Source organism: Salvelinus namaycush, chromosome 12, assembly GCF_016432855.1.
Source record: "Salvelinus namaycush isolate Seneca chromosome 12, SaNama_1.0, whole genome shotgun sequence".
Classification (NCBI taxonomy): domain Eukaryota; kingdom Metazoa; phylum Chordata; class Actinopteri; order Salmoniformes; family Salmonidae; genus Salvelinus; species Salvelinus namaycush.
The window spans coordinates 22,900,667-23,036,543 of NC_052318.1; the positions used below are offsets into that span (position 1 = coordinate 22,900,667).

The following is a 135,877-nucleotide window of genomic DNA, read 5'->3' on the forward strand; positions in this document are numbered from 1 at the left end:
TATTTGGGACCTAAAACAAATTGTCTTCAAAAAATGCCTTAGTGTCCTTCCACCTCAAAAAGCCCAAGAAAGACACCCACCATCTCAGATTGTTCTGAACTGGTTTCTGTAGTTAGAAACAGATAAGACTAGCATTCCTGAAACATTATTTTGTTAAAAGATATATAGAAATTAAGCTAATTTATTGCACCTAAATTGTCCGTTTGAAGTTATAGGATTCATATAGTATTCTATAAATATAGTACCCAACATCCGATTTGGACCAAACCCCTTCTCAACAATGATTAAGACATTAAAATGGTCAAAGGCCCCCCAAGGACCCCCCCCCCCCCCCCCCCAACCCCAACCTCAATGGAAACAGGATGCACCTGAACTCAATTTCAATTCTCATAGCAAAGGGTCTGAATACTTATGTAAATGTAAAATCATTAAAACATTTATTTTAATACATTTTCTAAAATGTCTAAAACCCTGTTTTTGTTGTGTCATTATTGGGTATTGTGTGTAGATTTACAGTCGTATGAACAAGTTTGGGCACCCCTCTGAGGCTGCATAATCATTTACTCTGTCGTCACAGAAAATGATCACAGTGGCATGCCATTCATTTTCTAATAAAAGCTGAGTACTGGGGTATTGTCCAGACAAAGATTTTTAGTGTAGCAATATTAAGTTGTATGAAATTAAATCAGATGTGAAAAATAGGCTATGCAAAAATGTGGCCACCCTTGTCATTCTGTTGATTTGAATACCTGTAACTACTTAGCACTGAATAATTGGAACACACAATTGGTTTGGTGAGCTCATTAAGCCTTGAACTTCATAGACAAGTGCATCCAATCATGAGAAAAGATATTTAAGGTGGCCAATTGCAAGTTGTTGTTCTCTTTGACTCTCCTCTGAAGAGTGGCAACATGGGGGACTCAAAACAACTATCAAATGACCTGAAAACAAAGATTGTTCAACATTATGGTTTAGAGGAAGGCTACAAAAAGCTATCGCAGAGATTTAAGCTGTCAGTGTCCACTGTGAGGAACATAGTGAGGAAATGGAAGACCACAGGCACAGTTCTTGTTAAGGCCAGAAGTGGCAGGCCAAGTAAAATATCGGAGAGGCAAAGGCGAAGGATGGTGAGAACGGTCAAAAACAGCCCACAGACCACCTCCAAAGACCTACAACATCATCTTGCTGCAGATGGTGTCACTGTGCATCGTTCAACAATTCAGCGCACTTTGCACAAGGAGAAGCTGTATGGGAGAGTGATGCGGAAGAAGCCTTTTCTGCACACACGCCACAAACAGAGTCGCTTGAGGTATGCAAACGCACATTTGGACAAGCCAGCTTCATTTTGGAATAAGGTGCTGTGGACTGATGAAACAAAGATTGAGTTATTTGGTCATAACAAGGGACGTTATGCATGGCGGCAAAAGAACACAGCGTTCCAAGAAAATCACTTGCTACCCACAGTAAAATTTGGTGGGGGTTCCATCATGCTGTGGGGCTGTGTGGCCAGTGCCGGTACTGGGAAGTTGAGGGTCGCATGGATTCCACTCAATATCAGCAGATTCTTGGGAATAATGTTGAAGAATCAGTCACAAAGTTGAAGTTACGCCGGCGCTGGATATTTCAACAAGACAACGACCCAAAACACTGCTCAAAATCTACCCGGGCATTTATGCAGAGGAACAAGTACAATGTTCTGGAATGGCCATCCCAGTCCCCAGACCTGAATATCATTGAGAATCTGTGGGATGATTTGAAGCGGGCTGTCCATGCTCGGCAACCATCAAACCTAACTGAACTGGAGATGTTTTGTAAGGAGGAATGGTCCAAAATACCTTCATCCAGAATCCAGACACTCATTAGAGGCTATGGGAAGCGTCTAGAGGCTGTTATTTTAGCAAAAGGAGGCTCTACTAAATATTGATGTGATTTTTCTATTGGGGTGCCCAAATTTATGCACCTGTCTAATTATGTTTTGATGCATATTGCACATTTTCTGTTAATCCAATAAACCTCATTTCACTACTGAAATATTACTGTGTCCATCAGTTATTTGATAGATCAAAATGAAATTGCTGATCCAAACACCCAATTATTTATAAATGGAAATCATGGAAATTGTCAGGGGTGCCCAAACTTTTTCATACGACTGTATTTAGTCAACTTTAGAATAAGGCTGTAACGTAACAACATGTGGAAAAAGTGAAGGAGTCTTAATACTTTCCGAAAGCACTGTATGTTGTGTGATTAGTGATATTTACTATTAAACCAAACACAATACCATTACCAAACACAATAAAGTGTGTGTTCAGGACTTTTATCATTGAAGACCCTTTTAGACCACAACATTGAAACCATTGCAACAGCTGTAACCTAATGGCTTGCTTGTTTACCAGGAATTGTCTAATCCAGACTTTTTTTAATGGGAATAATCCACACACATAGGGGCCATTTCCTGGACACAGATTAAGCCTAAGAGAAAACAAATTGAATTGCTTTCATGGAGGACTGGCTTGAGTTGTGAGGATGACCATACAATACATTTTTATCATGAGCAAATAGCTATTGGTTTTCTACCCAAAGCTGCAAAGAAAATGTGATACATTTAATAAACACAAGAGAGCAAATTGGATTAAAGGGTATGGCAGTAGCAGGAACAGCAGCTTCTAGTGGTCAAAATCGGGTACTTTCATGCTAATTTATGGGGGGAAATGCAAGCTACTTCAATGGCTAATTTCTCTGAACAGGGGAAAAACACAATCCCCAAATTTACTGAGAATACATGACATAGTATGAATAAACAATGCTCCAAACCGCAGCTTCATACTACTTGTCAAACAGAGAACTGATACTGTATACTGGATGTTGGGGCGGGCTTGGTGTGTGGTGTGAAGGGTTGTTGGTGGCTTTTGACCATTTATTTGGATTTCTCATGTATCAATCGTTGTTAAGAAGGGGCTTGGTCCAAATTTAATATTGAGTATGATATTTCTTGAATATTATATGAATCCCATAACTTGACATGGCCAATTTGTGTGCCCTTAATTAGCTTAATTTCTCAGAGTTCAAATTGTCTTTCAACAAAATCATGTTGCTGGAATGCTTATCTTATCGGTTTCTAACAACAGAAAACCATTTCAGAACAATCTGAGATAGTGGGTGTCATGGCTTGCTGAAATGAAATGGAACGACCCCTTACAAATAGCCTTAAAAATACAAATGTTTTTATTTTAAATATTTAAAATCCTTAAAATCCTATGTGTACAATAAAGTTGAGTTAACACACTCCATAAATGAGAAACCCTTGATTTCAAAGGTAAGGACTAGACACTCACAGACTATCTTTGAAGGCACAAGTCCATTGTCCAGCTGAAGGCGATCTTCCATAAATGCCACTCCGAGGTCGGCTGAAGTTGTCAACGCTGTCCTGAGCCACGGCCCTGAATGGCTGCACTAGGCTACAGGCCAGAGGGAGACAGTAGTCTGACCACTTCAGCACCTAGACAACACAGCAGAGTACACAAGTCAGCAGGATTTAAACATTAGTGGACAGTTGAAGGAAAATATCATAATTTCAGAATGTTTAATTGGGATCGGGATTAGTTCAACAATCAGATAGATACTGTACTGCATAATCACTTTTGAGTAACTAAGCAATATCTTCCTGCTGCCTGAGTAAAATAACACTTTTTGTGTTTAAAGGGACATTTAAATGGCTAAATGCAAATCAAGGAACCCTACTTCCTCTCCAACCAAAACATTTTTGCTCCAGGATCTTAGCATGGCATCTCAAGTGTCAGCGGACCCTCTGCCATATGTGTCGTTCCATGTCATTTCAGCAAGCCCTGAACCCCACCATCTCAGATTGTTCTGAAATCATTTCTGTAGTTAGAAACAGATAAGATCAGCATTCCTGCAACAATAATTTGTTAAATTAAGCTAATTGATTGCACATATATTGGCCATTAAAATGTATAGGATTCATATAATATTCAATAAATATAGTACCCAACATACGATTTGCACAACAACATCTTATCAGTGATTAAGGTGTGAGGATTCCAAATAACATGATTTTTTAATGACTACCTCATCTCTGTACCCCAACATACAATTATCTGTAAGGTCCCTCACTGGCGTGTATTCATGGAGGCCAAGGGAAGCCAGGCTTCCCCCCAAAAAATTACCAATAAAATGTAATAAATGATCTTTCATCACTCTGTGTTTCATAATGTTCCTTCAATTCACAAGTGGCTGAATGTATCTCACCGGAGAAAGCATCCGAGCCAGCGAAACAGCGTCCCTCTGTCTCTATATACTTTGCCCTTCTATCTGATGCTGTATGGTCAAAAATAGTATGATATTGTTGCCGCCCGTAGCATTGAATGCAAGGTAAGCCAGCGAGCATTTGGCCTCCCTTGATTAATAAAAAGTATACAATTATAGCCAATCAGCGTTGGTCCTGGCACACCAAAATAAAGTGTCAAGGGAAGCCAGTTTGGATTTGGCTTCAAACCACTCACATCAAAAGGAAAACGTCATTGACAGAAAAATTATATAACGTTGCATCTCATTGTGTCGTTGTCCTATGGTGGCTAGCTAGCTAGCTAAAATTGGCCATGGACGGAGATAGGGATTTTGACTTTTTAATTAATTCTCTGTACTGGCCAATGATTATAACGGCGATTCTGATCCAACCATAAATTCATACATTGTGCCCCTGGCCTGACAGGATGGAAGTTCAATACGTAGCTAGATGTAGTAGGCTAATGTTAACTAGCTGGCTCATCATTGCCCATGAAAGGAAGTTAGGCTAGCGAGCAAGCATTTTAGCCACGTAGCCTAGGACAACAAAAAATAAAAGTGCATACTGTATGAGAGTCATAGACTGTTTTGTCAACATGAAAGAGAGGAGGATGGCATTGGCGTTTCTCTACAAGTAGGGTGAGTCAACATGTTTTTTCTACTTGCACGAAAGAACGCATACACACAGAAATCAGAACCATGGACAGCCATATCCTTTTTAGCTTACGTTGATTTGACTAATTCGCTTTTGGTATCTTTTAGTTTTCACTGTATTAGACTAAGCATAGTTGTATTGATGATATTGCCATGTTGAAGTTGAAATGGTGCTGCAATAGTGGAGGCAGCAGGTTTTCTTTGCAACTTGTGACATTTGTCATGAATGTAAAGCGTTATGTTTGGGGCAACCCCAACACAACAAATCACTGAGTACTCATGTTATGGGTATGCTTGGGAGTTTTTTTGTTGGGGGAGGGGGTGGGGGTAAAAAGATCCTAGAGGAAAATCTGGTTCAGTCTGCTGTCCAACAGACAATGGGAGACAAATTCACCTTTCAGTAGGACAATAACCTAAAACACAAGGCCAAATACACTGGAGTTGCTTACCAAGACAACAGTGAATGTTCCTGAGTGGCCGAGTTACAGTTTTGACTTAAATCTACTTGAAAATCTATGGCAAGACATGCAAATGGTTGTCTAGCAATGATCAACAACTAATTTGACAGGGCTTGAAGAATTTAAAAAAGAATAATGGGCAAAAGTTGCACAACCCAGGTGTGCAAAGCTCTTAGAGACTTACCCAGAAAGACTCACAGCTGTAATCGCTCCAAAATGGGCTCCTACAAAGTATTTACTAGTTATGTAAATTAGATATTTCTGTATTTCATTTTTGATAAATTTGTAAAAATTTCTAGAAACACATTTCTGAATTCTAAAAACATTTTTTTTATGGGGTATTGTGTGGAGATGGGTGAGACAAACATCTATTTAATCCATTTTGAATTCAGGTTGTAACACAACAAAATGTAGAATAAGTCAAGGGGTCTGAATACATTCTGAAGGCGCTATGTTTTTCAATAAAATTATTAGAAAACATTTCTCTCTCTATATGTTGTGTGACATTTACCATTAAACCCAACATAATACCATTGCAAAACACTTACAATGTGTGTTTGGGACTTTTACTATTGAAAGTCCTTAGAGATCATAACATTGAAACCATTAGACAAACATTGGCAGTAGAAGTATCCGTGTGTGGAGAGAGGTGTCATGGCGGACTGAACACAGCGGTGCAGAATGCCTCAAGATAAAAACGTAATATTCAATATCTGTAAGTTTGACTAAATATTAACACTTCACTCCACATACTCGTGGGCAATAACCTTCAATCCGGATAACAACACAAAACAAATGATAAGGCTACAGAAATGTATCGACCAATATCACCAATACAATCAACACCCAAACATGTCAGAGAGTAAGCATGGAGACCCAATCCCCAAAAGAAAACGAGGCTCCTCGAAGGACACACGATTTATGCTTTTCACCACCGGGAATGGTAAGTGTAGATACTGACTTGCTAAAGTTGATAAATGATATAAACTGGGCATGAACTAGTCAGTAAAGCTGTAAAGGAGTTGAAGACGAGCCTCGAGATGAGTGAAGAAAAAGCTGCGACAATGGAGAAAGAAACAAACAAGCTAAAAGGTAGAGTCAATACGATTGAAACGGACGTTAAAGAACTTAAAAAGGAGAAGATGTTTCTGAGAGAAGCCTTACTTGAATTACAGACTAGATCTTTGAGAGAAAATCTAGTACTTACTGGTATTTAAGAAACATGAGGGTAAAGATCCTGAAAGTGTGGTGAAATAATTATTTCTTACAGCGCTATAGATCCCAGGCGATACTGTCGACAAAATCAAACTTGCACGTGTACACCGTTTCGGGACAGAGATATGAGCGCCAAATTGTTGCAAAATGTGCATTTTTTAAAGATAAAATAATGGTTAAAAGCCTGGGTAAAAGACTCGCTGGCACGAAAATAGTCATGAATTATCAGTTCCCGAAGGAAATTGCAGAACGGCGCAAAGTTCTGTACCCACTCTTCAAGGTGAATAGATTAAAAGGGAAACGTGAGGCTCTCGTAGTTGATAAACTGTATATTGATAACCAAATTGTTCCGAGACACCAAGACTACTCCATGGCTATTCTAAATATTACAAAGTTCCCATAGAGTTGAATAATGGAACACCCAATATTATCCATGGTATGGATTGTAATAATACAAAAATATTTAACAATAGAAATAAACTACAAATACAGTATACCATTCAAGATAGGAAATGTTGTCAAAATAATTAGTATTCAACTTTCTAGTTATAGTATTTACAAATAGATAAAGCCAGCATTAGAAGAAAGGATCATTATTGAAATAATACATCTTCATTTATAATGAACTGGAACACAAAAGTACTCAAAAGCCAGAAATGAGGTAGGAATCAACATGGTAGGGATAAAAACACAGCTAACAGAGGACACAGAAGGCACAGTATGTGGGTATGTGCAAGTGTATTGTGATGGAAGGTGGGGTGTGCGATTTTGTGTTTGGGAAAGTGTGGAGTTAAGTGAGTGAAAAAGGAAAATGGTTGCAAATGCCAGAGCCCATGTGTATCTGCGAGCAGGACTTGTGACAGAGAGAGCTTTCAATTTTGTGCAGATTTAAAATAAATTATATAGTTTTTGTATTTATTGTCCTATCAAGATGGAACGGTCCCCAACCCTATACACCCACCTGAGCGCCTCATACACTAAGGAGAAGTCCTTATCTGTTTTACAGTGCCTTCGGAAAGTATTAAGACCCCTTGACTTATTCCATATTTTGTTAGGTTACAGCCTCATTCTAAATGGATAAAATAGTTTTTCCCCCCTCATCAATCTACACACAATAACCAATAATGACAAAGCAAAAAGTTAAAACATTTTTGCAAATGTATATAAAAAAAATAACAGAAATACCTTATTTACATAAGGATTCAGACCATTTACTATGACACTCGAAATTGAGCTCAGGTGCATCCTGTTTCCATTGATCATCCTGATCATCCATCAAGGCAAAAGGTGGCTACTTCGAAGAATATCAAATATAAAATATATTTGATTTGTTTAACACTTTTTTGGTTACCACATGATTCCAAATGTGTTATTTCATTGTTTTGATGTCTTCACTATTATTCTACAATATATAAAATAGTACACCTAAATAAAAACCCTGGAATGAGTAGGTGTGTCCAAAGTTTTGACTGGTACTGTATACAGTTGAAGTCGGAAGTTCACATACACTTAGGTTGGAGTCATTAAAACTCGTTTTTCAACCACTTCACACATTTCTTGTTAACAAACTATAGTTTGGGCAAGTCGGTTAGGACATCTACTTTGTCCATGACAGAAGTAATTTTTCCAACAATTGTTTACAGACAGATTATTTCACTTATAATTCACCGTATCACAATTCCAGTGGGTCAGAAGTTTACATACAGTAAGTTGACTGTGCCTTTAAACAGCTTGGAAAATTCCTGAAAAGGATGTCATAGCTTTAGAAGCTTCTGATAGGCTAATTGACATAATTTGAGTCAATTGGAGGTGTACCTGGCCTACCTTCAAACTCCGTGCCTCTTTGCTTGACATCATGGGAAAATCAAAAGAAATCAGCCAAGACCTCAGAAAACAAATTGTAGACCTCCACAAGTCTGGTTCATCCTTGGGAGCAATTTCCAAACGCCTGAAGGTACCACATTCATCGGTACAAAATAGTACGCAAGTATAAACACCATGGGACCAAGCAGCCGTCATACCGCTCAGGAAGGAGACTCGTTCTGTCTCCTTGAGATGAACGTACTTTGGTGCAAAAAGTGCAAATCAATCCCAGAACAACAGCAAAGGACCTTGTGAAGATGCTGGAGGAATACGGTACAAAGGTTTCTATATCCACAGTAAAACGAGTCCTATATCGACATAACCTGAAAGGCCGCTCAGCAAGAAAGAAGACACTATGCCAAAACCGGTTTGACTACGGTTTGCAACTGCACACAAAGATCATACTTTTAGGAGAAATGTCCTCTGCTCTGATGAAACAAAAATAGAACTGTTTAGCCATAATGACCAACGTTATGTCTGGAGGAAAAAGGGGGGTGCTTGCAAGCCGAAGAAAACCATCCCAACCGTGAAGCACGGGGGTGGCAGCATCATGTTATGGGGGTGCTTTGCTGCAGGAGGGACTGGTGAACTTCACAAAATAGATGGCATCATGAGGCAGGACAATTATGTGGATATATTGAAGCAACATCTCAAGACATCAGTCAGGAAGTCAAAGCTTGGTCGCAAATGGGTCTTCCAAATGTACAATGACCCCAAGCATACTTTCAAAGTTTTGGCAAAATGGCTCCATGAGGACAGTCAAGGCACTGGAGTGGCCATCACAAAGCCCTGACCTCAATCCTATAGAAAATGTGTGGGCAGAACTGAAAAAGCATGCGCGAGCAAGGAGGCCTACAAACCTGACTCAGTTACACCAGCTCTGTCAGGAGGAATGGGCCAAAATTCACCCAACTTATTGTGGGAAGCTTGTGGAAGGCTACCCGAAACGTTTGACCCAAGTTAAACAATGTAAAGGCAATGCTACAAAATACTAATTGAGTGTATGTAAACTTCTGACCCACTGGGAATGTGATGAAAGAAATAAAAGCTGAAAGAAATAATTATCTCTACTATTATTCTGACTTTTCACATTCTTAAAATAGTGGTGATCCTAACTGATCTAAGGCAGGGCATTTTTACTAGGATTAAATGTCAGGAATTGTGAAAAACGGAGTTTAAATGTATTTGGCTAAGGTGCATGTTAACTTCCGACTTCAACTGTATATTTAAAAAAATATATATATGGGTTTTGGAAATTATGGATACAATTACATTGATGGAAGCTACAATCTATCTGCAATATTAAGCTGATCTACCCCCCACAACAACAAAAAAATACAGAACTGCTGGAGCCTAATAGTTTGCTTGTTCACCAAACACACCTACGGCTGGTTTCCTGGACACAGATTAGCCTAAGAGAAGGACAAACTGAATTGCTTTCATGGAGGACTGGCTTGAATTGTGAGGATGACCACACCATTTATTTTCATCATGAGCCAAATCTATTGGTTTTCTACCAAAGGTTGAAACACAACAGACCAGCAAAATGGATAAAAGGGCAGTATCAAGAACAGCAGCATCAAGGGGGTAGAACCTGGTACTTTCACTAAATTAATGGAGAAAATGCAAGCAACTTCAATGGCTAATTTCTTTGAACAGGATGGGATGGGGAGAATATCACCAAAATGAATAAACAATACTCGCAACTTCATTCATCTTGTCAAACATAGGGAACTTATGCTGTATACTGGCCATTGGGGGTGGGCTTGGTGTGGGGTTTGGGTTTAGTTTATTAATTCAACCATTCTAAAAAACAAGCACACATGAAACTTGAAAAAGCCATACATGCACATTAGTAAAATCATTGAGGATAACACCCAATAAGGTCTGGGACTTTCTTCCATTCTAGTCCTCTTGAAACGAGATGGCTAGGCAAGATCCAGCACGGTTGAACACAGTATGACAGCATGGGTGGCGTTTGATCATTTATTTGGATTCCTCGCATCTTAATCATTGTTAAGAGGTTTTATTATATCATTCCTATAAATTGAAATGGACAATTTGGGTGCAATCAATTATATTGAACAAAAATATAAAACGCAACATGTAAAGATTTGGTCCCATGTTCCATACGCACAAAAATACAATTTCTCACAATGTTGTACACAAATTTGTTTACATCTCTGTTAGTAAGCATTTCTCCATTGCCAAGATAATCCATCCACCTGACAGGTGTGGCATATCAAGAAGCTGATTAAACAGCATGATCATTACACAGGTGCCCCTTGTGCAGGGGACAATAAAAGGCCACTCTAAAATGTGCAGTTTTATCACTCAACACAATCCCACAGATGTCTCAAGTTGAGGGAGCGTGCAATTGGCATGCTGACTGCAGGAATGTCCACCTGAGCTGTTTCCAAATAATTTAATGTTAATTTCTCTACCATAAGCCACCTCCAACGCCGTTTTAGAGGCCTACATACTCACCATATATGTTACCCATTGAGCATGTTTGAGATGCTCTGGATCGATATGTACGACAGCGTGTTCCAGCTCCCGCCAATATTCAGTAACTTTGCACAGTCATTGAAGAGGACTGGGACAACATTCCACAGGCCAAAATCAACAGCCTGATCAAGTCCATGCAAAGGAGATGTATCGCGCTGCATGAGGCAAATGATGGTCACACCAGATACTGATTGGTTCTGATCCACACCCCTACCTTTTTTAGAAGGTATCTATCTGTATTACCAGTCATGTGAAATCCATAGATCTGGGCCTAATTAATTTATTTCAACTGTAACTCAGTGAAATCTTTGAAATTGTTGTATGTTGTGTTTTTTTTGTTCAGTGTAGCTTAATTTCTCAGAGATCACATATTTCAACAAAATAATGTTGCAGAAATGCTTATCTTATCTGTTTCTAACTACATAAACAATTTCAGAACAATCTGAGATGGCGGGTGTCGAAATCCTCTTTCTTGTGCTTTTTTAAGTGAAACAACCAATATTCAATACTTCCTTTTTAAAGCGTTATTTCAAAGAGGCCAGAGGCTTTCTCTTTCTTGGAGCATTTTTAAGGAGAAAAGCCCCATTGAACACAGAGTGGGGTTTCACTGTCCGGTGCAGTCCCACCCAGACACGAGGAACAATGGAGCGGAGGGAAACACTCGGAAGGAGAGACAAAGTGGCTCGTCTCAGGTTACAAACCTCTGTCAACTCAGCACAAGAGAGCCCCCTCCCGAACTTTCGAAGGCACAGACATATAAGTATGCATCCTCTCAGTCACGCACACATACACCTTCAATACAGTTAATGGCTGTATTGTAGACTTCAGTGTCTAGGGGTGATATAGCCTAACTGTGCCACACAGTTGGGACCTATTCATTGCAATATAAAACTAGTGTATTGATGTTTTTTCTTACCCAATGTGCACAGACGAAAGTTGTTATTTTCTATTTATTTAACTAGGCAAGTCAGTTAAGAACAAATTCTTGTTTACAATGACGGCCTACCCCGGCCAAACCCTAACGCTGGGCCAATTGTGCGCCGCCCTATGGGACTCCCAATCACGGCCAGATGTGATACAGCCCAGGATCAAACCAGGGTCTGTAGTGACGCCTGAAGCACTGAGATGCAGTGCCTTAGACCGCTGCGCCACTCGGGAGCCCCAGTTAAACGTGTAGTTTTGAGTGACATTTGGTTGAGTTTTCAACTGTGAAATCAACAGAAATTCTATTCAAATTGTATTTTATTTTTATGCTCTGAATAGAACAGGTGTAGACCTGACCATGAAATGCTTACTTACAAGCCCTTAACGAACAACGCAGTTCAGGAAAGAGTTAAGAAAATATTTACTAAATAAAATAAACTAAAGTAAAAAATTGTAAAATAAAAAATAAAAGTAACGAGGCTATATACAGGGGGTACCGGTACCGAGTCAATGTGCGGGGGTACAGGTTAGTCAAGTTATTTTGTACATGTAGGTAGGGGTAAAGTGACTATGCATAGATAATAAACAGCAAGTAGCAGCAGTGTAAAAACAAAGGGAGGGAGGGCGTGTCAATGTAAATAGTCCGGGTGGCCATTTGATTAATTGTTCAGCAGTCTTATGGCTTGGGGGTAGAAGCTGTTAAGGAGCCTTTTGGTCCTAGACTTGGCGCTCTGGTACTGCTTGCCGTGCGGTAGCAGAGAGAACAGTCTATGACTTGGGTGACTGGAGTCTTTGACAATTTTTTGGGCCTTCCTCTGACACCGCCTAGTATATAGGTCCTGGATGGTAGGAAGCTTGGCCCCAGTGATGTTCTGGGCCATACGCACTACCCTCTGTAGCACCTCACGGTCAGATGCCGAGCAGTTGCCAAACCAGGCGGTGATGCAACCGGTCAGGAAGCTCTCGATGGTACAGCTGTAGAACTTCTTGAGGAACTGGGGACCCATGCCAAATCTTTTCAGTCTCCTGAGGGGGAAAAGGTTTTGTCGTGCCCTCTTCACGACTGTCTTGGTGTGTTTGGACCATGATAGTTTGTTGGTGATGTGGACACCAAGGAAGTTGAAACTCTCTACCTGCTCCACTACAGCCCCGTCAATGTTAATGGGGGCCTGTTCGGCCCTCCTTTTCCTGTAGTCCACGATCAGCTCCTTTGTCTTGCTCACATTGAGGGAGAGGATGTTGTCCTGGCACCACACTGCCAGGTCTCTGACCTCCTCTCTATAGGCTGTCTCATCGCTGTCTGTGATCAGGCCTACCACTGCTGTGTCGTCAGCAAACTTAATGATGGTGTTGGAGTCGTGTTTGGCCACGCAGTCGTGGGTGCACAGGGAGTACAGGAGGAGACTAAGCATGCACCCCTGAGGGGCCTCAGTGTTGAGGATCAGCGTGGCAGATGTGTTGCTGCCAACCCTTACCACCTGGGGGCCGTTCGTCAGGAAGTCCAAGATCCAGTGGCAGAGGGATGTGTTTAGTCCCATGGTCCTTAGCTTAGTGATGAGCTTTGTGGGCACTATGGTGTTGAATGCTGAGCTGTAGTCAATGAACAGCATTCTCACATACAGTTGAAGTTGGAAGTTTAAATACACCTTAGCCAAATACATTTAAACTCAGTTTTTCACAATTCCTGACATTTAATCCTAGCAAAAGTCAGTTAGGATCACCACTTTATTTTAAGAATGTGAAATGTCAGAATAATAGTAGAGACAATGATTTATTTCAGATTTAAATTTTTCCATCACATTCCCAGTGGGTCAGAAGTTTACATACACTCAATTAGTGTTTTGTAGCATTGCCTTTAAATTGTTTAACTTGGGTCAAACGTTACGGGTAGCCTTCCACAAGTTTCCCACAATAAGTTGGGTGAATTTTGGCCCATTCCTCCTGACAGAGCTGGTGTAACTGAGTCAGGTTTGTAGGCCTCCTTGCTCGCACACGCTTTTTCAGTTCTGCTCACACATTTTCTATAGGATTGAGGTCAGGGCTTTGTGATGGCCACTCCAATATATCCACATAATTTTCCTTCCTCATGGTGCCATCTATTTTGTGAAGTGCACCAGTCCCTCCTGCAGCAAAGCACCCCCACAACATGATGCTGCCACCCCCGTGCTTCACGGTTGGGATGGTGTTCTTCCGCTTGCAAGCCTCCCCCTTTTTCCTCCAAACATAACGTTGGTCATTATGGCCAAACAGTTCTATTTTTGTTTCATCAGACCAGAGGACATTTCTCCAAAAAGTATGATCTTTGTCCCCATGTGCAGTTGCAAATCGTAGTCTGTTTTTTTGATGGCGGTTTTGGAGCAGTGGCTTCTTCCTTGCTGAGCGGCCTTTCAGGTTATGTCGATATAGGACTCGTTTTACTGTGGATATAGATACTTTTGTACCTGTTTCCTCCAGCATCTTCACAAGGTCCTTTGCTGTTGTTCTGGGATTGATTTGCACTTTTCCCACCAAAGTATGTTCATCTCTAGGAGACAGAGCGCGTCCCCTTCCTGAGTGGTATGACGGCTGCTTGGTCCAATGGTGTTTATACTTGCGTACTATTGTTTGTACAGATGAACTTGGTACCTTCCGCAATTTGGAAATTTCTCCCAAGGACGAACCAGACTTGTGGAGGTCTACAATTTTTTTTCTGAGGTCCTGGCTGATTTCTTTTGATTTTCCCATGATGTCAAGCAAAGAGGCACTGAGTTTGAAGGTAGGCCTTGAAATACATCCACAGGTACACCTCCAATTGACTCAAATTATGTCAATTAGCCTATCAGAAGCTTCTAAAGCCATGACATAATTCTCTGACATTTTCCAAGCTGTTTAAAGGGACAGTCAACTTAGTGTATGTAAACCTCTGACCCACTGGAATTGTGATACAGTGATTATAAGTGAAATAATCTGTCTTTAAACAATTTTTGGGAAAATGACTTGTGTCATGCACAAAGTAGAAGTCCTAACCGACTTGCCAAAACTATAGTTTGTTAACAAGAAATTTGTGGAGTGGTTGAAAAACAAGTTTTAATGACTCCAACCTAATTGTATGTACACTTCCGACTTCAACTGTGGGTGTTCCTTTTGTCCAGGTGGGAAAGGGCAGGGTGGAGTGCGATTTAGATTGTGTCATCTGTGGATCTGTTGGGGCGGTATGCGAATTGGAGTGGGTCTAGGGTTTCTGAGATAATGGTGTTGATGTGAGCCACGACCAGCCTTTCAAAGCACTTCATGGCTACCGACGTGAGTGCTATGGGGCGGTAATCATTTTGGAAGGTTACCTTCGCTTCCTTGGGCACAGGGACTATAGTGGTCTGCTTGAAACATGTAGGTATTACAGACTCGCCCAGGGAGAGGTTGAAAATGTCAGTGAAGACACTTTCCAGTTGGTCTTCGCATGCTTTGAGTACACGTCCTGGTATCTGTCTGGGCCGACGACTTTGAGAATGTTGACCTGTGTAAAGGTCTTGCTCACATCGGCTACAGAGAGCGTGATCACACAGTTGTCCAGAATGGCTGGTGCTCTCATGTATGCTTCAGTGTTGCTTGCCTCGATGTGAGCATAAAAGGCATTTAGCTCGTCTGGTAGGCTCGCGTCACTGGACAGCTTGCGGCTGGGTTTTCCTTTGTAGTCTGTAATAGTTTTCAAGCCCTGCCACATCCGACGAGCGTCAGAGCCGGTGTAGTAGGATTCAATCTTAGTTCTGTATTGCCATTTTGCCTGTTTGATGGTTCTTATGTTATGAGGGCGCAGCAGGATTTCTTATAAGCGTCTGGATTAGTGTTCCGCTCCTTGAAAGAGGTGCAGATGTTCCCTGTAATCCATGGCTTCTGGTTGGGGTATGTACGTACAGTCACTGTGGGGACGACGTCTTCAATGCACTTATTGATGAAGCCGGTGACTGAGGTGGTTTACTTCTCAATGCCATTAGATGAATCCTGGAACATATTCCAGTCTGTGCTAGCAAAACAGTCCTGTAGCGTAGCATCCGCGTCATCTGACCACTTCTGTATTGAGCGAGTCACTGGTATTTCCTGCTTTAGTTTTTGCTTGTAAGAAGGAATCAGGAGGATAGAATTTGGAGGGCGAGGAAAAGCTTTGTATGCATCTCTGTGTGTGGAGTAAAGGTGGTCTACAGTTTTTTTTAACCTTTTTTTGCACATGTGACATGCTGGTAGAAATTTGGTAAAACGGATTTAAGTTTGCCTGCATTAAAGTCCCTGGCCACTAGAAGCGACGCTTCTGGATAAGTATTTTCTTGTTTGCTTATGGCCTTATAGAGCTCGTTGAGTGCGGTTTTAGTGCCAGCATCGGTTTGTGGTGGTAAATAGACGGCTACGAATAATATAGAGAACTCTCTTGGTAGATAGTGTGGTCTACAGCTTATCATGCGGTACTCCAACTCAGGTGAGTAATACCTCGAGACTTCTTTAATATTAGAAATTGCGCATCAGCTGTTATTTACGTCTTACGTAGCTTCTCTGTCCTGCCGATGCACGGAATACCCAGCCAGCTCTATGGTATCCGTGTCGTCGTTCAGCCACGACTCGGTGAAACATTACAGTTTTAATGTCCCGTTGGTATGATATTCTTAATCGTAGATCATCCATTTTATTTTCCAGTGATTGCACGTTGGCCAATAGTATGGATGGTAGTGAAAGTTTACTCACTCGCTTACGAATTCTCAGAAGGTAGCCCAACCTCTGCCTCCTTTTTCTCCGTCTTTTCTTCAAACAAATGACGGGCGTTTGGGCCTGGTCTCGAGAAAGTAGTATATCCTCCGCATCTGACTCGTTAAAGAAAAAATCTTTGTCCAGTTCGAGGTGAGTAATCGTTGTTCTGATGTCCAAAAGCTATTTTCGGTAATAGGAGATGGAAGCAGCAACATTATGTGCAAAATAAGTTACAAACAACATGAAAAAAAATAACAAATAGCTTGGTTAGGAGCCCGTAAAACAGCAGCCATCCCCTCCGACGCCATTACTAGTCATTGGATTTAGGTTAAAAGTTAGGTGACAAAATAACAAAATTCCCTTAGGTTGACGACTTTTTGCAAATCCAATCAGTTTTCCACAGTTTTTTGATTCAACGTCCTCATTTGGGTTGAAATGAAGTGGAAACCGCATTGATTCAACTAGTTTTTGCCTAGTGGGCAGTCATAGAGTACTCTTCTTCACCAAACAGATGTTTGGTCGCATATACACTACCGTTCAAAAGTTTGGGGTCACTTAGAAATGTCCTTGTTTTTGAAAGAAAAGCAATTTTTTTGTCCATTAAAATAACATCATAAATTGACCAGAAATACAGTGTAGACATTGTTAATGTTGTAAATGACTATTGTAGCTGGAAATCGCAGATTTTTAATGGAATATCTACATAGGCGTACAGAGGCCCATTATCAGCAACCATCACTCCTGTGTTCCAATGGCACGTTGTGTTAGCTAATCCAAGTTGATCATTTTAAAAGGCTAATTGATCATTAGAAAACCCTTTTGCAATTATGTTAGCACAGCTGAAAACTGTAGTGCTGATTAAAGAATCAATAAAACTGGCCTTCTTTAGACTAGTTGAGTATCTGGAGCATCAGCATTTGTGGGTTCGATTATGTGGGAGTAAATGGTACATATAGGGACAAATATAAATTTGTACATCAGACCACAGGAGGAGAAGGCGACACATAGGCGCATAGGACAGCTGGACACACTAATGTTAGAGTGACACATAGTCTGCTGATCCTAATAAGGGCAAACATACCAAAGAGCACACCAAGCTAAACATAAGTACGAAGGCCAAAGACATAGGCCCATAGGATAGATGGACATATATTATTTTTAGGACAAGAAGGGGTCCTGCCACCATTATAACCTAACTGAAAGCAGATATGGGCGTTATTGGGCGTGAACAAGCACAAAGCTTAAACTGAAAGATAATGGTGGCAGATGGACTAAGGGAAGGAACTTCATTTGCATGTGGGATGGACTCATTTGATGTATGTGTATAAGAACAGAGCCAGTGCTTATGGAAGTTGGTCTTTTCCGCGGACTGACACGGCTTCTGATATTTTGTATTAAAAGCCTTTATTGAATTCACAAGTTCTTGTAAGTGTTATATTTGTAATACGATTTTCCACGACAGAACTTGGCGAGCTTTGCCAGGAGAGACAGGGACCACGGAGTGACGTTCCGGGCTGGTGATAGTTTCTTTGGACAATCTTGCAAACAAATGTGGCCACACAACTATAAAAAGGTAAGCTTGTTCTTACATAATTGAAAGTTTGTATAAATTGCTTCAGAGATCCTGTCTCAGCGAGAAGGGCGTCACGTAGGTCTCTCTTTCAATTTCCTAAAAACCCAGAAAATGCTAAGAACTTTTGAATTCAATGAATTGCACGCATGTGTAATTTTGGGGGTTGTCAAAAGTAAACATATATGTGCATGTGTAGGGACTAAGTGAGTAGGGGCTGTGAACCTTGCGGGTTTCGGGCGTTTAGTGGAGGGGGCTTGCACTCGTTCTGATCAGACTGTTCGAATGTGTGGCCTGACTGGTGCAGTTGTTTGCGCTCTCTGGCTGAGCTGACTGGCCCGGTGTGGGGCTGCGGCTGTCTGCCCATACGGTCAAAATAAATAAGTAGTTAGAATGTCCACGATACCGCCCTTTAAAAAGGAACATTTTAGAAAGGGGTCCGCTTGGGTGGCAAAATTCACGGCCACCGCTCCTGTTGAAAAGAGGGGGACTGAACGGGTGAATAAATAGGGAGCGGAAGAACTCTGGCCCGATTTGGCTGGGTTCAACTGCAAAATAAATCCTGCGATAATTCAAGGCTACCGCTCCTGTTGAAAAGAGGGGGACTGAACGGGTGAATAAATAGGGAGCGGAAGAACTCTGGCCCGATTTGGCGGGGTTCAACTGCAAAATAAATCCTGCGGATAAAAACGCTCCGTCTAGCTAAACGGGGGTCTGTAAATCGGTAGGTCACGCCACGATATTGCTCTAATACGGAATAGAGGCCAGTATTGGGTGGGTGAATAGGGTATGAAGACAGGCTGACCCGGTTAGGCAGTAGTCTCGTCATACAGTGAAAAATCCTATAGAATAATTCCGGCTTATGTCGTGGAAGTGAATTAAGTTTAGTGGGAGAAAAACTATAGGTAATTTTAGGTAAAACGTAGGGCATATGTGAACGAATGTGAAATAAAGAGACTGAACGAATGAAAATAAACGAATGAATGAGAATTCTCTGTGATGAAATGAGGAGATTAGAATAAAGAGGAAATTAGTGTGTGTGTGTGTGTGTGTGTGTCTGTGACCAACTGGTAGGAAGAGGAATGTGCAAGCCTCTATGACAGTTAACTGAGTGTAATTTGAGAAGGAGAGTGCATTTAACTTACTGAAAAGAGGAACGAAATCGATAGACATTGGGCAAAAATAAGTTATAAATAAGGATAAAACATTGACGTGATAATGTGTTAAACGACCATTGTAAAAATAAAAAATACAATAGGTGTTAAAAATAGGTATTAAACAGGGCACAGATAGTATATAACGGATGCGAAGTAGGAAAAATATACAGATAAATCAAAATTATACTACGTGGTTAAAATAAATCTAGGCTGTCTAGAATAAAGTGACAAAACTGCATGAGAGACACCAAAATAGAAGTCTAGAACACATATTAAAAATATCACGAGCCCTGTAACGAAATAGGAGGAAAACAGCAGGCGACCAGGCACTCTGTAGCAACAGAGGCTGCAGTTTAAAAATAGCCTGAAGGACAGGAGAGACTTTGTTTCACTAAAACCGTGAATCAGGAATTAAACAGTAAAATAGGCTAAGAGAGACTATAGCAAGCGGATAAATAAAGAGATAAGAAAGTGTAGATATTATAAATAGCTGAATTAGAAGGAAAAATGTATTAAATTGGATTTAATACACTGAATAAAGTTAAAGTGATAGAATAAGCGAACTAATAAAATGAATAGTAATGATATCTGTAAAGGGAAAAACACAGCGATATTTGAGGTACTGTACTAGAATAAGACATTAAGTCATCGGTAGTATTCAGAAATACAGTTGCAGACATTAGGCTTTGATAGGAGAAATTAAGTGATGTGACTAATTAATTATTATCTGGGAAAGTGGGTAGCTCTACCTTGGGAAATAGTAAATAAAAGGTGTATATTGCGATAGGAGTGTTTAGGAAAAAATAAATAAATAGTGGCATGAAAACAAAATGACTGTTTCTCCCTAGCATAGAGAGATAGCAGAATTTAATAAAGCCATGGAGTCACTGAAAGAAGCGCACATTAATTCTACCGAATTCGGATTGAATATGAAAAACTGGATAATGGAGGACGCCATTACCCGGTAAACAGGATAAATAAAATAAACAATTCAGGGAGGCAATTGGGAATTGGAACAATCACATAAAACCATAATAAGAAGCTCAATTTACCAGCGTTCTGATGTCAACATTCTATCATCAGAAAAATACATTACGATGGGGGACAAATATGATTCTGCTCGTCCTCGCAGACGTGCGAGTGGTTAGCAGAGCTATAGAAAATATCTAAAGCATAAGAAGATGGCTCCCTGTTTTGGATATGGGAATATCGGGTTTGGGAAAAATGAGTGTCAGGTGACACTGGAACTTAGTGCGGTAGCAGGAAATGCCGCTATACAAGAGTTTGCATCTTTGTCAAAAGAACAAACAGCTAATCGTTTTTGAGGTTAGTAAGAATGGAATTTTCACCTGGCGGTGTATAGTCTCTGATCGATCAATGAGTGGTTCATAGAGATTACAGTTTATATGTGATGAAAGAAGTATTAGATCACGTTTTACCTAACTTCTAGTAAAGTACCGATGGGATTTACAAATAGCCCCACTTGGAATCATTTTACATTGAAACAATAGTTTCAGTGGTGATAAATACGTGGATAATTTGTTATTAGCGTCAAAAGACGGAAAATAAACGTATATGAGAAATCACCACCTTGGTAAAATTAGTTGGAGGAAAAGCAAAATGTAACATATTGATGTTTTCAATTTCTAAGGGTAAGATACAGATAACCAACCAGGAAGAAACTATGCGTTTTGTGGCATAGCTAAAACTTTTATCGCATGATAAAAAATAAAAAGTAAAAGTAAGGGGATTTTAATTGTGTTAGACATTCTATACCGTCATTCTCTGAAACTGGTAAGACACTTATAGAATAAAATGAATATATAAGTAATACTATTGGCTTTGTCACGAATACTACCGAAGGTGGCTCCCCTTCCCGTTCGGGTGGCGCTCGGCGGTCGTCATCGCCGGTCTACTAGCTGCCACCGATCCCTTTTTCCTTTTCGTTTATGTTTGTCTAATTGTTTTCACCTGTTCCTTGTTGGGGTGTTGGGAGGTGTACTATTTAGTTTCGTTTCGCCCGCTAGTGTTTGTGCGGGCTTATTGGTTGTCATGTTACGTCGGAGGTGGATTATTGATTTTGGGTTTTCGCTGTCCAGTTTATTTCACAGTGGTCTTTGGGTTGTGTTTGCGCCTGTGTTTTGGCGTCACCCCTTTTGTACCTGTTCCTGTTTGACTGTGGACATTAAAGCGTTTTTTCCCTTGAAACTTCTGCTCTCTGTGCCTGACTCTACACCCATCATTCTCCTGACGTTACAGAAGCCCGCACCTCCCCGATGGAGTCAGCAGGAGCAGCGACCACCCCTCTCCCCACGATGGAGGAGAGAGTCCTGCATCATACGTCCATCCTCCATCGCATTGGTTCAGCAATGGATCAGATGATGGAGAGGATGGACCGTTGGGAGAGGAGTGGTCTCCCTACTACCCCACCTACCCTCCCACCAGCAACTTTACCATCTCCTCCAGTGGGAGCCAGTTCCAGCGTCCTGCGCATCACGCCTCCGAGGGAGTACGATGGAGCAGCGGCCGGGTGCCAGGGATTTCTACTCCAACTTGACCTCTACCTGGCCACCATTCGGCCTACTCCCTCGGACGAGGAGAGCGTGAGTGTCCTCGTTTCCTACCTGTCGGGTAGGGTCCTGGAGTGGGCCAACGCCGTATGGAATGGACCCGACTCAGCGAGGGGTCACTACCTGGAGTTTGTTCCATCTCCGGGTAGTGACCATGAGAGGTTGTTCCATCTCCGGCAGGGGACGAGGAGCGCGCAGGATTTTGCATTGGACTTCCGTACCTTGGCTGCTGGAGCAGGGTGGAACGACAGGGCCCTGATAGACCATTACAGGTGTAGCCTAAGGGAGGACGTCTGCAGAGAGCTGGCTTGTCGGGACGCTACGCTCAGCTTGGATGAGCTGATTGACATGTCAATCCGACTAGACCATCTGCTGGCTGCTCGCGGACGTTCTGAAAGGGTCCTGTCAATTCCACCTCCTGCCCCCCCCGCTCCCATTCCTATGGAGCTAGGAGGGGCTGCGTCTAGGGAGACCGGAGGAGGAGGCTCCTCCTGTACCCATTGTGGCCGGAGAGGGCACACTTCCGATCGGTGCTGGAGGAGTCCATCTGGGAGTCGAGAGGGCAGGCAGAACACTCCTCGGTCACCCCAGGTGAGTCAGCACCACACTCTCCCAGAGCTTCCTGTTGGTCACATGTTTTTGTTAATCTATTTTCTAAGGTTTTTCCCATCTCTCCAGCATAAGGCGCTAGTCGATTCAGGCGCAGCGGGGAATTTTATTGATCGCGGACTCGCCCAGAGGTTGAGGATTCCGTTAGTCAAGGTAGACCCCTCTTTCCCCGTGCACTCCTTAGATAGTCGACCATTAGGGTCAGGGCTGGTCAGGGAAGCCACGATACCTCTGGAGATGATGACGCAGGGAAATCATAAGGAGGGGATTAGTCTGTTCCTTATTGATTCACCTGCGTTTCCGGTGGTGTTAGGGATTCCCTGGCTGGCTATTCACAATCCTACTATTTCGTGGAGACAGGGAGCTCTCCAGGGGTGGTCTGATGAGTGTTCAGGCAGGTGTTTAGGAGTTTCCATCGGTGCGACAACGGTGGAGAGTCCAGACCAGGTTTCCACCGTGCGCATTCCTGCTGAGTATGCCGATTTGGCTATCGCCTTCAGTAAGAGGAAGGCGACCCTATTACCTCCCCATCGACAGGGGGATTGCGTGATAAACCTCCAGGTAAACGCTGCACTCCCCAGGAGTCACGTGTATCCGTTGTCCCAGGAGGAGACGTTGGCTATGGAGACATACATCACGGAGGCTCTGGGACAGGGGTACATTCGGCCCTCCATGTCACCCGTCTCCTCGAGTTTCTTTTTTTGAAGAAAAAGGAGGGTGGTTTGCGTCCGTGTATTGATTATCGAGGTCTAAATTCCATCACTGTGGGTTTTAGTTACCCACTACCTCTCATCGCTACGGCGGTGGAATCATTTCACGGGGCGAGATTCTTCACAAAATTGGACCTCAGGAGCGCGTATAATCTGGTGCGTATTCGGGAGGGAGATGAGTGGAAAACCGCGTTTAGTACCACATCTGGCCATTATGAGTACCTCGTCATGCCGTACGGGTTGAAGAATGCTCCAGCCATCTTTCAATCCTTCGTTGATGAGATTCTCAGAGACCTGCACGGACAGGGTGTAGTGGTGTATATTGATGACATCTTGATCTACTACGCTACACGCGCCGAGCATGTGTCTCTGGTGCGCAAGGTTCTTGGGCGACTGCTGGAGCATGACCTGTATGTGAAGGCAGAGAAATGTGAGTTTTCCAAACGAGCCGTTTCCTTCCTGGGTTATCGCATTTCCACCTCGGGGATGGTAATGGAGGATGACCGCGTAAAAGCCGTGCGTAATTGGCCGACTCCGACCACGGTAAAGGAGGTGCAGCGGTTCTTAGGGTTTGCCAATTACTACCGGAGGTTTATCCGGGGTTTTGGTCAGGTGGCGGCCCCTATTACCTCACTGCTGAAGGGGGGGCCGGTGCGCTTGCAGTGGTCCGCAGAGGCGGAGGGAGCTTTCTGTCGTTTGAAGGCGCTGCTCACCGACGCGCCAGTGTTGGCGCATCCTGACCCCTCTTTGGCGTTCATAGTTGAGGTGGACGCATCCGAGGCTGGGGTTGGGGCTGTGCTCTCCCAGCGCTCGGGTACGCCACCGAAGCTCCGCCCCTGTGCTTTTTTCCCGAAGAAGCTCGGGCCAGCGGAGCGGAATTATGATGTGGGGGATAGGGAGTTGTTGGCCATGGTTAAAGCTCTGAAGGTGTGGAGACACTGGCTTGAGGGGGCTAAGCATCCTTTTCTCATCTGGACCGACCACCAGAATCTGGAGTATATCCGATCAGCTAGGAGACTGAATCCTCGTCAGGCAAGGTGGGCCATGTACTTTACCCGATTTCGTTTTACGATTTCGTATCGACCAGGTTCCCTCAATACTAAGGCCGACGCGCTGTCCCGACTATACGACACTGATGACCGGTCCATCGATCCTACTCCCATCATTCCGGCGGCCAAGCTGGTAGCACCGGTAGTATGGGAGGTGGACACGGACATCGAGCGGGCACTAAGGGCGGAACCTGCGCCTCCACAGTGCCCGGAGGGTCGTAGGTATGTGCCGCTCGCTGTTCGTGATCAATTGATTCGATGGGCTCATAGTCTACCCTCGTCAGGTCACCCGGGTATTTCAAGGACAGTGCGAAGTCTTAGAGGGAAGTACTGGTGGCCTACCTTGGTGAGAGACGTGCGATTCTATGTCTCCTCCTGTTCGGTTTGCGCTCAGAGTAAGGCTCCTAGACATTTGCCACGAGGGAAATTACAACCCCTCCCCGTTCCACAATGGCCGTGGTCCCATCTATCGGTGGATTTTCTTACTGATCTTCCCTTGTCTCAGGGGAACACGACGATCCTGGTCGTTGTGGATCGGTTCTCTAAGTCCTGCCGTCTTATCCCGTTGCCCGGTCTCCCTACGGCCCTGCAGACTGCGGAGGCACTATTTACCCATGTCTTCCGGCACTACGGGGTGCCCGAGGATATCGTTTCTGATCGGGGTCCCCAGTTCACTTCCAGAGTATGGAAGGCGTTTATGGAGCATCTGGGGGTCTCGGTCAGCCTGACCTCGGGGTATCACCCGCAGAGTAATGGGCAGGTGGAGAGAGTGAACCAGGAGGTGGGTAGGTTTCTGCGGTCGTATTGCCAGGACCGGCCAGGGGAGTGGTCAAGATACATCCCCTGGGCAGAGATTGCCCAGAACTCACTAAGCCACTCCTCTACCAACATGTCACCATTTGAGTGTGTGTTGGGGTACCAGCCGGTTCTGGCACCATGGCATCAGAGTCAGACCGAGGCTCCTGCGGTGGAGGAGTGGGTGCAGCGCTCTAAGGAGACCTGGAGAGCCGTCCAGGAGTCTTTGCGTCAGGCGAGTGGACGGCAGAAGAAGAGCGCTGACCGTCACCGCAGTGAGGCCCCCGTGTTTGCACCGGGGGACAGGGTCTGGCTCTCGACCCGAAACCTGCCCCTCCGCCTGCCCTGCCGGAAGCTGGGTCCGCAGTGTGTAGGGCCATTTAAAGTCCTGAAGAGAATAAACGAGGTGTGTTATCGATTGTTACTTCCCTCTTTTTTCTTGTTTGGTCAATTTATTTTTGTTTTGAGGAACATAAGTGTGTATATTGTTCCTGAGGAGGGACTGTTATAAATTGAATAAAATTGATTTAACTTCTTCTTAATAGGGGGCGCTGTTTTCACTTTGGGAAAAAATCGTGCCCAATTTAAACGGCCTCGTACTCTATTCTAGATCATACAATATGCATATTATTATTACTATTGGATAGAAAACACTCTCAAGTTTCTAAAACTGTTTGAATTATATCTGTGAGTAAAACAGAACTCATTTGGCAGCAAACTTCCAGACAGGAAGTGAAAAATCTGAAAACGAGGCTCTGTTTCAGGGCCTGCCTATTGAATTGCCTTATATTTATGGATATGCATGCACTGCATACGCCTTCCACTAGATGTCAACAGGCAGTGGAAGGTGGAATGGGGTGTCTAGCTTGATCTGAGGTCAAACAAGAGCTTTTGGAATGACGTGTCCAGAATTTCCTTTCTCTACCTAGGCGCGGGAAGCACCTCCATATTGTCTTATGATAAGCGTTCGGTATACACGGCTAATATCTCCGGCTATGATTTTATTTGATACATGTGATAATAACATCGTAAAGCAGGTTTTTTCAACCGAGTTCTATCAGTTTATTCAACGTTTATTTGGAATTTTCCGTTCTATGCGTCAAGAGAAGATGGGCATGTTCGCGCCACATGGCTAGCTAAGGTTGCTAATTCGACAGGAGAAAAGGACATTCTAAAACCAAACAAACATTCTAAAACTTAATAGATCGTCATGTCTCTCTGTGGTGGGTGCATAATTCTCACAAGAAGTAAGGTCCAGCTGAATAATGGGTGAGCTTGAAAACACCATGACAGAGGACGTGGAACCAGAGAGAGAGAGAGAGAGAGAGAGAGAGAGAGAGAGAGAGAGAGAGAGAGAGAGGGAGAGAAAGACTAGATTCCACTGTAGACATACTGGGTTGAGTTTGGGGCTACTTGTTTTATTTGTTAATGCATCATGTGAAAAAGGATAGATGTTAGGGTAATTGTACTCTAAACAACATGTTGAAGGCATTGATGTGAAAGCATATACAGTGTTGAATTACTTCAAGAAGAGATAATGTTGATTAAGGTTATGCACATGCTTATCAGTTGAAATGGAGCAGATGGGAAACTAAGTAAAAAATGACATGATTTGGGAACACCTCTCAGAACCTGGGGCCGAAAGGGGAAGACTGGGTGGAAGCATGAGGAAGCTTTTTAGGGCTTTTATTTTTGTGGAAGTCCAGCAGAAAAGTATCCTGGAGGCATAGAGTCAGGTGAAGAGAGAGTGGGAATTATCATGGTCTCAGATTTCAGTTTTCATTAATATATTTATGCATAACACATAACATTGTCAATACTGTTATGTTTTGTATTTTGCTTTCCAAGTCTTATGTTTAGGAAACCAGAAGGAGAGGGGTTCGCCAGCTTCAGCTGGAATGTCAGTTTGTTGTGTGATGAGTGATGGAAGTAAGAGGATGTATGGTGTAATCATAGAACAGAGGCCATAAGTCTCTAAGTCTGAATGCCTCACAGAAAGAAGGCAGAAACCTGAACCAGGACGAGAGGTTCCACGTCTGATAATCCAAGGGGACCAGAAGGACCTCTCCCAGTGATACCAGGAGATCTAGTCTACGTTCAAGTGTTCTGGAGGAAGTGGGATCAACCGAGGAGAGAAGGACCCTACGAGGTGGCCAAAGCAACAAGAACGGCCATCCAAGTGAAAGGAAGCCAGACGTGGTACCATCTGAACCACTGCGCTGAGTCCCAACAGAGAGAAGGACACAACCATATAGAGATGAGGACACAGAGGATGCTGATCCACCAGGCAGGAGCCCGGAAGAAGCAGGAACAGCGAAAGCAATCGAGACGCCAGGGAGGAGCCAAGAGAACAGCAGACCAAGAGAAAGCCAAAATGTGACAGGTGCATCACCTAATGCACCCAGAAGAAGACGAAGGAGAGACAACACTGAAGAGAAAACCTGCGAACAACCAGTATTCTCTCCTGTAAGACCAGAGAGTCCAGGGATGGGGGGGAGTAACATGCCTGCTACTCCTGACGACATACCTGTTGTGGCAGACCTCCTTGAAGGAAGCCCTCCACAGTGGGACCCCGAAGTACCACCTACAGAATGGGAACATCTCTTACCTGAAATTGATACCTTTCCAGATGGAAGCCCAGTACGGCCTGAGGAGGGAGCCTCAGGGAAAGAAAGAGGAGGAGAGGCCTCACAAGGAACAGAAGGAGAGACCCCACAAAGAGGAGGAAAAGTCCCGCAAGCTGAAGAAAATGGGGATTTCCCCACAATTGACTTTTCAGCTCTTGAATGGTCCCCTAAACAGACAATTGAAGTTAGAATGACAGAAGAACAATGATTTTGACATAGCAAAAATAATTAATAGTTGAAATAGCAAGAACAAGATTGACTGAAGGGAGTAGCACCACAGTCATTAGAATTGGCCCTGCACCGATACCTGAACAGGCAGGACCCAGGAAGAAACCGAAGAAGAGGTGGATCAAGGAGTAACTTCCAACAGCCAACAGACACTCTCTCCTGAATATCCAGAGTCCGGGGATGGGGAGGAGTGACATGCCTGTTGCTCCTGATGACACACCTGCTCTGGCAGATACCCCTGACAGAGATGCTGTCCAAGGGAATGGAGAAACGATGACAGGAGAATGGAAAGGAGACTTTCTTGTCATCAACTTCCCTGTCCTCACATGGTCTTTCTAACAGACAGTGAACCAGGACCGATGAAGAATGATAGAATGGCATTGACATGACAAGAGAAACAGTGAACACTGGTACAGAAACAACAGACTCACGCACAATCAAGCAGTATGGTGAAAGCAGGAAGAGAAGAAATTGTAAAATCACCTCTCACTAGAGACTAGTACACCAACTAAGACAATAGCAAGACCACAGGAAGGTGGGTTGAAGCAGAAAATCTGGACATCTGTTAACTGGGGTAGCCATAATGAATGACTTGTATAAGTGGGCTAAGTACACAACAGTTAAACATAGGATGGACAATTGCAATTTGTGTAGCAAATCACCTTTGTCTGATCTTTTGATAGTACCTAAACTTGCATCAGTTGAAGAATGTGTTAAATGGAAAATGTTCAATGTATTCAGAGAAAATACTACATTCCTTTGTGTAACATAGAATGCAGGTTGGCATTAGGTAACACTAAAGGCAGAAGGGAATTAAATAAAAATATGTTGGGAGAACATGAATGTGCAACATATGAAATAAGAACTGAATTGAATGGTCCTCATAATGATAGATTTACTAGTGTAAAAAGAAAATATGAATGTTTCTACAGCTATAATACCGATGGAATTGATGTAGGAAACACCACTGTAGAATGTGATACTATTTGGGTATTAGAGAATGCGGGAGTTCGTAAAATTAATGATAAAGGGTTGATTATGAATAGATAAGGGTTGTGTGGTCACATAACTCAGGTTGCGCCATCTCTTACTATGTTGAAAAATCAAGACGGAGGTATTGATGATAGTTTCTGGATGTGTGGAAAAAACAAACTGCTGAATGTATTGCCTGAAAGATGGACTGGTCTTTGTGCCTTAGTTAGAGCAATTCAACAGGTTACCATTATTAAATCACCCCATGATGACTATGTTAAACCTAGAGTTAAAATGGCTTATGAAACAGATCCTGAAGTATACCTTGATGCAATTGGACAGCCTAGAGGGGTACCTAAGGAATTTAAGGCCAGAGATGAGGTTAAATCAGGATTTGAATCTATATTCTTGTGGATAACACCTAATAAGAAATTAGAGTGGATACATTATATTTAATATAATCAACAGAGATTCATTAACTATACCAACTCGGCTCTAACTGCGTTGGGGGAACAAGTACAGGCTACCAGTAAAAAGACATGGCAAAATAGACAGGCTCTCAACTGGCTCTTAGCGGAGAAGGGGGAAGTTTGTGTCATGTTTGGAGATGACTGTTGCACCTTTATTCCCAATAACACTGCACCTAATGGTTCTTTTGCTATTGCTATGGCCAAACTTAAAGGATTACGAGCAGAAGTAAAGGCTAATGCTGGTTTTGACTCTCATGTTTGGGATTGGTTGTACCTAGCATTAGGAAAGTGGGGAGCTATGTTTGCTAGAATGGCCATCATGCTGGGAGGAGAGTTATTGGCGCTGGGTATTGTATTTTGTTGCGTTTTACCCTTGGTAAAATTCTTTGTAGTCCGTACAACAGTTAAACAAATGTCTGTATGAAGCGGTGATCCGCCTGTTGTAGTTAACCCTGTACCTGGAACCCCTGGCCATTATACCAATAGATATGGAAAGCCGTGTAATGCTGTCGGAGGACCTCTAGACTGCCCCTTTAATAATCCAAACTGCCTCTATGGGGTGACTCGGGGAGGTGGGTATGCATGCCACAATTTTCGTACGGATGGTATGCCCGTTTATGACAAAATACCAAAGTCTGATGAATGTCAACTCGCGCATGTCCACAAAAAATTGTCACTTGCCGGGTAATTGCAAGTGGTGTACAAAAAGTCATGAGGATGGTAATGACCATCATCCAGACCCTCTATTCTGTGCTAAGTGTCAAAGAGGGGATTGTCGTATTTGTAAGGATGAGGACTGTGCTCCTATGTAATGGTTTTTAGCATATCTGGCTAGCCTAATGCTTTGTGTTATTGTGTGGTTGTTTGAATTTTTTACATATATATTTATGAATATATATTATTCTTTTAATTAAAGTTAGTTTTGCCTTCTAAAAATAGAATAATTTAATAACATGTTAGGTAACAGAGGGAACTCCGGTTACAAGTGTCTACGGACCATGTCCTTAATCTTCTAACAAAGGGTGTTATCTTTTGATATTACTTTGTTAGAGAGGTGTCTGCAAGGGAGGATCGTGTTGAAATGTTTGATTTTAGAATGATGTCTTGTTAATTTTATTTTTAAACTGCATGTAGGCTACTTATATTGGTATCATATTCATTGTGTTATTTTCTTTATTTTACATAACTGTGATAACCTCAGGCAAGGCTACGTACTACATGCTCATTGCTTCTTCACAATATAATGATTGATTATAAGTGTTTTTATTTTATACTAACTAGTTCTTTTACTCCTATTTTATGTCATTAGTTGGAGATGTTTGGTCTAGTTGGGTTGTGTAAGTGTTATATGTTTCCAATTGGATCTTTTACTCCTATCTGTGTTGATGGTTGGAGATGTTTGGTCCAGTGGACTTGTATGCTTTATTCACATTTGATCATTTTTTGTTGTCCATCTTTGGTATTACCCTTCACCATCTTGATGTCCTGTTAGTATAGTTTGTGGGGCTAATTAGCCTCAGAGGAGGGATTTGTGGGAGTAAATGGTACATATAGGGACAGATATAAATTTGTACATCAGACCACAGGAGGAGAAGGCAACACATAGGCTCATAGGACAGCTGGACACACTAATGTTAGAGGGACACATAGTCTGCTGTTCCTAATAAGGGCAAACATACCAAAGAGCACACCAAGCTAAACATAAGTACGAAGGCCAAAGACATAGGCCCATAGGATAGATGGACATATATTACTTTTAGGACAAGAAGGGGTCCTGCAACCATTATAACCTAACTGAAAGCAGATATGGGCGTTATTGGGCGTGAACAAGCACGAAGCTTAAACTGAAAGATAATGGTGGCAGATGGACTAAGGGAAGGAACTTCATTTGCATGTGGGATGGACTCATTTGATGTATGTGTATAAGAACAGAGCCAGTGCTTATGGAAGTTGGTCTTTTCCACGGACTGACACGGCTTCTGATATTTTGTATTAAAAGCCTTTATTGAATTCACAAGTTCTTGTAAGTGTTATATTTGTAATAAGATTTTCCACGACAATTACAGGCTCAAAATGGCCAGAAACAAAGACCTGTAATGAACACGATGGGAGACAGAGGGCTGGTTTCAAGCACAGGGTGCAGCAGGTGTTTATTTGCAAAGGACCACAGGAGGAGGCAGGTAGCTGGGTCCACAGGCAGGCAGAAGGTCATACACAGGGTGTCCAAAAAGGCAACAGTACAGGCAGGGAAAAGGCTAGTAACGTCATCTGGGAGATCAGGCAATAGGTTGATAACAGGAAATTCGATAGGCTAAAGTACAGGCAGGGAATAGGCAAAAGGCGTAGTTAGTGAGGCAGGCCAAACCTATCATACACAAGAGGATTAAATCACGGGAAAAACAGAGCTCTGAATAGAAGTGTGTCACAAAACAAACAATACCTCACAATGATGGGATGCAAAGAACTGAACTAAATAGTGTGTGATAATGACGTAAAGGTGTGTGAACAGGTGATCAGAATTCAGAGATCTGGAGAATCAGCTGCGTTCAGGGGATCTATGTGTTTGAGAGTGTGAGTTGGAAGCAGATGTTACAAGACCTTTCTTCTGAAACTCGTCAGTCTATTCTTGTTCTGAGAAATGAAGGCTATTCCATGCGAGAAATTGCCAAGAAACTGAAGATCTCGTACAACGCTATGTACTACTCCCTTCACAGAACAACGCAAACTGTCTCTAACCAGAATAGAAAGAGGAGTGGGAGGCCCCGGTGCACAACTGAGCAAGAGGACAAGTACATTCGAGTGTCTAGTTTGAGAAACAGACACCTCACAAGTCCTCAACTGGCAGCTTCATTAAATGGTATCCGCAAAACACCAGTCTTGGCGACTCCGGGATGCTGGCCTTCCAGGCAGAGTTCCTCTGTCCAGTGTCTGTGTTCTTTTGCCCATCTTAATCTTTTCTTTTTATTGGCCAGTCTGAGATATGGCTTTTTCTTTGCAACTCTGCCTAGAAGGTTAGCATCCCAGAGTCGCCTCTTCACTGTTGACATTGAGACTGGTGTTTTGAGGGTACTATTTAATGAAGCTGCCAGTTGAAGACTTGTGAGGCGTCTGTTTCTCAAACTAACCTGATGAGTCTGGAGAAGAGTCCTCTAAGCAAGCTGGTCCTGGGGCCCTGTTCACAAACACAAATAGACCCCGAAGAGCCCCAGGACAGCAACACAATTAGACCCAACCAAATCGTGAGAAAACAAAAAGATAATTACTTGACACATTTTTGGCCCTAAACAGAGAGTACACAGTGGCAGAATACCTGACCACTGTGACTGACCCAAACTTAAGGAAAGCTTTGACTATGTACAGACTCAGTGAGCATAGCCTTGCTATTGAGAAAGGCTGCCGTAGGCAGACCTGGCTCTCAAGAGAAGACAGGCTGTGTGCACGCTGCCCACAAAATGAGGTGGAAAGTGAGCTGCACTTCCTAACCTCCTGCCAAATGTATGACCGTATTAGAAACACATATTTCCCTCAGATTACACAGACCCAGAAAGAATTAGAAAACAAACCCAATTTTGATAAACTCCCATATCTATTTGGTGAAATACCACACAGTAGCAAGATTTGTGACCTGTTGCCACAAGAAAAGGGCAACCAGTGAAGAACAAACACCATTGTAAATACAACCCATTTTTATGTTTATTTATTTTCCCTTTTTTACATTAACTATTTGCACATAATATGACATTTGAAATGTCTTTATTCTTTTGGAACTTTTGTGAGTGTAATTTTTACTGTAATTTTTTTTATTTATTGTTTATTTTACTTTTGTTTATTATCTATTTCACTTGCTTTGGCAATGTAAACATGTTTCACATGCCAAAAAAGCCCCTTAAATTGAATTGAAATTGAAAGTGAGAGCGAGAGAGAGATTATTTGCAACTTTATCAGGGAAAGAAAAATTCAAATATCTATTAGGAGAAAATACACAATGTGAGAGGCTGTTTGCATATAACTGTTCCTCAACTCACCAAATGTTATACAATTATAATACAATTGCTTTCCTTAAATGAGAATTAAACTAATTCTAATCCATTCATTCTAATTGTGCCCAGTACAAAGGCATGTTACCTGTACACTTACCAAGAACTATAGGATAGGCCTATAAAATAAATGCAGAGACAGCCAGGGCCTAAAAGTTAAACAACATAATGAAAAAGAGAACAACAAAAAATGAATGCTTTTATATCTGAATAACTAACTTTTCATGATCAACATTTGAAAAGCTTCAATTTCCATATCCTTAAGGGACCAGTGGAGGAAGGGGACCTGCAACTTGACAGCTGAAGACAGATCTCAAAGACTCCCCCACACAACTCCACTTTTGTTTATTCAAGTGAACGGTCAAGATGAGAAAGCCTTGATAAACAGCATACCTGACCATATGCCTCTCAGTCTCGGAGTTTGCAGGTAGTGGGTCAGTCGAGGACAGAAGATGCTCCCTCTTGGTCTGGATATGCAGCTGCCGTCGCTCACTATGAAAGCCAAACCAATGAGTTGCATGAGACGATACATGGAGACTGAAGAGCCACTTCAAAGGTATGAAAGGTATCTTTAGCCTACTTAACCTACTTAGAATATGGAAGCAAAAAACACTTCAATGAATGATTTTCAACATTTACAGTTATCCGGTAATATGGAGACCATGGATTCCCTGTCACAGAGAAACTGGACTTCTAGATAAAGTAAGGGCATTCCCTTCTCTGCAACTGCTTAAGACCTACAATTAAATTATAAAGTAATTCAATTTCATCCAACCTATCAGCACAAGAAACCTGTAGCCTAGTAAACAAGAATATCTAATAGTTAACTGCCACAGGTCCTTGGCAATGCTATATTTTTTTATTATATAGGTCTGTTAATTTGAGTTGAAAATGATCATGCCTACTTGTCCTCTTTAGTTTGGCCAAGGGAATGTGTCATCAAGAACCAGACAGATGACCAAAGGTGCCCATGGATTCCAGCACCCTGTCAGGTATGTAGACTGTTAGCAGTTGAGAGAAGAAAGCAAGTTGGTATTGTGACCACATTGAGACAAATTTTGGGAAAAGAGCTGTGTCCTGAATCAATTTGATGATTTGATGTAACTATCAACTTCATGAAGACAATTTTGGTATATTCTACTTTCTTTAAATAGTAAAACACAGATGTATTTTAAAATACTAAATACATTCATCTGATCCATAGGCTCTTCATGCCAAAGTCCAGGACTGAGGAATATCTGTCTCATTTGGGGAAGAAGGTCTTGGACAGTTTCCCTGTCCAAGCCACTCTCCACTTCTACAACGATGACTCCAGCTCTGAGGAAGAGGATGATGAAGATATGGAGGAAGAGCTGGAGGTTAATTCACTCAGTTTGGATCACAGGTCCCATCCCCTCAGAGAGAATTCATAGGTAGTTAATCTTTGCTGTTTTGGAAACAAGCAGGGGTGATTGGACAAGGGAGAGAGACAGTGCAGCAGGTCACAGGAGATATGCTACTTCCGCGGTGAGGGTCTAGTAGAGGATCCAAGGTGTTCACCTGAGACAGCCACAGGAAGCCGGGAAAGGCCAGGTCACTGGCTGCAGTTGGCCTCACTGAGGTGATTCTGTTTACACCAGCTCAGTGTCAACACACCTTTAACCCAGATATGGCCATTTTCCTTGACAACGTCCTATGTTCTCAGGACCTTGTCATGCAAACTCAAGTTGGCCTTGTGCTGGTCCCTCCTTTTTTGTTTGTAGTGAAACATTTTCTCTGCTTTCTATCTTTTGTATTTATAATAATTTTAAATTTGTTTATGAAAAAGTGTGTGTTATAAATTGCTGGACATTTGAGTTACTGTGTAGAGGGTTTGTTGGTTGAAATGTAAAGAATGTATGTGGATAGAATTGAATATTAATGTGCTTAGTTAGTGAGTGAATATGTTGGTATGGATGCAAAGTAAACTTAAAAGGCCTTTTTCTTTATTAATTTCAATTATTTTAGCATTTGAGTTAAGCAATAAACATTTATTTCAAAATCATATAATTTTCTGCACTTCTTGTGGACGTGGATGAATACTTTTGTTCAGGGTTGATTCACATGTCAGGGTCTTTAATAATATACCCTCAGACAGGACAGAAGTAATTTCCAATGGGACATGAATGATAAAGCCTCTCTATGTCCTATTAATGTCATAACTATAGACACATAAGAAATGACAACCACCCAGATTAGCTGATTTAGTCATCAAAGTTGAGTATTGATTTTATAGTCCATGAGCCAGGGGTGGTCGGTTGAGCTCAATTGAACCGACAATGTCTGGGTTCCTAGAGATGGAAAATATGTGATAGCAAGCTACCATTGCTGCACTGCTATGTGTTATAACTCTTTCTTTCTTTTTTTTTACCCTATGACAATGTCAGTATACAACAAGCTATTGCTCGCTTATAACCTTTAATCATATATAATTGGAAAGCTTAGATTCAGAGTCAATTTGACCTTTGACCTCTAGGGTATACAGTTGAAGTCAGAAGTTTAAATACACTTAGGTTGGAGTCATTAAAACTCGTTTTTCAACCACTCCACAAATTTCTTGTTAACAAACTATAGTTTGGCAAGTCGGTTAGGACATCTACTTTGTGCATGGCACAAGTAATTTTTCCAACAATTGTTTACAGACAGATTATTTCACTTATAATTCACCGTATCACAATTAGAGTGGGTCAGAAGTTTACATACAGTAAGTTGACTGTGCCTTTAAACAGCTTGGAAAATTCCAGAAAATGATGTCATGGCTTTAGAAGCTTCTGATAGGCTAATTGACCTCAGTTGAGTCAATTGGAGGTGTACCTGTAGATGTATTTCAAGGTCTACCTTCAAACTCAGTGCCTCTTCGCTTGATGTCATGGGAAAAGAAGTCAGCCCAGACCTCAGAAAAGAATTTGTAGACCTCCACAAGTCTGGTTCATCCTTGGGAGCAATTTCCAAACACCTGAAGGTACCACGTTCATCTGTACAAACAATAGTACGCAAGTATAAACACCATGGGACCACGTAGCCATCATACCACTCAGGACGGAAACGCGTTCTGTCTCTTAGAGATAAACGTACTTTGGTGCGAAAGGTGCAAATCAATCCCAGAACAACAGCAAAAGACCTTGTGAAGATGCTGGAGGAAACAGGTACAAAAGTATCTATATCCACAGTAAAATTAGTCATATATTGACATAACCGCCATAAAAAAAACATAATACGGTTTGCAAGTGCACATGGGGACAAAGATCATACTTTTTGGTGAAATGTCCTCTGGTCTGATGAAACAAAAATAGAACTATTTGGCCATAATGACCAACGTTATGTTTGGAGGAAAAAGGGGGGTGCTTGCAAGCCGAAGAACACCATCCCAACTGTGAAGCACGGGAGTGGCAGCATCATGTTGTGGGGGTGCTTTGCTGCAGGAGGGACTGGTGAACTTCACAAAATAGATGGCATCATGAAGTAGGAAAATTATGTGGATATATTGAAGCAACATCTCAAGACATCAGTCAGGAAGTTAAAGCTTGGTCGCAAATGGGTCTTCCAAATGAACAATGACCCCAAACATACTTCCAAAGTTTGGGCAAAATGGCTTAAGGACAACAAAGTCAAGGTATTGGAGTGGCCATCACAAAGCCCTGATCTCAATCCTATAGAAAATGTGTGGGCAGAACTGAAAAAGCGTGTGCGAGAAAGGAGGCCTACAAACCTGACTCAGTTACACCAGCTCTGTCAGGAGGAACGGGCCAAAATTCCCCCAACTTATTGTGGAAGGCTACCCAAAACGTTTGACCCAAGTTAAACAATTTAAAGGCAATGCTACAAAATACTAATTGAGTGTATGTAAACTTCTGACCCACTGGGAATGTGATGAAAGAAATAAAAGCTGAAATAAATCATTCTCTCTACTATTATTCTGTCATTTCACATTCTTAAAATAAAGTGGTGATCCTAACTGACCTAAGGCAGGGAATTTTTACTAGGATTAAATGTCAGGAATTGTGAAAAACTGAGTTTAAATGTATTTGGCTAAGGTGTATTTATACTTCCGACTTCAACTGTATATCCGAATTACCTGTATAAATGCCTTTAAAACGGAAACCCTGATACATTTTTAACTTTGTTTCAGAAGTGGTTCTGAAAGGTCATGAAATTGTTTAAAAATCGCCCCATGTTGTACCATTGACATTAGAATGTTGGAAGAAGCTTAGCCATATAATTCCATGTAATGGGGTAGCTATGTTTTTGGATTTTTACTTTGGTGATAGAGGCACCAAATTGCACACACACAGCTAAAACAGGTTTTTAAAAAGATTTGTAGATACAGGGCCATCACAGAATTCACCCATTAACCCCACAGAAGCCTTTTTCCAATATGGCCACCACACAACTCAATTGGGTCTTATTGGACAATTTTGCATGACCATATCTGTGTAAAATATCATTTTAGCATGCCCAGAAATATCTTAAAATGTTCATAGTGACCTAGAATACACAACCACATGAGCTAGGTGTGCCGGATATATAAAGATGTTAAATTATTCACATAACTGTTGTAAGAATGATTTGCAGATTTCTGAAGATGTAATGATTAATAATTGCCATTTTCATCTTCAAACATGTAAAATTGATATCTACATGTGAATAGTCATAGATGTGAGCTGATTAAAATGATCAATGTTATCCTAGTAGCTGTTTTCATTATGAGGACCATAAACCATGCCCTGTTCATTCCATTACAATGTACAGTAGTAAAATCCAATGTTGGGCCTTTTGAGGCCAATTATATTACTTTAATTAATCTAGTAACAGACCAATCTGCTATGGCCCCATAGTAAGAATGCATTTTAATTTAGATGAAATGGTTTTCTGCTCTCATCATCAGGTAAAAACGTGTAGGCCTTCCTATGGAATATTACATTGTAATGTTTGCTGCAAGTTTCTAGTTCTGTTTTATGAAAACAGTTAATAGGATAACATTGAACATCATTTTAATCAGCTCACATCCATGACTATTCACATGCACATGTCCATATTATGTTTGAAGATTAAATATTGCAATTATTTATCATATCTTCAGAAATCAGCAATTTAGATCGCTTTTGGGCACATTCTTACTACAATTATAGTGAATAATGTAACATCTTTATACATCTGGCACACCTGGCTTACGTGGTTGTGTATTCTACATCACTATTAACATTTAAGATATTTTTGGATATACTAGAATTATATTTCATACAGGTATGGTCATGCGAAATTGTCCAATAAGACCCCATTGAGTTGTTTGGCAGCCATATTAGAAAAAAAGGCTTCTGTGGGGTTAATGAGTGAATTCTGTGATGGCCCAGTTATCTACAAATATTTTTTTAACCCTGTTCTAGCTGTGTGTGCCCATATCACAAAAGTTACAATCCCAAAACATAGCTGCCTCATTACAAGGAATAATGTGGGTAAGCTTCCAACATTCTAATGTCAATGGCACAATATGGGAGATTTGAACAATAGTTGTAGCTGGTGCTTTAAAAGTTGGTTATATTATATATAATTTAAAAGGTAATTTCATGACCTTTCAGAACCACTTGTCAAACAAAGTTTAAAATGTACCAGGGTTTCTGTTTTAAAGTCATTTATACAGGTAATTATGATATGTACTCTAGAGATCAACGGTCAAAGTTCTATTGATCTGAGCTTTCCGAAAATGTAACTGATGGATAACTGCCAATGATATATGATTAAAGGGTATATGCGAGCAATAACTTGTTGTATATGGACATTGTTTATCATAGGGTAAAATCCCAATGGGAAAAATTAATGGAATGGAGGGATGAAAGAGTTCATTGTTGCACTGCTATCACATATTTTCCAACTCTGGGGACATACACCTTTAAAGAAATCACTATCATCGGCCCAAGTGAGTCCAACTGCCCAAATCTGGGGGTCTGGCTCATGGATTATTAGAGGTATTTGCTATTCAGCACATTACTCCCATTTGGGAGTAAACTAGTAAGTAACATATTCCTAAATATACAAAGACCACAGTGAGTATCACTAAATTAATATGGGCTGACCAATACTCTTTTTTTTTAAGACAGCAGATATTGCTCCAAAAGGAACATTACCGTGCAACACAAAGGCAAATGGAATCAGCTGGCATGAACCTGTCAACATTTAGGTCTTGGGGTCCTAGAAGGCCTCACTAACCACTAGGACAAGCCAGTACAAGCTCATGCTACAAAGGGAAGAAACAGATCCAATCAACCGTGATAAGCAAAATAGAGGACGAGGAACAGGCATATGTCAAACACTGCAAATCCACTGACTCTTTTAGTACATACATTGAGTTGACAAAACATTAGGAACACCTGCTCATTCCATGGTCTCTTATTGATGTCCTTTGTTAAATCCCTTTCAATCAGTGTAGACAAAGGGGAGGAAACAGGTTAAAGAAGGATTTTTAAGCCTTGAGACAATTGAGACATGGATTGTATATGTTTGCCATTCAGGGGGTGAATGGGCAAGACAAAAGATTTAAGTGCCTTTGCTGGGTTTTTCATGCTCAACAGTTTCCTTTGTGTATCAAGAATGGTCCACCACCCAAAGGACATCCAGCCAACTTGACACAATTGTGGGAAGCATTGGAGTCAACATGGGCCAGCATCCCTGTGGAACACTTTCGAAACCTTGTAGAGTCCATGCCCCGACAAATTGAGGCTGTTCTGAGGGCAAAAGGCGTGCAACAATATTAGGAAGGTGTTCCTAATGTTTTGTACACTCAGTGTACAAAAGAACATCTCTCACATGAATAACAATGAATTTCAATGGCAGAGAAAGAGTATACAAATTAATTTACAATGACCAAGGTTGTGATGATCTTATATGGGATCTTCTAAACATTATGGTCCACCACTGAATATTTCCCTGGAACTCAGAGAGATCAGAAAACAGTTGGAAAACCATTGGAAATAAGTTGGATTGGTCACTCCCTAATCTCTCCTAATGATACTGGATCCAGTGATCAAAGCCTGGGCTAAAGGTGAGACTTGGGGCAAGTTTAGCCCTCAACTGACTGGCCAGCATGGCCTTTCACCCCCCCCCCCCCCCAACACACACACACACTCACAAGGGGGAATGGCAGTGGTCTCTCCATCATCAGGTCCAGCTTGGTTTCCAAGCAAGGCTGAAGGACCTGGTGGCCCTCCAGAGGTTAAATGCTGGCCAGCCATCTGATCCCAACCTCTTGTTTGTTTATGATAGTTTATCTGGGCGGCCTGGCTGAGGTGGCCGGCTGACCTGTCTGGTGGGCTGGCTGGGACAGGCTAGGGCCGAGAGGAGATGATAGGGGGTTGTCAGGCCCCAGTGGGTGGCTTGGTCACTGAGGTGGGCAGCAGACTGATTGAGGAGTCTCAGCGAAATCCTGAAGATGAGGAGATAGTGAGGTGACCATTTCACTTGCAGTCTGATGAGTTCAGAAGGTCATAAACCTACTGTCCTCACCCCAACTGAATGGAGCACATCATAGAAGCACAAGCATAATACTTGATTTAGATCATCCAAAGGTTAATACATTCTAAAATGGAGAAGTCAATGATCTCATATTTATGACTTATCAATAGTCATTGGATTAACATAAGACCAACTCATCTTGTTCCACACAGCACCCCTAATTCTATACATTCCATTACACAACCTTTTCCATCTGCATTTTCATTAGTTAGTCGAGTGGTCCGTGATGATGGATTATCAAAAGATGTTGAAGAGCAGATGTGCAAGCTGCTGTGGTCAGGTCACCTGGCTGCCCAGGGTTCATCTGCAAGTCAAATATTTGTCCTGTCACATGGAGGTGATGGAAAAGGTGCATCTAAAAACCTCAGCAAACTCCAATCGTGAGGAGTGATGCCAGTTATGGCGACAAAACTGCCCTCTCCTTGTCCCGAGCCTTCAAATAAGACAACAGGCTCAATACAGTGGATGGTGGACCATAAAAATCGAATCAAATTTTATTTGTCACATGCGCCAAATACAACAGGTGTAGACCTTACCGTGAAATGCTTACTTACGAGCCCTTAACCAACAATGCAGTTCAAGAAATAGAGTTAAGAAAAGATTTACTAAATAAACTTGAGTAAAAAATAAAAAGTAACAATAATATAACAAGGCTATATACGAGTCAGTGTGCGGGGGGGGGGGGGGGGGGGGGGGGGGGGTACAGGGTACAGGTTAGTTGAGGTAATTTGTACATGTAGGCAGGGGTAAAGTGACTACGCATAGTGTAAAAATAAAGGGGGGGGGTCAATGTAAATAATCAATGGCCACCCGGACTAATTGTTCAGCAGTCTTATTGCTTGGGGGTAGAACCTGTTATGAAGCCTTTTAGACCTAGACTTGGCGCTCCGGTACCGCTTGCTGTGCGGTAGCAGAAAGAACAGTCTATGACTTGGGTGACGGTAGTTTTTAAAAATACGTTGGGCCTTCCTCTAACACCGCATAGTATATAGGTCCTGGATGGCAGGAAGCTTGGCCCCAGTGATGTACTGGGCCGTGTGCCTTACGGTCGGATGCCGAGCAGTTGCCATACCAGACCGTTATGCAACCGGTTAGGATGCTCTCGATGGTGCAGCTGTAGAACTTTTTGGAGGATCTGGGGACCCATGCCAAATCTTTTCAGTCTCCTGAGGGGGAAAAGGTGTTGGACCATGATAGTTTGTTGGTGATGTGGGCACCAAGGAACTTGAAACTCTCGACCCGCTCAACTACAGTACGTGTTCAGCCCTCCTTTTCCTGTAGTCCACGATCAGCTCCTTTGTCTTGATCACGTTGAGGGAGAGGTTGTTGTCCTGGCACCACACTTCCAGGTCTGACCTCCTCCCTATAGGCTGTCTCGTGGTTGTCTGTGATCAGGCCTACCACCGCTGTGTCGTCAGCAAACGTAATGATGGCGTTGGTGTCGTGCTTGGCCACGCAGTCGTGGGTAAACAGGGAGTACAGGAGGGTACTAAGCACACACCCCTGAGGGGCCCCAGTGTTAAGGATCAGCATGGCAGATGTGTTGTCTCTACTCTTACCACCTGGGGGCAGCCCGTCAGGAAGTCCAGGATCCAGTTGCAGAGGGAGGTGTTCAGTCCCAGGGTCCTTAGCTTAGTGATGAGCTTTGTGAGTAGTATGGTGTTGAACGCTGAGCTGTAGTCAATGAACAGCATTCTTACATAGGTGTTATTTTTGTCCAGGTGGGAAAGGGCAGGGTGGAGTGCGATTGAGATTGTGTCATCTGTGGATCTGTTGGGGCGGTATGCGAATTGGAGTGGGTCTAGGGTTTCCGGGATGATGGTGTTGAAGTGAGCCACGACCAGCCTTTCAAAGCACTTCATGGCTACCGACGTGAGTGCTATGGGGCGGTAGTCATTTAGGCAGGTTACCTTCGCTTCCTTGGGCACAGGGACTATGGTGGTCTGCTTGAAACATGTAGGTATTACAGACTTGGTCAGGGAGAGGTTGAAAATGTCAGTGAAGACACTTGCCAGTTGGTCTTCGCATGCTCTGAGTTCACGTCCTGGTAATCCTTCTGGCCCCGTGGCCTTGTGAATGTTGACCTGTTTTGCTCACATCGGCTACGGAGAGCGTGATCACACAGTCGTCCGGAACAGCTAGTGCTCTCATGCATGCTTCAGTTTTGCTTGCCTCAAAGCGAGCATAAAAGACATTTAGCTAGTCTGATAGGCTTGCGACACTGGGCAGCTCACGGCTGGTTTTCCATTTGTAGTATGTAATAGTTTTCAAGCCCTGCCACATCCGACGAGCGTCAGAGCCAGTGTAGTACAAGTCAATCTTAGTTCTGTGTTGACGCTTTGCCTGCTTGATGGTTCGTCTGAGGGTATAGCGGTATTTCTTATAAGCGTCCGGATTAGTATCCAACTCCTTAAAAGCAGCAGCTCTAGTCTTTAGTTCGGTGCGGATGTTACCTGTAATCCGCAGCTTCTGGTTGGGATATGTATGTACGGGTACTGTGGAGACAATGTCTTCAATGCACTTATTGATGAAGCTGGTGACTGAGATGGTATACTCCTCAATACCTTTGGATGAATCCCGGAACATATTCCAGTCTGTGCTAGCAAAACAGTCCTGTAGTGTAGCATCCGCATCATCTGACCACTTCCGAATTGAGCGAGGCACTGGTACGTCCTGCTTTTTTGCTTATAAGCAGGAATCAGGAGGATAGAATTATGGTCAGATTTGCCAAATGGAGGGCAAGCTTTGTATGTGTCTCTGTGTGTGGAGTAAAGGTGGTCTAGAGTTTTTTCTCGCTCTGATTGCACGTGACATGCGGGTAGAAATTAGGTACAACGGATTTAAGTTTGCATGCATTAAAGTCCCCGGGCACTAGGAGCACCGCTTCTAGATGAGCATTTTCTTGTTTGCTTATGGACTTATACAGCTCGTTGAGTGCGGTCCTAGACCCAGCATCGGTTTGTGGTGGTAAATAGACGGCTATGAATAATATAGATGAATACTCTCTTGGTAGGTAGTTGGTCTACAGTTTATCATGAGGTACTCTACCTCAGGCGAGCAATACCTTATATCATGTAGGTATGTTTTAAGACTAATACCATTGATCAACAGCATATCCACAGCCTGGAGTCCTATATAAGTTAAACCAAAAAACACAAATATAATAATTAAGATCAGTTCACATGGTTTTAAGACGAGAAGATAATGAACATATTAACATGAAAATGTGTGTGAAGTTTGTGATAAATGTTACAAAATTGCAGCCAAGAACTTTCTACGGAACGCTCGAGGAGCTTCTGAGATTTATTTTTCAGACGACTTGTGAATCCAGACCAAAAAATCATTTATACCACAAAATGAAAATTCCAATTAAAAAAAAGGAAATAATTTTAAAGACATTTACAATAGGGGAAAAACAACTGTAGCTCTTGACAAATACTAAATAAAGATCATATGAGAAAACACTTTTCCATCAAGCAATTATCTCTGCAGTGCATATAAAACACTGCATCAATCAGCTATTTGTTAATTTTCTTAGTCAGCATCCTCACTGAGGTAATGCAATACTTCCTGGTCCCGTATTCACTTTGGGACAATTCTGGTTGTCATTGAGGTGATAAATAAAAAATTCTGTTCACTTCACTGATGGAAACATCCTTTAATCTGGGTATGGCCCTCTTCTGGCAGTCATCTATCCGCTGACCTCTGGCATAGACATCTGTTCAAGACAATAAGGTAGGCTATAGGTTACAGTGAAGGTTACTAGACTAAGAGAAACAGATATTAGAAAACCTAATAGAAAACAAATCCATGGTACAAAATCTTTTAGCGCTAAAAACTTCAGGTAGTAAATACTGTCATCTGTTAGTCTAATTGTCTTGTGATATACAATTTTGGAGTTGAGTTTTGTTAGGATTTATGTTTATGCACTATAGGCTGTTAGCATATTGGTTGAAGGTGAATGATGTTTTGTTGCACACACACACACACAATATAGAGGGGTGTGTGTGTAGGTGGGTAAGGATTGACCACCACAGGCCATAAAAGCTGTGGACAGTCTGGAGAGGGGAGGGGTGCATCTCTCTGGACCAACCAGGATGGTGAAGAGACTGGACAATACCATATTAGGAATTGTTTGAGGGAATAATCGAGGGGGACACAGGATGGAGCTGCTCTACCCAACAACCAGATGTAGAGAAGGAAAACGCCAAGGGGCTTGGACAAGTTTGGGGGCCCACAAAGGAGGAGCAAGAGTATGAACCATGCTAAACCTCTACTATGATAGGCCAACTGGACAAGTTGAGAATAAACTTGTCATAGTATAAAACTACTATTTTGAGTACATTCCACAGTTCTCTGATCTACCCTGCGCGGAGATCCAGTGAACCCGTATATACGAAAATTGCATTTACCATTTATCGTTTGAGTTTAATTAAAATACTTAAAATATATTCGGTGACTATGAATCACATTTTGTCCTGATGCCAGATTTGAACTGACGCAAATCTCTTTCAGTTTCCTTTCTCGGCCATGACTCACTACAAAATGTTTTTATTTTCATCTCAAATGGGACTTCTTGGTTTAAAACAAGGACAAAGATAGGAATTCACAACAATAGAGTGATTGTAGAACTTTCCAGATATCTGGAGGAACCAGTTGAACCTGATCACTGAATTAAGTAACCATGAAAGTCAAGGGAAAATATTTACGGGACTCACACAGGTCTGGTATACTGAAATCTTACAATGCAGATTATCATGAATTATACTTTCAGATCAGACATACAGTAATTCCAACTGACTGTATGGACATTGTGTCCATACAGTCAGTCTCCAGCTGCCTTATGCTTACCTGTTATGTTGTCCACTGAGCTGAGTGGAGCAGTGTTAATCATGTTCACCCCAAACAACATGACTATACAGACTACTACTGCAGCCAGCAGATAGATTGGCACAGCAACAGCCCAATACCTACAGAGACAGCAGATGGGATATAAAAAATAAACTCACTCAGGACCATCATGGGTAATATACAAAATACAGGTATCAAGGAAAAAGACTAGCAGATTGTCAATAAGTTCAGTTATGTAGCTCTACCTGATATAATGATGTATTATTTTTCTATATGGATTATTAGGTAAATCATAAACATGTTCAGTGGTCTCATTTCGATTGACTTACTTTTGAGGCCAGTAAGTAAGCCCTATTGAATGAAGCCATTCATCTGGTACATAGGCCCACACCAAATACAAAACTGCAGAAGGAGCAGAAATGGGTCAAAAACATAAAGTACATAAAACAATTCTGATTGACATTACATTTGAGAGCACATTTGGCATTTTCACATAGCCTACAGATAATCATATGGCATTGAATCCCCAACTTCAACAGTCATTGCCTTAAACAGACTAAACACAAAGGACATATGACTGGGACTTACAGAAGCCAAATTGTGAGCCAAGGAACAGAACAAAGCCGTAGATGGCTCTTTCTGGCAGGGGGGAGGGAGAATTTTCCACCATGACAATCTGAATCCACATAGAAAAGAGAGATGAGATAGAGGTAAATATAACACAGCTGAATTGATTGGTTGTAACAGGCTAATGTATGATTACATATATTCACCACAACATCAGCATGCTTCGTTCGAAGATACAGAGACGTGACGCTTTTTCTTAGGGCTAGGAAGGGAATCTTCTAACCATCTTTATTATTTTGTTTCGCTACATTCCGGAAGTGGATGTTGGTAACTTTGTCATGTGACTTTATCATGTGAACGTAAGCGAGGAGGAATGCTTCCACTAGCTATATCGTAAAAATTCATTAAAACAAAAATGTGGTTTTAATTTAAGGTTAGGCATAAGCTTATCAATGTGGATAAGGTTAGGTTTAAAATAACATTTTTTAAGAAGATACATTGTAGAAATAAACGGGGTTTATGACTGCTTATTTATGTATGTGTGATGTGGTTAGGAAACTAGCAACGGATTAGAAATGCAAGCAACGCCTCCCCTAATGAACATGTTGCCTGCCATAAAACAGACTTACAAATAATTTCAGAAAGTGAACAAGAAAGGCAAGTTTTGTGCACTGGCCGTTATTTTTTTTTGTAGCTAGTGTACTTAATGGTCGTGGTGTCGAGATAAAGTAGCTGAATGTTGTCTCGCGGCAAAGCGAGGAAAGAACGGTGCGTAGTTGCTAGTAAGCGAGCCAACAAAACTAAATTAGCTAGCTAACAAACGTTTGTTTCAAGGTGAGGTTCGATGCTCCGGGCAATCTGATGCCCCCCCCCCTGTAGTTAGACAATGGTTCACTAGTTGGATGTATATATCCTGTCTATCATCTAGCTAACGTTATAGTTAGTTAGCTACTGGTAGGAAGCACAGTACCAGATAACGTTAGCTAACTAACCCAGTTTGTTGTAATGTTAGCACTTAGCTAGACAAGTTATTTAGAGGCGGAACTGTCACTTTTAGCTAACGTTAGTTAGCTCGTTTTAGCAGTCAATTAACCTGTGGTACGTTATCTTGGTAACGTTACATGTTCATTGAGTAATAGCTAGCTAACTTGGCTAGTTGGCTTGTCGATATAACTAACTAGCGAACGTTAACTTATGCAATGTTAGTTAGCTACTGTGTATTGTCACGACTCCATGATGACATGATTCTTGTTTCAGACTTACCAAAATGTCAGATTCAGACTCTGGTCCAGAGTTTGTGGACTACGACGATATCAGACACGGGGCGAAATTTGTAAGTAAAAAGGATGATTGTTGACGTGTCATTAAATATGAATGTAAGACCGAAGGGAATACTTATAAGATATATTTTGAAAATGGACTCTACTAGTGTTATCATGTAACGTTTGCAATACGTCATTAGACATTACATTATTAACTAAACTTTTCTTCCTCTAGACCTATGTCAAAGACAGTCCCTTTGTAGCCTTACAACCTCCAGGTAAGAAGTAGCTAGAACACTAGTTGCTTACACGCATCTAGTACTGACACAAACACTAGCTAGTTGCTTGCTCATAGTACTGACACTCACTGTGGTGGTTGGGAATATGTATTGGGGCTGGACAGATGTGACCCAGATCCTCCACTGTTGGAGACTACAAACATATCCATTCAGTGGGGGTGGCGATTGAGGATCAAATGGGATTGGGGGGGAAACTATGTTCATCTGTATAACTCAAATTCTGTTTTTGGGGCAGATGATAAATATGAGCGATGGAATAAAATCCCTGTCAGTTTGAAAAAGAAAGCGGCACAGTTGATGCATGTATCTGCCTTTTGGTATCACATTCTGCTTTGTCGAGAGAATCACAACACCACACGCTGGGCTGTGCAAGTGGGCTTCCTAGATTCAAAGTAAGAATTCGTTTGAGAGTAATTTAACTCCCTGCGACACATTCTTTATTCCTTAGTACAGTGTGTTAAGACTCAAGTTCTCATTTCACCTTTCCTTCTCTAGTGTCAGCAATGACTTGAGTCTGAAGAGACTGCACAGGATTGAAATATTGGAAGCTATCCTCAGAGCGATGGAAAAAGGATGTGTAAGTTCCTTGTTACAATGAAAATGGCACCATACAGGAATTGCAGTGTTGAATCTGAGAAGACTCATGCTGTCATTTGTTTTCTCTTCCAGTTATTAGAAGATCAGACAAGGCATATGATCTGGATAAGCAATACGTTTAACTTGGTAAGTGGAATTCATGCCTTTGCCCCCCCCCCCCCCCCCCCCCCCAAAAAAAGCAAATATGATGCATAATCACTGCTTCCACTTGCTCATATCTTACTCCCATTTTTAGAGCAACATGGTTTCTTGCCCCTCTATTTTCTATTAAGGAAGTATCCACGCAGCAAGGTAATTATTCATAAGAATACAATACTGTTCTCTTCATGCCTGGGAAATGGGGCACAATACTCCTTAGTGTTTGTGGAAGCCATAGGGTAGTGTGCCCATCTTCATTGGTTAAGAACTCCTCAGGAATCTATTTACACCCTGCTGACCTGGTACATACCCAGGAGAAGAGGAAACCGGAATGTCCTGTTTGGTGGTAAATTTGAATCGCTGCTTTCATTGGAGTCATTCATCAACCTGATTTGTCACATGGAATATCAAGCAACCTGATGTGCATGAATTTCCCATTATCACCCATTGCCGATTGGTGTGTTGTCTCTAGCGCTGGGCGATATGGCCAAAATATAATAATGCCATCGTTCTGAAAAATATTGTGATATTTAACATTTCTTAAACTTCTTATGGCTGAAGGGGCAGTATTGAGTAGCTTGGATGAAAGGTGCCCATATCAAACGGCCTGCTCCTCAGTCATAGTTCCTAATATTTGCATATTATTATTAGTATTGGATAGAATACACTCTGAAGTTTCTAAAACTGTTTGAATTATGTCTGTGAGATTTACAGAACTCATATTGGCAGGCAAAATCCTGAGTTGAAATCAAAACAGGAAGTCAGAAATCTGAGCCTGTGTGTATTCACCAGAGTCCCTAAAGAAATCCACTTGAGCTATTAATGATGTTGCACTACCTAGGGGTTCCACTAGATGTCAACCATCAATAGAAATTTCAATGAGACTTGTATGATGTTGTGGGAGAGAATGAGAGCAGAATCAGTCAGGTGTCCATCAAGCAGCCATTTCCTGATCATGCTTTTTCTTCATGTAAGCCACTGACGTTCCATTGCTCACGCAGACAAGAACGAATACTCCGGTTGGAACTTTATTGAAGCTATATGTTTAAAAACATCCTAATGATTGATTCAGTACTTAGTTTGAAATGTTTCTTTGACCGGTAATATCACATTTTGAAGATTTTGCCCGATATAACGCTGACCAGAATTAGCGTTTGGATATGTAAACCAGACGCGCTAACAAAAGAAGGTATTTGGACATAAATAACGGATTTTTTCGAACAAAACAAACATTTATTGTGGACCTGTGATTCCTGGTGTGCTTTCTGATGTAGATCATCAAAGGTAATGGAATATTTATCATGTATTTTTGTGTTTATGGTGACGCCATCTTTGCAGCTGTGGTATGCTATTTTTGAGCGCCGTCTCAGATTATAGTGTGCATTTCTTTTTCCGTAAAGTTTTTGAAATCTGACATAGCGGTTGCATTAAGGAGAGGTATATCTATAATTCAATGTGTATAACTTGTATTATCATCTATATTTATGATGAGTATTTCAGTTGAAACGATGGGCTATGCAAAGTCACTTGATGTTTTTGCATTTAGTGAATCTTGTCGCCTCAATGTAAACTCAGATTTTTTTATATAAATATGAATTTAATCAAACAAAACATGCATCTATTGTGTAACATGAAGTCCTATGAGTGTCATCTGATGAAAATAATCGAAGGTTAGTGATTAATTTTATCTCTATTCTGGTTTTTGTGAAGCTATCTTTAGCTGGAAAAAATGGCTGTGATTATTGTGGTTTTGTGGTGACCTAACATAATCGTTTGTAGTGCTTTCGCTGAAAAGCCTATTTGAAATCGGACACTTTGGTGGGATTAACAACAAGATTACCTTTAAAATGCTATAAGACACATGAATGTCTGAGGAATTTTAATTATGAGATTTCTGTCGTTTTGAATTTGACGCCCTGCACTTGGACTGGCTGTTGTCATATCGGTCCTGTTACCGGGACTGCAGCCATAAGAAGTAGTAAAAGTTGACCTTAACATGGCATCAAATTAATAGTAAGTGGTTTTAATGGGCTTTCTTCACTCTGATTTTGTTTTGACCAAACCGACAAAGTTCTTATTTGTAGAACTTTTCATATTTAACACTATCAAAATACCTTTTATAGTGGATATTGTAGAATTTCATACCGGTATGTGGATCCATACCGGTATACCATAGAATACAATATATCGCCCAGCCCTAATTGTCTTATGACAATGGTAAGGACTAAATCAATGTTTTGTTGATTGGTAACTCTCTGGTTAGCATGTGCTGGAGGTCCTGGATGATACGATATGCTGGCTGGAGCAGACAGGAGAGCCCCGCATCAAGCAGCAGGTTCAGGAGCTGGGCCCCAGAGGGAACTGCTTTGCTGCTCTTCAACTCATCTTCGCTGAGTGTAAGAACCACTGAGTCAGGCAGTGTCCTCCATTGCTGATCATATGCTGATCTGATGATGTACTGTGACTGTTTGAGCATCAGACCAATGTGTTTTTATAGCCTTCTCTCACACTATTAACCCATTGATGCCCAGGCAGGGTTTAGTGGTAGGTAGCTTAGAGGGTTGAAAAGTACAACATGGTAGGTAGTAGAGGTTGACCGATTATGATTTTTCAATGCCGATACCGATTATTGGAGGACAAAAAAAGCCGATACCAATTAATCGGACGATTTATAAAAAAAATAATATATATATATATATCATATACACACACACATTTTTGTAATAATGACAATCTGGCCCACGGGTGACTTAAAAAAAAAAAGTTATACATTTTTTTAGAGAAACAAACTCAATATACTTTAAAATGACTCAAATCAAAACTTTGTACATGTGATGTTGGATCTACAGTGCCTATAGAAAATCGACACACCCTTTAACTATTTTCACATTTTGCTGCCTTAATTTCGTCCCTTTTTAGATTTAATTGTATGTTTTTCCTACAGATCTACATGAACTACTCCACATTTTCAAAGTGAAAAAGTTTTATAAATAAAATGTTTTCATAATTGTCTCGCTGAAAAATTAAACTATCCCACGGTTAGATTTTCAGAATACTGAGGTGGGTTTTCCTGTATCATTTTACCTGGGCTTAGCTTCTTTCATATTTATTTTGATCCTGAAACTCCCCAGTCCCTGCCCATAACATGTTGCTGCCACAATACTTGAAAGTAGAGTTCCACTGTTGGATTGGATTTGATCCAACCCTGTAGTTTTTAATTTAGGCCAAAAAGTTTGTATTTGCTGTGTTGTCTTGCAGTATTACTTAAAACCTCTACTGCTTCTCTCTCCCGGATCCGGGATCCTCCTCATCAAAAAAGCTGACTAGCATAGCCTAGCCTAGCGCCACAGGGATATCATATAATATAATTTCAAGAAATCACAAGTCCAATACAGCAAATGAAAGATAAACATCTTGTGAATCCAGCCATCATTTCCGATTTTTAAAATGTTTTACAGCGAAAACACTATATATTTATATTAGCTCACCACAATAGCCAAACACACAACGCCATGTTTTCACCGCCAACATAGCTTTCACAAAACCCACAAATAGAGATAAAATTAATCACTAACCTTTGAACAACTTCATCAGATGACAGTCTTATAACATCATGTTATACAATACATTTATGTTTTGTTCGAAATGTGCATATTTAGAGGTACAAATCGTGGTTTTACATTGTGAATACGTAGCCATAATGCACCAAATTGTCCGGAGAAATTTTGGACAGTCACGTAATCTAACCAAAAAACTCATCATAAACTTTACTAAAAAATACATGTTGTACAGCAAATGAAAGATACACTGGTTCTTAATGCAACCGCTGTGTTAGATTTAAAAAAATAACTTTAGTACAACGTACAGCATGCAATATTGTGAGACAGCGCCCAACAATTCTCCGCCTTGTTGGAGCCAACATAAACCACAAAAATACGAAATAACATAAATATTCTCTTACCTTTGATCTTCCATCAGAATGTTGTGCAAGGAGTCCTAGTTCCAGAATAAATCGTTGTTTTGTTTTAGAATGTCCATTTCTTCTGTCGAATTAGCAACTTTGGCTAGCCATGTGGAGGGCACATGTCCAAGAACTCTTAGCGCATGGAACGAAAAATTCCAAAAGTCCCAATAAACGTCGAATAAACTGGTCAAACTCGGTTCAAAATCCAACTATATGATGTTTTTCTCATATGTATCCAATAAAATCCGAGCCGGGGCATTTCGTCGTGTATACCTAACGCATTTCAGAAGACAATGTGGGGTTCCCGGGTGGCGCAGTGGTCTAGGGCACTGCATCGCAGTGCTAGCTGCGCCACCAGAGTCTCTGGGTTCACGCCCAGGCTCTGTCGCAGCCGGCCGCAACCGGGAGGTCCGTGGGGCGACGCACAATTGGCATAGCGTCGTCCGGGTTAGGGAGGGTTTGGCCGCTAGGGATATCCTTGTCTCAGTATGTAAATGTAATAAAATGTATGCACTCTACTGTAAGTCGCTCTGGATAAGAGCGTCTGCTAAATGACTAAAATGTCAAATGTAAAAATGTGCGCAGTTGAATACTGCCAATAGAGCGGACCTGTCACTCCAAAAGCTCTCATTCGGTCTCACATCAAGCAAGACACCCCATTCAACCTTCTACTGCCTGTTGACATCTAGTGGAAGGCGTATGAAGTGCATACAGATAAGCCAGTTGAATAGGCAGGCCCTGACACAGAGCCCCATTTTCAGAATTTTCACTTCCTGTTTGGAAGTTTGCTGCCAAATGAGTTCTGTTTTACTCACAGATATAATTCAAACAGTTTTAGAAACTTCAGTGTTTTCTATCCAATAGTAATAATAATATGCATATTGTATGATCTAGAACAGAGTACGAGGCCGTTTAATTTGGGCACGATTTTTTCCCAAAGTGAAAATAGCGCCCCCTATTAACTTTTTATGGCTGCAGGGGCAGTATTGAGTAGCTCTGATAAAAGGTGCCCATTTCAAACGGCCTCGTACTCAATTCTTGCTCGTACAATATGCATATTATTATTACTATTGGATAGAAAACACTCTCTCTAGTTTCTAAAACCGTTTGAATTATATCTGTGAGTCAAACAGAACTCATTTGGCACAAACTTCCTGACCAGGAAGTGGAAAGTCTGAAATCGAGGCTCTGTTCTACTTCCTGCCTATAAATGGGCATGATACGTATTAGTATACATGCACTTCATAGACCTTCCCCTGGATGTCAAGAGGCGGTGAGAGAAGAAATTGAGTGTTTATCTTGGTCTGAAGTGGAATACAAGCTCTTTGTATGACGTGTCCCCCATTTCCGGTTTTCTGGAGAGCGCGAGGAAGTACCTGGATTTGCCTTCTGTTTAGCTGCCGTTATAGGCGACTACTATCTCCGGCTTTGATTTTATTTGATACATGTGACCATATCATCGTAAAGTATGTTTTTTCAATATAGTTTAATCAGATTATTGAAAATTTTTCAGGAGTTTTTTGCCGTGTTCCGTTCTCTGACTTTGTTGACGATGGAGAGATTCGTGCCACTTGGCTAGTGTGCTTGCTAAATCGAGAGGGAAAGTGGCCGTTCTAAATCCAAACAACGATTGTTCCCGACAAAGGACCCCTTGTCCAACATTCTGATGAAAGATCAGCAAAAGTAAGAAACATTTTATGATGCTATTTCATATATCTGTCGTACATGTGAATTAGTCGTCGGCGCCCAACTTTTGGGTACTCTAGCTATACCGAAGCTGGATGTCGTAATGAAGTTATTTTTTAGAATTCTAACACTGCGATTTCATTAAGAACTAATGGATCTATCATTTCCTATACAACATGTATTTTTTAGTTATGTTTATGAATAGCTATTTGGTCAGAATATGTGTGTCAGAAAAAGTGTCAGAAAAATATCCGGACGTTGTGGGAAATAGTAGCTACGTTAGCACATTGTATAACCACTGATTTCAGCTCTAAATATGCAGATTTTCGAACAAAACATAAGTGTATGTATAACCTGATGTTATAGGACTGTCATCTGATGAAGAATATCAAGGTTAGTCAAAAATTATATATCTTTTACTGGTTTGTCACGATCGCTAACTTCTACTGCTGGGGAAGGGCTTGTGTTTCTGGCTATTGTGGTAAGCTAATATAACGCTATATTGTGTTTTCGCTGTAAAACACTTAATAAATCGGAAATATTGGCTGGAATCACAAGATGCCTGTCTTTCATTTGCTGTACACTATGTATTTTTCAGAAATGTTTTATGATGAGTAATTAGGTATTTGACGTTGGTGTCTGTAATTATTCTGTCTGCTTTCGGTGCAATTTCTGATTGTAGCTGCAATGTAAACTATGATTTATACCTGAAATATGCACATTTTTCGAACAAAACATAGATTTATTGAATAACATGTTATAAGACTGTCATCTGATGAAGTTGTTTGTTGGTTAGTTTGGTTGGCTCTTGGTTAGTTAGGTTGGCTTTGTGCATGCTACCTGTGCTGTGAAAAATGTCTGTCCTTTTTTGTATTTGGTGGTGAGCTAACATAAATATACGTGCTGTTTTCGCTGTAAAACATTTTAAAAATCGGACATGTTGGCTGGATTCACAAGATGTGTACCTTTTCATATGCTGTATTGGACTTGTTAATGTGTGAAAGTTAAATATTTAAAAAAATATATATTTTGAATTTCGCGCCCTGCACTTGAGCTGGCTGTTGACATATTGTGGGCGGCCTCGGGCTTGCAGCCATAAGAAGTTAAGAAGTTTTAACAGCCTTGTTGCGAACAGAATGTTTGAGTGGATTTTTTTTAACACTGTTTCTTTTCACTTTGTCATCAAGGCCAGTAATATGGAGTGAATACAGTGTTGTTGATCCGTTTGTATTTTCAAGTATTGTGGTGGCAGCGTCATGTTATGGGTATGCTTGTCACCGGCAGGGACTGTGGTGATTTTTGGGATGAAAATAAATATGAAAAGAGCAAAGACCAGGTAAAAAGGGGGGTATAAACTTATCCAATTATGGTATTTCAGTTTTAAAAAATGTAAAGTGAAAGTATTTTTTTTTTTTTTTTTTTTTGTGTTTAGGTCTATGGGAAAATAATCTAATGTAATCCCTTTTAGATTTAATTTTAAGGCTGTAAAAAGTCAAGGGGTGTAGACTTTCTATAGGCACTCATTCATAATTTTAGATTTTTTTGACTGTGTCCAGCTTGCTAATAATCAGCTAAATGAAAGCTAACCTCTTTGATGTTAAGTCCCCAATATAGTGAACTTTGAGCAGTTCTGGACTGGTTCAGACTGACATTTTGGTGTACAAAGCGCTCCGTGAATGTTATAGGGTCCAGTGCCTTATAGTGCAAGAAAGCCCCATCTGTCCGCTCTTCGCTGCCACTCTGTTTGCGGAGCTGACCTTGAAGTGTCAGGTTTCCCACCCAACGTTTGCGTAGGGAGTGATGTCACATTTTCTGGCCTATCCAGGAAAAGAATCGATTTGCTCCCTCTGAGCCGGCGGAGCCCAGCCTGGGAGACGGCATATGAAAGGGGACAGTCTAGCGACTCCCAACAGTTGTGGTTTCATCGCTGTGATGTTCTCAGCTGGGGACGAAATGAATTTGTGCGTAAAGCTGAAGTAACCAATCTGCAGCACGTATAATGGTGTCTCTGCGTCGCTCAGAGGAGGCTTGGCAGAAAATGCTCTTGTCAGTTTATATGAAATGGGGGCTGAAATTGTCACTAAATATGATCATAAAGGCAATATAGTAAGTCGTTTATCATTTGGTTGTTGCTATATTTAGAAAGCATTTGTCATATTCCACTTTTGAATATATTTAAATATATATTTAAATATTTTCATAATATTTTTAGTATGTACTTGAGTTTGTCCTCAAGTGAGTAAACCTCAGCAATTGTGTAACTATTTTCACCAGAAAGGTGAGGTCCAGTCCTTTCCAGAACTATGCAGATTTACTAATTATTGTTTATGGCCATCTCCATTTAGGGGGAAATCTGTTTTGCATGATCATTCAGTCAGGGGGCATCAAATTCCGAAATTGATGGGCGAGAAAATGTTAACAATTTTCAGTACGGCCCTCCCTCCAGACCGCACTGAAGACCGACTGCGGCCCCCGGGGCAAAATTAGTTTGACACCCCTGATTTACACAAACCCTCCCCTGGATTTACCTTACATTTATTTAAGTTATGTTTTCTATTTCAATTTATTTTTTTAAGGTACTTTTTTTCCTTATTTCCTCAGAAAAGTGAAGAGATGAAGGCTAAAGGAAATTATCAGTTTCAGAAAAAGAAGTATGATGCAGCAGTCAAGTATTACTCAAAAGCCATCAAATCAGTAAGTGCTATTTTTGTTTTAAAGGCCAAGTGCAATCAAATGTGATTGTCCTGTTTTTAAATATTTTTTTATATATATATTTTTTTTTTTTCACGCTGAGGTTGGAATAATATTGTGAAAATTATGATTCCCTTTTAGTGTAATAGCTGTTGGAAAAGACCGTCTGAAATTTCATTCTGTTTGGGTGGGATTTAGTTTTGATCAGCCTGGTGACATCAACAGGCTTGCTAAGAGGCTATTATAGTTTGTTTTAAATTAAAATGGTCAATCACAGTAAGGTACTTAATTGTTACCCAGAAATGATTTGATATTGAGATAAAAATGGCTGCATTTGACCTTTTTTAACATAGTGCCTTTAGAAAGTTCACACCCCTTGACTTTTTCCACATTTTGTTACAAAATGGGATTAAAATGGATTTGTGTAGATTGTTGACAAAAAAAAGTAAAACGCCATCTTGATTTGGATAAGTGTTCAACCCCCTGAGTCAATACATGTTAGAATCACCTTTAACAGCGACTACAGCTGTGAGTCTTTCTGTGTAATTCTAAGCGCTTTGCACACCTGTATTGTACAATGTTTGCCCATTTTTCTTTAAAAATTCTTCAAGCACTGAAGTTGTTGATCATTACTAGAGAGCCAATTTCAAATTTTGCCGTAGATTTTAAGTCAAAACTGTGACTGGGCCACTCAGGAACAATTTTAAATGTAGTCTCGGTAAGCAACTCGTGTATATTTGGCCTTGTTTTAGGTTATTGTCCTGCTGAAAGGTGAATTTGTCTCCCATTGTCTGTTGGAAAGCAGACTGAACCAGGTTTTCACCCAATTGTTGCATTTCCACTAAGGATTTACCCTGGTGTTTTACAAAAAAGCATTAGACTTCTGTGTGTCCAAGGCCAATTTTCCTGGGACTCACTGTGCCATGGCCTCAGTGGACCTGCTCTGTCTTTGTGCCAAGGCAAGGCCACTGGGGCTTTTCGGGTGTCATTTGCATAACAATGGCTAACTGAGAACTAGGGCTGGGCAGTATACCGTATTTTACTATATACCGGTATTTATGCACTGACAGGTTTGGGTTTTTATTTTACCTTCTATAACAGTATTTTAATGTTTGGTTTGTTAAATGTAATACGCTGTGTGTAACGTCCATTTTCATAGTTTACTCCGCTTCTCTCACTCACATGAATGGGCGAAGCATGAATAAAGATTATAGGGTCCCCTAGGAAACACTGAACATCACTTTGGTTTCTACCCTGTCACAATAACTCATCCATGGCATTTTTGTTCGTTGTCATTTCAAACAACACTGTATTCAAAGTGTCCACTATTATTTATATTTTAACTATAGAATTAGTTACAGTTCATGGCTCAGTGAAAGGCTGGTTGTGTTGATGTGAGCCATAATCATCCCAGACACACTGGACCCACTTTGCATACCGCCCCAAAATACCCACAGATGACTCAATCTCTATTGCACTCTACACTGCCCTCACCAACCTGAACAAAAGGAATACCTATGTAAGAATGCTGTTAAATGACTACAACTCAGCATTTGACACCATAGTCCCCTCCAAGCGCATCACCAAGTTCAGGACCCTGGAAATGAACACCTCCCTCTGCAAATCAAAATTTATTTGTCACGTGCGCTGAATATAACAGGTGTAGACCTTACAGTGAAATGCTTACTTACAGGCTCTAACCAATAGTGTGAAAAAAAAAGAAGGTGTGTAGATAAGTAAAGAAATAAAACAGTAAAAAGACATTGGAAAATAACAGTAGCAAGGTTATATACAGACACCAGTTAGTCAGGCTTATTGAGGTAGTATGTACATGTAGGTATGGTTAAAGTGACTATGCATATATGATAAACAGAGAGTAGCAGCAGCGTAAAAGAGGGGTTGGGGGGCACACAATGCAAATAGTCCGGGTAACCATATGGTTACCTGTTCAGGAGTCTTATGGCTTATGGGTAAAAACTGTTGAGAAGCCTTTTTGTCCTAGACTTGGCACTCCGGTACCGCTTGCCATGCGGTAGTAGAGAGAACAGTATGACTGGGGTGGCTGGGGTCTTTGACAATTTTTAGGGCCTTCCTCTGACACCGCCTGGTATAGGATGTCCTGGATGGCAGGCAGCTTTGCCCCAGTGATGTACTGGGCCGTACGCACTACCCTCTGTAGTGCCTTGCGGTCGGAGGCCGAGCAATTGCCGTACCAGGCAGTGATGCAACTGGTCAGGATGCTCTCGATGTTGCAGCTGTAGAACCTTTTGAGGATCTCAGGACCCATGCCAAATCTTTTCAGTTCCCTGAGGGGGAATAGGCTTTGTCGTGCCCTCTTCACGACTGTCTTGGTGTGTTTGGAGCATGATAGTTTGTTGATGTGTACACCAAGGAACTTGAAGCTCTCAACCTGCTCCACTACAGCCTCGCCGATGAGAATGGGCGCGTGCTCGGTGCTCCTTTTCCTGTAGTCCACAATCATCTCCTTAGTCTTGGATACGTTGAGGTATAGGTTGTTATTCTGGCACCACCCGGCCAGGTCTCTGACCTCCTCCTTATAGGCTGTCTCGTCGTTGTCGGTGATCAGGCCTACCACTGTTGTGTCGTCTGCAAACTTAATGGTGTTGGAGTCGTGCCGGGCCATGCAGTCGTGGGTGAACAGGGAGTACAGGAGGGGACTGAGCACGCACCCCTGGGGAGCTCCAGTGTTGAGGATCAGCGTGGCAGATGTGTTGCTACCTACCCTCACCACCTGGGGGCAGCCTGTCAGGAAGTCCAGGATCCAGTTGCAGAGGGAGTTTAGTCCCAGGTTCCTTAGCTTAGTGATGAGCTTTGAGGGTACTATGGTGTTGAACGCTGAGCTGTGCATCATCTGTGGATCTGTTTGGGCGGTATGCAAACTGGAGTGGGTCTAGGGTTGCTGGGATAATGGTGTTAATGTGAGCCATTACCAGCCTTTCAAAGCACTTCATGGCTACGGACGTGAGTGAGTGCTACGGGTCTGTGTCATTTAGGCAGGTTGCCTTTGTGTTCTTGGGCACAGGGACTATGGTGGTCTGCTTGAAACATGTTGGTATTACAGACTCAATTAGGGACATGTTGAAAATGTCAGTGAAGACACCTGCCAGTTGGTCAGCACATGCCCGGAGCACACGTCCTGGTAATCCGTCTGGCCCCACAGCCTAGTGTATGTTGACCTGTTTGAAGGTCTTACTCACGTCGGCTACGGGGTGCGTGATAACACAGTCGTCCGGAACAGCTGATGCTCTCATGCATGCCTCAGTGTTGCTTGCCTCGAAGCGAGCATAGAAGTGATTTAGCTCATCTGGTAGGCTCGTGTCACTAGGCAGCTCACGGCTGTGCTTCCCTTTGTAGTCTTTAATAGTTTGCAAGCCCTGCCACATCCGATGAGCGTCGGAGCCGGTGTAGTTTGATTCAATCTTAGCCCTGTATTGACGCTTTGCCTGTTTGATGGTTCATCGCAGGGCATAGTGGGATTTCTTGTAAGCTTCCGGGTTAGAGTCCCGCACCTTGAAAGCGGCAGCTTTACCCTTTAGCTCAGTGCGAATGTTGCCTGTAATCCATGGCTTCTGGTTGGGGTATGTACATAGTCACTGTGGGGACGACGTTCTCGATGCACTTATTTATTAAGCCAGTGACTGATGTTGTGTATTCCTCAATGTTATCGGAAGAATCCCGGAACATGTTCCAGTCTGTGATAGCAAAACAGTCCTGTAGTTTAGCATCTGCTTCATCTGACCACTTTTTTATAGACCTGGTGCTTCTTGCTTTAATTTTTGCTTGTAAGCAGGAATCAGGAGGATAGAGTTGTGATCAGATTTACCAAATGAAAGGCGAGCGAGAGCTTTGAACAGATCTCTGTGTGTGGAGTACAGGTGATCTAGAATTTTTTTCCCCCTCTGGTTTCTCATTTAACATGTTGATAGAAATTTAGTAGAACTTATTTAAGTTTCCCTGCATTAAAGTCTCCGGCCACTAGGATCGCCGCTTCTGGGTGAGTGGTTTCCTGTTTGCTTATTTCCTTAAACAGCTGACTGAGTGCGGTCTTAGTGCCAGCATCTGTCTGTGGTGGTAAATAAACAGCCACGAAAGTATAGCTGAAAGCTCTCTAGGCAAGTATTGTGGCCTGCAATTTATCACAAAATACTCTACTTAAGGCGAGCAAAATCTAGAGAATTCTTTAGATTTCGTGCACCAGCTGTTGTTTACAAATATGCACAGACTGTCCCCCGCCCCCTTGTCTAACCGGAGTGTGCTGTTCGTTCCTGCCGGTGCAGCGTATTTCCCGCTAGCTGAATATCCATGTCGTCATTCAGCCACGATTCCGTGAAACATAGGATATTACAGTTTTTGATGTCCCGTTGGGAGGATATTTGTGATCGTACCTCGTCTAATTTATTGTCCAATGAATGCACGTTGGTGAGTAATAGTGACGGTAACGGCAGCTTTCCTACTCGCCTTCTGCGGGTCCTGACGAGGCATCCTGCTCTTCGTCCTCTGTACCTGCGTCGCTTCCTCTTGTGAATAACTGGGATGTCGGCCCTTCCGGGTGTTTGGAGAATATCATGTGAGTCTTGCTTGTTGTTGAAAAAGTCTTTGTCTAATCTGAGGTGAGTGATCGCTGTCCTGATATCCAGAAGCTCTTTTCTGCCGTAAGATACGGTTGCTGAAACATGTACAAAATAAGTTACAAATAACGCGAAAAACCCCACATAATAGCACAATTGGTTGGGCGCCCGTAAAACTGCTGCCATTTCTTCCAGCGCCATTTTACAACTGGATCCTTGACTTCCTGACGGACTCCCCACAGGCGGTGAGGGTAGGGAACAACACATCTGCCACGTTGACCATCAACACAGTGGGCACCTCAGGGATGTATGCTTTGTCCCCTCCTGTACTCCCTGATCACCCGTAGCTGCGCATAACTCCAACACCATAAAGTTGGCTGACAACACAAGTGGTAGGACTGATCACAGACGAGGCAGGTTATCAGACCTGGCAGTGTGGTGCCAGGACAACAACCTCTTCTTCAGTGTCAGCAAGACAAAGGCGCTGCTCGTGGACTACAGGAAACTGAGGAGCGAGCACGCCCCCATCCACATCAATGGGGCTGTGCTGGAGCTGGTCAAGAGCTTCAAGTTCCTCGGTGTCCACATCACTAAGGAATTAACATGGTCCACACACATCCACCCACCCACACAGTCATGAAGAGGGCACGATAACCACTCTTCCCCTCAGGAGGCTGAAACGATTTGGTATAGGCCCTCAGATCCACAATGTTCTACTGCTGCACCATTGAGAGCATCTTGACCGGCTGCGCCACTGCTTGGTACGGTAACTGCAAGTCACACAACTGCAAGGCACTACAGATGGTGGTGAGTACCGCTCAGTACATCACTGGGGCCAAGCTTCCTGTTTTCCAGGACCTATATAATCGGTGGTGTCAGAGGAAGGCCCAAAAAATTGTCTGACTCCAGTCACCCAAGTCAGACTGTTCTCTCTGCTACCGCACAGCAAGCTGTACCGTAGCGCTAAGTCGAGGACCAAAAGGCTCCTTAACAGCTTCTACCCCCAAGCCATAAGACTGCTGAACAATTAATCTCAAATGGCCACCAGACTATTTACATTGATCCCCCCCTTCCATTTGTTTTGTACACTGCTGCTACTCGCTGTTTATTATTTATGCATAGTCACTTCATCCCTACCTACATGTACAAATTACCTCGATTAACCTGTACCACCGCACATTGACTCTGTATCAGTATCCCCTGTATATAGCCTAGTTATTGTTATTTCATTGTGTTTTTATTATTTTTTATTTGTTTATTTGGTAAATAAATATTTTAACTCTTTCTTGAACTGCACTGTTGGTTAAGGGCTTGTAACTAAGCATTTGACGGTAAGGTCTACACTTGTTGTATTCGGCACATGTGACAAATAGTTTGATTTTGTTCTGAAGGGGGGTGCAACTTGTGACACACTGAAGGGGTGTGTCTGTACTGTGGTGGACTTTGTCATTTCTTCAAACAATCATCTTTATTTAATAAGAATTGCAATAATGAGGCTAGTCGACCCCACACTCTTGAGTGTGAGACCAAGAGCTTAATCATACAAAGATTAAGCACTTGGTCTTTATATAGCAGACCTAAAAAATCTAGTCACATTTTATTTGTCACATGCGCCAAATACAGCCGGTGTAGACCTTACAGTGAAATGCTATCTTACAAGCCCTTAACCAACAATGCTTTAAGAAAAAAATAAATAATTAAACAGCAGCTGAACAATAACAATAGTGAGGCTATATACAGGGGGTACCGGTATGGTACAGAGTTAATGTGCGGGGGCACCGGTTAATTGATTATGCATGGATAATAAACAGTAGCAGCAGTGTAAAAGAGGGGTCTGCGTAGCCCTTTGATTAGCTGTTCAGGAGTCTTATGGCTCGGGGGTAGAAGCTGTTAACTTCTTATGGGCAGGTGGGATGGTAAAACATAAATAATCGATAAAATTTAAGACGGAATAAACTGTTTCTTATACCGGATAAAACAATGTGAAGCGCGCTCCAGAACAGTAGAGTCCACCTGGAGTGACACTTACAATGAATAGGACTACTTCTTCATTTCTCAAAAGAAAAACATTGAACAATTTCTAAAGACTGACATCTAGTGGAAGCCATAGGAACTACAACCAGGTTCCTAATAATAAGGGTATCCCATAGAAAACAATTGGAAAATCCTATGACCTCAATTTTTTTTCCCCCCTGGATGGTTTGTCCTCGGGGTTTCGCCTGCCATATCAGTTCTGTTATACTCAGACATTATTTTAACAGTTTTAGAAACTTTAGTGTTTTCTATCCAAATCTACCAGTTATATGCATATCCTAGCTTCTGGGCCTGAGTAACAGGCAGTTTACTTTGGGCATGCTTTTCATCCAGAGGTGAAAATACTGCCCCCTACCCAAGAGAGGTATTATTTCACTTATAATTCACTGTATCACAATTCCAGTGGGTCAGAAGTTTACATACACTAAGTTGACTGTGCCTTTAAACAGCTTGGAAAATTCCAGAAAATTGTCATGACTTTAGAAGCTTCTGATAGGCTAATTGACATTTTTGTCAATTGGTGTACCTGTGGATGTATTTCAAGGCCTACCTTCAAACTCAGTGCCTCTTTGCTTGACATCATGGGAAAATCAAAAGAAATCAGCCAAGACCTCAGGAAAAAAAAATTATAGACCTCCACAAGTCTGGTTCATCCTTGGGAGCAATTTCCAAACGCCTGAAGGTACCACGTTCATCTGTACAAACAATGGTACGCAAGTATAAACACCATGGGACCACGCAGCCGTCATACCGCTCAGGAAGGAGACGGGTTCTGTCTCCTAGAGATGAACGTACTTTGGTGCGAAAAGTGCAAATCAATCCCAGAACAACAGCAAAGGACCTTGTGAAGATGCTGGAGGAAACAGATACTTTTGAATCTATATCCACAGTAAAACGAGTCCTATATGGACATAACCTGAAAGGCCGCTCAGCAAGGAAGAAGCCACTGCTCCAAAACGGCCATAAAGCCAGACTACAGTTTGCAACTGCACATGGGGACCAAGATCGTACCTTTTGGAGAAATGTCCTCTGATCTGCTGAAACAAAAATGAAACTGTTTTTCCACCAAACATAAAGATGGTCATTATGGCCAAAGGGGGAGGCTTGCAAGCCGAAGAACACCATCCCAACTGTGAAACACGGGGGTGGCAGCATCATGTTGTGGGGGTGCTTTGCTGCAGGAGGGACTGGTGCATTTCACAAAATAGATGGCATCATGAGGTAGGAAAATTGTGGATATATTGAAGCAACATCTCAAGACATCAGTCAGGAAGTTAAAGCTTGGTTGCAAATGGGTCTTCCAAATGGACAATGACCCCAAGCATACTTCCAAAGTTGTGGCAAAATGGCTGCATCCCGCTAACGGGATCGATATGACAACAGCCAGTCCAAGTGCAGGGTGCCAAATTCAAACAACAGATCTCATAATTAAAATTCCTCAAACATACATGTCTTATATCATTTTAAAGGTAATCTTGTTAATCCCACCAAAGTGTCCGATTTCAAATATGCTTTTCAGCGAAAGCACTACAAACGATTGTTAGGTCACCACCAAACCACAATAAGCACAGACATTTTTCCAGCGAAAGATAGCAGTCACAAAAAGCAGAAATAGAGAAAATTAATCACTAACCTTTGATCTTCATCAGATGACACTCATAGGACTTCATGTTACACAATACATGCATGTTTTGTTTGATAAAGTTCATATTTATATAAAAAAATCTGAGTTTACATTGGCGCGTTACATTCACTAGTTCTAAAAACATCAAGTGATAGTGCATAGCCACATCGTTTCAACAGAAATACTCATCATAAATGTAGATGATAATACAAGTTATACACATGGAATTATAGATATACCTCTCCTTAATGCAACCGCTGTGTCAGATTTCAAAAAAACTTTACGGAAAAAGCAAACCATGCAATAATCTGAGACGGCGCTCAGAACAATAGCCAAATTAGCCGCCATGTTGGAGTCAACAGAAACCAGAAAATACATGATAAATGTTTCCTTACCTTTGATGAACTTCATCAGAATGCAGTCCTAGGAATCCCAGGTCCACAATAAATGCTTGATTTGTTCGATAATGTCCGTTATTTATGTCCAATTAGCTACTTTGGTTAGCGCGTTTGGTAAACAATTCCAAAGTCACAAAGCGCGTCCACTATAACGTGATGAAATGTCCAAAAGTTCCGTAACAGTCAGTAGAAACATGTCAAACGATGTATTGAATCAATCTTAAGAATGTTGTTAACATACATCTTGAATAACGTTCCAACCGGAGAATTACATTGACTTCAGTTGAGCGATGGAACGGAGCTGCCTCTCACGTGAACGCGCGTGTTCATTGCGTGGTCACCTCATGGCAGTGATTACTCATTCCTGTCGCCTTCGTCCCCCCTTCACATTAGAGTCATCAGACAAAGTTCTATTGACTGTTGACATCTAGTGGAAGCCGTAGGAAGTGAAAACTCATGCATATCTCGCTGTAATTTCATTGGGAGCTTGGTTGAAAATCTAGCAGCCTCAGAAAAATTCCAAACAGGAAGTGGAACTTCTCAGGTTTTTGCCTGCCATATGAGTTCTGTTATACTCACAGACATAATTCAAACAGTTTTAGAAACTTCAGAGTGTTTTTTATATCCAATACTACTAATAATATGCATATATTCGCAACTATGACTGAGGAGCAGGCCGTTTACTCTGGGCACCTCTGTGCACCTTTCATCCAAGCTACTCAATACTGCCCCTGCAGCCATAAGAAGTTAAGGACAAAGTCAAGGTATTGGAGTGGCCATCATAAAGCCCTGACCTCAATCCTATAGAACATTTGTGGGCAGAACTGAAAAAGCATGTGCGAACAAGGAAGCCTACAAACCCAACTGTTACACCAGCTCTGTCAGGAGGAATGGGCCAAAATTGACCCAACTTATTGTGGGAAGCTTGTGGAAGGCTACCCAAAACGTTTGACCCAAGTTAAACAATTTAAAGGCAATGCTACCAAATACTAATTGAGTGTATGTAAACTTCTGACCCACTGGGAGTGTGATGAAAGAAATAAAAGCTGAAATAAATAATTCTCTCTACTATTATTCTGACATTTCACATTCTTAAAATAAAGTGGTGATCATAACTGACCTAAGACAGGGAATTTTTGCTAGGATTAAATGTCAGGAATTGTGGAAAACGGAGTTTACATTTATTTGGCTAAGTTGTATGTAAACTTCTGACTTCAACTGTATATGTACATAGCTACCTCAATTACCCCTGTACAGCGACTCGGTACTGGTACTTCCTGTATATAGCCATGTTATTGTTATTCACTGACTCTTTATACATCATCACTATTTCTATATGTATTTGTATTATCTAGAATTTTTGGAAAAGTACCTGTAACTTAGCCTTTCACTGTTAGTCTACGAAGCATTTGACCCAATATAATATTATTTGGATTTGACAGTCGAAAAGCAGTAGTATGTGTTATTGACCTTGGTGTTAAGGTACCTTTTGACTTCAACGTGTCCTGTGACTAACACCCTTCCTGCTGAGTGTCAATTAATGGCACCATAAATGTCTCTGAAGTGTAATTCACTTTTGGACAACCTATCACCACCATCTTTCCCATTTGGTCTGTGAAAATAGGCCAGAATTGCATAGTTTGTCTACTTCTAAACAATTATATTTTTTGTTGAATGAATTATTTGATAACATAATCCTATCTATTTTTTTCAGCCCTGAAAACCACATTATCTATGGGAACAGAGCGCTTTGCTATATTCGTAGTGAAAAATATCTGTAAGTCCTTCACAAACTATAAACAAACCTGTTTTGTATAGGAGTCTGTTACACAGACCTGTTAAGCATGTTTAATGATCAATGGCATAACTTTTATTGTTGTTGCAGAAAAGCTGTTGGTGATGGAAAACGAGCCACTTTGATACAACCAGAGTGGGCAAAGGTAAGCTATTCTCCCACAGCCAGGTCTGAATTTCTAATGAGATTTCCCTCATTTGCTTCTTAAGGTTTATCAGAAACCCTCTGATGGTGGTGAAATGAATACATTTTGATTGACTGACAAGCTATCTAGTTATATTGCTCAGAAATGGAAACTATTATCAGTGTGGAAATGTTTCATGAGGCATGAAATGTCTTAACATTTTTGTAGACAAGTTTCCTTATGTGGAGTGGTTGCAATGGTATGCTAATGCTCAAAGTACCAACATTCCTAAATTATGATGATAATGTCTGTGTCGGTGAATGATGCGATTTTCCTCTCCTGTGTGGCAGGGTCACTACCGGTACTGTGAGGCGATGTTTCTCCTTGGGGAACACAAGCAGGCAATGGCGGCCAATGAGTGGGCCCAGACTCTGTGCAAGGCTGACCCAGAAGGCATGAAGGACCTGCTGCACCAACATGCCAAGTTCAACATAGAGATGGAGGAGAGCAAATGCCTCAGGGAAGAGGAGAGCAAAGGTAACAGGGAAACTCTCCCGCAGTCTTTATGCTTACACATAGAGGACCCAAGTGACCAACCTGAGTGCAGTTGTTTGGTCAATTTTGGACCCTTCTAAACTCAGCAAAAAAAGAAACGTCCTCTCACTGTCAACTGCGTTTATTTTCAGCAAACGTAACGTGTAAATAATTGTATGAACATAACAACATTCAACAATATAGACAAACTGAACAAGTTTCACAGACATGTGACTAACAGAAATGGAATGATGTGTCTCTGAACAAAGGGAGGTCAAAGTCAAAAGTAACAGTCAGTATATGGTGTGGCCACCAGCTGCATTAAGTACCGCAGTGAATCTCCTCCTCTTGGACTGCACCAGATTTGCCAGTTCTTGCTGTGAGATGTTACCCCACTCTTCCACCAAGGCACCTGCAAGTTCCCGGACATTTCTGGGGGGAGTGGCCCTAGCCCTCACCCTCCGATCCAACAGGTCCCAGACGTGCTCAATGGGATTGAGATCCGGGCTCTTCGCTGGCCATGGCAGAACACTGACATTCCTGTCTTGCAGGAAATCACGCACAGAACGAGCAGTATGGCTGGTGGCATGGTCATGCTGGAGGGTCATGTCAGGATGAGCCTGCAGGAAGGGTACCACATGAGGGAGGAGGCGGTCTTCCCTGTAACTCACAGCGTTGAGATTGCCTGCAATGACAACAATGATGCTGTGACACCGCCCCAGACCATGACGGACGCTCCACCTCCAAATCGATCCTACTCCAGAGTACAGGCCTCGGTGTAACGCTCATTCGACGATCCGACCATCACCCCTGGTGAGACAAAACCGCGACTCGTCAGTGAAGAGCACTTTTTGCCAGTCCTGTCTGGTCCAGCGACGGTGGGTTTGTGCCCATAGGCGACGTTGTTGCCGGTGATATCTGGTGAGGACCTGCCTTACAACAGGCTTACAAGCCCTCAGTCCAGTCTCTCTCAGCCTATTGCGGACAGTCTGAGCACTGATGGAGGGATTGTGCCTTCCTGGTGTAACTCGGGCAGTTGTTGTTGCCATCCTGTACCTGTCCTGCAGGTGTGATGTTCGGATGTACCGAACCTGTGCAGGTGTTACACGTGGTCTGCCACTGCGAGGACGATCAGCTGTCCATCCTCTCTCCCTGTAGCGCTGTCTTAGGGGTCTCATAGTACGGACATTGCAATTTATTTCCGTGGCCACATCTGCAGTCCTCATGCCTCCTTGCAGCATGCCTAAGGCACGTTCACGCAGATGAGCAGGGACCCTGGGCATCTTTCTTTTGTTGTTTTTCAGAGTCAGTAGAAAGGCCTCTAGTGTCCTAAGTTTTCATAACTGTGACCTTAATTGCCTACCGTCTGTAAGCTGTTAGTGTCTTAACGACAGTTCCACAGGTGTTCATTAATTGTTTATGGTTCATTGAACAAGCATGGGAAACAGTTTAAACCCTTTACAATGAAGATCTGTAAAGTTATTTGGATTTTTACGAATTATCTTTGAAAGACAGGGTCCTGAAAAAGGGACACTTCATTTTTTGCTGAGTTTAGAATTTCATATTAAAACCAACTGACCTTTTAGAAAACCAGGTGAATTACTGGGACAAATTCCTGGGGGGATTGTACAACTTGTCTTGTGGTTACCAGACTCATTTGGGCCCTTGTAAAACTCCCTCAATGGATTGTATAACTCTGTCATTGGCAGATGAATGTAACCCCCAACAAGAGCCTTCATGCTAAGACTGCAGCACCTTTTGTCATGAGACAGAAGCACCTCTGCCATATGTTGAGTGGCCATAAATTGTGATCATAACCAATAGTAAAAAGTGAGAGTGGCTAATCCTAACCCTACCCAGAGGGTGCCTCTATATCAAGAAGACATGAAAAATGTAAGTTCCTTTGGGGAGCTATGGAGAAGAAATGTCTGTTTAGGTTGTGGTCAAACGGCGGTTGCCAACCTTGTTAGTTACAATGGCATGCCATTGGTTTACAGTATGATTACAAGAGCAATGGAAGGAAATACAGAGTCGTGGGTAGGTTGTGCTTCCTTTACCAGCTTTGTTCCTTCTTCAAAACAGGTTGTCCTCTTAATTGTTCTAAGTTTAGAATTTGTTAGATCTCGTCTGGTTTTGCTAAATCATTCAATCCAAGTCTGTATAATGTGATTGTTTCTTTTCATGTATGCAAACTTTATTCATTTCTAGTTGGCAGTCCGAATAAAACTGCAGCTAAGAAAGTTTCAAGTAAAAGGTATGTACAGTAACTTACTCAGTGGTGTTTACAAACCAACTGTAATTATACATTTTGTGGATCATTTTGAATGTTTAACCATTGTGTTTTACTGATATCAATAGAACGGAGAGTACCACCAGAGCAGACACTACAGAGTCACGAAAACAGACCGCTAAATCCGCCAGTAAAGTTGAGCCTTCCACTAAAAGCACCGCTCCTGAGAACAAGGTCAGTTACTCAGACCTGGCCCTCAACTTTCACTACCCTAGTCTATGAATTACATTTAGGGTGTCCGCTTTTGTCCACAAAACAGTCCTTGCAAAGCGCAAACGGGACTTTAAAAGATTCACTATGCAGAAATCGCTCCACCATTTCCTAGTTGCTAAAATCCTAATAGTTAGCATAATTTCATTTTTTTTTAATATGACAAATCAATCAAGCACATTTGGGTGAGGTTTTTTTCTCGCCTGAGTAGCCTCGTTTCACTGTCAAAAATAAAATTAACCATCGTGTTCAGCAAAATAACACAATGTCAAATACAGATAGCCTTGTCAAATAATTAACATCCAATCACATTAACCGTTACTCTCTCGCGGGAGTTCCACTAACGGTCCGTATGTAGCCAAACGTAACTGCTGCTCATTCCGTTTGCTCAAAAAAAATTGATAAATGGTTAAAAAAATTAAAGCCCACGTCTGTAGAGACACATAGCAGCTCTACTGGTAGTACTGCTACCTGTCGATGACACAAGTTCTGCTTTCACGAGCACATCCGATGCTAGTATCAGTAATTCTACATTTGTTGTTAGCCCAGCTAGCATGGACACTGACAGTTGTGAATCTGATGCTGCCAAAGAGCTACTGCCCCCTTACCCGGGAAAGCGCCCAACAACAAACTGGGACGTTGGACCATCGAAGAGGCACAAATATGATGAGAACTACATTTCTTTGGGGTTCACTTAAATTGGGAGTAGTACCTTTCCTCAGTCACAGTGTGTTTTATATGTGCAAAAGTACTGTCTCACAACTTGACGAAACCTTCACTCTTGTGCAGACATTTGGAAACAAAACATGACAATTTGAAAAATAAGCCCACGGGAGTCTTTTGAGCAAGAATAAAGACTTTAGAGTAGTAAGATATGTATATACACACACACACACCGATTTTGCATGTTTTCCTACTTACAAAGCATGTAGAGGTCTGTAATTTTTATCATAGGTACACTTCAACTGTTTTTATAATTGAGAGACAAGCTTAAAGTTTTTTTTTACTGACCATAATATTCACTTGTCTGACCGCTTGCATGATGACAAATTTCTCCCATGCCTGGCCTATCTGGGTGATTGTTTTTTCTCACCTGAATGATCTGAATCTAGGATTACATGGACTCTCGCAACTATATTCAATGTGCGGGACAAAATTGAGGCTATGATTAAGAAGTTGGAGCTCTACTGTCTGCATTAACAAGGACAACACACAGGTCTTTCCATCATTGTTTGATTTTTTTGTGTGCAAATGAACTCAAGCTTACGGACAATGACACATGTGATTTTAGTGACGCACCTGAGTGAGCTAGGTGCGCAATTACGCAGGTACTTTCCCCGAAACGGACGACATGAACTGGATTTGTTATCCCTTTCATGCCCTGCCTCCAGTCCACTTACCGATATCTGAACAATAGAGCCTCATCGAAATTCCAACAAGTGGTTCTGTGAAAATTTAATTTAATCAGAAGCCACTGCCAGATTTCTGGATAGGGCTGCGCTCAGAGTTTCTTGCCTAGGCAAATCGTGCTGTTAAGACACTGATGCCCTTTGCAACCACGTACCTATGTGAGAGTGGTCAGCCCACACTAGCATGAAAACTAAATACAGGCACAGACTGTGTGGAAAATGATTTAAGACAGACTCAAATCCAACATTGCAGAGTTATGTGAATCCTTTCAAGCACACCTTCTCATTAACCTGTGGTGAGTTATTCACAACTTTTGATGAACAAATAAAGTTTTATATGTAAGATGGCTAAATAAAGAGCAAAATTATTGATTATTGTTATTTGTTCCCTGGTCCTATAAGAGCTCTTTGTCACAACCCGGCTTGTGAGAAGTGACGAACTCACTCATTCTTATGTTTATTAAATGTATGGTGTGTGTGTGTGTGTGCAGGCTTACAATGATGGCAAAAAAACATTTGAGTGCGCTTACCCTGGTGCTAGAGGTGGTACGCAGCTGGAGGTTGAAGGTTTGAAGGGATACAGGACTATAAAAGTTTGGGAACAACTGGTGTAGAGAATCATTGTACCATGACTGAAAATAACTTCTGGACATGAGAACAGCAATTACGTATCTCTAACTGGACAAAGATTTTTTTTCTTTAATGAGGCTGATGCAAAGGATATACTGCTTTCCCGAAACCAGGCCCAAATCCCCTTCATTCACATGAAGAAAAGATGGAGATACCGGGGGCGGAGATTGGGGTGCCTTGTGAGAATTTGTCGGCGAGTGAGTAAACCGCCACTACCCTCCGACCTATTAGCCAACGTACAATCACTGGAAAATTAACTGGATGATCTACGATCAAGACTATCCTACCAACGGGACATTAACTGTAATCTTATGCTTCGCCGAGTCATGGCTGAACGACGACACGGATAATATAGATATATATAATATAGGGGGGGGGGGGGACTCTAGACCACTTTTATTCCACACACAGAGACTCATACAAAGCTCCCCCTCGCCCTCCATTTTGGCAAATCTGACCATAATTCTATCATCCTGATATACAAGCAAAAATTAATACAGGAAGTACCAGTGTCTCGCTCAATACAGAAGTGGTCAGATGACGCGGACGCTACGCTATAGGACTGTTTCGCTGGCACATAACTGGGGCCAAGCTTCCTGCCATCCAGGACCTATATACTAACTAGGTGGTGTCCGAGGAAGGCCCAAAAAATAGTCAACTTCAGTCACCCAAGTCATATACTGTTCTCTCTGCTACCGCACAGCAAGCGGTACCGGAGCGCCAAGTCTAGGTCCAAAAGGCTCCTTAACAGCTTCTACCCCCAAGCCATAAGACTGCTGAACAATTTATAAAATGGCCACCCGGACTATTTTCACTGAACCCCCCCCCCCCCCCCCCCCCCTTTTTGTTTTTACACTGCTGCTACTCACTTTACTCCTACCTACACGTACAAATGACCTCGACTAACCTGTACCCCCGCACATTGACTCTGTACCGGTACCCCCTGTATATAGCCTCGTTATTATTTAATATTTTATTTAGTAAATCTTTTCTTAACTCTATTTGTGGAACTGCGTTGTTGGTTAAGGGCTTGTAAGTAAACATTCCATGGTGAGGTTTACACCTGTTGTATTCGGCGCATGTGACAAAGAAAATTAGATTTGTACAAAATTAGATGCAAAAACTTAATGTGATAACTTAAGAAATAATGCACATAGAATAGATCTGCCCCTTCTTAGATTTGGTTTCAATCATAATGACTGATCAAAAACTCACATTTCTGTGAATTTTGTCGGGTGCCCAAAAAGTTAACACATTGCAGCGTTTAATCCAAGAGGAGTTTCAAGTACTGCAACTGGTGATTGCTATGTCAGGCACTGATCAATGAGCTGTTTGATAAGCTATAGAATTGACGTAATCTATTAATGGACATTAATGTTTCTAAATAAATCCTGTTGTGAGTAATACTTTTGGGGCTGTTTTGCTGTCCAAATATGTAATCCATAATGTTTTAGGAAATGTATATTTCTGTTATTTTCATGTTGTCAAACCCAGTGCTCGGGAGTCAAGGTGGAAAGTCTGACACAGCCAGGTAAGAGCTATTTTTGCTGCTATTTCTGCCTTTCCTCGAAATTAATATAAAGGTATTCTGTAAAGGTTGAAATAAATAGGAGCAAATTGTTTTAGCTTTTTGTTTTTGAATTAAATTCAATGCAGATTTGTAGGTACCTCTAGAAATGCTGTTGAAATAAGTCTTATGTAGGCGCTGACATAACATATCCAGAATACAGCACTCTCTTCCCCACCCCCTCACGTGAACAGTGTTGAAAAATGGCTAATGCTGTTGCAACTCTGAGAACAAGTTAAGCCAGTCTGTCTTGCAGCCCATAACCTTGTGGTTGTTTTGACTTCCCATAGCAGTTTCTTTAAGAGCACATACCACAACTTTCTCCAGAGTTGCTGGTTTTGTACATGTTTTCTTCGCTGAGATTTCCAAAACGAACCATTTTCTCCCTAGTGAAAGCTGAAGGGGGAGCACATTCACTGGATAATGCAGAGGGGCCGAAAGAGACGAAAAGGTTAGTTTTATGATTGATTTGTTTACCAGGTTTTTAATAAATTAGCAATGGATCTGTTTATTTCGTTAGTGATTTATTGAACCCAACCAAGCATCTGAATCGTTGTGTTAAATTGTGTAGGAAAAGCACATAAGACAAGTTCTTGAGAGGAATTGTTAGCTGAAAATGGAAGTATTGTGTGGTATGCGCATTCTTGCTAACTTGTTTAATGCTTGATAGTGCTAGTCAAATCATGTCAAATAAATGTCTACAGTTCTACTTGGGTGATTTCCTGTTTTTGGTCGGTCTCAAGTAACTCTGAGACAGTTGGAAACATTCAGTCACGTTTTTGTACTCTGCAATTGACTATAGTAGGCTACTCTAAAAAGTATACAAAATACGATAATCAGTTTCTTTTCTTCTTTTTATCAGTCAAATGGCTGATAAAAAGAGCAGCAAATCAGAGCACATCGCTTCAGACAAACTGAAAGAGAAGAGCAGAAACCAGTATTCAAAGGTACTGATTTATTATGTCATGATGTTACAGCTCAGAGGGGTATACTACAAAGCAGAATCTGAGGTATTTTATCTAAATATTCTGAAATGACTTATTTTTTTAGGAAGATTAGCTTGGAATGGTCTAACTGACTTGACAACCAAAAACACAAGTTTATAGCTTTCTTATTGAATCAGAAAATCAAGTTATTTCTGGTTGTTTATTAAAGTTAGCTAACTAATTAATTGATCCTGCTTTGTAGTATACCCCTCTGAAATAGAATTTCACATTTGATTTCACAACACCAAACAATTTCCTGCCATAACTTTTACCTTCCCCCTCACTAATGGTATGCCCTTCATTATCAAAATATACTGTGGCCTACCCTCTAACCCACTGTCTCCCTGACTCTGAAACAGATTGTATATTCATCCCATTTCATTGGGTCCTTTTTACCTCCAAGAACATGTCAACTAGGCTGAAGCATGATTTTCTGAAGTAGTTTTCACCTTAAAATGTGTGTTTTAGAAACAACCTTGCGTGTTATTAGTGACTCATGGATACCCCTTCCCACTCAGACAATATTAGGCAGCTCCAGAGACCCCAGTGTGCGAGACACGCTGGTGTCAGCTGTGCAGGATGCCCACACGGCCCTGGCAGACCAGCGATACCGCAACGCAGAGCAGGCCTTCTCCCAGGCCCTTGTCATCCTGGAGACCAGCACACCAAAGGTAGGGCACAAAGCCTGTCCCTCCCACCATCAGTGAAACCGTCAGATGTGTGGTCAAGGAAGTGGGGCAACTTCAGCTCAATCTGTACTCAACAGCATTCGGGAAAATATGTGCAATAGGAAAGGAAAGGTGCATCATAACAGGAAACTGGGCTTTATTTAGAGCAAAACCATTTAGGAGGGTTGACTTTCTCATTGAAGACACACTCACTTGCAAGGCCTTGTGCAGATGTTGAGGAGAAGCCATGGTGTGTATTCTCAGAAAAGCCTAAAGCAGAAAATATTAAACCACAACATGTCTTGACACAGGCAATCTTAGAGTTATGTACTTTTTAAAATTGTGGACTCTTGTTTCTCACTGTCACACTGCCTTTTATGTTTGCAAAGGTGACAGAAGTTGGTTGATTATGGTTTTTACAAACTCCTCACCCCCGCCCCCATCTCTGAAATCCAATAGCAAGCGCATCCTTATTGAACCAATAAATGTTTGAATTTCACTTGCGCGTTCACGTAAAATGTTTTGCATTCCTCCCACAGGGCGGGTTCATTTTACATGGCCCGTTGCCCCAGCTGGGCGGAGTTTGCACATTTTAGACAATTCCATTGTAGTGTTGCATGGTATACCGGTACCACAGTAATATCACAGTACCAAAACATCTATTCCTCCATCAGTTTTTCAAATATAATTTAGCTGTGATGGTGAGTGGGGATGCAGACCCTGATTAGTCTTATTAGATTTGTTACATTGGTGCAGAATGAGCAATGTTATCTTTGCAAGTTCACTGTCATGCAGCCTCTGAGTGCCAGAGGGAAATTGAAAGGCTAGCATGCTAGTAGATACCCATAGACTACCAGTCATTGTGCTTACGCTAGTTAGCATTGTCTCGCAAAACTACCTCGAACTTCCTTCATATTGGACACAGACATAAAAATGGTATCCACAAGTTCATCTGACTCTGGGGAACTAGATAAAGGGCCTCATTGCCAAAATCCCGAAGTATCCCTCTAAGTAAAATCTTCACCCACCGGGGGCACTGGGCCATGCAAAACTCGCCTAGTGTCATTCATTCGACTGGTTCTTGTGCTACAGTTGGAAATCTAGCTAGTCAGGTAAAATAGCTCAGTTATCTTCTTTTTTTTATTACTATGCTTATGTTTGTCGAGTAGGTGAAATCATTGCAACTGTTAGCTGGCAAATGGTTAAAGCTGTGTTTAGGAACTTGATGTATACAAACCCCTGTAGTCGCATGTGTTTGTTAGTCTGGCCAGCTAACGTACCAAGCTAGCTTGACTGAATTTATTACATTTTTTGCTAAGTCAGTTGAGGGATCAATGAACCTTGCAAATAGTTTGGTGTAGATTGGTGAGCAACTGCAGTAGCTAGCTAGCCAACACAATTTAGCTAGCTTGCAAGCATGTTCGCTAATATTTGCTAGCTTGCCAACAAGGTTACCATGCCTGTTTCAAATAACGTTACAGTATCAGTTGCATTAGCACGCTAACTACCCGTTATCTAATTTAGCTAGCAGCTAAATCACTTTTTTCTCCTCCCCAGGAACTTGGTCTCTGTGCTCTTGACCAAGTTGTGCTGATTTATGGCCATGCTTCAGCTCTGTTAGAGATGGGTCAACCTGAGGTAAGAAACTTTCTGTGTGATCGCCAGATACCAAGGAAGGCTACTGTGCTTTGTAGCTCAGTTGGTAGAGCATGGCACTTGTAACTCCAGGGTAGTGTGTTCAATTCCTGGGACCACCCATATTTAGATAAAGTCGCTAACGTCTGCTGAATGGCATGTAAGTGTGGTTGAGACATCAAAACCATCGGGCTTTGTACTGTTTTTTTTCTTCCATTTAGGAACTTGCTGAAGCTCAAAGGGACTTTGAAAAGATCATAACCTTTGAAGAGCGGAAGTTTCAGTGTCTAGTGTTTTACGGCATTGGAAAAGTGTATCAGAAGGAGAACAGGTAGTTACGGATGGGATCATGTTTATAGAGCACTCAGTAAATTTTAGGTGCATGTCACTGTGTATACGGACAAATGTTTTTTTCCTCCCCCCTGTAGATTTCCAGTTGCTCTGCAACAGTTTTCTGATTCTATGCAAATGGTTAAGAAAAAGATAACACCTGGCAAACTGACCTGGCCCACCACAAAAGTTATTGTTGAGGAGACTAAGCTGAACTATTTCAAGGTACGTTCTCATTTATGATCTTAATTGGGTTTGGGTCAACTCAACTGTTGAAATGAGGAAGGAAGTGTGTCATTGCTTGCTGTCGTTTTTGATTTTGTTCAGCTTTTTTATTTTAACCCCAAAACAGGAGCTGCTAGAAGAATCCATAGAGATATGCAAATTTCCACCTAAACCAGATGCAATTTGTCGGCATCAGAATTGCCTTGGCCATTCCAAAATGGAAATATACTTCACAGATCCAGATTTTAAGGTAAATGACAAATGTGATAAACCTACTTTCCCTCCATGAAAGTCAGACCTAACATGTTAACTAAACACTCAAACCGCTGTCTTTTTACTCACAGGGTTTCATTCGTGTGGTTTGCTGCCAAAGCTGCAAAGTGGAGTACCATATCAGCTGTTGGAAGAAGTTGAAAGCAACAGCATTCTCTGATAAGAATGAAAAGGTAACATCTATTTGCAACCTTCAAGTGCACACCAATTTTCTTTTGCGTCACTCTTGCCGCTAGTATACTCATGTCTGTTTTACCCACAGGATTTCCTGCAGGAAATATGCTTTACTCCAGAATGTGGGGGTAGAATCTGCCATATTAAAATCTATGGTTCAACAGGGCTTGTCAAATGTGAGGTAAGGCATTTCTCTAATGTTGGCATGTTATTATTAAAGCTGCAATATGTAACGTTATGGACAATTCACATAGCTGCGTGTTATAGCTCAGTCATTTTCATTGAAAGCAATTCTAAGAAGCGGTAGATCTGTATGTGCGCTATTTCTATGATTCCTGCTAAGTTTAATTTTTGCATCTTACTTTCGGTTTTGTACACCAGCTGAAAATGCAATATTTTGGGTTATGGAAAATATATTTAACAGTGGTTTTAGATGGTACAATGATTCTCTACACTATACTTGCTTTTTTTTGTCACAAACTGAAATTAAGCTATTAGAATTTTAGCAACCAGAAAATGGCAGATCGATTTCTGCATAGTGCATCTTTAAAGGGCATTGCCATTTTAGTGCACACTAATTAATGTATTATTCTGTGTCTTTAGTTTGTGTCTTTAGCATCTATTGAAAAACCTACAGGTACAGCAAAAGTGAGAGTAAATCAGAAATGTTCAAGGTGAGTTGAACCAACATTTGTGTGCTTAAGTTTCTCTGCATGTCCATACCCAATGCAATTAGTCAGACTGAGCACATCAAAGATTTTGCATGTCAAGCAAATCTTTAACCAAGGCAGTACTATTACTACCATCACAATTGTTTCTGTATCTTAATGTTTTTAATTTCATTTTGTTTGCCAGTCTCAAAAAGTTGAAGTCCAAAGAGGATCGTAAGCTCAGGCGGAAACAACATAGGCAAGATGCTTCTCTGACTATGCAAGACAAGAATGATCAGATGCCTTTGGAGAATCGGGAGACCATTATCATAGAACAGAAGGGTACAGACATCTTAAATGTATTATAGTCCACCAGATGTACATTCTGTTAAGTTCATGTTTTAAGTATCCCTATATTTCTGTTATTACGGGGCTATCACTCAGTCAGTGTGCCTGCGCAGGGAGTCTTGTCGTTGATGGACCTAGCCTTGAGTGTAATGGCTACCTTGTAGTGTGTTCATATAGTATAGTAAACTTTGGTAAACTGGAACCTTGTCGTTGTGTCATTTCGAGTTAACACATTCAACATGCTCCTTTCCAAAGGAACCTGTTTCACTGACTTCACCCTTAAAGACTGTGAAGTTGTGACTACTAAATGCATTATGCAATCCACATAACAGCTTCTCTTTGTCACATTATCCTCAGTTCCTAACTGTTGAACTCCCTTCTCCAGCTTTATTTCCCACCTGGCTGTCTTACGGGGACCGTGTTCTGCTTCAGATCAGCGAGAGCAAGGATCTGTTCAGAGACCAGAGCCACAGCGTCTCTGTGTTGATGAAGAACCTTAAGCCATGGATGGATATGGACCGGATCAAACGAAGTGAGCTGGGCATGTCGTATGCTGGGAGGCAGCCGGAGACGCTGGGGGATGTGGTGGAGCTCCTCCTGGAAAGGAAGAACCGGGTATGGGCCCGCATCTTTATCCACAGCCTGAGCGGCTGCCTGGACACCAGTCCCATGCTGCATGACTGGGCCCACAAACTGGACAGCTCAGGTCAATACACATTACATGTTCTCCTGGTAATCAGGACTTCAACTTGTGTATTGAAGAGCAATGCTAACCTCCCAGCTGCACACTTGTGTTCCCTCGCCACTATATTACTGGTTCTAATCAAGTACTCTGCAGCAACGCAAATTGGCATGGCTTTATGTGCCGTCTTGGCTAATTTGTCTTTTCCTCCCCTGATGTACTCCCCAGGTCTGAATGCAGCTGGACTGTTTATTGACCGCTATGCAGACCACCTGGAGCAGCTGGACCTAGCTCCTTTGCTACAGTTTGCCCCCCTGCAGGACATGCTCATAGAGAAGTTTGGCACCATGCCTGAGTTTTTTAGCCGTCTTGGCCTGACTGTAACGGAGTACCTAAAGCAGGCCCCTCCCCAGGAGATGAGGCTGTTTATCTGGACGTTGGAGGAGCACAGAGACCAGTACGCCTCCTGCCACGCTGCGCTGGATGACTATTTTGAAATAATGGGTAAGCGACCCCCACGCACCCTCGTTAATAGGGAAAAGGTCCCCTTCAGGCTAAGATTGGAATATGTTATGCTGCTATTGTGTCTTGGTTCCTGTTTCCAGTTGTCTTAACTTCACTGTTCTTTCAGATGGGCTTTGTGTAGTGATTAAAAAGACAGAGAATGAAAATACAATTGTAAGTATTGATTGTTGGATGCCACACTTTTAAGCAAACTGTCTGTTGGTGTTGCATTTGAACCTAGGCATATTGATTTTTAACTTTGACCGATCATCAAACTTCACTCATTTTATTTCAGAATTCCCTTTTTAAGACTAAGAACAGAAATCGCAAAAAAAAGCAGAAGGAGCCAAAGGAGGTGAGCATTATAACTTAAACCTAGGGAAAGGGAAGCAATTGTGTGTTTTCTGGACATCAGTCTAATTTTATTTTTCTCAGTCGTTTGTCTTGTCGGGAATGAGAGGTGGTACCTCAAGAGAGGATGACGATTTTTTCGAGGAGGACTCTTTGTAAGTTGCTTAATCAGTAGAACACTATCATCGTTAAGCCTGAACAGTGACAACCCCCAGCTTGTTCTCAACAGGTCATAATTTCTCTCGGCAGAATGTTCCTTGACCCCAGTGATCCATTCAGCGTTCCCAATCATCTTCGTGATCAGGTGACAGAGTTTGAGGGACAGTACAACAATGGCAGCCGCAGTAGCCACTACAAGAGAATATTGGACAATAACCCCGACGCGACTGAGAGTTTGTATGAGTAAGTTTGTACCAGTGTTTCTCCTTTTGGTATTGGACAACAGGGTCTTAGTCTGCTAAAAATGTGTTATAACTTGTATCAATGACATATTGTGTAGTCAGATGTCATGCTGATCCATATTTGTCCTGGTGTGTATGGCCTCTGGCTCCTCTAACCTGCATGTCTGCATCTTTCCTCCCAGCTACTTTGCCCAGATCCTGGAGGAGTACGGTCCCCTGAAGGCCCAGGACCCCCAGCTGGTGGGCGAGCTGGACAACTTCCCTCCCGACGCCCAGCAGAAGATCCAGGAGGCAGGCGGCCTGAAGCCTTTCCTCCTCGAATCGCTGCGCTTCGTCATGACTGACAACCTCCTGGGCCTTATGAAACACGCTGTGTCACTGCAGGATGCCAACACTCACAGAATGGATGATCTGTACTTCATAGGGGATATCCCCAACAGACTCTCCCTAAACCCTTCTGCTATGGCGTTTCTTCCAAACCCTCAAGATTCTGGAACTAGGGATTATGATGAGCCTATTGCTATTATCCCTGTGCAGCCTAACACAGTTCAATTCTGTGGCTATCTTCAAGCCATTGGAACTCCATTGGACAAGTCGTATGATAACCATTATCTGGATAACCTTGAGGATCTTGACCTTTATATTAGAGATGTAGAGGAAAAGGGAGTTGAGGCACCTGGAAAGACTGCAGCAGAAGTACAGGTGGGGAATTGCCCTCACTCAATTTGAACGTTTCTATGATCACGACCAAGGGGCTGCGTTTGGACATGTATCCCAATTCTGATTTTCTTTTCACTAATTGTTCAGAAGATCTGATGTGAAAAGATCTGTGACTGATTAAAGACCAATTTGGTGGAAAAAATATCAGCATTCGGCAGCCTGTGTAAACGCAGGCAATGTGATGTCTTTGTTCTTTCTGTAGGTATCAACTTGTGTCACCTTGAGTGAAGTGGCTGTTAACACAGAGCCTTGTGATCCTTTTTGAAGGGAATAATGTGAGTTTTGAATACCTACATTTTAGTCATTTAGCAGATGCTTTTATCCAGAGCGACTTACAGGAGCGATTAGGGTTAATTGCCCTGCTCAAGACCACATGGACAGAATTATCACCTAGTCGGCTCAGGGATACGAACCAGCGACATTGGGTTACTGGCCCAACGCTCTAATAAGTTACCTTTATTATAACTAAAATCTCAGGAATTTGAAGTTTTTGCCGAAGAGATCTTAGTCGCACAATGTTTGGTGCAGTATTTTTCTGCAAAAAAAAATGCATGAAAATGAGTGGTCTCATTGAATGATAAGACTTTATGGACGAATCCCTCCTGTTGACCAATCACCGACGAAGGGCGTAGACTTCGGCTCCAAACTTTGTCTTGCCTCCAGAAAGAATTGTGCCCGATAAGCAATCAAAAAATTACTTGCTGTAATCCAAAACAAACAAACATCACAAAATGTAATCATTATATAAGCATAAACTACCAAACTGTTTTGTCTGGGAAGCATGCGGACGCCTTAAGGCTAATAAGCCTACCTAATAAGCCTAATTCAGAGGGGTTCGGTTAAATGCAGAAGACACATTTTGGTTCAATGCATTGTTGTGCAACTGACTAGGTATCCCCTTTCCCTTTCCTTATAAGCCTATACATTTGAACCTAGTACATTGTGCTCTATCAAATTGACCTTTCAAATTATGCATGTTTCCGCGTTCCAGGGAGACATGGCAAAGAAAGAGAAGAGTAATGCAGAGTTTGAGCAGCAGATCCAACAAATAAAGCAGGACTACGACACTGTGAAGCAAAGACGCCTAAAGGAGATCTCTGCACTGGAAGGAGAGCTAGAGAAAATCAACCACTTAATACAGGTAGGGAGGAGTACTTTCATATTTGGAGTGATTTCAGTGCCAGCAGAAATTGTATTTTGATTAAACTTTTTATTTATTTTTTATTGAGTTTAATTTTTGTTTGTTTTAATACACAAATTGAGTCATTGAACTTGTATTTCATGATTTGAAACTGAATTGAATGAATATTGCATTCAGTTAGATTCTATTTAAATGTAATTGAATATTCAAGTTAAATATTTATATATTCAGTTTCAATATGGTAGATATTTTATTCATTGTCTTGTGTATCAAGTTTACAAGCTTTAATTTCAAATGTTTCATATGCATCTTCTCAGATGCATTCATATTTAGTTTTCAAAGTCAGTAATCTAAATTTAGAACCAGAGACAACATCCTGGTACTTTGCCAACCAGCAAAGGTAGAGGAGAACAGATGGAATCACATCTCTGTGGTAAACAGACATTTCTGAAGCCAATGTGGCATGTTGAATTTATTTTCTTCCTATGAATTTAGCTCTAGCGTTTGAACCGCTATGACTATAAGCTATTATGACCCCATTCCTGAAAGCTAAGAGACTGGAGCATGGATGTGCTTTCTGTTCCCCTCTTTGATGATCACAGGCTGCGTTACAAGGGAGTTCTAATTTAATATAACACATTTAAATGTTCCTCTTCCACAGAATGCATGTGGGTGTTTGAGTGTCCATATGCGCTGAATCAATTGGAAGTGGTACTCGTTAAGCAAGCAGCGTGCGTGTCCTTTACATGAACGTCCTGAACTTATCTCTACAGGCTTTAGCTAAGTGGGCTAACAGTCTTGTACATGCAAGAGACCTGGTTTGAACCATGTTAATCACAAGAGCAAGATTAAATGGGGAGTGGAAAGGTTAACCTTACAAGGGCTATGACAGAGCATTTCAACCATATTCTTTTTTTAAAAACAATATTTTTTTTTTTCATTGCGTTGAACTTTACAGTGCTTTACAGAACTTTACATATGCACTCTGCCATATGGCGTCAAATTTCACTGTTCTATTTTTCTCCATAGGCCACACCTTTTCAATATTTAAGTAATACGTTTGATTCATCCACTGTCGTAGTGATGGAGGATCAATTGATTTCCATTTAAATAAGTGTTTCTTTCAATCATTGGCGAGAAAAGTATGGTCCACCTCATTGGGTATTTCACCGCACCCTCATATGCCATGTCTTGAAATATGCAGATCGACGGATTGAAAGTAAACTTGCGTTGTATGTTTATGGGGACAAAAACATTTTTAAAAATGACACTTTTTTTATTTGCTTAGCTTTCAGGAATGGTGTCACAATAGCGCATAGCCAAAACTGTTCAAATTTATTGGAAGAAAATACGTTTAATATGCCACATTGGCTTCAGAAACCACCAGAAGTTTATGTTTACCACAATGAGCATTTGATGCCATCTGTTCTTCTCTACCTTTCCTGGCTGGCAAAGTACCAAGATGTTGTCTCTTGGTTTTGAATCTGAATTTAGAGAACTTAATTTGAAAACTGAATCTGAATGCATCAGAGAAGTTGAGTACACATTATAGAGGTCGACTGTTTTTATGATTTTTCAACACCGATACCGATTTATTGGAGGACCAATAAAAACCGATACTGATTAATCGTCCGTAATTTTTTTTTTAAGTATATTTTTTTATATACATATTTGTAGTGATGACAATTACAACAATACTGAATGAACAATGACCACTTTTTTATTTTTACTTAATATAATACATAACATCGATTTAGTCTCAAATAAATAATGAAACATGTTAAATTTGGTTTAAATAATTCAAAAACAGTGTTGGAGAAGAAAGTAAGTGCAATATGTGCCATGTAATAAAAGCTAACGTTTAAGTTCCTTGCTCAGAACATGAGAACATATGAAAGCTGGTGGTTCAATATTCCCAGTTAAGAAGTTTTGGGTTGTAGTTATTATAGGAATTATGACGCGTCGACTATTTCTCCCTATACCATTTTGTATTTCATATACCTTTGACTATTGGATGTTCTTATAGGCACTTTAGTATTGCCAGCCTAATCTCGGGAGTTGGTAGGCTTGGAGTCATAAACAGCGCTGTGCTTCAAGCATTGCTAAGAGCTGCTGGCAAACGCAGTGAAGTGCTGTTTGAATGAATGCTTATGAGCCTGCTGCTGCCTACCACCACTGACTGCTCTATCAAATATCAAATCATAGACTTAATTATAATATAATAAACACAGAAATACGAGCCTTTGGTCATTTAATATGGTCAAATCCGGAAACGATCATTTCGTAAAACAAAACGTTTATTCTTTCAGTGAAATACGGAACCGTTCTGTATTTTATCGAACGGGTGGAAACCCTAAGTCGAAATATATTGCTGTTACATTGCACAACCATAATTATGTAAAATTCTGGCAAATTAGTTCACAGTTCGCAACGAGCCAGGCGGCCCAAACTATTGCATATACCCTGACTCTGCTTGCAATGAACGCAAGGTGACACAATTTCCCTAGTTAATATTGCCTGCTAACATGAATTTCTTAACTAAATATGCATGTTTAAAAAAAAATATACTTCTGATTTTAAGAAAGTCATTTATGGTTAGGTACATTTATGCAAAGATTGTGCTTTTTTTCAGCTATGTGCTTTTGTTAAATCATCACCCGTTTGGCCAAGTTGAAGTAGGCTGTGATTCGATGATTAATTAACAGGCACCGCATTGATTATATGCAACGCACGACAAGCTAGTTAACTTAGTAATATCATCAACCATGTGTAGTTAACTAGTGATTGTGAAGATTGATTATTTTTTATAAGATAAGTTTAATGCTACCTAGCAACTTACCTTGGCTCCTTGCAGCCACAAGGTCCTTTTCACGCTGCACTCGCGTAACAGGTGGTCAGCCTGCCACGCAGTTTCCTCATGGATTGCAATGTAGGCCGATGACCAATTTGTTATAACTTGAAATCGTCCAACCTCTAATACACTACATGACCAAAAGTATGTGGACACCTGCTCGTCCATCTCATTCCTTTGCTGCTATAACAGCCTCCACTCTTTTGGAAAGGCTCTTCACTAGTTGTTGGAACATTGCTGTGTGGACTTGCAGCAATGTTCCAACTTTCAATATACTAGGTGTCAGAGGAAGGCCCAAAAAATTGTCAACTTCAGTCACCCAAGTCATAGACTGTTCTCTCTGCTACCGCATGGCAAGCGGTACCGGAGCGCCAATTCTTGGTCTAAAGGCTCGGTCCAAAGGCTCCTTAACAGCTTCTACCCCCAAGCCATAAGACTGCTGAACAATTAATCAAATGGCCACCCGGACAACTTACACTGACCCCCCCCCCACCGTTTTTACACTGCTGCCACTTGCTGTTTATTATCTATGCATAGTCACTTTACCCCTACCTACATGTACACATTACCTCGACTAACCTGTACCCCCGCACATGGTTAATTAAGGGCTCGTAAGTAAGCATTTCACAGTAAGGTCTACTGTTGTATTTGGCGCAAGTGACAAATAAAATGTTATTTGCTTCAATTCAGCCACGCGCTACAGCACTCGGCAGTCCCGTTCTGTGAACTTGTGTGGCCTACCACTTCGCGGCGGAGTCGTTGTTGTTCCTAGACTTTTCCACAATAACAGCACTTACAGTTGACCAGGGCAGCTCTAGCAGGGCAGAAATTTGACGAACTGACTTGTTGGAAAGGTGGCATCCTATGACGATGCCACGCTGAAAGTCACGGAGCGCTTCAGTAACGCCATTCTACTACCGATGTTTGTCTATAGAGATTGCATGGCTGTGTGCTCGATTTTATACACCGGTCAGAAACGGGTGTGGCTGAAATAACCAGTTCCACTAATTTTAAGGGGTGTCGTCATACTTATGTGTATATGAAACTTTAAAAACTTGATATGAAATGAATGCAATATCTACCATATTAAAACTGAATGTATAAATAGTTAACTTGAATATTCAATAACATTTATTTTATTACAATTGAATGCAATATTCATTAGTCAATTTCAAATCATGAAATACAAGTTCAATTTATTAATTCAATGATTCAATTTTGTATTAAAAATAAAACAAATTTAAAATCAATATCCTAATAGAAATTCAAAAACTATTTCTGCTGGCACTAAAATAACTCCGTACTCATACTGGTGTCTGAAAGGCTCCGGTGTGAAGTTTCCCTAAGTACAGATCTAGGATCAGCTTCCCCAATCCTAACCTTAACTATTAGTGGGGAAATGCAAAACTGACCCAAGATCAGTGTCTATGGGCAACACTTCACCCTACTTCTGTCTGGAAGAGGACAGTTGAAACAATGTGCTGTTTTAGTGTGGGCAGATGAGCTCCTCTATGATGCTTTGTGTGGTGACTGATGGTGTGTTTTGTGTTCCAGATCAGCCATAAAGAGCTGGACCTGTTCCAGCAGAAGCTGGAGGAGGAGGTCAAGAAAGACCAACGGGAGAAGAAAGAGAACCAGGAGACAGTGAATACCTTAAAGACGAAGATAAAGGAGCTGGCAGAGTCACAGGAGAGGTATGACCAAGGCAGTCTACCCCTGCCCTGTGAATATTCAAATGGGTGAACATCAAAGGGACATGTAACATGATTGACATTGGAGTCATTGATAGATGTAAATTTTTTGGAACATTTTGTTTTCACCATCCACAGCATTTCTAAGAGCATCCGTGAGAAGAACAAGGACTATGAGACTCACCTGAATAATGTCCTGGAACTGAGGTAAGTTGTGACATGTTTCTAAACATGTGCAGTGATTTCACATCCGTCCTAATGAGTGGCATTTAGGTTAACATGCCTCCAACTCTTCTGAGTTGTGCTGCTGATGTGCTAAATGTGCAGTGATTCCTTCCCACAGTAACCAATCAGCTGTTGAGAAGATGAGCCTTGAGGATGAGATTAAGAGGTGCAGAGACCTGTGTGCCAAGGCAACCAGGAGGTCTGAGGGAGCAGAGGTATGTCTCTGTGTGTGGGTTGTATGTAGAGATACCTGCATGGTCCTCAATTCTTAGGCAGAAGTGTTTGTTAGCGTGGGAAGTAAGAGTGAGTTTCTCGTATCAGAGCTGTAACATTCTTTTCTAACCGATTTGACTTAATTTCCCCTAGCTGTCTATATTAGAGAACCGGCGTGGCACTGGCCTGCGCTGCCTCTACAGGTCTCTGTCGGAAGCCAGGGCCATCCTTGCCAAACTCAAGGAAGTGGCACCCAGGTAGGTGTTGGTTACATTAACCATAGGGTAGACTGAGGCCCCGTACACACAGTTGTATGTTGTCTCCAGAACCAGTTTAAAAGTTTCTTAGCAGTACACTTCAGTAGAGACGAAGTGCCTGTTGGTTCAAGGTCAGTTTCACAGCCTCTTTCACCCCCCCTTCAGATTACCTACCCAAATTCTGCAGTCAGCCACAGATGCCTGGGGAGCATGTGTTCAAGAAGCGGAGGAGAAAGTCTGTGCAACTGAGGTAAATCATAAAAACTAACACGATTAAACTATTTGGCTGCAATTTCCATTAGTGACTATTACAAAAAACCTTGGAATAGAACAGGCTTATGTGTGTGACAGTTTTGTTGTACTCCACAGCTGCAGTACCAGGATCATAAGAAGCAGGTGAAGAGGGGGGCCAGGCTGTGCACTCTGCCCCCAGTAACTGTACCCAGCCCCCCCCGGCCCCCACCTGTACCGGTAAGATGCAGCACAACCAGGCCTACTTTAAGTTTAGCAAAGGTTTAGATTTGCTGATGTCTTTATTTTGTTGTCCATTCTGACAAAAGCAGCACGTTAGTTAGCTTATGTCTTGGGGTTTAGTAAAAGCGCTATTTTGACCATAAATACGGTCGTTGGATATTCCCAGCATAGACCTTGAAGCGGTTTGTCAGATGAATGAGGCCTGTGTAACCCCTTTGCTTCTCTGAGATCCACTCAGTCCCAGAGGTAGACCCAACCCCGTCTCTGGTCCCCCTCCGTCTCCCATACCCCGGCCTGCCCCTGTCGCCTACACAGTCCTCCCCTCTGTCCCCTTCATCGGCCTGGGCGTTCCCCTAGTGGAGCCAGGCATGAGATACAGCGCAGGCTTCACACAGCAGACAAGACAGGTGCTGGGGCTCCGCTTTCCTATCAGAGGGCCCCTGGGGCCAGAGCAGATAGCTAGGAACAGCGCAAACCTTCAGTATCTATACTGAACAAAAATATAAATGCAAAATGCTAATATTTTAAAGATTTTACTGAGTTCATATGAGGAAATCAGTCAATTTAAATAAATTCATTAGGCCTTATCTATGGATTTCACATGACTGGGAATACAGATATGCATCTGTTGGTCCAAAATACCTTACAAAAAATCAGCCTCGGGATCTCGTCCCAGTATTTCTGTGCATTCAAATTGCCATTGATAAAATCCAATTGTGTTTGTTGTCTGTAGCTTATGCCTGCCCATATATAACCCCACCGCCACCATGGGGCACTGTTCACAATGTTGACGTCAGCAAACCGCTCGCCCACACAATGCCATACATGTGGTCTGCGTTTGTGTGGCCAGTTAGATGTACTGCCAAATTCTCTAAAACAAGAGGCGGCTTATGGTAGAGAAATTAACATTAAATTATCTGGCAACAGCTCTGGTGGACATTCCTGCAGTCAGCATGCCAATTGCATGCTCCCTCAACTTGAGACATCTATGGCATTGTGTTGTGACAACTGCACATTTTAGTGGCCTTTTGTCCCCAGCACAAGATGCACCTGTGTAATGATCATGCCGTTTTAATTAGCTTCTTGATATGCCACGCCTGTCAGAAGGATTATCTTGTCAAAGAAGAAATGCTCACAAACAGGGATGTAAAACAAATTTGTGGCCAAAATGTTATTTCAGCTCATGAAACATGGGACTAACACTGTACATGTTCCGTTTATATTTTTGTTCAGTGTGTATAATATGTACACACACAGTTTCTACACTGCTCAAAAAAATAAAGGGAACACTTAAACAACCCAATGTAACTCCAAGTCAATTACACTTCTGTGAAATCAAACTGTCCACTTAGGAAGCAACACTGATTGACAATAAATTTCACATGCTGTTGTGCAAATGGAATAGACAACAGGTGTAAATTATAGGCGATTAGCAAGACACCCCCAATAAAGGAGTGGTTCTGCAGGTGGTGACCACAGACCACTTCTCAGTTCCTATGCTTCCTGGCTGATGTTTTTGTCACTTTTGAATGCTGGCGGTGCTTTCACTCTAGTGGTAGCATGAGACGGAGTCTACAACCCACACAAGTGGCTCAGGTAGTGCAGCTCATCCAGGATGGCACATCAATGCGAGCTGTGGCAAGAAGGTTTGCTGTGTCTGTCAGCGTAGTGTCCAGAGCATGGAGGCGCTACCAGGAGACAGGCCAGTACATCAGGAGACGTGGAGGAGGCCGTAGGAGGGCAACAACCCAGCAGCAGGACCGCTACCTCCGCCTTTGTGCAAGGAGGTGCACTGCCAGAGCCCTGCAAAATGACCTCCAGCAGGCCACAAATGTGCATGTGTCTGCTCAAACGGTCAGAAACAGACTCCATGAGGGTGGTATGAGGGCCCGACGTCCACAGGTGGGGGTTGTGCTTACAGCCCAACACCGTGCAGGACGTTTGGCATTTGCCAGAGAACACCAAGATTGGCAAATTCGCCACTGGCGCCCTGTGCTCTTCACAGATGAAAGCAGGTTCACACTGAGCACATGTGACAGACGTGACAGAGTCTGGAGACGCCGTGGAGAACGCTCTGCTGCCTGCAACATCCTCCAGCATGACCGGTTTGGCGGTGGGTCAGTCATGGTGTGGGGTGGCATTTCTTTGGGGGGCCGCACAGCCCTCCATGTGCTCGCCAGAGGTAGCCTGACTGCCATTAGGTACCGAGATGAGATCCTCAGACCCCTTGTGAGACCATATGCTGGTGCGGTTGGCCCTGGGTTCCTCCTAATGCAAGACAATGCTAGACCTCATGTGGCTGGAGTGTGTCAGCAGTTCCTGCAAGAGGAAGGCATTGATGCTATGGACTGGCCCGCCCGTTCCCCAGACCTGAATCCAATTGAGCACATCTGGGACATCATGTCTCGCTCCATCCACCAACGCCACGTTGCACCACAGACTGTCCACGAGTTGGCGGATGCTTTAGTCCAGGTCTGGGAGGAGATCCCTCAGGAGACCATCCGCCACCTCATCAGGAGCATGCCCAGGCGTTGTAGGGAGGTCATACAGGCACGTGGAGGCCACACACACTACTGAGCCTCATTTTACTTGTTTTAAGGACATTACATCAAAGTTGGATCAGCCTGTAGTGTGGTTTTCCACTTTAATTTTGAGTGTGACTCCAAATCCAGACCTCCATGGGTTGATAAATTTGATTTCCATTGATAATTTTTGTGTGATTTTGTTGTCAGCACATTCAACTATGTAAAGAAAAAAGTATTTAATATAAGAATATTTCATTCATTCAGATCTAGGATGTGTTATTTTAGTGTTCCCTTTATTTTTTTGAGCAGTGTATATGTACACAAAGCTCCATCTCCGCAAGCTATACATCTGCCCCTGGTCAGTTTGTCAATGTGGTTCAGAACATTTCTGTCGTAATCTCATCTTCTGTCAAGCTGTCTTACTAACTGGTTCCCCCTCGCTCTCAGATGCTGTTCCCACCCCAGGCTCACCAGCAGCTCCCTCGCCACCTGCTGCACATGAGAGGCCACCCGGGGATGCCCAGTGCCCCTCCAGCCTCAGCCATGGCTCAGAGTGTTGTACTGTCCCCCGGCAGTGCTAATGATCCTAGCGGCCATTTCACAAGGCCTCCCCAGCAGAACCAGGCTCCCGGGCCACAGGCCCCACAGCCCAACAATGTGTGCGAGAGAATCATGGACCGCCTCAGCGTCATGTTCCCTCACTATAGCAGGTAACGCTTGCACACAAATGGCAAAGACCGTATGATGGGTGTACGAGTGCTCTAGTATTCAATACTGGTTTATCGTTTCAGGCTCGTGCTGTACAAGTTCACTGGGGAGATGCGCACAGCCAACGGAGGCTGCCTGACCTCCCTGTCCTATGAGGAGGTTATCAACCGAGTGGCCCAGCACATCCTGGACCACCAGGACAACACCAGGGTAAGAGCCCCAAAGTAACCTGCACTAAGGACTAGAACCATACTACACCTTTCAGTAAATGTCTTCATACTTGCTCTAGTTCTGTGTCCCCTCCTGTCAGGGATACTATTTATAAGATGTAGAACTACAAGGGATGTCAATTCAAGTATTTTGCAATGGAAGCCTCAATTTGAAAATGTGTCACGTCCTCGGTTTCACATTCACTCCTAGGTTAGAGAATACCCACAACTGTTGGTTTCCGTATGAGTAACGTGTGTATGTGCGTGTCCAGGAGCAGCTGAGCAGTGCGGGTGAAGGTGACCCCGGGGCCCAGCCGTATGGGACCCCTTCACATTCCGACTCTCCAGCCTCAGTCTGCTCTACTGGAACCCCTCCCCCTGCCCACGTCTGGAAGAGAGTGGGTGCCCACAGACACTCCCAGTCCAAGGCGGTAAGTTCAGCTTTCTCTTCACACTGACTGACTCACTCACAGTAGGGTTCAACTCTTCTGGTCAGACAAGCTGGATGTACAGACACAGAAGAGGTTGAAGCCTAAATAGTGTATAAATGGTAGGGTTGTGTACTACAAGGACTTTGCGAACACAAGATGGTGCCGAACTGTATTGCCTTTTTTTTTGCGAGCTCCAACCCAACTGTGTTTATTTTTACAATGTATCCACTATCATTTCTTATAACCGACAAGAACTTTTGAACATCAGATCGGCAGTTTCTTACCTCAATTCCGGATTCAACTCATCTGCCCTGGGCTCTTTCTGTAGTTCTGACCCAATTTTCGGGCGAACCAAGAGGAGATGCCGGCATTGGAGGCAAGGGGGGGGTCCTGGCGATGTACAGTCACTTGATGATAAGATGGATGACTGCTGGGTGTAGATTTGTTACCAACGGGACTCTCGTAACTGCAATATTCTCAGCTTTTCTGAAACATTGCTTTCGGACAAGATACCCCCAATGGCTATCCAACTCGATGGATTCTCCATTCACCGACAGGACAGTGGAGTCAGGGAAATAGAGGGGGGGGAGGTTGCCTCGTCAACAACAACAGTGTGCTGACTCGAGCGCAGTGGAGGGCTTGACCCATTGTTGACCTGTCTTGGCATACCTGATGGTCAAATGGCGACCCTTCTACCTCCCCGAGGGAGTTTTCAGCTGTTATCGTGACTGTATACGTTCCACCTCTGGACAAGAAAAATAACAAGCTGGCACTAAACTGTACGAGGCTATAAACAAGCAGGAAAACTTGCACCCGGAGTATGCTTATCTTGTTTCCGGGAATTTTTGGGGGTTGGCGCTAAAGGACAGGGCTACCGCACACAGTTCTATCACAGACAACCCTGAGGCTACTGCTGAAGACCTGAACAAGTACAAGAAGTCCGACTATGCCCTCCAGAGTCGTCATCAAACGAGCAAAAGGACAATATAGGAATAAGGTGGAATCCTATTACACAGGCTCCAACACCTGCCGCATGTGGCGGGGGCTACCGTCCATTACGGATTACAAAGGACGACAACCGTGATCTGCCCAAAGATTCCTCTCTACAAGATGAAGTCAATGCATTTTATGCTCGCTTTGACAAGAACACTGTGCATGACGGCCCCCACTGACCCAGAGGACTGGGTGATCTTGCTCTGATGCCAAAATAAGGTCTTTAATCAGGTCAACACTCGCGGGGCTGAAAGGTATTCCAGAACTCCCTGTTCAGCCACGCACGACTCAAGTACAATCATGAAGTTTGCTTACGACACGACGGTGGTAGGCCTGATCACCGCCTATGATGAGACTGCACACAGGAAGGAGGTCAGTGACCTGGCAGTATGGTGCCAGGACAACAACCTCCTTCCTCAACGTCCGTAAGACCAAGGAGCTGATCGTGGACTACAGGAAATGGAGGGGGGGTACTGCTCTTTTCTCTGCATAATTTTGTCTGAGACTTTATCATCCAAGACGGCCCACAGAGGGCTGTTACATTGGCCGTATTAATGCCACACCGGTGGTCACGAGTCATGACTACAGTTTATTCCACAATACTGTTTAGTCACGATTACTTGGCTTCTCCAAAACTGCACTCTGATGCTGCTGATGGTCATTAATAGCCTCAACTTGCTAACAGCCTGGTACTCAGTACTCTATTGTCCCTCTAATCACTCTGACATCAATGCAAATGTCAACGCAAATCAAACACTTTGAGAGCCCATGAGCTAATGTTGAGCAACATTTCTATAGGCTATGCAATAGCGTCAAACAGTTTATGGGATCCTCTTTTTTTAATAGAGACCATCAGCTTTCTGTAAGCTAGGCCTACTATGTTTATTTCTCAACTTTCCTAATATTAAGCACAGTGCTTTGCTTTACAACAAGAGTATAGCCTACCTGGCTGGCATGAAAATGAACCATGGGGAAAACATTCTCCATTCGCTGTTTAAGTGTATAGAAGATGTATTTTTTTCACCCTGCCCCTCCCTGTTCTGAGACAGGAGCATGATAATGGTCCATTCGAAATCAAAACTATTTTCACACATTTTAAAGACCAGGTTAAGAATGGTCTAATGGTTGACAATAATATCACTTGTGAATGATGCCCAGCGTGTGCAGTAAGGCAAGAAACGGTGCATGCTTTCCCCCCCCAAAAAATTCAAATCAGACGCACACCTCATGTAGTCTAGCCCATAGGTCTATATATTTTGATAAGGTTTGTGGCCAAATAACTTATTAAACTAAAGTGGCCAAATAACTTATTAAAATTAAGCACATTAATTCGCTTTACAACAAGCGTACAGTCGTGGCCAAAAGTTGAGAATGACACATATTAATTTCCACAAAGTTTGCTGCTTCAGTGTCTTTAGATATTTTTGTCAGATGTTACTATGGAATACTGAAGTATAATTACAAGCATTTCGTAAGTGTCAAAGGCTTTTATTGACAATTACATGAAGTTGATGCTTTTTCAAGACCTCTGCAATCCGCCCTGGCATGCTGTACATTAACTTCTGGGCCACATCCTGACTGATGGCAGCCCCTTCTTGCATAATCAATGCTTAGAGTTTGTCAGAATTTGTGGGTTTTTGTTTGTCCACCCGCCTCTTGAGGATTGATCACAAGTTCTCAATGGGATTAAGGTCTGGGGAGTTTCCTGGCCATGAACCCAAAATATTGATGTTTTGTTCCCCGAGCCACTTAGTTATCACTTTTGCCTTATTGGAAGGTGCTCCATCATGCTGGAAAAGGCATTGTTCGTCACCAAACTGTTCCTCGATGGTTGGGAGAAGTTGCTCTCAGTGGATGTGTTGGTACCATTCTTTATTCATGGCTGTGTTCTTAGGCAAAATTGTGAGTGAGCCCACTCCCTTGGCTGAGAAGCAACCCCACACATGAATGGTCTCAGGATGCTTTACTGTTGGCATGACACAGGACTGATGGTAGCGCTCACCTTGTCTTCTCCGGACAAGCTTTATTCCGGATGCCCCAAACAATCAGAAAGGGGATTCATCAGAGAAAATGACTTTACCCCAGTCCTCAGCAGTCCAATCCCTGTACCTTTTGCAGAATATCAGTCTGTCCCTGATGTTTTTCCTGGAGAGAAGTGGCTTCTTTGCTGCCCTTCTTGACACCAGGCCATCTTCAAAGTCTTCGCCTCTGTGCGTGCAGATGCACTCACATCTGCCTGCTGCCATTCCTGAGCAAGCTCTGTACTGGTGGTGCCCCGATCCCGCAGCTGAGTCAACTTTAGGAGACGGTCCTGGCGCTTGCTGGACTTTCTTGGGTGACCTGAAGCCTCCTTCACAACAATTTAACCGCTCTCCTTGAAGTTCTTGATGAGATGATAAATGGTTGATTTAGGTGCAATCTTACTGGCAGCAATATCCTTGCCTGTGAAGCCCTTTTTGTGCAAAGCAAGGATGACGGCACGCGTTTGCAGGTAACCATGTTTGACAGAGGAAGAACAATGATTCCATGCACCAACCTCCTTTTGAAGCTTCCAGTCTGTTATTCAAACTCAATCAGCATGACAGAGTGATCTCCAGCCTTGTCCTCGTCAACACTCACACCTGTGTTAATGAGAGAATCACTGACATGATGTCAGCTGGTCCTTTTGTGGCAGGGCTGAAATGCAGTGGAAATGTTTTTTGGGGATTCAGTTCATTTGCATGTCAAAGAGGGACTTTGACCATATGAATTGCAATTCATCTGGTCATTCTTCATAACATTCTGGAGTATATGCAAATTACCATCATACAAACTGAGGCAGCAGACTTTAAAAATTAATATTTGTGTCGTTCTCAAAACATTTGGCCACGACTGTAGAGCCTAACTGATATACATAGGTGGTGCGTGAGTTTCAAGTTTGGGTAAGATCATTTTCACCATAAAAATTTATTGCATGCATAATTGCATTTGCGGTCACTTTTGAGAACAGTGTTCTCCTGCTAATTGATTGCATTTTGGCGCATTCACGCTTATAGCGTACTGTGGTGTGCGCATTGCTGCGCTTAGAAGTGAAGAAATAGCCTAATTCAAAAATGTTAAGCTAAATGGTATATGTTGCATCAGCCACATTGCTTTTTAAAAGTTTTTTTTCCGATGTGAGTTGTTGTATTAATTTAGGATCTATCACATCCCACAACTGTTCCCAGAGTATGTTTTGGAATATTTGTCTCGCACAAGACAAGTTGACCAATAGAATAGGTAATCTTTTTTACTATGGGGGATAGATTGACATAGGCTAGTGCTTTTGCTGTTTGTTAGGCCTACTCATCTTGGTGGCTGATCAAAGTAAATGTGTGGAGTTCTTCAATATGTACCTGGGAATTCGATAAGGTTGTGAAGTTGTCCCTGATGTGTCTATCTTCATTTGTAGCCTAATTTGTAGCTGAGATGCCTGTGAGAAGTACCCGATCACGTGACTGGCTATGGCTAATAAGAATTGAGATATCTGAGAGAGCCATGTGAGTGAGAGGTGCTTCAGAGCATGGTGATTGGCAGCCGGGAGAAGGGAATTATTCTATTCAGCCCAAGGGCACAATGGCCACAAGGCATGGATTTAAGGGGGCATTATGGCCACACAAGGGGATGCCAGAGGGAAATTCAAGGCCTGGTGAGAATATTATGAAGTGCTTGTCAAATTGTGAATGAGAGACTGATGAAGGGTGTGCAGCCTGCGCAAGAAACGAAGTGGAGCTCATGCCTTTTTAAGGTAACTTTTTTTCAAATCATCTTTAGTCGCGTCGTGCAGCCTTAGAATGTATTAATGCACGCATGTGCACACTCCCTCAGAAATCGTTTGGAGAAAATATCCTTTAGTTTATTCAGCTATGTTCAGTTGTATTCTTCATACTATAAAATAATGCCACATAATTCTAAGTATATCTTGTTTGCTAAATGAACTAGTGTAGCTCACAGCCATACGGCATAGCCAGATCAGGGCCTAACATAAGGACAACTCAGTGCGCTATTCTGTTCTTCTGAAATGGACTACATTTTCTTCATATCATGCTTCTTTAGACCTGGATTTATTAGACTTTGGAACATCTACATTTTAAAAAGGTCAGCATCAGTGGCTTGTAGGCCAAGAGATGCTAAACGTATTTGTTAATTAACGATTAATTACCGGGAGAAAGGCAGTTATTTGCTTGACAATCACCTGCTGACAATTTTCATGACCGCCACAGCCCTAATCACCACTAGCGTGTCCAAATCACTGAGGACTTAAAATGGTCCAGACACTCAGTCTTGAATGCACGACAGTGGTTCTTACCCCTCATGAGGCTGAAAAGTTTTTGCATGGGCCCTCAAATCCTCAAGAAGTTCTACAACTGCACCATTGACAACATCTTGACTGGCTGCATCACTACTTGGTATGGCAACCGAACCGCCCTCGATCGCATGGCGCTTCAGATGGTGGTGCGGACACTGAGGCTGAGCCCCCTACCATCCAGGGGCCGGATTCACAAAACCTTAAAACTTCTTAAGGATTGGGGTCCCGCTAGCGGGACAACTTCTACGTTTTTCTTAAGTTTCTTCCTAAGAAAAGAGTTAAATGGGATTCTTGAAATAATACTTAGGATTTCTTCTTGGAAATGTACTTAACTTTAGGACAACTAAACCCTTGTCTTGTGAAGAATGGATACTTTTGTAACCATAAACGCTTTCTTGCGCCACAGACACAGTTGGCTACCGGATATTTAAATACAGCAAGAATACAAATTAAACACACATTATCTAGCTAGCTAGTAATTAACAATATATTACAATATTCTAGAAGTGTTAGTTAGCCAAGTTCTTTGCATATTGACGAGATAGCGCTAACTTAGTTAATGTCGTTAGCTATTTTGGCTATAATGTCTTTACATGTTAGCTAGCTAACTAACTTACCGGTCGCGCAATCCCTCTACCACCATCTCTATGATGGAAAACACCTTCTCCTCCAGCTGGTCCACATGAATGGTCTCTCAGCTCCGTTCTTAGCCGACCACTTCTTTTTTACGGCATCACTGTCCCTTGCCATACCCCCGACGGCAGAGACGGACTCGGCCACTCTCGCCCATCCTTTCTTTTTGGTCTCTGCAGTGACCCCGCAGTTATCAAGTCTCCCCAACAGCAACCTTTTCCTGGCTGCTATTTCCTCCACCATGACTTCCATCTCTTTTCTTGGTTATCCATTTTTGATTTTGATATAGCTAGTCTGATGGCTATTATGTGAAAAATAACCAAATCCGATCATCCCTGTCACAGGCTTATTTATTGGTTTCAAGCACGTCACTAATGTCAATGCCACATAATAAGATATTTACGAAGTTCCTAATAACATTTTGAGGAATTGCATTTACGAACTATCTTATAAACTTCTTACGTTTTTTGGTAAGTAATGTTTTGTGAATCCGGCCCCAGGACCTCTATCAGGCGTTGTGAAAGGAAGGCCCGGAAAATCGTTAGACTCCAGCCACCCAAGACATAGACTGTTCTCTCTGCTTTCAGGTACCAGACTACCGGTGCATCAAGTCTGACACCAACAGGCTCTTGAACAGCTTCTATCCCCAAGCCATATGACTGCTAAATAGCTAACAAATGGCTACACGGAATATAGCTATGTTCGAATACTCATACTAATCGTACCATTTGACGTACATTGTGAATGGATATAGTTAATATGTTAAAAGTTCCCGGATGTCATACTAAATTCGCCAAAATACAAAGAATACAAGCAGTGGACACTTCTACACTTCTGTAGTTTTAGGGCTCATAATGCAATTCTTCAGAAAATGGGCGTGATTTTCAGATTTTGAAGGATATGGCGGAAAATATGCAGCTGAAGTCCGAGAGCGGATACAAATTCATTGCTTTAATTAAGTCACATTTTTAAGAAAACGACCAATGTAATAAAGAAATGACTTTTAAACTAAGATATGTTACACGTTGGCTGTCAGTTTGTTAGCTACGCTATCCTTACGAACCGCATAGTATATCATTGTAGCATTATGTACCGGTATGTTAGTTAACGTTAGTTGGCTACTAATGCATCTGACTTGCCAGTATATTAACTACAGTATATCCTATCTAACTACCCAACGTTTATTGACTTGATTATTCACGTCATTGTTAGGTAAGTGGTATAGTCGTTGTGCGTTCTCAATAGATATTGTTAATTCGCTCTGGCTATCTACTCCGATTTCAGCGCACTCTCGTGATTAAATTTACGAACTCAACGCCTGTTGAATATAACCGGTGTCAGTAAACGTCTGCAAACAAAGCGTAATTAAATTGTTGCTAGCAACTCCGTCACCGACGAAAACAGCCTATTCCGCTCTGCAAGGGCGAGGAAATTGGCCAGGGAGGTGTTCTCTCATTTGTCTGGAAGTAGCTTGCAAGCTAGCCAACGTTAGCCAGTTAGCTTATCTGCGGTTGTGGGGTCTGAACGCTCGGATCAATGTTACTCCTTGGCCAGACCGTCCGGTGTGCGCTATGAACGACCCAAGAGCAAAATGCTTTGAATTACGAACGCCCAGAGTGCACTCTGGTACTCAAGATGATACAATTTACGAACAGACCCAAAGTCGTATGATGTCTAGCTAGTGATATGTTATGCTAACAAGCTAGCAAGAGGTTGCATAGCAACAGCATCAACTTCTGGTAGACAGGTAGGCTCAACTGAAAGGATACCGTTAGTTTACTAAAATGAGCTAATAGCATGTAGTGTATATACTCATTAAGTATGTAGTATACAGTATGGGTATTCGAACAGCTTAGTTGACCTTGTTCTTATTTTTGCCCTCTGTTCACTCACAGAACTTGACATACTCACACACACTGGCACTCCAACACACAGTCCATTTACACATGCAATCATCATATACGCTGCTGCTACTTTATCATATCCTGATGCCTAGTCACCTTACCCCTGTACATATCTACCTTTATCACTCCAGTATCCCTGCACATTGTAAATATGGTGTTGGAACTGACCCTGTATATAGCTTGCTTGCTTCTCGTGTTCTTATTTTTTTGTTTTTGTTCGATGTTTTATTATTTTTAGTACTACATTGATATTGATTACTGCATTATTAGGTTTACAGCTTGCAATAGTAATTTCACTCAATTTATGCATGTGACATTAATGACTTATCTTTTTTAAATTGATTCTGGTGTGTGTCTTGTACAGCTGAATATGGAGGATCCCTGTATCATCTGCCATGAAGACATGTCCCAGGAGGACCTGTGTGTGTTGGAGTGCAGACACAGCTTCCACAGAGAGGTAAGGCCACCTTCATCACACCGATAAGTACTCTGCAGCTGAGTTTGCCCAGTGCTTTTATCTGTGGCCCTGTGGTTATTTAGGCCTAGCAGAACACCAGAATTGGGAATTCCTGTTCTTTGCACTCAGGATTGTTTTGGTCAGTCTCAATTTATATCACGTCTTTTCATCTTCCCTTCGCTCTGTCTCTTTCTCTAGTGTATTAAGTCATGGCTGAAGGAGCAGAGCACCTGTCCCACCTGCAGAGAGCACGCTCTCCTGCCCGAGGACTTCCCTCTGCTGCTTGGCAGAATCCGCAGGGGTCACACGTCTGCCTTCTCCTAAACACTCCCAGCTACCTACCCTGAACCCCTATCTCTCCCAATACTTGAACTCCCAACACATTGATTACCAGTATATGCTCAATTCCATACTAAACACTTCTGACAAATATTTAATGTGAAGTTTTTTGACAAGTGTGATTTAACCAATTATCCATCTCCCTAATGTGATTTATACAAGGAATAAAAATATAAATGCAACATGCAACAATTTCAAAGATTTTACTTAGTTACAGTTCATAAACGGAAATCAGTAAATTTAAATAAATTCATTAGGCCCTAATCTATGGATTTCACATGACTTGGAATACAGATAACTTAAATAAAAGGTAGGGGCTTGGATCAGAAAACCAGTCAGTATCTGGTGTGACCACAATTTGCTTCATGACACATCTCCTTCACATAGAGTTGATCAGGCTGTTGATTGTGGAATGTTGTCCCACTCCTCTTCAATGGCTGTGTGAAGTTGCTGGATATTTGCAGTAACTGAAACATACTGTCGTACATGTTGATCCAGATCATCCCAAGCCTGCTCAATTGGGTGACATGTCTGGTGAGTATGCAGGCCATGTAAGAACTGGAACATTTTCAGCTTCCAGGAATTGTGACATGGGGCCATGTATTATCATGCTGAAACATGAGGCGATGGTGGCGGCTGATTTACATGACAGTGGGCCTCAGAATCTCGTCACGATATCTCTGCGTTCAAATTGCCATAGATAAAATGTAATCGTTTGTTGTCCGTAGCTTATGCCTGGCCACACCATAACCCCACCACCATGGGGCACTCTGTTCACAACGTTGACGTCAGCAAACCACCAGAAGCGACACCAAAAACAGGGGGCAGGGGGAAGCAAAGCAAAGTAAAAGGTCTGGGTAGCCATTTGATTAGATGTTCAGGAGTCTTATGGCTTGGGGGTAGAAGCTGTTAAGAAGCCTCTTGGACCTAGACTTTGCGCTCCGGTACCGCTTGTCGTGCGGTAGCAGAGAGAACAGTCTGACTAGGTTGGCAATTTTTAGGGCCTTCCCCTGACACCGCCTGGTATAGGAGGTCCTGGATGGCAGGAAGCTTGGCCCCAGTGATGTACTGGGCCGTACGCACTACCCTCTGTAGTGCCTTGCGGTCGGAGGCCGAGCAGTTGCCATACCAGGCAGTGATGCAACCAGTCAAGATGCTCTCGACGGTGCAGCTGTAAAACCTTTCCTGAGGGGGAATAGGTTTTGCCGTGCCATCTTTAAAACTGTCTTGGTGTGCTTGGACCATGTTAGTTTGTTGTTGATGTGGACACCAAAGAACTTGAAGCTTTCAACCTGTTCCACTACAGCCCCGTCGATGAGAATGGGGGCGTGATCGGTCCTCTTTTTCCTGTAGGCCACAATCGCCTTTGTCTTGGTCACGTTGAGGGAGAGGTTTTTGTCTTGGCACAAAACGGCCAGGTCTCTGACGTCACTATAGGCTTTCTCGTCGGTGATCAAGCCTACCACTGTTGTCATCGGCAAACTTAATGATGGTGTTGGAGTCGTGCCTGGCTGTGCAGTCATGAGTGAACAGGGAGTACAGGAGGGGACAGAGCACGCACCCCTGAGGGGCTCCTGTGTTGAGGATCAGCGTGGCGGATGTGTTGTTGCCTACCCTTACCACCAGGGGGCGGACCATCAGGAATCCAGTTGCAGAGGGATGTTTAGTCCCAGGGTCCTTTAGCTTATTGATGAGCTTTGAGGGCACTATGGTGTTGAACGCTGAGCTGTAGTCAATGAATAGCAGTCTCACATTGGTATTCCATTTGTCTAAGTGGGAAAGAGCAGTGTGGAGTGCAATGAAGATTGTGTCATCTGTGGATCTGTTAGGGCGGTATTCAAATAGGAGTGGGACTAGGGTTTCTATGATAATGGTCTAGACCCTGATTAGGATGACGAGCACGCAAATGAGTTTCCATGAGACGGTCTCTACAGTGTTGTGCAAACCCACAGTTTCATCAACTGTCCGGTTTGAGAACCTTCTCTAAAACAATGGAGAAATGGAAGAGAAATGAACGGTCAATTCTCTGGCAACAGCTCTGGTGGACATTCCTGCAGTCAGCATGCCAATTGCACTGTCCTTCGAGACATGTGACAACTGCACATTTTAGAGTTTCATTTTATTGTCCCCGGCACAGGGTGCACCTGTGTAATGTTCATGCTGTTTAATCAGATTTACGTTTGTCATTTAGCAGACGCTCTTATCCAGAGTGACTTACAGGTGCAATTAGAGTTAAGTGCCTTGCTCAAGGGCACATCGACATTTTTTCTCTCTCACCTAGTCTGCTTGGGATTCGAACCAGCAACCTTTCAATTACTTGCCCAACACTCTTAACCGCCAGGCTACCTGCCACTTCTTGATATGCCACACCTGTTGGATGGTGGCTGGATTATCGTCGCAAAGGAAAAATGCTCTCTAAAAGGGATATAAACAAATTTGTGCCCAAAATTTGAAAGAAATAAGCTTTTTTGTGCGAATGGAACATTTCGGTGATTTTATTTCAGCTCATAAAACATGGGACCAACACTTGTTGCGTTTTATATTTTTCTTCAGCATATTATTGATTTTATATCATGCAATAAATGTTTTGTTTAGGTCATCGCATGTGCCACATAATGCTTGTTTACACTTAAGTGTTTGCTGGTTCAATTTAAATTTTTTATCAAACAATTTTTTTTTTTAATCTGTTCATGAGCTTTAATCACAGTATTATTGTCATGAGACACATGCTTGATTTAAAAAGGAATGGTTTAGTTAGACCGGATGTATTTATTTTGATAAGTTTGGTTATGGGTTCAGCTAATTCCTAAAGTCTTAAGGCGCTTGTTCCTGGTGTAATAAAGAATGGCAATTACTTTGTGTGAAGCTTGGCTCTTTGAAAAGTTGCAACTGTCAGGATAGAAAACTAACTTTGCAATTGCTCTTTTGTAAAAGCTACACATTTTTGTATGATTGTTTTAAAATTATAATTCTTAACACAAGACTGACAGTTTTTTTAATTGTCAAGTTATATGTCATCAGTAGTTGGAAGGAGTCAGTCATGGCCTGAAGGAGATTTAACTCCTTGCTCTGGTTAAGGTTAAGCCAATACACACAATTTACAATGACAACATAACTGGAATGTTAATGCATTTAATAACTTCCTTTTTTAAAAATGTTTATAAAAAAAACACAAGGGGTAACAGAACTATTGGAACATGAAGGACAAACAATACAGCTTCAAGACACTATCAAACATGTATCAGTCTTTCTGCAACAGAGCCATCCTTGTGTGAGGGTGCCTGTGCATGATAGTGATATAAAATATGTCAGTTTCCTTTTTCATGATCACAATCTTGTGAAACCCGAAACCTCCAAGAGGTCCCCCCTGGAAGAAAAAAAATACAAAATACAATTAATTCCATTCCCCACCCCCAAGAACCCCCCCAATGCACCAACATCCAAGAGAATGAACTAAAGAGAAAAAAGGAAAAGACAGAAGAAAAAGGCAAACAATGCAAATATATATATTTTTTAATAATACATTTAAAACAAAGGACATCAAGGACAACTGAAATCATGACAGCAATGCCTACTTTATATGTTTGTGTGCATGTCTGCCACTATTAAATGTGTGTGTTCTTGTATGTGTTTATTTGAATGAGTGTGTGTATATGCATGTGTACAAACACCTGTACGGCATCAGCCTCAGGCAAACCTGCATTAGTTGTAAAAACACTGCCACTTAGTGTCATTCAAATGTACTTTTATTATGTTTTATTTTGACTTTTTTCCTTTATCTTTTGACCATCATTCTCTCTCTCACACAGCAACTCCACTCCCACTTGTCTCCAATTCCACATACCAACCCTCAGCCCATCCCATCTATCTCTGCTGGCTACCCACTTCGTATTTCTACGCAACACATATCTTTCAACTATGCTATGATGTTTAACGTACAATTTCAATCTATCGAATAGAATCTACAGATTGCGTGTTGAAGATAAATACGTTTACTAAGAGTATTAGTAATTGACTGACCCGGTCTCTCCAGATCTCCTAACAGTACTATTTCTAGGGTCCATTTTAGATCAATGCTATGCATTTTCAGCCATTCCTGAACCTGAGACCAGAAACAGGCTACCTGAGAGCAATACCAAACTAAATGGTCTATTGATTCTGTATCCTCACAACAAAATCTGTAGAGCTTCGATGATTTTATGCCCCAAATATTCAACATTTTGTTGGTGGCAAGAATTCTATATAATAATTTTAGCTGAAAAGCACAAAGTCTTGAATCTTGTGTTTTATATAAACTCATACACCCTGTATCATGGAATCGGTACATCAAAAATCTCTTCCCAACTATTTTGCAATCTGTATGGCACAACATTCTGGTCCTCAAATGAAACTGGTATACTTTCCTATTTATGCTATTTTTATTCCTCCGCCAGTTTTGATCCTTTATATTGGGCAGACAGACCATTTTCCTACTTCCTCCCGCTGCCACCCGCCTTCTCCATTTTTGGGGCAATGTTGTAATCAATTGGTTGTACTCTTGGATTGAGCAGACCTTCCCGTACAATTCTGATAACTCCATGAAAGACATAACTCTACCATTACAATTTACAATATCATTTAATAACAAAATACCCCTTTCAAACATCTTTTCCATAAATATAGGTATTTTATCAACCAGCACATTTGAGTTCAGCCATAATATTTGTTGTAATATTTGTTCTATCTTTTCAGGGGATGAAATTGAAATTGTAGCCAGCTCTGCAATGCTTGTTTGAAAAAGACAGATACTTTGAAAAAAGTATAATTTGCAATTAATCGAAAATGAGACATGGCAATCTGCACAAGGGCAAAAGGGCCATTTTTAAACAATGGATGAGCTTTTCTTATTAATCTACTTGAGAACCATTTAGGGTTCAAACAAAACTTTTGAATGAGTCAGGCTTTTAGAGAGGTTTAGTGCTTTTATATTTAATAATCTCAACCCACCCTATTCATTATATAGATGGGCTCGTTTTATTTTGTCTGGTTTAGCGTCCCAGATAAAGCAAAATATTTTTTGCTCATATGATTTGAAAAACGAATCATCAGGAGTAGACAGCGCCGTAAGTGAGTAAACTGCGATATGACTAAGGAGTTAATCAGGGCAATTTTTCCATAAATAGACAGGTATTTACCTCTCCATGGTTGCAGGATCTTGTCTAAGTTTTCTATTGAAATTCATTGTGGAGAGCTTATTTATATATTTTGTGATTATGAATACCGAGTATGTCTACTTCACCATCAGCCCATTTTATAGGTAAGCTGCAAGGTAATGTAAAAGTTTTATTTTTTAAGGATCCAATACATAATATTGTACACATAATTAGGTTTTAGTCCAGAGTACAGAAAAGTTATCTAGATCTTTAATGACATTGCAGGGATCTAGCTTGCAGACTTAACATAACTTGAGTCATCGGCATACATGGACACCTTTGTTTTTAAGCCTTGGATTTCTAATCCTCTAATGTTGTTATTGGATCTGATTTTAATAGCTAGCATTTCGATGGCCATAACGAATAGATATGGTGACAGCGGACACCCTTGTTTGTTTAACTCTTCACAATTCAAAACTTTGAGAAATAGCTGTTATTTACTATACATTATTTTTACCCATTTTATAAAGAGAATTACCGAAATTGAAAAAATCCAGCCATTTATAAATAAAATCCAGTCTTTATCAAATGCCTTTTAAAAATCCGCTATAAATACCATTCCTGGCTTCTTATGTTTCATGATGTTCTATTATTTCTAGTAGTTGTCGTATATCTCCAATGTATTGTCCATGTAAAAAAAAACTGTGATCAGGATGAACAATACCTGGTAAAAACCCTTTTAATTCTGAGTGCTATGCATTTTGCTAGTATTTTTGCATCACAACATTGAAGTGTAAGGGGCCTCCAGTTTTTTTTAGATGGACCGGGTCTTTATTTGCCATCTGGGTCTTGTTTTAATAATAGAGAAATCAGACCTTCCTGCTGAGTAGCTGACAGACTACAATTTCTATAGGGGTAGTTAAAACAATCTAACAATGGAGCTTTTAGTATATCAAAAAATACTTGATATACCTCTACCGGTATGCCATCAAACCCTGGGGTTTTTCCAGACTGAAAGGATTTAATAGCCTCAAAGTTCTTCCTCTGTAATTTGGCCTAAGCACTGATCTTTCTGTACATTTGTTAATTTTCCATTTTTTATATTATTTGGAAAGAATTCCTTACCGTAATCTTCATTCAGTGGGAGAGGATGAGACGGAAAAGAGAACATCTGCCTAAAATAATTAGCTTCCTCTTTTTAAAATATAATTTGGAGAATCATAGATGACTCCGTCTTCAGTAACGAATTTCTGAAAATGTATTTTTGTTAGCGTTCCTGTATTGGAGATTCAGGAAGAATTTTGTGCATTTTTCTCCATATTCCATGCAGTTTGCTTTATTTTTGTAATAGATTACATTAGATCGTTCTTGAATAAGTTCCTCAAGTTCTTTTTGTTTTTCCTCTAACTTATTTTGTATCTCTGTAGTATCGTTTTTATTGCCATCTACCTGTACTATTAGTTCATGGATTTCCCTTGTTAGTCTTGTTTCTTTAGCCAGAAACTGCTTTTTTATTATTGATGACTATTGAATTGAATGACCCCTGAAGGTACATTTTAAAGGTATCCCAAACAATAAGGGGATTTGCTGAACCTATATTATACTGGAAAAATGTGGTTATAAATAAGTTGTCCTCCAGTAAACTTTGATTACATTTCCAATGTCCACGTGGAAAATCTACTAGAGTTATGTGAATGCCAATTAGATGATGATCCGATCGCATTCTGTCTCCTATTAAAACTTTTTTAACCTTTGATGCAAGAGAGAGAGACAAGAAAGTAGTCAAGACGACTAGCTTGATTAAGTCTCCATGTATATTTCACAAGGTCAGGGCTTTTTTAAATCTCCAAATCTCCACTTTCTAATGTGTCCATAATATTTGTGATATCCTTAAGGGCACGGTGATGATAGTTTGTAGAGTGATGACCTTTACGGTCCATTTAGGTACTTAACACTCTGTTATAGTCTCTTACCACAATGATTAGATCATTTGTTGCCTGTAAATTCAATAAATTAGTATAAATGTTTTCGAAGAAGTGTGGATCATCCTGATTTGGACCATATAGATTAATGAGCCAAATCTCTTTTTCGTCCACTTTCATATTCAAAAGGATCTATCTTCCTTACGAATCATTCCTGATTATTTGCACATTCAGATCGAAAAAGTTTTGTTAATATCATCACACCCTTTGAGTTCCTTTGTCCGTGACAGAAAATAATTTCACCACCCCATTCCCTTTTCCACGCAACTTCATCTAAGGATGTAGAGTGAGTTTCCTGTAAACAGTATGTTATATTACTTTTAGCCATGTAAAGACTGATCTTTGTTTTTTATAATCTGCCAAACCGTTAGCTATACTTATTTCACCCCTTACCATAACGAGATGCTATTCTCAGGCTAAATTGACCATAATTAGTGCTTATAAAGTTACTGCCATCAGAGGTATTATGAAGGCCTGTTTGTGAGCCAATGCCTCAATGTTAGAAAATTGAGACAAATGTGTAACAAATCTGAGTAGGTTGTGTATGATATTGGATATGATATGAGTGTGTATGATGTCTTTATAAGAGTAAGACTATAATGTGTGATGTCCAAATAAATAATAACTTTGCCAATTTGCATGTTTGAGTGTCTATGTAGTGCGTATAGCCTTAATAATATTCATAATTGTTATCCATATCGTATCGCCATCATAGTTGCATCATAATTACCTTTAACATAATTGAAAAACACATCCCAGCATTTCCATAGCAATTGACATTTCACATGATCATGAGAGACCTTGCATTACTCTAGAGACGGCTTCACTACAGTACAAATGTATTCCGTACAATATGTTATTATTCCCCAATGCCCCTATTTTGATATCTTCCCCTTGCTTGTTGTAAACATATATGAACTTATAGACAAACAAACACATTAAATTATAAAACAGTTCTTGACAAGTGAGAGCGAGATCAGGTGTGTGTGCGTATGTGTAAGCAAGCATGTAGTTGAGTACGTGTGTTCATATCCACTTCATAATGTTCAGATATTTTAAACAGTTCCCATACCTTTTTTTTCGTAACCTGAAGTCCCTGTAGAATTTAGTACAGCCACGGTGTTATGGAGCTGTCTCATAATAGCTGTCCATCTATAAAGAGTTTGTCCACAATGATAAAGGCACGCCTACCATCCATCCTTTGTCTTTGTACCGGATACAGTCTCTTACGACGTTCGTTTATCTCCTTTGGAATTGGTCATTGAGACCAAATTTGGTCCCTTTAAGCTCCCTTTCTCTGCTTTTGATCAGCTCCTTTTGTTGGTAGTGTTCAAATTTTGCGATCGGTTGGGGACCCTTGGTCTTGTCGCTCCAAGCTCCAAGTCTGTGTACTCTGTGGAAAGCCACCTAGTTTACAGTCTCTATAGATAGTTTCAATGCGGATTTCATGAATTCTCTGATCGCGCCCTCTGGGTTATTGGATGCGTCCACAGGAATTCCAGAAAAAAAAATGATTTTCACGCATGCTACGACTTTGTATGTCTAGTAGCGTCTCCATCACCCTGTTTTCCCTGAGTAGACAATCCATGTTGGAATCGTGTATTTTTACTTTGGCTGTGAGTGTCTTGTTTTCTCTTTGGAGCTTGAGAATTTCACTCTGGCTGAACTCCAAACTCCCCCTCAGTCCTGCTACCTCCTCACACAACTTTTCCATTGTTGCATGGGTTCCAGCCAGAGCACTAGCCTCTACCTCAATGGTAAGTAAATTGTCCGTGTCTGTAGATGAATCTGTTTCTTTTTTTTGTTGGGTTAAAGTTTTATTTTGTGAGGTGGTTGGATCTTTCCATGAAGGAGTATGTTGTTCCTCCATAGTGTAAAGCTGTTGGTACTCGTCGATTTCCCTCAGGATCTGCTTGGTATCCAGATTGGCTCTATACTGCAACCAGTTGTTTTACGAAAAGATAGTCTTTCCCACGACAGACGACAGGTGTCTGTAGTACAGCCAGCTAGCACTCGCGGAATCCACGCAAAAAAAAAAAGGGAACACAAACTTGCAGTCCCAGCCGTAAAGGCTAACCGTGTTGTGGAATCCTTAGTAACACAACTTTAGTTCGGATTAAAATCGATTTAATGAAAAGGTTTGAGTGTAGACAGTACAGTGTCCTGTTGCGCGCTCTGACGTCTCTCGTGAAAAAAGTTCCATTTAATAAAGTCCATTTAATAACTTGCTTTTTACAAATTTGCCCTTGTCAGTTATTGAATATTCTTTCTTTGGGCAACATTTTGAAAGTGCCAACATTTGTTCTACTCTTAGGGAAATGGGCATACTACTGCTTATGATTGGCAACAATGCGGTGTCAATGATTTCATGATTTGTTACACCCTTTAAGTTTGTCCATTTTGACTTTCGCTAGTAAAAGGTACCCCATAATCTTGAACATCCTTTACTTTTTTTTGTTGTCTTGTTTTCTGAACTGTAGACATCCATATGACATTATGCACTTTCAGAGCAGGGAGGTCCATCCAACAGATGTGGCTGTCTGCCAGGACTTCTAGGCTTGGCCATCTGGACTTTGAGTCTTTGGTCACTTCAGGTTGGTCTTGCCCAGGGATGTCAAAGGCACCATCCTCTTGCCATCCTCCAGATTGCAGTGTGTTTTCAGAAGAGCACTCGGCACAGCTTGATCTCTGTGATCAAATGGTCATCACGGAGGAAAATCATCACATTCACCTCAAACTCTACAGAGGAACAAAGAATTGCACGTGTCAGTCATCGGTAAACCACTCATAAAAATTGACACTGTTGCACTATTTGACCTGTATTTATTACAGGTTCCCTCACCGACATTAAAGTTGGTAGTCTTGAGGGTAGGGCAGGTAAGAGCCTGGGGAAGACCAAGGGGAGGCTGTGAAAGACGTCTCCCCTCTGCTATCTGGATATCTCTGGCATAACCCTCAGCTAAGCCTGGCGCGGACGGAGAAAAATAGGCTATTCATCTCTTTAGAGAGGGTAGGAACTAGGGGTCTATTTGGAAAACGGTGCCCTTGGTGAACTGCTCAACTAGAGCCCTGTTCAGACACATCTGGATTGGTGAAAGCAAAAATTATGTGCATCTTTCATTAATTCAATAACGAACAGTCCAGATTAATGATTCCCTCAGACAGCAGAATGTATTCTACCAGGGCCCGGCTCTCTAAATCGATAGGCTCAATAGCGTCAGACTCACCGCAGAGCAATACTCTTGATGGCCACAGAGCTCTCCACCACCAGTTATTACGCAGTTGGTGGCCCCGGATCAGGGGCTTCATTTACAACCGTTGTGTAAATTTCACACTAAATTTCTGTGTGCCCCATTTCTGAAAAGTGCTCACGTACAAAAATATTTAGATTAATCAACTTGGCGCTCGCAAACAATGTTTTCCTGTCGTAAAACTGTGCCTGGAAAACACCTCCGTTCTCCTTTTTATTGTGACGATGCCCTTTTAATTTGCTGTATAATTTTGAGCTAATTGCATTAGACCACAGCATGCAAAAGATTAATTGTTGTTCAATATTTAGTTTATCAATCAACTGGTCTCGGAGAATTTCATATTCTGTACGTAAATCCATTTAGTATGTTACGGTTTGTATGGTATGTATTAATGTGTGGAGAGCCATCCATTTCATATCCGTGTTTCTACACCTGCATTGCTTGCTGTTTGGGGTTTTAGGCTGGGTTTCTGTACAGCACTTTGACATCAGCTGATGTAAGAAGGGCTTTATGAATAAATTTGATTTGAAATGTATAAATAAATTTGATATGTTACAAATTGCTAAACGTATGCTAACATTAGCTAGGCGTTAAGTTTAGGAGTTGCCTGCAATGACAACAAGCTCAGTCCGATGATGCTGTGACACACCGCCCCACACCATGACGGACCCTCCACCTCCAAATCGATCCTGCTCCAGATTACAGGCCTCGGTGTAACGTTCATTCCTTCAACGATAAACGCGAATCCGACCATCACCCCTGGTGAGACAAAACCGTGACTCGTCAGTGAAGAGCACTTTTTGCCAGTCCTGTCTGGTCCAGCGACGGTGGGTTTGTGCCCATAGGCGACGTTGCTGCCGGTGATGTCTAGTGAGGACCTGCCTGCCTTACAACAGGCCTACAAGCCCTCAGTCCAGCCTCTCTCAGCCTATTGCGGACAGTCTGAGCACTGATGGAGGGATTGGGCATTCCTGGTGTAACTCGGGCAGTTGTTGTTGCCATCCTGTACCTGTCCCGCAGGTGTGATGTTCGGATGTACCGATCCTGTGCAGGTGTTGTTACACGTGGTCTGCCACTGCGAAGACGATCAGCTGTCCGTCCTGTGTCCCTGTAGCGCTGTCTTATGCGTCTCACAGGGACCCTGGGCATCTTTCTTTTTGGTGTTTTTCAGAGTCAGTAGAAAGGCCTCTTAACTTAGGACAGTATTCATAACTGTGACCTTAATTGCCTACCGTCTGTCTGTAAGCTGTTAGTGTCTTAACGACCGTTCCACAGGTGCATGTTCATTAATTGTTTATGGTTCATTGAACAAGCATGGGAAACAGTGTTTAAACCCTTTACACTGAAGATCTGTGAAGTTATTTGGATTAAGAATTATCTTTGAAAGACAGGGTCCTGAAAAAGGGACCATTTTTTTTGCTGAGTTTAGTTGCAAAGTAGCTAAAAAAGTAGTAGTTGCTAAAGTTGTCCTTGAGATTCAAACGCACAGCCTTTAGGTTGGTAGACCTTTTAGTTTTTGCCTCAAGTAACCTTTTATGTCTTAAGTAAACCTACTAATTATAAGATATCATACTAATATTGGTGTTCCGGATTTACATTTAGTATGTTTAGTCTGTGAAATCAGGCTGTATGAAAAGATTGAGTTGCTATGTCCTGCCTTTTGTATAGTCTGAGATTAAATAGGCAAACACACCTAATTAATTGACAAATTGAATCAGGTGTGCTTGTTCAGGGTTACAATAAAAATGTGTACTGTTGTGGGTACTTGAGGATCAGGGTCGGGAAACTGTTGTAGCCTACCCATGCTCTCATATTGTACATAAACTACAGGTCTATTTACTGTGTTGGCAGAATGTTTTAATATTTAGCAATTTATGCTGTATCTGTGTCCGTTTCTGAAATGGAAAACAATGGCAAATTGTCGTGGACTTGTCAGCAGAACGTTTGAATCGACTTTTCCCCCAACCTGAATATGATTAACTGCCTGCGAATTCTTAAATATTTTAGGGCAGGCTACAAATATAATGCAATTACAGTAGTTTTATTTATCGTTTTTGTTCTGCCTGACTTTATAGTAAGCCTAATACTGATAGCCTATTCATTACTGCATTGTTGCGAAAGAGCAAAAAAAAAGGCATTTCATTGTACTTGTGGACGTGACAAAAACGTAACTTGATACATAAGGCTACTTCAATGTAAAAGATCAGCTGTTAATTTTGCCTGTATACTGGTATAAACCACGCTGTCTATAAGGTTGCAAAACTTGAAATACAGGTCTACTACTAGGTCCAATTAAATTAGATGCACATGGTAATTTGTTGTATGGCCCCACAATCCATGTCTCAAGGCTTAAAAATCCTTTAACCTGTCTCCTCCCCTTCATCTATACTGATTGAAGTGGATTTAACAGGTGACATCAATAAGGTAAATGAAAGAGCAGGTGTTCCTAATGTTTTTTACACGTTGTATATTGAAGAAAATAAGGAGAAACTACAGACCTGTTTATTATTATAGTTACATGAAACTTAAAATCATGCAATGTCATCAGATCATGTTACTTGTTTACGTGCTGCTGCGCGTTTTGTTGCCAACCTTTGCTACCTGACAACTTTACGGTTTAATTACCGTTTATATTTTTTGTTTTTCCCTCACTCAACTTTTTCACTCCGGACGTTTTATTGTTCGTCAGGACTTCCAACAGCCGAAGCTAAGTAGTAACATGAACATGATGCCTTCTAATTGCAGTCGCTGTACTCATAATATACAGGAGAACGATCGCCTTATACAGTATACACAGTATACAGAAAATACCCGAGCTCTGAAGCAAGCTTCCAGAAAATTGGAACGGAAATGGCGCCACACCAAACTAGAAGTCTTCCGACTAGCTTGGAAAGACAGTACCGTGCAGTATCGAAGAGCCCTCACTGCTGCTCGATCATCCTATTTTTCCAACTTAATTGAGTAAAATAAGAACAATCCGAAATTTCTTTTTGATACTGTCGCAAAGCTAACAAAAAAGCAGCATTCCCCAAGAGAGGATGGCTTTCACTTCAGCAGTAATATATTCATGAACTTCTTTGAGGAAAAGATCATGATTTATTAGAAAGAAAATTAGACTCCTCTTTAAATCTGCGTATTCCTCCAATGCTCAGTTGTCCTGAGTCTGCACAACTCTGCCAGGACCTAGGATCAAGGGAGACACTCAAGTGTTTTAGTACTATAGCTCTTGACACAATGATGAAAATAATCATGGCCTCTAAACCTTCAAGCTGCATACTGGACCCTATTACAACTAAACTACTGAAAGAGCTGCTTCCTGTGCTTGGCTCTCCTATGTTGAACATAATAAATGGCTCTCTATCCACCGGATGTGTACCAAACTCACTAAAAGTGGCAGTAATAAAGCCTCTCTTGAAAAAGCCAAACCTTGACCTAGAAAATATAAAAACACTATCGGCCTATATCGAATCTTCCATTCCTCTCTAAAATGTTTGAAAAAGCTGTTGCGTAGCAACTCACTGCCTTTCTGAAGACAATGTATACGAAATGCTTCAGTCTGGTTTTAGACCCCATCATAGCACTGAGACTGCACTTGTGAAGGTGGTAAATTACCTTTTAATGGCGTCAGACTGAGGCTCTGCATCTGTCCTCGTGCTCCTAGACCTTAGTGCTGCTTTTGATACCATCGATCACCACATTCTTTTGGAGAGATTGGAAACCCAAATTGGTCTACACGGACAAGTTCTGGCCTGGTCAACAAATCAACTGTAAATTTCGGTGTTCCTCAAGGTTCCATTTTAGGACCACTATTGTTTTCACTATATTTTACCTCTTGGGGATGTCATTCGAAAACATAATGTTAACTTTCACTGCTATGCGGATGACACACAGCTGTACATTTCAATGAAACATGGTGAAGCCCCAAAATTGCCCTCCCTAGAAGCCTGTGTTTCAGACATAAGGAAGTGGATGGCTGCAAACTTTCTACTTTTAAACTCAGACAAAACAGAGATGCTTGTTCTAGTTCCCAAGAAACAAAGAGATCTTCTGTTGAATCTGACAATTAATCTTGATGGTTGTACAGTCATCTCAAATAAAACTGTGAAGGACCTCGGCGTTACTCTGGACCCTGATCTCTCTTTTGACGAACATATCAAGACTGTTTCAAGGACAGCTTTTTTCCATCTACGTAACATTGCAAAAATCAGAAACTTTCTATCCAAAAATGATGCAGAAAAATTAATCCATGCTTTTGTTACTTCTAGGTTAGACTACTGCAATGCTCTACTTTCCGGCTACCCGGATAAAGCACTAAATAAACTTCAGTTAGTGCTAAATACGGCTGCTAGAATCCTGACTAGAACCCAAAATTTGATCGTATTACTCCAGTGCTAGCCTCCCTACACTGGCTTCCTGTTATTAAGGCAAGGGCTGATTTCAAGGTTTTACTGTTAACCTACAAAGCATTACATGGGCTTGCTCCTACCTATCTTTCCGATTTGGTCCTGCCGTACATACCTACACGTACGCTACGGTCACAAGACGCAGGCCTCCTAATTGTCCCCAGAATTTCTAAGCAAACAGCTGGAGGCAGGGCTTTCTCCTATAGAGCTCCATTTTTATGGAATGGTCTGCCTACCCATGTGAGAGACGCAGACTCGGTCTCAACCTTTAAGTCTCAACCTTTAAGACTCATCTCTTCAGTGGGTCATATGATTGAGTGTAGTCTGGCCCAGGAGTGTGAAGGTGAACGGAAAGGCTCTGAAGCAACGAACCGCCCTTGCTGTCTCTGCCTGGCCGGTTCCCCTCTCTCCACTGGGATTCTCTGACTCTAACCCTATTACAGGGGCTGAGTCACTGGCTTACTGGTGCTCTTCCATGCCATCCCTAGGAGGGGTGCGTCACTTGAGTGGGTTGAGTCGCTGACGTGGTCTTCCTGTCTGGGTTGGCGCCCCCCTTGGGTTGTGCTGTGGCGGAGATCTTTGTGGGCTATACTGGATATATGGAGCCACAGTGTTTCCTGACCCCTCCTGTCTCAGCCTCCAGTATTTATGCTGCAGTAGTTTGTGTTGGGGGGCTAGGGTCAGTCTGTTATGTCTGGAGTATTTCTCCTGTCTTATCCGGTGTCCTGTGTGAATTTAAGTATGCTATCTCTAATTCTTTCTTTCTCTCTCTCGGAGGACCTGAGCCCTAGGACCATGCCTCAGGACTACCTGGCATGATGACTCCTTGCTGTCCCCAGTCCACCTGGCCGTGCTGCTGCTCCAGTTTCAACTGTTCTGCCTGCGGCTATGGAACCCTGACCTGTTCACCGGACGTGCTACCTGTCCCAGACCTGCTGTTTTCAACTCTCTAGAGACAGCAGGAGCGGTAGAGATACTCTCAATGATTGGCTATGAAAAGCCAACTGACATTTACTCCTGAGGTGTTGACTTGTTGCACCCTCGACAACTACTGTGATTTGAACATCTTGGCCATGTTCTGTTATAATCTCCACCCGGCACAGCCAGAAGAGGACTGGCCACCCCTCATAGCCTGGTTCCTCTCTAGGTTTCTTCCTAGGTTTTGGCCTTTCTAGGGAGTTTTTCCTAGCCACCGTGCTTCTACACCTGCATTGCTTGCTGTTTGGGGTTTTAGGCTGGGTTTCTGTACAGCACTTTGATATATCAGCTGATGTAAGAAGGGCTATATAAATACATTTGATTTGATTTAGATTTATTATGATGATTGATCTCACCCGACAGCGCACAATGAATTCATTGGTCTTGCTCAGGTCTTTGACCAACAAAGAGCGCTTCATGTCACAAGTGGGTGTACTGAGAACAAACACCATACAATAGCAACAATTGTAACAAGGCTTTTGTGGATACAAATCAGACTTGGTACCTTACAAGATATTGTCAGGAGAAACAGGCACATTGATTGTTGAAAGCCTGCCTTAAAATAAAGCTGGATACTTTTTCCAGTGATGGAAATGAGACTGACAAGTCACCCCCCATGAGGTTCCTCTCATCAGTACTCACTGTATTCTAATATTAGACTCAGTACAGAGCCTCCCCTCTGTCCTTTGAAAGCATCGCTTATTCTGGAAAGCAATAAAACACCTAATCTACTAGCTAGTGTTGTTTCAAAAGATCCAAATTTAGGTTTCCAATGGTAAATGCTCTTATTGGACAAAAATGAAGCCTGTGAATACAATAAGATGTAGCCTGTTAGAGATTTTATTTCCCCAGTCAAAAAATAAATAAAAATTAAGCATTGAGCTATAACAAATGTAGGTCTACACTGCATCAATTTTGCAGACAACAGAGAGCATGTCTCGGTCCTTTCTGCAGCTTGAATAATTCAGGGGACCAATTTTTTTTATTTAACTACAGAATGTCCCGGTATTTTTACTCCAGCAAAATGAAAATGACAGCCCTTTCAGCATCTCTGCTAAAAATATTATTTAATTGCTTAGGCCTATACATCTGCAGTGATGAAAACATGTTTTTTTAAGAAAACATTGTCTTCACTTTAGTTTATTTTTGTGGTTTCCTAGAGATGACACAACCGACTGGAACAAAGGAAGTGTTAATCTGTGCCTCTTTGTCTATAATTACACCTCATTAGCTACATTAAGCTGCAGATACAGAGAGGTTTACAATCACCGTTCTAGTTTTTTTCCAGATGGCATGACAATAAAAGGGGTATTTTAAGTCCACAGGTGATAAGCGTGAGGCTCGGATTCATTCCTTCTATTTCGCTCTTCACCACGGTGTGAACCAGAACTATTCACTCTACTAAAACAAACAATTGGAAAACGAGGCAGTCTTACATTGCACCAACTTAACTGTCCATAGTGGTAGAGTGTGTTCACCCCCTGGACATTGTGTGCTGAAGTTTGCACTTTTTCGCATACATTTCCTAATCTCAAACAATTTGTTATTCTTCAATTTGCTAGTTCAATAAGTAAGATGGCTAAGAAAGTGACCGAGACGACGATGGCTAAGCCGGGTTCTCTGAAAGATACTCACGATTTATGTGTAGTTTGTCTCGGCTTGGAACATGCTCAGGCAGCCCTTGTTCGAACCAGTCTGTGTACGCATTGCCACCTACTGCGTGCAAACTCCATGGAAAGATGTGTAGCATTCTTGAGGAAACTTGGAGTTACCAACGGCGACTTTCCTTTCCCGGATGCCGTTACCTTGGCTGAGACGGAGGTGCAGGAAGCCGGAGAGAGACTTGGGGCTGTGGTCGGAACAGGTGGAACTAGCATCCCAACAGGGCGATAGTGAGACAGCTGCTTGCTTCCAGGGCCCAGGTTCGAATGATGACTTTGTCTCTGGACGGCTCCGGGGGTTTCTCGGGTGGCGAAGAGGACTTGGTTCCGGGACAGCCACCTCCTCATGCTACGGGAGTAGCAGGGGAAAACCTTGTATCTAACACACAAGTTTTATGAACTATGCCGCTGGGCGGCTTTGTGTTTTGAGGTCAAGTGGCTGTGCCCACCCCCGCGGCTGAAGTCATCAAGATCCGGTGGAAAGTGCCTGCTCCCTGTGACTGCCATAGTCAAGCACCACCAACCCATTTCCAGATTTTGTAGAAGAATTGACAACAACCTGGTCCAACCTGTATTCAGCTAACCTTATGCTGCATGGGTGTGCCACCTTCATGGATCTGAAAGGGATGTAGGGGCAGGGCTGGTGCACCCGACTCTGGTGGATTGCAAGCTAGCTGGCTACCTAGCTCTGTTGGCTAACAAGGGCGTGGGTAATGCGAATCCTACACTCTCTAACAGGAACTGTCTCTTTTCGGCTGCTCAGCTGGAAAATGTTTATCGTGCAGAATGGGTGGCTGCCCAATCCCTGTCATCTGTCACTATGCTGCAGGTCTACCAGACAGAGTTGCTGGAGGAGCTGGGCACGGATTTGGCCGCAGTAGAGCCCCATGCTTTCTTCTCTTTTGAAGGTCCTTTGGGGGGGCACCTTCCGGAAGGCCGACAGGCAGAGCTCCGCCGGCTAAGCGAGCTACCCCGGGGACCGAGCTGAGCACCAGGTCGGACCAGCCTGGTTCCCAGGCGCAATGCCTGTCTGCCTGGTACAAGCGCGGCGTTGCTTCCAGGGGCGAAGTGAGAGATGGTCCTGCCACGGCGCAGTGTTTAGCACGGCATTGGGTCCTCCCTTGCCAGCTGCCCCAAACATCTGTGGTGACAACAGTACCCCCATGACCTATCGGGGTACATCACAGATGGCCGAAGCCCCCGAACCCAGAGTGGACCGGGATTCAAACAAACATTTGCACCGAAACACATTGTTTCAAACCCATTGTTTTCGGGTTTCAGGAGTTTTGTGTATTCCACGTGAGTTCAATAAAACATGTCCCTCCACATTCAGACAAGGTTTTCAAGAGTGGTGGAGGTTAAAAAAGAATCTCCCAGTCATGCTCCCTCAGATGGCGGTTACGGGAGACTCGCTGCCTGCTCCAATCAGTGGCGCGCATGAGCAGTGTCGCCCTGGATAAAGCGAAAATGACGTTGGGGTACAGGCTACAATTCGTTGTACGCCCCACAAGTTTTTGCAGTGTCATCATGTCGGCTGTTCCCCTGGCCCCAGCGCCAGTAGTAAGTGAGAAAATATCCTCCCTGCTCCAGAAATTGGCAATACGAGTGGTTCCTCTGTCGGAAGCCCAGGCGGTATTTCCTGGTTCTAAACAGGGACGGGGGTTTACGCCCCATTCTAGACATGCGTGCCCTGAACAAACATCTCAGAGTTAGCAAATTCAAGTTGTACTTTCACAAAGTTCCTGCGATTCCATTCCAAGACGATAGACACGTTTTTGGTACTCCCATTCGGCTTGTTCCTCTCACTTTTCAAAGGTGGTGGAAGAAGCTCTGTCACCCTTGAGTGGCCAGGGGCTAAGGGTATTGGCTGGTAGCAGCGGATTCTAGGGAATGAGTGATATTACACACATCCAAGGTGGAGCAGTGCCCTCTTCTTCAGGAGTGGAGACTACACCAGTGGGTGGTTGACCAGATATGGGAGAAAGTCGACAGGGCAGACGTAGATCTTTACGCATTACGAGATAAGTGTTTATTTTTAAGCCCTCCCAGTTTCTGTTTTGCTAATTCAGTTCATGGCAGGGCAATCTCTAAGCAGCGGTTCTCTCATTGGATTGTGGAGGCATATACAGTGCATTCAGAAAGTATTCAGACCCCTACCCTTATTCCACATTTTGTTACGTTATAGCCTTATTTTAAAATTGACTGATGAGTAAAAAAATATTTAATCTACACACAATACCCCATAATGCCAAATCGAAAACAAGTTGACATTTTAGCACATTTATTAACCGTAAAAAAAACAAATACCTTATTTACATACACTACCAGTCAAACATGTTGGACACAACTACTCATTCCAGGGTTTCTTTATTTGTACTTTTTTCTACATTGTAGAATAATAGTGAAGACATCAGAACTATGAAATAACATATTTGGAATCATGTAGTACCCAAAAAAGTGTTAAACAAATCAAAATATATTTTATATTCTAAATTCTTCAAAGTAGCCACCCTTTGCCTTGATGACAGCTTTGCACACTCTTGGCATTCTCTCAACCAGCTTCATTAGGTAATCACCTGGAATGCATTTCATTTAACATGTGTGCCTTGTTAAAAGTTATTATTGGAATTTCTTTCCTTAATGTGTTTTAGCCAATCAGTTGTGTTGTGGCAAGGTAGGAGTGATATACAGAATATAGCCCTATTTGATAAAAGACCAAGTCCATATTATGGCAAGAACATCCCAAATAAGCAAAGAGAAAGGACACAATTTATGTGTAGTCCCAATCCAGAACATTTCAAGAACTTTTCGTTTCTTCAAGTGCAGTCGAAAAAAACATCAAGCGCAGATGAAGAAACTGGCTCTCATGAGGAATCCAACAGGAAAGGAAGACCCAGAGTGACCTCTGCTGCAGAGGATAAGTTCATTAGAGTTACCAGCCTCAGAAATTCCAGCCCAAATAAATGCTTCAGAGTTCAAGTAAGACACATCTCAACATCAACTGTTCAGAGGAGACTGTGAATCAAACCTTCATGGTCGAATTGCTGCAAAGAAACCACTAAAGGGCACCGATAAGAAGAAGAGACTTGCTTGGGCCAAGAAACACGAGCAATGGATATTTGACTGGTGGAAATCTATCCTTTTGGTATGATGAGTCCAAATTTTCGATTTTTGGTTACAACCTCCGTGTCTTTATGAGACGCAGAATAGGTGAACGGATGATCTCTGCATGTGTAGTTCCCACCGTGAAGCATGGAGGAGAAGGTGTAGGGGTGCTTTGCTGGTGACACTGTCAGTGATTTATTTAGAATTCAAGGCACACTTAACCTGCATGGCTACCACAGCATTCTGCAGCGATATGCCATCCCATCTGGTTTGCGCTTAGTGGGAGTATAATTTGTTTTTCAACAGGACAAAACCTTACACACCTCCAGGCTGTGTAAGGGCTATTTGACCAAAAAGGAGAATGATGGAGTGCTGCATCAGATGACCTGACCTCCACAATCACCCAACCTTAACCCGATTGAGATGGTTTGGGATTAGTTGGACTGCAGAGTGAAGGAAAAGCAGCCAACAAGTGCTCAGCAAATGTGGGAACTCCTTCAAGACTGTTGGGAAAGCATTTCAGGTGAAGCTGGTTGAGAGAATGCCAAGAGCGTGCAAAGCTGTCATCAAGGTAAAGGGTGGCTACTTTGAAGAATCTAAAATATAACACTTTTTGGGTTAGTACACAATTCCAATTCCATATGTGTTATTTCATAGTTTTGATGTCTTCACTATTATTCTACATTTTAGAATAAGGCTGTAACGTAACAAAATGTGGAAAAAGTTAAGGGGTCTGAATACTTTCGGAATGCACTGTAGCAGCAAGGGTTACCTAGCGGGGGTTTGGCAGCGTCTTTTAAGGGTTGACTATAGAAAATATTTGTGCTGTGGCGAATTGTCACACACTTGTGAGGTTTTTTCGCTTGGATGTCAGGGCTCTCAGTGTAGCACCACAGTGTGCTTAATGCTGTGACAGGGGAAAGTCACTAGGCAGCATGTCGGGTGTGCAAAACCCAAACTGCCGCATCTGGTGCCCGCAGCCCTGTTCTGTAATTTTGCAATGTGTCACTCAGCCACAGAGCAGGAGGGGAGGTCCGAGCCGGCCGGGAGGAAAGGGGACAATGCGAGTCATACGTTGCGGAAAAGGAGGAGAGTAGGGTCAAAGAGGTGGAATCAGAAGACAGGAGGGAGAAGGATTTAGCAGAAGGAAGAGATGATAGGATAGAAGAGGCAATGCAAATAGCCATTTGATTAGAGAGTGGAGCTGGAGAGTCTATCAATACAAATTTATCCAGACAATTAACCAAGCCAAGTTCAACTTTACATGGAAAATACACAACATTATTTAAGAAAAGAGGATATTGTAAAGTCAGAATGCAATTGACTTCGATCCAATGAATGGTACCATCAAATTAAAATTGTTACAATGTTTTATTAGAAAATATGAACGATTTTGGTTAGATGTTCAGCAGGAGCAGCACCATCTAGTGGGAAGAACCTGATAATAGCAGGATGTAGGATGGGACATAAACCCAACAACTTCAATAACTAATTTCTACAAACGGGGGAAAAAACATCACCGAATACATTACAATCAGCTCCATACTACTTGTCAAACATAAGTGAGTGCTACGGGGCAATAGTAATTTAGCTCAGTTACCTTAGCTTTCTTGGGAACAGGAACAATGGTGGCCCTCTTGAAGCATGAGATCGTGGACTTCAGTAAACAGAGGGAGCAGCCCCCTATCCACATCAACGGGATAGTAGTAGAGAAGTTTTAAGTTCCTCGGCGTACACATCACGGGCAAACTGAAATGGTCCACCCACACAGACAGCGTGGTGAAGAAGGCGCAGCAGCGCCTATTCAACCTCAGGAGGCTGAAGAAATTCAGCTTGTCACCAAAAACACTCACAAACTTCTACAGATGCACAATCGAGAGCATCCTATCGGGCTGTATCACCGCCTGGTACGGCAACTGCTCCGCCCACAACCGTAAGGCTCTCCAGAGGGTAGTGAGGTCTGCACAACGAATCACCGGGGGCAAACTACCTGCCCTCCAGGACACCTACACCACCCGATGTCACAGGAAGGCCAAAAAGATCAGCAAAGACAATAACCACCCGAGCCACAGCCTGTTCACCCCGTTATCATCCAGAAGGCGAGGTCAGTACAGGTGCATCAAAGCTGGGACCGAGAGACTGAAAAACAGCTTCTACCTCAAGGCCATCAGACTGTTAAACAGCCATCACTAACATTGAGTGGCTACTGCATCGTCTACTGCATCTTGCCTATGCCGTTTGGCCATCGCTCATCCATATATTTATATGTACATATTCTTATTCAATCCTTTACACTTGTGTGTATAAGGTAGTTGTTGTGAAATTGTTAGATTACTTGTTAGATATTACTGCATGGTCAGAACTAGAAACACAAGCATTTCGCTACACTCGCATTAACATCTGATAACCATGTGTATGTGACAAATAAAATTTGATTTGATTTTGATATACTTGTTGTTGGGGTGGGATTGGTGTGTGGGGTGGCTTTTGACCATCTGTTTGGATTCCTCATGTCTAACTCATTGTTGGAAATAAGTTGGATGTTAGGTACTATATTTATTCAATATTATATGAATCCTATAAATTATAATAGCCAATTTGGGTGAAATCAATTTGCTTAAATTCTCAGAGATTAAATTATATTTCAACAAAATAATGTTGCAGGAATGCTAATCTCATCTGTTTCTAACAGAAACAATTTCAGAACAATCTGAGATGGTGGGTGACTTCCCAAGTGGCCAAAGCAGCTTACCAAGCGGCCACCCTGGCCTCAACCTGAACCCAGGCCTCAACCCAACCCAGGCCATCCCGGCCTCCCCAGATGATCACAACCCCCCAGAGACCAGTTCGCACCCCGAGTGGGGGTAGATCAAACCAATCCTACAGGTTAAATACCACAATCCCCCAGTCCCATGGATCCCAGCCCAGCGGCCTACAGGCTCCACCAATCATCCTCTACCTCACCACCTTCTATTTGCATATACTTCAAACAGACATACATACTCCACCAGACACACCACTATGGGTTTCTTCATTGTACCCAAAACAAAAATTGACTTAAAACCTCTTTGGCACAGGCGTGCCGCTAGCGACCCACCTCGACAACATCCGGTGAAATTGCAAAGCGCCAAATTCAAATGACAGAAATAGTAATAATTGTCACGTTCCTGACCTTATTTCCTTTGTTTAGCCTTGTTTAGTTGGTCAGGACGTGAGCTGGGTGGGCATTCTATGTTATGTGTTTCTATGTTTGGTTTAGGGTTGTCAACTAGCCTGATATGGTTCTCAATCAGGGGCAGGTGTTTTACGTTTCCTCTGATTGAGAACCATATTAAGGTAGGCTGTTCTCACTGTTTGTTTGTGGGTGATTGTTGCCGTGTCTGTGTTTGTTCGCCACACGGTACTGTTTCGTTTGTTTTGTTCCTGTTCGTGCGTTCATGTTTATATGTTCTCAAGTTCAAGTCTGTTCACGTCGTTTTGTTGTTTTGTATTTTGTCAGTGTTCTGTTTTGTTGGAATATCATAAAAATTCAACATCATGAACATTTACCACGCTGCGCCTTGGTCCTCCTCTCTTCCACCTAAAGACGAGCGTTACAATAATAAAAATTCATGAAAAAACAAGTGTTATACATCGGTTAAAATATTAACTTCTTGTTAATCCAGCCGCTTTGTCAGATTTCAAAAAGGCTTTACGGCGAAAGCATAACATGCAATTATCTGAGGACAGCACCCCGCACACAAAAGCATACAAACATTTTCCAACCAAGCAGATGAGTCACGAAAGTCAGAAATAGCAATAAAATGAATCACTTACCTTTGAAGATCTTCATCTGGTTGCAATCAGAAGGGTCCCAGTTACACAATAAATGGACGTTTTGTTTGATAAAGTCCCTCTTTATATCCCAAAAACTCAGTTTTGTTGGCGCGTTTTGTTCAGTAATCCACTGGCTCAAAGGCGGTCAAAACATGCAGACGAATACATCCTAATAGTACCGGTAAAGTTTGTCGAAACATGTCAAACGATGTTTATAACTAATACTCAGTGTCAATTATCTAAATGATCGATAATATTTCAACTGGACAATAGCGTATTCAATAGAAAGGAAAAAGGACGAAGGGCGCACAAACCAGTACTGCATGCTTCCCCAGTCCCCTAACCAAAATGTATTTTTCAGAAAACAAGCCTGAATCCATGTCTAAAGACTGTTGACATCTAGTGGAAGCCATAGGAACTGCAATCTGGGCCCTAACCAATTACATAGTCAATAGGCATTCAATGGAAAACCACTCACATCAAACAAATCACACTTCCTGGATGGATTTTCCTCGGGTTTTTGCCTGCTATATCGGTTTTGTTATACTCACATACATTATTTTAATAGTTTTAGAAACTTCATAGTGTTTTCTATCCAATTCTACCAAGTAAATGCATATCCTAGCTTCTGGGCCTGAGTAACAGGCAGTTTACTTTGGGCACGTCATTCATCCGAATACTGCCCCGTCACTAAAAAGTTAATGCATCGCTCAGTTATGTATAGAGCCACTTCATCATGGAATGCTCTGCCACCAGAGGTTACTCAGGCAAAAAGCAAGTTTAGCTTTAAAAAATAGATTAAAAAACATCACATCGCCTCTCCTCTTTCTAAAGATTTAATTTAACTGTATAACGCAACATGTAAGTGTTGGTCCCATGTTTCATGAGTTGAAATAAACGATCCCACAAGTGTTCCATATGTACAAAAAGCGTATTTTTCTCAAATTTTCTGCACAAAATTGGTTATATCCCTGTTAGTGAGCATTTCTCCTTTGCCAAGATAATTCATCCACCTGACAGGTGTGGCATATCAAGAACCTGATTAAACAGCATGATCATTACAGAGGTGTACCTTGTGCTGGGGACAGAAAAAGGCCACAAAAGAAATTGCACACAATACAATGCCACAGATGTCTCAAGTTTTGAGGGAGCATGCAATTCATGATGACTGCAGTAATGTCCACCGGAGCTGTTGCCAAGGAATTGAATGATAATTTCTCTACTATAAGCCACCTCCAATGTCATTTTAGAGAATTTGGCAGTACCTCCAACCAGCCTCACAACTGCAGGCCAAGTGTAATCATGCCAGCTCAGGACCTCCATATCCATCTTCACCTGCGGGATCATCTGAGATCAGCCATGAACTGATGAAACTGTTTGCACAACCAAAGAATTTCTGCACAAACTGTCAGAAACCATCTCGGGGAAGCTCATCTGCGTGCTCATTGTCCTCACCAGGGCCTTGGCCTGACTGCAGTTCAGCGTCGTAACCGACTTCAGTGGGCAAATGCCCACCTTTGATGGCCATTGGCATGCTGGAGAAGTGTGCTCTTCACAGATGAATCCCTGTTTCAACTGTACCGGGCATATGGCAGACAGCGTGTATGGCGCCGTGTGGGAAAGCGGTTTTCTGATGTCAACGTTGTGAACAGAGTGCCCCATTGGGCATTGGTGGGGATATTGTTTTTGCAGGCATCAGTAAAATCTTACTGAATTACAGTTCATATAAGGAAATCAGTCAATTGAAATAAATTCATTAGACCCTAATCTATGGATTTCACGACTTGGAATACAGATATGCATCTGTTGGTCACATTATACCTTAAATAAAAGGTAGGGGCGTGGATCACAAACACAGTCAGTATCTGGTGTGACCACCATTTGCCTAATGCAGCACGACACATCTTCTTCACAGAGTTGATCATGCTGTTGATTGTGGTCTATCTAATGTTTTCCCACTCCTCTTCAACGGCTGTGCGAAGTTGCTGGACATTGTCGGGAACTGGAACACGCTGTTGTACATTCAGAGCATCCCAAACGTGCTCAATGGGTGAGTATGCAAGCCATGGACGAACTGGGACATTTTCAGCTTCCAGGTATTGTGTACAGATCCTTGCGACATGGGGCCGTGCATTATCATGCTGAAATGTGAGGTGATGGAGGCGGATGAATGGCACGACAATGGACCTCAGGATCTCGTCACAGTATCTCTGTGTATTCAAATTGCCATCGATAAAATGCAATTGTGTTCGTTGTCTGTAGCTTATGCCTGCCCATACCATAACCCCACTGCCAACATTGGTATCACAACGTTGATATCCACAAACCATTCGCCCACACGATGCCATACACGTGATCTGTGCTTGTGATGCTGGTTGGATGTACTGCCAAATGCTCTAAAACAACGTTGGAGGCAGCTTATGGTAGAGAAATTAACATTAAATTCTCTGGCAACAGCTCTGGTGGATATTCCTACAGTCAGCATGCCAATTGCCCGCTCCCTCAAAACTTGTGACATTGTGTTGTGACAAAACTACATATTTTAGTGGCCTTTTATTGTCCCCAGCACAAGGTGCTCCTGTGTAATGGTGATGCTGTTTAATGAGCTTCTTGATATGCCACACCTGTCAGGTGGATGGATTATTTTGGCAAAGGAGAAATACTCACTAACAGGAATGTAAACAAAATTGTGCACAACATTTTAGAAGAATAAGCGTATGGAACATTTCTGGGATCTTTTATTTCAGCTCATGAAACAATATATTTATATATTCAGTGTATATATTTTATTTATTTAATGTCCTCATCTATAACTGTTCTGTATTTTGTCATATATTTATGTTTTGCCTTGTTCATCAAGGCAAAGGGTGGCTACTTTGAAGAATCTCAAATAGAAAATATATTTTGATTCGTTTAACACCTTTTTGGTTACAACATGATTACATATGTGTTATTTCATAGTTCTGATGTCTTCACTATTATGCTACAGTGTAGAAAATAATAAAAATAAAGAAAAACCCTTGAATGAGTAGGTGTGTCCAAACTTTGACTGGTACTGTAGTTGTAAAAGTTTTAAAGAATTTGAAGTTAGAATAGCCTGAACATGTGAAAGTCAGTGGTAGTGTCTGCAGTAGTTGACTGGTTATAGTTTAAAAGATTGATTGATTGGTTGGTTGGTTGAAAGGACAGGATAGCCTGAACATGTGAAAGATGGTTTGGTGTTTCTAGTTTGAATGGTTCAAGAGTTACAATTATTTTTTTCCCTAATTACTCAGAGATCGATAGAGCTAGGGTCACCATATTTGATGACAAACAACTTATATATTTCCTCTACTATTAGCAACTGTAATTTAATTTATAGGGTAAATTAGTTTAAATTAAATAGACCAAAAACAAAACTACCGCAACCTTACTTTTGTACCTGCCGGTTGGGATGGAGTAACTGTAACGCTCTGGGCGTAGTGGGTGCGGGGGCAGAAAGTTCAGGATAGCGTTTATTACGCACAGGGGAAAAATAGCGCTCGCCAAGAATACCGGGCGCACAATAACAAATGCCCAACACTATAGTACTGCCACACAGTGGGAAAAATAGTTAAGCCCGCACAAAGAGCAGGCGGGCCTACCGGTTTAAATAGCCCAACTAATCAACCTCAACAAGGAACAGGTGAAACTAAACAGACAAAACAAACAGAAGAGGGAAAAGAGATCGGTGGCAGCTAGTAGACCGGTGACGACGGCCGCCGAGTGCCACCCGAACAGGGAGAGGAGCCACCTTCGGTAGGAGTCGTGACAGTAACAGCCTTGGGATGGAAGTAACAGCTGGTGAGAAGTGCACAATATCTGTCTTATCTCCATGTTTCTGGTTTGTAATGCTCATTACTTTCAACAAATGTACTATCAGCCATAATTTCATGTTTGTGTCAATTTGAATAATTAATGCTGTAGGTAAGATTTTTTTTTTTAATTAACCATGCGTCAACATCGCAATATTTTGCCTTACAATATTAATTGGACTAAAATGGATCACATAATAGCTATATTAACCATAATTTTCTCATCTCACTTTAGTGGGAATGTAGTAGGAGATGTTGTTCACCATTTTCAATGAGTCCATGCTTAGCCCTACCAATCAGGTGAGCTCCAGCTGTCATTGTCATGCGCACTCGTCCTGTCTTGATAGAATAAACTTCTTTATTCTCTTCACAAATGGCAACTCATCATGCTTATCACCTTTTCATGGCTTGACATAAGGTAATTGACCACCGGAATCATAAAGATAATTATAAACCGGGTGGTTCGAGACCTGAATGCTGATTGGCTGACAGCTGTGGTATATCAGACCTTATACCACGGGTAAGACAAAACATTTATTTGTACTGCTCTAATTACGTTGGTAACCAGTTTATAATAGCAATAAGGCACCTCTGGGTTTGTGATATATGGCCAATATACCACTGCTAAGGGCTGTGTCCAGGCACTCCGCATTGCGTCGCGTTTTTGGCCATATACCTCACCTCTTCAGGCCTTACTGCTTAAATACATTTTAACCACGAAGATGTCAATAAAAGCTTATGTGAGAAGCTGATCCATCAAGTCAATTGATTAAGGCATAATGCTAATGTTGTCATATATAACTTTCATACATTGTCACTTGTTGATATTTTGCTAACATTATAAAAGCAATATCAACTAGAAGAGACAACGGCCTGTGCTTAAATGTTTTATTTTATTCCAGGTCATCAGTTTACATTGTTACTTTTGTCCCACCCGTCTCTCTTGTAACTTCTCCCAGGCTAACACCCAAGACTATCTAGCATGATACTTAAAACCTATGCAGTCACTAGATGGGTTACAAAATGACATATGTTTGGAACCTTAAACAACTAAACACAACTCTACAACTGAAAAACACTTCCAGGCCCGTTTTTTTAACATACTGTAGCATGCTGTGACTTTTTATAGTCCTGTACCCCTTCAAACCTTCAACCTCCAGCTGCGTAGCCCCTCCAGCACCAGGGTTAGCGCACTCTCAAATGTTGTTTTTTTGCCATCAATGTAAGCCTGCCACACACACACTATACGATACATTTATTAAACATAAGAATGAGTGTGAGTTTTTGTCACAACCCGGCTCATGGGAAGTGACAAAGAGCACTTACAGGACCAGGGCATAAATAATAATATAATAATTCAATCAATAATTTTGATCTTTATTTAGCCATCTTACATATATAACCTTATTTGTTCATCAAAAATTGTGAGTAACTCGCCACAGGTTAATGAGAAGGGTGTGCTTGAAAGGATGCACATAACTGCAATGTTGGGTTGTATTTGAGAGAGTCTCAGTCTTAAATAATTTTCCACACACAGTCTGTGCCTGTATTTAGTTTTCATGCTAGTGAGGGCTGAGAATCCACTCTCACATAGGTACGTGGTTGCAAAGGGCATCAGTGTCTTAACAGCACGATTTGCCTAGGCAAGAAACTCTGAGCGCAGCCCTATCCAGAAATCTGGCAGTGGCTTCTGATTAAATTCAATTTTCACAGAACCGCTTGTTGGAATTTCGATGAGGCTCTATTGTTCAGATATCGGTAAGTGGACTGGAGGCAGGGCATGAAAGGGATAACAAATCCAGTTCGTGTCGTCCGTTTCGGGGAAAGTACCTGCGTAATTGCGCACCCAGCACACTCAGGTGCGTCACTAAATCACATTTGACATTGTCCGTAAGCTTGAGTTCATTTGCACACAAATAAGCATACAATGATGGAAAGACCTGTGTGTTGTCCTTGTTAATGCAGACAGAAAAGAGCTCCAACTTCTTAATCATAGCCTCAATTTTGTCCCTCACATTGAAAATACTTGCGAGAGTCCCTGTAATCCTAGATTCAGATCATTCAGGTGAGAAAAAACATCACCCAGATAGGCCAGTCGTGTGAGAAACTCGTCATCATGCAAGCGGTCAGATAAGTGAAAATTATATTCAGTAAAGAAAACTTTAAGATCGTCTCTCAATTTAAAAAAACGTGTCAATACTTTCCCCTTTGATTACCAGAACACTTCTGAATGTTGTAAAAGTGTTACATGGTTGCTGCCCATATCATTGTATAATGCAGAAAATACACGAGAGTTCAGGGGCCTTGCTTTAACAAAGTTAACCATTTTCATTGTAGTGTCCAGAACGTCTTTCAAGCTGTCAGTCACCCGCCTTTTCCACAGCAATAAGTGATCCGGGTCAACAGCATCAATGTAACAGTATTGCATTCGTCCCGCTCCTCGCCCCAACCAGGGACCCTCTGCACACATCAACAACAGCCACCCTCGAAGCATCGTTACCCATCGCGCCACAAAAGCTGCGGCCCTTGCAGAGCAAGGGGAACAACTAATTCAAGGTCTCAGAGCAAGTAACGTCACCGATTGAAACGCTATTAGCACGCACCACCGCTAACTAGCTAGCCATTTCACATCGGTTACACTTTTATACATGTCTTACTACTCAAAAGTCGTCTTTATTCTTGCTCAAAAAACTCCCGTGGTTTATTTTTCAAATTGTCATGTTTCGTTTCTAAATGTCTGCGCAAGAGTGAAGGTTTCCCACAAGAGAGTAACGGTTAATGTGATTGGATGTTAATTATTTGACTAGGCTACCCGTAGTTGACATTGTGTTGTTATTTCGCTGAACAATAGATGGTTTCATTACATTTTTTGGCAGTGAAACGAGGCTACTCAGGCGAGAAACAAAACTCACCCAAATGTATAGCCCCGTTGGAAAATATAAATGTACTGTTTGAATTTTGAATTGTCAATCACATTTTTATTTGGCTTATCCCCAATGGGGGTACCCCTGGGGGGTACTCGCAATGCCATAGGTCAAAAACACATTTTATTGATAACTCTGAGAAACATTGTCAAACTGGGCAGTTTTTTTTGCAGGGAGGTTGTCATCCACATTAGGAACGTGCTGACTTCACTACGTCATTCTAGCATCTGTACCTGGTCAGTACAGACAATCACAGACTACAAAGGGAAAACCAGCCACGTCACTGAGACCGACGTCTTGCTTCCGGACAAGCTAAACACTTTCTTTGACCGCTTTGAGGATAACACAGTGCCACCGACACGGCCCGCTAAAAACGTAAGACATTTAAGCGTGTTAACCCTCAGAGCATACGCAGACCAGCTGGCTGGAGTGTTTACAGACATATTCAATCTCTCCCTATCCCAGTCTGTTGTCCTCACATGCTTCAAGATGTCCACTGTTGTTCCTGTACCCAAGAAAGCAAAGGTAACTGAACTAAATGACTATGCCTCACTTCTGTCAACATGAAGTGCTTTGAGAGACTAGTTAAGGATCATATCACCTCTACCTTACCTGACACCCTAGACCCACTTCAATTTGCTTACCGTCCCAACAGATCCACAGACGATGCAATTGCCATCACACTGCGCTAGCCCACCTGGACAAGAGGAATACCTATGTAAGAATACTGTTCATTGACTATAGCTCAGCATTCAACACCATAGTACCCTCCAAGCTCATCATTAAGCTCGAGGCACTGGGTCTGAACCTCGCCCTGTGCAACTGGGTCCTGGACTTCGTGACGGAATGCCCCCAGGTGGTGAAGGTAGGAAACAACACCTCCACTTCACTGATCCTCAACACTGGGGTCCAACAAGGATGCATGCTCAGCCATGTACTCCCTGTTCACCCATGACTGCGTGGCTATGCATGCCTCCAACTCAATCATCAAGTTTGCAGACGACACAACAGTAGTAGGCCTGATTACCAACAATGACGAGACCCTGGGAGTGTGGTGCCAGGAAAATAACCTCACACCCAACGTCAACAAAGGAGCTGAAAGAGCAGTGGGAACACCCCCCTATCCACATCGACGGGACTGCAGTGGAGAAGGTGGAAAGCTTCAAGTTTCTCGGCATATACATCACTGACAAACTGAAATGGACCACCCACACAGACAGTGTTGAAGAAGGTGCGACAACGCCTCTTCAATCTCAGGAGGCTGAAAAATTTGGCTTGGCACCGAAAACCCTTATAAACTTTTACAGATGCACACTTGAGAGCATCCTGTCGGGCTGTATCACTGCCTGGTACGGCAACTGCACCGCCCGCAACCGCAGGACTCTCCAGAGGCTGGTGCGGTCTGCCCAACGCATCACTGGGGAAAAACTACCTGCCCTCTATGGTGGTTTTTCAGTAGCATATTGTGAAGTAATAATGTAATGAAACAGAATCATTAAAAGCTTTAAAGGAACCTGTAACCACACCTGTAAAGCATAAGAAAAAACAATATACAAAAGAAATAGACACACATTGTAATCCAGATGCATACATAGATAAGAAACGTCTTAATCAATATAATGAATGTACTTATGACTATAGCCTGGTCGGTGGTGATATAATCTATATAATGAATGAACTTGTGACTGCAGCCTGGTATTAGGCCCCTATAATTTTTTTCACCAATATGTTGCGCCACCAACATAATCGGTTCAGTGATTTGTAGAGTGTTAAATGATTTGTAGAGGCGGGAAAAAGCCCACCTCAAAGAAGAATTTAGGGTGGGAAAACAATAGTGGCGCGAAGCCAAAAATAGTTGATTATTAACATAAAGAGGAGTAACTATGTATGTGATGTAAGGATGAAAACTGTATAAAAGGAGTGTGCCGAGGCTGGGAAGACAGTTGATCCATGGACCAGCTCGGCTTTTTACTTTGTAATAAATTCTACTTTGAATTCACAAGTTCTAGTATCTGAGAAATATTATTGGACCAATAATTATACGACACTTCCAGGACACCTACAGCACCCGATGTCACAGGAAGGCCAAAAAGATCATAAAGGACAACAACCAACCAAGCCACTGCCTGTTCACCCCGCTATCATCCAGAAGGCGAGGTCAGTACAGGTGCATCAAAGCTGGGACCGAGAGACTGAAAAACAGCTTCTATCTCAAGGCCATCAGACTGTTAAATAGCCATCACTAGCACATTAGACGCTGCTGCCCTATATACATAGACTTCAGTAGTTATGGTAGTGGTCAATAGTGGTCATTAGTTTTGGCAAGTAATTGTGTGGTTCATTAGTTGTGGTCAATAGTTGTGTGGTTGTGGTCAATAGTTATGGTCAGTGGTTTTTGTAAGTAGTTGTGTGCTTCAGTAGTTATGGTCAGCCGTTGTGATCAGTAGCTGTGGTCAGTAGTTTTGTGGTTGTGGTCAGTAGTTTGTCCTTGGAGTTGACTAGCTAGCCTGTTCAGTAGCTTCACACAGTTAGCTTTACCAGAGTTAGCTTAGTTTAGCCAGCTACTGTACTGTAGCTGAATAAGTCCTCTCTTCCTGTCAGCTCCTCGTTGGTTGATGTTGGTGTAAGTGAGGACTTGGTGGACTGTGTATTCTTTAGGTTAGGTTTTACTTTGTGTTCGCTCCCGTGTGCTGGTAAAGGGCACAGATGACAGACAGGTAGGATTCCAGTTGAGGTGGTTTAATAACGCTGAAGATGCACAAGCACGGAACAGCACCGCACAGTATATGTAGTATGGATGGGCTAAGGCACTTAGTGGTCTGGCAACTTTCTTCAACCAAAGTGTGTGTGTGTGTGTATGTGGGGGGGGTGTATATCAACAAGGACACACACTGGCCTTGGCTAACAATGAACGCTAACTGGTGGGAAAACAAGGATGGCTGGAACTTTTTCTCACTTGACTTCTCTCGAGCTGATCTTCTTCTCTGAGCTGGAGATCGGCCAGCATGCTCTGCTCCACTTCAGCGGTGGGCGGAGCTACGGCTCTGATATGATGAACTAAGATTACTGATATGATTAACTACAAATACTTCACAGCCTTCAGTCTGACACTCAAACCAACTTGCAAACAATATAAGCATAGAGCTCTCATCTAATTGGCCAGTAAGCCATCAATCATAAATGTAACAAGATATAGGTCATGGCTAGAAGGCATCCAGCTTTTGTCAAATTGGTTGGGAGAATTAGGTTA

At 42.0% G+C, this 135,877-nt stretch overlaps 2 protein-coding genes and 1 pseudogene across 6 annotated transcripts; 1 reads left to right on the forward strand and 2 right to left on the reverse strand.

Moving 5' to 3' along the window:
- LOC120057440 overlaps positions 1-3,387 on the reverse strand; it is a 41,438-nt pseudogene extending 38,051 nt beyond the window's left edge.
- Positions 3,388-44,236: 40,849 nt separating this feature from the next.
- On the reverse strand, positions 44,237-47,957 carry LOC120056999 (phosphatidylinositol glycan anchor biosynthesis, class P). Of its 4 annotated transcripts, none has more exons than XM_039005337.1 (5): positions 47,640-47,957; positions 46,398-46,485; positions 46,139-46,211; positions 45,810-45,928; positions 44,237-44,676 (listed from the first exon to the last, which is right to left on the reverse strand). In XM_039005337.1, the coding sequence occupies exons 2-5, from the start codon at positions 46,477-46,479 to the stop codon at positions 44,564-44,566; spliced, it is 387 nt and encodes a 128-aa protein (XP_038861265.1). In that variant the 5' UTR covers positions 46,480-46,485; positions 47,640-47,957; the 3' UTR covers positions 44,237-44,563. The 4 variants fall into 4 exon arrangements, with proteins under 4 accessions (XP_038861265.1, XP_038861263.1, XP_038861264.1 ...); XM_039005335.1 differs by lacking the exon at positions 47,640-47,957 and adding an exon at positions 46,583-46,698; XM_039005336.1 differs by lacking the exon at positions 47,640-47,957 and adding an exon at positions 46,573-46,698.
- LOC120056998 (E3 ubiquitin-protein ligase TTC3-like) lies at positions 46,900-101,728 on the forward strand. 2 transcript variants are annotated; one of them, XM_039005331.1, is made up of 44 exons: positions 46,900-47,144; positions 47,634-47,709; positions 47,874-47,916; positions 48,173-48,329; positions 48,433-48,514; positions 48,607-48,660; positions 50,936-51,068; positions 56,924-57,016; positions 67,373-67,435; positions 67,544-67,598; positions 67,928-68,114; positions 70,320-70,365; positions 70,470-70,575; positions 74,145-74,181; positions 74,608-74,668; positions 75,080-75,164; positions 75,722-75,874; positions 77,429-77,509; positions 77,728-77,837; positions 77,935-78,061; positions 78,189-78,311; positions 78,406-78,507; positions 78,597-78,689; positions 79,112-79,182; positions 79,364-79,500; positions 79,892-80,212; positions 80,417-80,692; positions 80,820-80,866; positions 80,988-81,047; positions 81,128-81,198; positions 81,293-81,445; positions 81,627-82,146; positions 83,156-83,305; positions 87,711-87,850; positions 87,986-88,054; positions 88,191-88,287; positions 88,439-88,542; positions 88,708-88,792; positions 88,912-89,013; positions 91,989-92,251; positions 92,333-92,459; positions 92,731-92,889; positions 101,111-101,203; positions 101,402-101,728. In XM_039005331.1, the coding sequence occupies exons 8-44, from the start codon at positions 56,976-56,978 to the stop codon at positions 101,525-101,527; spliced, it is 4,641 nt and encodes a 1,546-aa protein (XP_038861259.1). In that variant the 5' UTR covers positions 46,900-47,144; positions 47,634-47,709; positions 47,874-47,916; positions 48,173-48,329; positions 48,433-48,514; positions 48,607-48,660; positions 50,936-51,068; positions 56,924-56,975; the 3' UTR covers positions 101,528-101,728. The 2 variants fall into 2 exon arrangements, with proteins under 2 accessions (XP_038861259.1, XP_038861260.1); XM_039005332.1 differs by lacking the exons at positions 46,900-47,144; positions 47,634-47,709; positions 47,874-47,916; ... (7 more) ...; positions 67,928-68,114; positions 70,320-70,365 and having other exon boundaries at positions 70,517-70,575; positions 74,508-74,668; positions 88,894-89,013.
- The last annotated feature ends 34,149 nt before the right edge of the window (positions 101,729-135,877 follow it).

Excerpts from the sequence above, each read along its gene's own strand:
- LOC120056998 (XM_039005331.1), top strand. The coding sequence starts at position 56,976 with ATGATGCAGCAGTCAAGTATTACTCAAAAGCCATCAAATCA. Across the intron at positions 74,669-75,079 it reads GGGCCGAAAGAGACGAAAAG|TCAAATGGCTGATAAAAAGA; the intron begins GTTAGTTTTATG and ends TCTTTTTATCAG. Across the intron at positions 78,062-78,188 it reads CTAAGCTGAACTATTTCAAG|GAGCTGCTAGAAGAATCCAT; the intron begins GTACGTTCTCAT and ends ACCCCAAAACAG.
- LOC120056999 (XM_039005333.1), bottom strand. Across the intron at positions 46,212-46,397 it reads TGGCTCACAATTTGGCTTCT|TTTTGTATTTGGTGTGGGCC; the intron begins GTAAGTCCCAGT and ends CTCCTTCTGCAG. Across the intron at positions 45,929-46,138 it reads CTTACTTACTGGCCTCAAAA|GTATTGGGCTGTTGCTGTGC; the intron begins GTAAGTCAATCG and ends CTGTCTCTGTAG.